The sequence below is a fragment of the Lacerta agilis genome, chromosome 16 (assembly GCF_009819535.1).
Source record: "Lacerta agilis isolate rLacAgi1 chromosome 16, rLacAgi1.pri, whole genome shotgun sequence".
Classification (NCBI taxonomy): Eukaryota; Metazoa; Chordata; class Lepidosauria; order Squamata; family Lacertidae; genus Lacerta; species Lacerta agilis.
Window position 1 is genome coordinate 37,787,736 of NC_046327.1, and position 127,952 is coordinate 37,915,687.

Here is a 127,952-nt window from a genome sequence, read left to right on the forward strand (position 1 = left end):
TTGTACTTTCTACCATGTTTCCACAGCAGTATCCTCAGATAGCCACTTCCATCCAAGTGAATGATGAACTGGCCTTCAGACTAGTTACCTTACCCTTAGAGCGGGTGGGGATGGGTATATTCCAGAGTCTGTGATTAGCAGCAGACTCCGGCCCAATCACTAGCATGGGATTTCTCCCAGAAGAACAAAAATTAGAAGCCACCCCCAACCTTTCTGCCAATTGCTGAGATATATACCGGTACATGAGAAGAAAAGAAAAATCAAAATTTGGCTTTAACTGTGGTGCCAGCGCAGGAAGCCCAGCAAAAATGAGCAATCCGGTAAATTGTTGCAATGAAGGTAGTCCCAATCCTAACTGGTCCTCCCTCTATGAACCTGGAGTCTCTCAGTTATGACCAGTGCATTACCCTTTATCTATACTTAGTAACTGCAAGGGGGGGGGAGTCTTTTGGCAGTTGCCACACATGGAAGGAATTTTACTCTACTTATCTGGTTAATAGGCAAGAAGGGGAAACATAAAAATAGGTTGTCTCCACACTGAGGTATCTCTCTAAGGGCCCAAAACAGTCATGCCTCCAGAGATCTAACGTGAGATCCTTCAACATTTTTAATTCCAAGAATCTGTAGGAGGCTCCAGTTTTTATTAGAAAAGAGGTGCTGAGGAAGAGGGTGGCTACACTGGCCACATGGCCATTTTCTTGATCTAAATTCTGCCCCTCTTATGCAGGGGGGAAGGGGGGCACTACTGTACAGGTACCTGTATCCCCTCACAAGCAGGGAAAATAGCAGCTTGGATGGGATGGGAATTAGGCTGTGTACCCACTAAACATTTAAACTGCACCCCCCCCCAAAAAAAATCCTGGGAACTTTAACCTGTTAAGTGTGATGGGAATTGTGGCTCTTTTTAGGGGCAGGCGTCTTTGGGGAAGTCATGTGCTTTATATGTATGGTGTGTATGCACCAAAGACAACCAGCACAGGGGTTGGATGAGAAGGAGAGAGTTAAGTACCCCTTTCCTCAGCACTGCTGCTCTGATCAAAAGCAGAGCCTCCTGAGGCTTTAAGTTTTGTTTTTTTTAAACAAACAAATAAAAATCTGATCATGACGGTCCAGAATCATATCTATTTTGGCCCTCAAAGACCTGCAGAACAAGATGGGGCTTGTTCTAATTCTTTTGCACCACCACAAAGTGACAACAATTTCAGAGATAACTCTTTCTAGTTCCTGCCCAGACTGCTGGCTTGGACCCCTACTCCCCATCTTGTTCTTGGGGTACTTTGCTACTGCCTAGGATGGAGGTGGGCACAGATCCTGTCTGTACTACATATGCAGTTAAAAACAAAAATTAGCACACTGAAGTGGTCAATGCTCCCCTACCCCTACTCTTCTATCTTCTGCAGACAGAAAAACAAAACAAAGGAGACATCCATTTGAAACCAAGTCCCCTCCCCAAAGTACACTACCCTTCTGCTGAGCTCTCTTTCCCTGGGGAGTGAGGTGTGCTCAACTGCCATGGAAGAGCTTGGTTGCCAGCCATAAGGAAGTCCTTGTAAATGACAAATACTAGGCTTCTCAATGAAGCCACTGCCACATATCAATCCCAGCACAGAAGATCAGGTAGTTTTATAAACATTCAGCTACCTTCCTGCCCCAGAACTAAGGTGGAGAGGTCAGCCGGAATTCCATCAAAATGTCCCACTCCAATACATACAGGCACACTCTTTCATGCCGTTGCCTCACAGAAGGTGGGCAAAGGCCTCCATTAGTGCAAACAGTTCCCTAAACTAACATCATTGACAAGAACTGGAAGAACATCTCATTTTAACTCTTAGCATATGACAAGCACACGCACACACGTACACGCTTCAGCACACTCAGATTGCTTCAACAAAATCAAAAGGCCTCTCCTTTTGGGATAGACGTAGGAAAGGAGGACATTCTTACAAAGTTGCCCCCAGTATCCCAGTGGTCTCTTAGCAGCACAACTGTCCTCGGGGGGAGAGAATAACTTTCCTATCTGCTGGTTTAATTGGCAAATGGGGGATATTGGTTCCCCAGTAAGCCACAGTCCCATCTCTTTCTCTCTTGTGTGTACACACACATCCTACTGAAAACTACAAAAATCCAACTAAGACTGGACAACTACATTACATGGCACTAGGGAGGTGGAGTGGAATACACACATGCCCACCCTCCCCACAATCTGTCCACCAGGCCTCTGTAATATGGAGGGCAAGCAGGATCAGGGCGACAGGCCAGAGTTTGGAGCTGCCCCTCCCCTGCCAAACAGCTTGCCTTGTCAGTAGTATATGCAGCAAAGCATGGCAGAAGGGGCTGATGGGGGTGGGGGGGAGAGAAGAGGGTGCCCCCATTCTGTAGAAAAAGTGCAAAGTGGCTTCCAGCTCTGGGAGGCATGTCTCTGCACCCCACACTGTGCTTGTCTGTATTGAAAATGGGGGAAGGATTGGAACAGAGTTTTGGAGAAGCTGAATGGTTGAAAGCCAGGACACTCTGGGGAAAAGGGGAGTCCTGCCCAGCAGCTGCCTGGAGTCTCATCTGGGTGTGGGGGGCTGGGAGTGCCTGTCTCTCTCTTTGTTTCCTCTGGCGCTCACTTGCTCATTCACCCCCCTCAAAGTCAGCTGACCCGCTCTGACACAGGTGTCCTGGTGTCCACGGCCTCGTCCCTGTTTGTGGGCCGGGGCAAGGCCGCGGAGGACGACACAGTGTCTTTGCGCTCATGTTTGTAGGGCACTGCTGTGCCGCTGGGCTGAGTCTTAGGTGGCTCCTTTGGGCAGCCATCACTTTCCGGAGCCCTCTCCTCTTTGCAGCTCTTACTGCTCAAGTCCTGGGGCTCAGCTGGAAGGCTCCTGCTGTCCTTGGGGCTTTCAGGGGACTGAGAAGGGGAGCTGCCCTGGGCCTCCGAAGGCGGCTGATGGGGAGGATGGTGCTGATCCTTCTTGCCAGGGGATGAGGAAGGGGCAGAGGTTGGTACGGCATTGCCACCCCGCCCTTTAGGACTGCTTTCCTTGCTGCGGCGCCCTGGGCTCTTGGCAGCCGTTCGCTGTCCCTTGGGGCTCCGCTCCCCCGTGTTGCTTGGAGGAGGTGGGCTTGGCTTGGCTATCTCTATGCTAACGGCCTCACGTGTCTTGCGCTTCTTGATGGGCAGTACTGTCTCCCGGACCGCCTGGACAACCGGCTCCTTGACTGCTTTCTTTTTGGCTTCGGCAACTACCACTGCTGCTCCACTGCCTGGCTTACGCCCCCGTTTCTTAGGCACAGCCTGGGGGTCCGATTCAGATTTCCGCTTGCGCCCAGGACGCTTGATCACCATGACCTGTGTGGAGGTGGTGGCCCCACCAGTGCCTTCTGCCTTGGCTCCTGCTGGAGAGGACTGCAAAGGCATCTTGACCAGCAGTTTTCCAGAACTCTTCTCAATCACCCGCTTCACTTGCACACCTTCTGAGGCAGCTCCTCGGGGCTTGGCAGAGCCACTGCCCTTTGGTCGGCCCCGCCCGCGACCTGTGCCAGCCGTTTTAGTGATTTTGGGTTTCTTCGGAGGCTTCTGTTCTCGCCGCGATGGACTCCCACGTCCAGTCACCGTGAAATCGAAATCATTAGGATCCAGAGAGGTGTCCCCCACCTTTTGAAAATAGGCAATGAGCTCAACTTTGGAGCGGAAGGCCTTGCCCTGGGGGCTGCATTTGCAAGAGCCGGAGATATGAAAAAGGACAAAAAGAAAAAGGGAGAGGGGAGGAAGAACAGAAGGAAAATTAATGGTATTCCACTACAAACACATACTTCAAGTTTACTTCTTGGCTTGAAAAAGTCTCTGCTTTTGAGGAATAAATCCCACATTTATGGAGGTGTCCAATAAATCCATCAGATTGGTAACAAACATACTTAAGAAAGGAGTAGGGTGTGAGGTTGTTTGATTGCTTTTCTGTAGGCTAGGCTCTGTTTCTCCTCACTTTTGCTTCTGTACCTGGCATTTGGAGGGGCTGGGGTGGTGGTGGTGGAAGGAGAGTGACAGCTAGTTTGTTAATTTTGTTTTGGGGTTTCTTCCCTACAAACACCTGGTATATTATCTGATAAAAAAGTTTATCTGATGCTTTATTATTTCAGGCCTATCCCTTCTTTCCCCCCCACTTTAAATTATGTGGGAGAAGGAAGTAGTTTCCTGACTGTCACAGTGGACAGCCAATCACTGCTGTGTAAATTTAGTTTCTTCTGAAATGGTGTGTGTGTGTGTGTGTGTGTGTGTGTGTGTGTGTGTTTTCCTGTGCAATGTCACAGGAAGGCTAACTGCTGGATTTAAGTATGTCCAGTCTCCACTGCTAGATAATAGGGATAACCCTGCTCATGAATCTCACTGAGAAATCTGTCTAGCCACTGCCCTGGGTGCTATCACATCATCTTCAGCTGGGAAGCACCTTGGAGAATTGCTGCCAGTATGCACAGACAATACTGGGCTACAGAGACCAATTATTATGGCTTGAAATAAAGGCAGCTTCCTATGTATGCTGAGCCTGATGGTGGACTAGGATCCTAGTCCTGCAACTAGGGGCTCATCCATACTTTCGCTTGTTCCGTGCCTAAAAAGCACAGGTCTGAGTGGTTTTCCACTTATCCTGTGCTTTCTAGGCACAGGTCCAAGCAGTTTTACATTTGCCCTGCAGCATTCCCCTGGAAGACACGCTCTTTACCACTGAATCAGAACAAATGGTATTCTACAGAAAACCTGATTGCCATTTGGTCTGGTTCAGTTCAAGGGAAGCAGCAGAGCAAATAGAGTTGTGTTTGAGCCCTATGGTGGGGAATGAACAGAGATTTTTATGAGAAAATGGATGCGGATGGTCTTAATGCTTTCAGGGAAACATGAGGAAAAATAAAAATGTTACCTTTTTTGATCAAATGACAATGGCTGAAATTTCCCCTCCATACAGTACATGGATTAAAAATTAGTTTTTCAAAAGTACCACAAAGCAGAAAGTATACTAAGGCTGTCAGTAGGTTATTAGAGACTTTGGCAGCTGTATTAATTTTCCATTTTTAGGAAATTATTAATGTAAGGAAGGTAAACATAAGGGGGAAATGACGTTATCTCCACCTGCAGTATGAAATGGTGCAGGGGAGTTAAAATGCACATACACTCACACTGTGGGATTCAATAGGATTAAAGTACCAACTAGCTGAGCTCACAACATGCAAATGTTCAGCAAGAGCTATGGTCTGCAAGTTATGCTCCCGGACCTGAAGGCCAGAGAGCGTGGGGACTAGTTATGGTTACTTACTGGTGAGAGGAAGGCATTGCACATGCTCAGAGGCACTTCTTGTCACATGTTCCAGGGCTGAAGCATGGTACAAATCAAATCCTGGAACTAGACCTAAGCACTGATTCAATTTAAGCCTTGAAAAGCAGTACATGTTGTGAGCAATACACATCTTCCACTGTCACTCACTTGATAAGGTAGACGTCATACTTCCCCGCTGAGCGACCAGACTTCCTCTGCTTAAGCTTGCGGGTCCAGCCTTCTGGCAAGGTGGGGTCATCATACATCGGCCCACGGTCCCGGATGACAGAACGGCGCTGTTTTGGAGATGCAGAGGCTTCAGGTACAGCTGGAGCAGTCCCAGCTCCTTCCGACATCTCTGCCTTGCCTGCTTCAGCTGGTTCTGCAGAAGGCTGTGCAAGCTCATGCTGCTTTTCCTCTTTCCGCTCCTTTTTGAATTTTTTGGCTTTTGGCGACTTATCCTTGGGACTCTGTAAGTCTTGGTCCTCAGATCTTTCTTCCCTGCAAGGGAAAGAAAAGCTCACATGAGTTCTAAGTATGCCACAGAGCAAAATAGATAAAGGATGTATGGGTGAAGTCAGTGCTTTTTTCGGGGGGGGGGGGCACATGCAGGGGTACACATATCCCTAAACATTTTGTGAATCTAAGTTTGGCCTCATTGAGGGGCAGTATTTCAATATGAGTAGGAAAATGAGAGTACCCCTAAACATTTTTAAAGAAAAAAAAACACTGGAACGATTCATCCAACTACAGCTACAGTCAGCACAGAGCCAAAATGACACTTATAAAGCACACCCACCCATCACGTTTTTTGGGAGCACAGTCTCAAGTTTACTGGGGATTCAGTAGTTAGAAACAATAAACTTGAGCACCCTGGTGTAGCACAAGATGATTATGGGCTATTAATGGTTTGAGCCTCAAAAATTCCTAAGATTTATTGCATTCATCTCCTGAACTGTTAATATGAAGCCACTGTACATGGCACCAGTAAGGCCTTCTTTGGGACAACATACTCCTGTACTGGAAGCACTGAACACATTTTTTCCAGCAAAAACAGTGTAAATAACACCAGCCCTAAATCATTGCCTTTCTATTCATCTTTGAAAGTGGGGAAAAAAATCATATAAGAGTGCAGCCCCATACAGAAAATTAGTACAGAAAATGTTTTACTGCTTGGTTCTATAGATGATGCTCCATTCTCCCCTGCTAAAAAACCAGGGTTGGGTTTTTTTTGCTCCCTGCCCTCCATTTGACTGTTCAGAGGGAGGACATAATCACGAGGGACTGCAAGGCTTGGTTCTGCAAGAGCTTGGTTCACCCACTGTTAAAAAAATTCTGCTCTGGCAAAGAAGATGAAGTAACAGGCGGCAGCAGCAGCTCAAAGAAAATAACTTCCAGAGACTGAAATAGGGCTGCAAATTTGCTCAGACACCCAAGTACTTAGCTATCTGCAGCTCTCTTCAGTCCTGAAGGGATGAGAAAAATCCTGAGGCTGGTGCTTAGGCACTAATTTTTGTCCTGATTTGCCAAGTAGATCAACACAATACTCATACAGGAAATCTATTCCTAGAATATGGAAAGATACAGGACACCACAGACCACAAAATTCACGCAGGTAGATGTAATATAAAGGCCTCCTCCATCCAATCCCCCCCCCCACCTCTGCCTCTGCCTTTTCTTCACAGGGAGGGGAATCTGGCAGCCATGATAAACAAAAATATGGGAGGTATTCCAAAGGAAGTGCCTAGATCCTTCAGGCTATAATTACTGCAGCAGAAATTCAAGCTGTTTGTAAATAAAGCTGGAGAAGCAGCATTTGGCAGATCACGTTGCTTTCTTTCTCCCAGAGCAGTGCAGAAATCACACCCAAGACTACAGAGAGGGGTGTTGCTTGTTCACAAATGGAAGACAGCCTGCTGTGCTTTAGGAGGAGAGAGCTTACACAATTCTCAAAATGGTAATGGTGGTACATGAAAGAGAGCTATCCATCTCTGGCCATAAAAGATGAATACAGTTGAATTTCCACTAATGGCAGAGGTGGTGGTACAGTTCAGCAATGGTTTCATCTTTGTAAGCTATGATAATCTGTTTTTCCTTTCAGTGTTAGCAAAACAGCACTCACTGAGTGGTTAGCACATCAACATAGCTATCCTCCTCTTCATGCATTCTGGCAAAATCTACATTGAAGATTCATTCACATGATTAATTGACTAAGGCACATGGACAGATACACTTGCAGTCTGTGTACTAGATTAAATAACTGGGAACTCCTGCAACTGCCAAAGCAGGTTGGAAACTGCTATTTTAATTTCATGTGGTACGGTGAAGGGAGGAGGCAGGGGGAGTCCTTGCTGATATCTGGCAGTCACCCAACCAGTTAGACTCCCGTTATGAGCAGAAACCCTGCCACTTCCTCAGAGAGCGTGTATTAGACCACAAGCCCCTGGCACACAACATCCTGCCTTTTAGCCGGGGCACAGGTACTATTTATTATCAAAAAAAATTCAACAGAAAAGTAAAATAATGTATCAGATGATGTATCATGTAAATTAGTTAAGTTTCATGTTTACAATTCTGAACAAGCCAGTGATTTCCTGAAATGCAAGTCAGCATTCAGCAATGCCAAGTGTTACCTTATTATTATGCACCTGCTAAAGCAGTTTTTTGTTTAGGCAAGCCTACCCATGCATGTACATTGGACATGTTAATCAATCCATCTCCTTTATTGGCATAGAGAAAGTGCATCATACACACAGATCAGAACACAACACAATAAATGAAATACGCCAGGAGTTATTTTAGGATAAAACTGTCCAGACATCGAAAGGTACGAAAATGGCTCATAGGACCCATGGTAACGTAATTTCATGACGTCACTCAAAATTCTTGCCACATTCTCCACAATATCATTCCTTCAATTATTCAGCAGATAAGACACCCTGGAAGAGTCAGTGTGATAAATCCCCTCCTTCAATAAGGGGGCCAAATAATTATCATATACTTTTATATAAAATGGGCAATAAAATAAAACGTGTGTGGTGGATTTGACCTGTTTTGTGACACAAGGGCAGTATCTTTCAGAATATGGGATTTTTGAAAATCTACCTTGCAAAACTGTAACTGGTAAGATGTTAAATCTTGTGAGGGAAAGAGTTTTGTGTAGGTGAGGATTGTAAAGGTGATGTAAATAGGGAGTGTCCTGGCCAAACGAGGGTGGAATTCCCAACCCCAATGGGGAACAGATTTTATTGCCTGCACTGCTGAGGGTTGGGAATTCAATCTCTAGGATTCTGCGCTTGATTGTCTGGAATGCTTCCAATTGTGGGAGGAAAAGCAGCGACTTGAGTGATAGGCCACATGAAATGTAGGCAGAGCCAGAATTTTATAGTGGTGCACCATGCTTTGGTTCCCAGCAGCCCTTGTCCAGTTTCCAGAAACATGGCTGCATATGGCACACAATTTGGCAGCCCCAGGATTTTGCGCAGAAATTTGGATTGGATGCATTCCTCTTCTTTCTTCTTTGATGATCATTCATAGCTGAGTAAGATTCCATGAACAGTGAGTCCATAAGTGACTTGAGAGGCCAATTCTACATCCACATGTCCTTCCACAGTGGGGACATAGGTTTCTGAGTGGGAGTTGATCACGGTCAGGGTTTGCCAAATATGCCTTATCTCATTTCTCCCTTTCATCCTGAGTCTGAGCGTCTTCAAAGCCCATGATACCTTTGATAAAGTCTGTTCTCCAGTTGGAGTGCTCATAGGTCAGTGTTTCCCAGTTATCAGTACTTACATTAGAGTATCTGCTCCATTAAGTGCGAGCTTACAATTGTATTTCCAGAAAGTGTTATATTGGAAGTGGATGCCTAGGTATTTAAAGTTTTTAACCCATTCCAATGGGTTTCCACTGATCTCCCACCTATGAGGCTTCCAAGATCTTGAGAAAACAAGCACTTTAGATTTTGAGAAGTTCAGTTCCTGTCTGTTGGCCATACAATATTCCTGGCAGCAGCACAGAGTCGCTTCAAGCCAACTCTTGTGTGAGACAAGATGACTGAATTGGACAAGTACGGTATTTTTATTATGTATATTTTAAAAACTGAAGTTTTTTGAATTTTTTAGGTCCAAATGCTTTAAACATCTGATTTTATTGCTATTTTTTTTTAAAATAGCATTTTCTATTCTACGATAGCAACAAATTTTGCATATAACTTAAAATATAAAATACTGATGAAACCTGGTTATGTAAACTGCTTAGAAGTTTTGATGATTAAGTAGTATACAATTTGTGTTAAACAGTCCCAGCCAGATGTCTATGGGATGCCTGCAAGCAGAACTTTAGTGCAGTAGCACTCTCCACTCTTGCGGTTTCCAACGAGGGGCATTCAGAAGCATTACTGCATGGAACAGCAGAGTGCTTTCCCTCTGAAGAAAGGACTAGCCTGGCTATTGTTGTTGTTGTTGTTTAGTCATGTCCGACTCTTCGTGACCCCATGGACCAGAGCACACCAGGCACTCCTGTCTTCCACTGCCTCCCGCTGTTTGCTCAGACTCATGTTTAAGCATAACGTTGCTAGCGTGTGAAATGAGCGCAATTGTGCAGTAGTTGGAGAATTCTTTGGCACTGCCCTTCTTTGGGATTGGGATGTAGACTGATCTTCTCCAGTCCTCTGGCCACTGCTGAGCCTGGCTATGATTCACATTAAATGGCCTGATCTCTTTTAACTTCCCTGCAGGGCTGCCAACAGGAGGGTACAGGGAGTACAAATAAAGCAGGCCCCATGACAACAGAGGGTCCAGTCTATTAGCTTTCAAAAAAATCTACCAAAAATTTCCAAAGAAAATCATAAAACTGAGTGTGAAGACTAATGCTTCAGCACATCTATTGCCAAGGATGCTCAATCACTTAATCACTGTTGCTAAGCAACCTGAGGAAGGAATGCTGACCACCCCCACTTAGGACACAAGAGGGGGACCCTCCTGGAGCAACAGGAGAAGCTGGATGGAGGAGGATACTGGGGTATTCTTTGTTTAAGCACTTTGCTCATATCCACATTATGTCATTTGTTCCTCAAGTCTACTGCCTTTACAGAATACAACACAACTGGCTGGCTTTGGTGTGTTTTACTCAGAAGCAACTCCCTTGAAATAAAGGAGATTCCCTTCCTACTGAAAAGACATTGTGTTTTTGCAGCCTCTCTACCCCACCCCCATTTCTATGTCCTCATACTGCTACCACTGGACTGCTACCCACCACTGGGCTCTTATTAATATACAGTAACCATAGAAATACAACCATATGAAACACAAAATTAACCTGCAAATACAACCATAAAATTATTAAACACCTTACAGTTGCAGCAAGTTAACAATTCCTACAGACTGTACTTTAAGTAAAGGATTTTTGTTTAACAAGGTTGGCAAAATGTGTATTTTTGAGGGGTGTGTGTGGCTGAGAGCTGTGAAACTCTACATATTTGTTGCTTGTTTTTGCTGCATACTTGTATCTTAATCTTCCTCCTAAATTCCTCAAGGCTGTGTACGTTGTCTTCTCTCCTTTTTTATATTCACAACAGCCCTGTGAAGTAGACTAGGCTGAGAATTTGTTGTTCAGACACTTGTTACGGAAATTAGGGGGGGGGGTCACCTAAGCAAAGTCTCTTCCCGAGATTTTCCGTTACACACTGAAGTTGTGAAATTGCACATAATTAGGAGTGCTTTTTGTTTGTTATTATTTTCTGGACTGGCAAACCTTTGGTTTCTTTGAGTTTTTTACTGTAAATATCAGGAATATGAAACACTGCAGTTAGCACAATGAGGCTGCTTTTTCTGGCTTTGTTTATATGATTTGTGAATGACATTGAGCCTGCTGGATAGGCCAATGGCCCATCTAGTCCAGCTTCCCCGTCTTGCAGTGGCCAACCAGATGTTTGTGAGAAGCTTGCAGGCCAGGCAGAAGCACAATAGCACTGCCCCTCTTAGTTCCAGCAACTGGTATTCAGAAAAATACTGCCTCCGACCATGGAGGCACAGCATAGCAATGGCTAGTAGCCATGAATTTGTCTAATCGTCTTTTAAAGACATCCACATTGGTGACGATCACTGCCTCCTGGGGGAGCAAATTCCATAGTTTCACTATGTGCTGTGTGGCATATATTCGTCTCTTCTTTTTTCTACCCAGGAGCTCAAGATTACATGTGTTCCCCACCACCCTTTATATTTGCACAGCCCTGTGAGGTAGGCTAGGCTAATTTAATATATGCATAAAAGCAGCAGCTCTTGTCCACAGATTGCGAGGCAGGGGATGCAGGGGGCCTAATCCACAGTCAGTACCTTTCTGTATTGATGTATGAATGCCCTTTACCAAGCCCCCTGATATTCTGATTTAGACCAGAGCCTACTCAGAGCATCTGGGAATCTAGACCGCTACTGACCCCAGCATGGAAGCAATGCTTCAGTTTTATATTCAATCAACTTTTCCAGTTTAATGCTTTTTTTCAATAGTTGGAGTGGTCTGGCTAGCTTATGGGTAGGCAAATTAAGGCCCGGAGGCCGGATGCGGCCCAATCGCCTTCTAAATCCGGCCCGTGGATGGTCTGGGAATCAGTATGTTTTTACATGAGTAGAATGTGTCCTTTTATTTAAAATGCATCTCTGGGTTATTTGTGGGGCATAGGAATTTGTTCATTCCCTCACACCCCCCCCCCAAAAAAAATATAGTCCGGCCCCCCACAAGGTCTGAGGGACAGTGGACTGGCCCCCTGCTGAAAAAGTTTGCTGACCCCTAGTAGCTCTTTTATGTTCGAAGTGCAAATCTGTTAGAATGGTGGAACAATCTCCAAGTAAATTTCTCATGGGCTCCTTTGTTCACTGATATCAAAGATAAAGTTCCTTCTATCACTGGTCCATACCAAATTCTAAGGAAGTACCTTGGATTTTACTAGTGTGAATCACCCCAAAGCCTTTTTATCTTCTTGGGAACTATGCAGATCAGTTACCGTAACCAAATATGCTTGGGTTAACCAAAGGGACTAACCCTCTCTCAGACCATTTTTTTCTGAAAGGAATTATGCTCTGAAGCCTAACCAGGTAAGATGCAACTAGCTAATCTTAACTGACTTCCTTGTTTTATTTGGAAGTCTATGCGATTTGTTTCCTCTATCCCCTGCCCCATTTTCCTAAATAAAACTTTCCTAAATAAAAATACATTGACAGTTGGCTTCATTAGTTTAAAAATTCTATGGAATTTCTTGCTCAATCTTTCCCAAGATGATAGTAATCTTTGTGTTCTAAAAATAAATTCACAAGCTAATGTTGATGGTTGTATACTCTGGACTTGGGGAAAGTACAACAAAAACTTTCTTTTTAATTGTTTCTAAAGTTGTGCTTATGGAAGAGGCGCTTATCAATGTGGTTGAGAACTCCAAACCTCAATGTGGAGAAGAGCAGAGTCATCCTGATTCATCAAAACTTCTAAGACGTCCTGTGCTAAAAAATGGCTACACTAAGAGAAACTCATGGTGGTATCTCAGCACTATCAAACCTAACCTGTTCTGTTTAAACCAGGGGTTGTCAACCTGGTCCCTACCCCCCACTAGTGGGTATTTCAGGACTCTAGGTGGGCGGTAGAGGGTTCTACGGCACAAGCTGAATCCTCCTTCCATCGAGCACTAGTGGGCGGTAAGGAAATTTTACCATCAAGAAAGATGCATTAGTGAGCGGTAGGTATAAAAAAGTTGACTACCCCTGGTTTAAACCATGCCCCCCACCTCCACACCATTCCTGCAAACATGTAAGGTGGCTTGAAACTAGTTTAGACGTATGGCAGAGCAGAAAGGTTTGACATTAACTGTTAACCCAGTTGTATTTCCTGCCCGAGTTCAGTTGCAGCACCTACCAAAGCAATAAAGCTTTCATTTCCTTAAATATGGAGGGGGCAGAATGGCAAGTGCTCATCGGTCAGAGGGCTGAGTTTGATGGAGAAATAATACTAGAACAGTAAAAAGTCTTAAGAGACTCAGCATCAAAACCTCAAGTACTATGAGACTCCTTGAGCCCAGACTCTGAGATGCTTACTCAACTCCTTGAAGCTGACATGAGAATACACAGCATGCGTTTCTTTGGTCCATTTCCCTGTGTCACTCTTGGTCTCTCTCTCACACACACATACACAGAGCTTCTGAGTTTTGCCTACACACAAATTGCACAACACTGCCTACAGACTTGATTATCAGTCAAGGGTGAGGGACACTTAATTTTAAGTATCAGTTGTGTTGGTTGGAGACTCCAGTGTTCACTACTGGCAACACCTTAACTCCGTTAACTCCATTTCTAAACATTTAATTAATATGTTAATGCTTTCAGCAGATGCTTTAATAGGAACTATAATAGACTGTGGGTTGTGGACACATGGCAATAGGAGTATAATGAATGTAAGGTCATGCTTTACATGTATCCCACAAAGCTAGAGCTACCATAGATCCAGAATTTCCCGGATATATCTGGGATGTGTCTGCTGAAAATAGCATCCAGGCGGAATTTTCAGAAATCAGTTAGAATGTCCAGCAAAATCCAAGCATATGGCAGCCCATATCAGAAGTGTTGGGGTTTTTGGGGGGTGAATTTACCCCAAAATAGCTCAAAAACTTACTTTTTTCTGCCAAAACAAAACAAGTTAAACAACTTTTGTGTCCAGATTTTTACTTTTTGAAATATGGCACCCTACACAAAGCAGACAAAATGGCTGCATGAAGAAACCCTAAGATACATAGAAAGATTTTGTTATTGTAAAAGTCACCCTGAAACATTAATAGAAGGTCATGAATATGAAATTAAAGCCAATACTAATATTATCTCCAACATTCCTAAACCAGTCACTGCCTGTACTGCACTAGGGAGAAGATGGGAGTAACATATTTTTCATTGGAAACAAATACTGCATGCTTAAACTATGTTTACTCTAATGTAGGATTACATTTCAGAGTGTCACCAGATAGACAATAATGCCCACCAATATCCTCAGTAAAAAAAATAATTACACAAGAACTTTATTCCTCCTCTGGGTTGTATTGCTTCTTTCCCTGCGGAGATCTGTATGGTATTGCCAGAGTGTGTTATTATCATTTGAGAATAGTATTGAAGAATAGGATCAAAAATACATAGACACACACAGATACATATTTTTATATAAAATGTATCCTCTCTTCAAGCGTCCTGCTCAAACGATTGTTTTTACCAGGAACCTATCAGCCCATACTCTAGATCAGGTGTGGCCAATATGATGTCTGTCAATTTATTTATTGCATTAGCCATATGGCCGTAGCACATAGTAAAAGACCAGGCAGTGGCCTGGCACGATTATACAAAGAATACAACAGATACAGTTAAAACATTGGAGCTAAAATTGTGCTGGAAAATACAAATAAAATAAAAAGCAATAGCAGGGCATGACGACAGAGTCCATGTCAGGAAGATACATAAGACTAAGGCTAAGGGAAGTTAGCCAAAAAGATGGTCCTGATGTCTGTCAGATGTTGTTGAACTCCAACGCCTATCAGCCCAGCCAGCATGTCCAGTGGCCATGAATGGAGATCAAATCCAGCAACATCTGGAGGACTCTGGAGGGCTTCATAACATTTTGCTTACACCACAGGAAATACAACATTAAATATTGATTGATAACAAAGAATACACAACAGCTGAGATATTGTAATAGCTCAAACACCTGCACAGAATTAATACAAACTTATTAAGACAAAAATAAAAAGGAGCATGGTATATAATTTATAAAGTGGCAACAGCTTTATAAATAATTACAGAACAGCTGTAATTCTAGCAGGGTATACAGTCGCTCTACATCAGCAAGCACTGAGGGAGTTTTCCTCAGTAATGTTTTCCAAACTGTTTCCCCCCCAAAGAAGTAAAATAACTATGGAACATGTGTGATTGAGCAGATTAAACCTATATGTGTGTGTGTGTGTGTGTGTGACTCTGAACTATTGAGCTTTACGTGGATGTAGTGATTAAGTCAAATTTCCAAGATTTCCCCATAATTTCTCTCTTTGAAGCAAGCTCTGACGCTCTGAAGCTGTCTGATGCAAGCAAGTGTAACAGTTGTAACACAACTCACAGTTGGGATAGGAAAATCTATCACTTCCATTTCTCGCTGTTTCTTCTTTTCCCAATTTTAAGTTTGGTTTGCCCCATTTCTTCATAAGTTTGCAAAGAAAGGGATGGAGGAAGGGAGGAATTTCACATGAAAAGTTGCATGCAATTCATGCACATTTCTCATAATATATTGTCATAGATTTGGGAGGGACCTCCCTAAATTAATAAATGGTAGGATTTTGGTTAATTGGGATATAGATGAAAGTATGAGCAGCAGAATTGTGCCAGACAAGGAATCCCTGGGCTTGCTTATGCAAACCAGCCTGGCTGGCCTAGAAAAAACCTTGGAGAGAAGGATGGCAGATTAACTAGGTGGGAAGTGACAGGAAAAGAGTGTTTATAACAAGGTGTGCTGGGAAGAAGGGGAGAAGAAAGACTGGGATCCATCTTGGACAGGCTGGCTGAAGGCTGGCTGGGAGAAATGCCTTTGACTCCAGCGCTAAATAAATTGGAGTTCTTGTTATTAAATGCACCAAGAAAAACACACACCAAGAACTCTGGTCAATATAAGTTTCAATAGTGGGAGTAGTCCCTACTCGCAAATCAATAGTAAATTATAACAAAAACTAATCCATTCAAATACATATATTCAGACAGAGATTACAAACAGAGATTACAAACTCAAACTCACAGGGATATGTACAACACAATAATCCATTACAGTATTGGAAATGAGAGTCTTTGAATAGAGACAATGTGCAGCTACACAGTTCCTACAATGGATCAATGATCAACATCCAAACAGGGGCGTCGCTGGGGAGGGGCGGTGGGGGCGGTACGCCCCCAGTGACAGGGTGAGCAGCGGCGGGTGGGGGTGACAAGCGGCGGCCCCTCCCGCCACTCCCACGCGCCGCTGCTCCCTCCGTCACCCCGGGAGCAGCAGCACACGGATGGGGTGCTTCTGCCGCTTTTTTTCGGCGGGGGGGGGGCCGACCAGCGAGGGGGGTTGTCACGCTTGTCACCCCCTTCTCGCTGGTCACCACCCCCCGCCGAAAAAACGGCCGGGGGGGGGGAAAGCCTGGAAAGGAAGCAGAGCAGGCGCGTTTAAGCGCCGCTCTGCTTCTTTTTCCGCTTTCCGCCACTTTTTTCGGCGGGGGGGGGCGACCAGCGAGGTGGGGTCACGCTTGTCACCCCCTCCTCGCTGGTCACCACCCCCGCCGAAAAAACCGCGGGGGGGGGGGCGGGGAAAGCCTGGAAAGGAAGCAGAGCAGGCGCGTTTAAGCGCCGCTCTGCTTCTTTTTCCGCTTTCCGCCGCTTTTTTTCGGCGGGGGGGGGCGACCAGCGAGGTGGGGGTCACGCTTGTCACCCCCTCCTCGCTGGTCACCACCCCCCGCCGAAAAAAACCGCGGGGGGGGACGGGGAAAGCCTGGAAAGGAAGCAGAGCAGGCGCGTTTAAGCGCCGCTCTGCTTCTTTTTCCCCTTTCCGCCGCTTTTTTTCCGGCGGGGGGGGGGGCCGACCAGCGAGGTGGGGGGTCACGCTTGTCACCCCCTCCTCGCTGGTCACCACCCCCCACCGAAAAAACCGCGGGGGGGGGGCGGGGAAAGCCTGGAAAGGAAGCAGAGCAGGCGCGTTTAAGCGCCGCTCTGCTTCTTTTTCCCCTTTCCGCCGCTTTTTTTTGGCGGGGGGGGGGTCACGCTTGTCACCCCCCTCCTCGCTGGTCACCACCCCCCGCCGAAAAAAAGCCTCGGAAAGGGGGAAATCCCCCCTTTCTGTATACACGTGCGTTGTGACGTCATGATGACGTCATGGCGCGCGCGTCGTGCCCCTCCCCCAGGGGGTGCCTCTGCGCTGCCGCCGCCCCCAGCAGCGCAGAGGCTAGCGACGCCACTGCATCCAAATATACGTCTACCTGGAACGATTCATGGAACATCAGTTAAATTTTTAGACATTACAGTATTTAAAGATCACCATTAGCAACTGAAGGTCCATCCGTACCACAAAACCATTACAGTATTTAAAGATCACCATCAGCAACTGAAGGTCCGTCCGTACCACAAAACCACTGACCGTAACTCATTATTACACGCTTCATCTTTTCATGCTCCACATTTGCTTAAGAACTTACCGTACGGTCAATACTTAAGGCTTAAAAGAAATGCATCATCACAACATGACTACAAATTAGCAGCTAACCAACTTACACATTCTTTATTAAGACGGGGATATACCTTCAACACACTCCTTACAGCCCAAAGCAGAGCCGAAACAAAAACCAGGAGTGACCTTCTTTCTATAACAACTTCTGATAAACCAAAAGAAGACCACATACATTCAGCACTGCAGTTCACACCTTATACTTCCACCATCAAGAAGATAATATATAGACATTGGCATCTTATATCTAACATCCCAGGATGCCACAAACCACTGTTGTTTGGATTAAAAAGAACTAAATCCTTACGGGACTATTTGGTCAAATTGGATCTGACCACATACCCAACAGAAACAATAATGGGGCATTACAGATGCGGAAATTGCAATATCTGTAAATATGCACTTCAAGTAAAGGAATTCGTCAATGAACAGACTGGTTTTTAATTCCAGATAGAACATTTTAGTAATTGCAACACTAAGAACTATGTATACATATGGATGTGTCCGTGCAAGAAGCTGTACATAGGTAAGAGTACCAGACCGATAAAACTATGCATAAATGAACATCGCTCACGAATCCGCAATAAAATATTAGAAGCCCCGTTGGAAGAACACTACATACAACAGAAACACCAGGAAGATGATTTTGTATTTTTCATTATCTGGAAACCTAGAGTAGACCCATTCAATCGGAGAGATATTAATAGACTGTTATTACAACAGGAAGCCCAGTACATCAATTTACTTAAGACCTTGACCCCTATGGGTCTGAATATCAGGATTACACATCATTTCTTTGAGACCTTTAAAGTAAACTGCAGCTGTCCTCTGAACTTCATAACTCTATTTCTTTAAGAAGCTCTAGAGAACCTCGCCTACCACTTAAAGTGCATATAAAAGGTGAAAGCTCACTTTCAAATTCAAAACGCACAGAAAAGCTCAAGATACACGGTCAATCTTCACACACTTAGGTGAGGAATCATATGATTATATGCTACCTTAGAGTTTTCAATTCAATTCAACACATGTAATTACCAGTACAGTACTATTATTATTCATTATTTTCAGTTGTTATCTCTGAGAAACGTAGAAAATAACAGGATATACTTATACGATTTCTTCAAACTTATACGACCCCTTAAAACTTAGGTAAGGAACCACATGTTTAAATGTTGTATAATAATTTAGAATTTAAATTTTAATCTATGCAACCGATACAAAATGTATTTTCATGTAATGTTTGATACTTCCAGCTGATGAAGGTGAATACATCGAAACAGGGCCCTGTCCTGGTTTCTGATCCATAACTGACTTCTGACTTTAGCTCAATGATTGAAACTGAGATCTTCACATCAAACCTGACTATGGACTAACATGAACTTGTCTGTATTGTCTGTAGACTCTCATTTCCAATACTGTAACAGATTATTGTGTTGTACATATCCCTGTGAGTTTGGGATTGTAATCTCTGTTTAAGTTTGTAATCTCTGTCTGAATATATGTATTTGAATGGATTAGTTTTTGTTATAATTTACTATTGATTTGCGAGTAGGGACTACTCCCACTATTGAAACTTATATTGACCAGAGTTCTTGGTGTGTGTGTGTGTTTTTTTACTCCAGCGCTGCACTGCAGTGGGGAACAAGCCCCTCTTGAAATGTCCACGCTGTATGATCTGGGCTCCCTCCATGCAGACTGAAGGTTTAAATAGGTAAATAAACCCTATTTATTAAAGCTATGACAGTCTCCACCATGTCTCAATTCTCCAAAGAAACACAGACCCTAGGTGAGTGCCTGGAACCACCCTGGAATCTTGCTACCACTTGGCACAGTATGTGGGGGGGGGGCACCCAACTTTTGTAACAATATGCATTTTGAAACACAATTTTGCCTGGTATACGTATTTTTGCAAGCGACTCTCCCTAAAAGAATGCTTATTTGTACATTATCTTCATTATTAAAGGCAATCCTCATTTTGTGCGGGGGTTCAGTTCTGGACCAGAGTGTGTGTAAGCTCACTCCACCCCTTTTCATGGCGTCTTTATGACGTTTGGGGGCTACTTCTGGGTTTGGTGCAGTGTGTGTGTGCAATCACGCATCATTTGGACTAACCTAAATTGACTGTTGCCTATATGTATTTTTGTACATATTATTCAGCTGGAGATCTGCATCGCAAAATTGGGAGAAGTGTGTATTTTTTAGAAGAGCTCTCTTTCAGTTCCTGTACTGGTTCAGGAAGTGCAAATGTGGTAGGTTCACATTAAAATGCAATCTGACCTCCAACCCTATTAAGTTTTTTTATTATTTCATCCCAATTGAAAGATAAATAATTGGTTTGATTTGGCAAGAACATTGCCATCTTGTTGATCTCTGTTTTGAATGACTGTGCTAGTGACATCTTTGGTCAAACTATAAAGCCTGATGGTTGCCCAACAACCACTGAGCCTCTTGGGCTTGCCAATCGGAAGATCAGCAGTTCGAATCCCCGCAACGGGGTGAGCTCCCATTGCTCTATCCCACCTTCTGCCAACCTAGCAGTTTGAAAGCACACCAGCGCAAGTATATAAATAGGTACTGCTGCAGCAGGAAGGTAAACAGCGTTTCCGTGTGCTCTGACACTTGTCACAGTGCCCCATTTAGTGTGGACAAACTCCGGCTCCCTTGGCCTGAAAAGTGACATGAGTGCCGCACCCCATAATCACCTTTGAATGGACTTAACAGTCCAGGGGTCCTTTACCTTTTTACATTTACTTCACTTTCCTTTACCACATTCACCATCTCCCATTAAGTATGTACACTTGAGAGGATACGTGGGGGGGGGGGTTCCATGCATTTCACCACCTGTTTTTGATAGCCAACAGTTGGAAACAAAATCAGATTAGCATTTCAAATTTGTTTGCAGGACATTCCCCAAAGTTGCAATATCAGGGGCCCAAAGTCTTGCTGAATTTCAGTGCTTGACATGGGCACAACTAGCAACTTCCCCCAGGACTGTGCACAGGGATTCTTATGTACTTCCTAAGAAATTAAATATATAGAACAAATTTAAGAAGCCTGGCACGGCAGATGAAAATGCATTGGAACTAGATGCACAATATAAGATGGGAGACACCTGGCTTACTAGAAGTACATCTGAAAAGGATCTAGGGGTCTTGGTGGACCACATGCTTAACATGAGTCAACAGTGTGATGCAGCAGCAAAAAAAGCTAATGCTATTCTAGGCTGCATCAACAGAAGTCTAGTGTCCAGATCAAGGGAAGTAATAGTACCACTCTAATCTGCCTTGGTTGGACCACACCTAGAATACTGTGTCCAATTCTGGGCACAATTTAAGAAGGATGTTGACAAGCTGGAACATGTGCAGAGGAGGGCAACCAAGATGATCAAGGGTCTGGAAACCAGGCCTTATGAGGAGCGCGTGAAGGATCTGAGTATGTTTAGCATGGAAAAGAGGAGACTGAGAGGTGATATGATAGCCATCTTCAAATATCTCAAGAGTTGTCACATGGAAGATGGAGCAAGCTTGTTTTCTCCTGTTTTGGAGGGTAGGACCTGGACCAAGTTACAAGAAAGGAGATTCTGGCTAAACATATGGAAAAAACTGTTCAAAAGTGGAACAGTCTCCCTCAGGAGGTTGTGGACTCTCATTCCTTGGAGGTTTTAAGCAGAGGTTCGATGGCCATATGTCATTGATGCATTAGCTGACATTCCTGCATTGTAGGGGGTTGGACTAGATGACCCTTGGGTCCCTTCCAACTCTATGATTCTATGACCTGTTTGCTCAAGCATGATCAATGAGCGATTACTGCAATCAAGTACACTGGTGATGCTGGAAGCCTTGGCCTCACAGATCTTTTAGGGTCACTCTGAGCAGCCTAAAGCTGATGTCTTGTGTCAAGGTCACTTTGGCAGCAGCTGGGGCAGGAAGGGATGCTCAGAAAGGGAGACGCTGGTCCAGCTGGCATTATCTAGGTCACTTGTAATCTGTGCCAGGCAGGGATTCCAGAGCCAGTTGTATAAGACACAGCACTAGAGCACAGTAGCATGAAATGCTCTAAGTAGCAAGCCAATACAAGGGTTAAATGTTTTGCTCTTTGAAAGTCTCAGATCCACATTCCCAGCACCTCAATCTGCCTCCTTCTTGCTATTTATAGACATTCTTGCCGACTGATGTAAGAGGGGTTTCCCTCCCCTCCAAAATAGCTGCTGTCTTCAGTCTCTGGGAACTCCCCATTCATGCTACCAGCTGAGCTGAAAGGTGTGTCAGCCCAGTCTCTGTTCTAGAGAGCACTGAATGCTGTTTGAGGATCAACATGCCTTTATGATCAACATCAGGAAAGGAGTAAACTTTTTGTGGCCAGGGCTCAAGCAATTAGAAACAAACAGGGTGATACACATTTCAGCTGAATGGCCATATTGATAAAAGTGTGGGTTTTAATGAGAGAAGGATAGATAGGTAAACGGTTGTGGCATGAGCCAGGAAGTCAACTCTCATCCCAGCCATAAACTCACTGAGTGAGTTAGGTAAGCCACTCATTTAGCCTCAGCTTCCTTCAGTGGTATGTAGGGTAATACTAATAAGCTTACCAGCCTGCTGAAAAAGACCCTGCTGTGGCGATAAATTCTAGCACCTGAAGTGGCTGCATACTACCACCAGCACTGCAGGCAGGATGCCCCTGAATTCTAGTTGCTGGGGAGCAGAGGCATTGGGTTAGCGACTGTGAGGACAGAGTATTAGATTAGATGGGTCCTGGTCTGATCCAAATACTACTCGGTAAATTTGAGAAAGACTACTTTCACCAAGGATTCCTGATTTTTATTTTTTAATTTACTGGGGAAAATGTCACCTCTGAAGGTTATTCAATAGTTGGACAAACATTCTGCACAAGGAAAAATACAAACACAGTCTCAATGGAGCTACAATTGCATACTGCCATAGCGCTGGTCAACTTAAAAATTGAAAGTGTCATATTTGAATTTGGAAGCACTGCAAAATGCAGGCAGGTGCAAGCACCAAGGAGAACAAAACTAGTGCACAAAAAAGCAAGAACCACTGGGGGTGGGGGAACTCTCCAACAACCAACTTCCCCCGCCAAAGAAGGAGCCACTGCATGGTACAGTGAAACCCAATGTATTTTTTCAACAAATGGGAATTCCCAGGTTTAGTAATGTTTCTGTGCTAGCTGAAATGTTTGAATCATTTTTAAAAGGAAAGATGTAAACCCTCAACAGTTGGAACTTAAATGTTGGCTTCTTTAAACTTGTATTGTTTTAAGAAGAAGAAGAAGAAGAGTTTGGATTTGATATCCCGCTTTTCACTACCCGAAGGAGTCTCAAAGCGGCTAACATTCTCCTTTCTCTTCCTCCCCCACAACAAACACTCTGTGAGGTGAGTGGGGCTGAGAGACTTCAGAGAAGTGTGACTGGCCCAAGGTCACCCAGCAGCTGCATGTGGAGGAGTGGAGACGCGAACCCGGTTCCCCAGATAACGAGTCTACCGCTCTTAACCACTACACCACACTGGCTCCCACTCTCTGGAACTAAAAAGGTTGCACACAGGGTGCTTTCTGCTGCTACAGTATTGTCTCTGCTGCAACTTGTCTCTTCCCTATTAATCCACTGAGCTAGAAACTCTCTTCAGCAAAAATCTTAAGGAGTCCCTGGGGCCAAAGGGTGTTTTGGATGTCTCTCTCACAAGGTGGAAAGAGAGCTCTCCCTTCAGAGAGGTAGATCAGACCTCTTAAGGCTCCTCCCCACCATAGAAACCTCTGATGCCAGCAAAGGCAAAAAAGAAAGGAAGGAGGGACTGGGGCAGGCATAGACCCCAAATGCCAGAGCTGTTTTGTGCATTCTTCTTCCTGTTAGAATCAAGGGGAGAGGCAAAATCACAAATCACAGTTACGCTCCCTGGTATGCTCCAGAGCTTAGGGCAAGGAAACAAGCTTGGAGATGGCTCTAATGCAAATGGAAGAAAAATCCGATTGAATGCAATCAAAGACTGGTGAGGGTGCATAATCAAGCCTACGTAGTGGCAGTAAAGGCTGAAAAGAAGCCTGCCTCTGCTGCCTCTATTGCATCCTCATTATGCAGTTCAGCAGAGCTGTTCTGGGTAGTGCAGGGTCTGTTACAGTTTGGCCTGAAGGAGGTGGCAGAAACGACGGCAGCTCACTGTGACTTGTTTACAAAGCATTTTGAGAATAAAATTGCTTGCATCCACCAGGATCTTGACTCTGCTGTTATAGCAGATGAATCTCAAGGGGTGTCCAGAGCACAGCATAGTCCTATTGTGTTGGATGAATTTCAGTTGGGAGGCTCAAGGATTTAGACAAGATGCTTGGATCGGTCAGGGCAATTACTTGTGCCTGGACCCTTGCCTGTCTTGGCTGATAAAAACTAGCAGGGAGGCCTGGTTTTGGCAGAGATACTCATTTGGTCACTCTGCATAATGACCTTATTCAGGAGAGAGACAGGAGAAATATGTCCTTGTTAATTCTCCTTGACCTCTCAGCAGTTTCCTATCCCATGGTATCCTTCTGGAGAAGCTGTCTGAATTAGTGGTAGGTAGCAGTTGAAAAGCATATCAAAGTGCAAGTAGATAAATAGGGACTGCTCTGGCGGGAAGGTAAACGGCGTTTCCGTGCGCTGCTCTGGTTTGCCAGAAGCAGCTTAGTCATGCTGGCCACATGACTTGGAAGCTGTCTACGGACAAACGCTGGTTCCCTCGGCCTATAGAGCAAGATGAGCGCCACAACCCCAGAGTCGTCCGCGACTGGACCTAAGGGTCAGGAGTCCCTTTACCTTTAGCAGTGCTTTGCAGTGATTCCGCTCCTACTTGGATGATCACTCCCAGAGGGAGATTCTTGAGGAGTGCTTATGAGCCCCGCAGAGCCTTCAATGTGGAGTTCCTCAGGGCTCAATTGTATCCCCTATGCTATTTAACATCTACATGAAAATGCTAAGTGAGGTCATCCAGAGGTTTGCAGTACATTGTCAGCAATATGCTGGTGACATTATGCTCTACTTCTCCTTTACATGTGCAGGTGAGGCAGTGAGTGTGCTGGATCACTGAATTGCCTCAGTAATGGACTGGATGAGAGCCAACAAACTGAAGCTCAACCCAGATAAGACTGAGGCACTATTAGTGGGAGATTGCCTGCTCTAGATGGGGTTAAGCTCCCTCTGAAGGAGCAGGCATGTAGCCTGGGGGTACTGCCATATCCTTAGTTGTTGCTTGAGGCTCTGATGGCCTCGGTGGCACAGAGTGCCTTCTATCAGCTTCAGCTGGTGGCCCAGCTGCACCCCTATCTGGACAGGGATAGTCCAACTTCTGTTGTCTATGCTCTGGTAACATCTAGACTGGATTAAAGCAATGTGTTGTATGTAGTGCTGCCTCTGAAGACAGTTTGGAAGCTTCAGCTTGTGCAAAATTTGGTGGCCAGGTTGCTCACCAGAACAAGACAGATTGAGCATATTACACGCATCCTGGCCTGACTGCACTGCTTGCCAATTAGTTTCTGGTCCCAATTCAAAGTGCTGGTTTTGACCTATAAAGCTTTAAATGGTTCAGGATCATAATACGTCAAGGACCGCTTCTCCCCATATAAACCGTCCCAGACTGACTCTGCGTTCATCATCTGACGCCCTTCTTCGTGTTCCTCCTCCATGTGAGGTCCAAAGGATGGCAACACGAGAACAAGCCTTTTCGGCAGTGGCTCTGTTTGTGGGATGCTCTCCCCAGGGAGGTTCATCTGGTGCCTTCATTGTGTATCTTTAGGTGTCAGGCAAAAACGTTCCTCTTCAACCAGGCCTTTGGCTGTTTAATATTCCACAGCCTTTTAAATGTGTTTGTGGGTGGGTGGGTTATTGCTTTGTTGTTTTAGTTTGACCTATTTATTTGTGCTTTTACCTTGTATATTTATCTTGTGATCCACCCTGAGATCTTATGATGAAGGGCGGTATATAAGTCAAACAAACAAGCAAACAAATAACTGATGGATACAGCCCACTGGTTGTCTTTGTGCACATTTATGGTATAGAGGCACAGTCCTAGAAACCATTTACATGAAAGTAAGGGTTAACATACAAGCCACCAGTTCTGAAATCATAGCGACAATAGCTGGAAACCTACTATCCATTTCATTCCCATTTTATAAGTAAAGAACAGTAGTTATTACCCTGGGTAATATGGAAAGCTTTAAATCAAGCTGTCAACTTGGATTCCCCCAAAATTATAATTCACTGCCAAAAAATTTCTGAAGGAACTGGGTAAGAGAACTTTATAAAGACACTTTTTTGGACTACCTTCTGGGACCACAACATGCCATGCTTCTCTCTTCTGAGGGTTGGGTTACAGGTGCAGCTGAACAACCATTCATTCATTTGGATGGTTCCATATCAGAGATTCTTTTTTTTTAAAGGAGAATTACATGCATGCAGTCACAAACGCATACCCCAAAGTATACTACAAGGTTAACCATAGCAAATCAATAAAAATTCCAGCCAGCCTTCTCATTATATAGACTAAATCTAGTTCTTTAAAAGAGAAATTTCTAAATGGCTGCAATTCACATTTATAGCACAAGATGGCACTGGGGTCTGGTAAAGAAAAGGACTTTTCCAGATGTCCAAGGACTTGCAATGCAACACGCTTCACAGGAAATCTGGGATTAGGGACATCTCTCCCCCCCTCCTTTATTTAAATTTATTAGCAGCCTCAAAATAGCATTCCAGAAGAAGGTGCACATTAAAATCCTCCTCCTGTTGCAACTAATAGCAGCATGGTAGTGGGTAAAAGATGTGGATATAAATCAGAGAAAGGGTTAAAACACCTCCTCAAGTTGCATCAAGTCTGACCCTCAGTGGGGTGCTTTCTGCATCTATGAGGAGTGTTGTGCTCATATAGGATCTTTTCACTGAAAGTCTAAACTCATAAGACCGAAACCTTAGGAATTCTGAAAATGAAAACAGCTCAGAAATGCCACCTGTACTTTAAAGCAACAACAAAAGCACTCTGATCATCATTCTCTCCGGGCCACAATAAAAGCCCTGCAGAGAGCCCTGTTTATAGACACTCAATTACCACTAAAAAGTTACAGTATATGCAAAAGCATAGTTAAGTTCATCCAATGGTGTGATAAGCAGCAGAGAAACAGCAGCAAGAAAGGGCAGTTGATCTTTCCCATCCACCAGGGGTGAAAACTATAGGGGGCGGAAGGGGCTTCAGCCCCCTCAATATTTGTGGGCAGGGGGCCCAGCCCCCCTAATATTGAGGGGGCTGTCATTCCCCTCTGCTGTCAGGCGAGCACTCGCGTGCCAGGCAGAACGCGCAGAGGGGGAAGATCCCCCTCCATGCTCCCTAAACTCCTGCACTGCCGGAAGAGCGCTGGTGCAACAGGCGGGGGCGGGACGCATCACGTGATGCTGGGCCCCCTCAATGTGGGGGGCAAGTAGGAGCCCCTGCTGTCCACCATTCCACAAACTGGGGAAGAGAGAATCTGGAGCAGAGAAAATGTAAACATGGACAGATACTATACTATACCGGGCTACACTGAAATGCTTGGATGTTTCTTGGATTGTCCTTGAATTTTCCTACCACGCTTGCCATCCTCTCCTGCCACATCTGTGTGGTGCACCACACCCTTGGAGAACCACTGGTTTAGTGTGAAAGTGGTTCCTCCCCTCTGTGACTCCTGCAGAGCCAGAATTATCTTCTGGCATTTTTAAAGGACATTTTTGAAACATATCAAAAATAATATTTTTGAAACCTATCAAACAAAAAAAAACCCATTAAATTAATTTTGTACCCTGATCAAAAAACATTATAAGCTGGTGTATTATTTCAAAAAAGTTTGCTTTGATGTTTTATAAGGTGTCACATTATGTAGAAAAATGTGCTTATGGTGGTTGAACCATTTGATCTAATGATGGTTGTATTTTTATCCTTTTCTGTAATAGTTGTATGTTTTAAGTATTTTAAATAATGTTGTGCATCACTTCATTCATTTACATGATTTAGGTTTTGCTTTTACTTTGTTGCACAGGATTTATTTTTTAAACTAACTTTGTTATTTTTCACAATAAAAGGCTAATTTAAAATAATTTCAAATAAATAATTATTTCTAGAGTGCTCCTGAAAGAAAAGAGTTGTGTTGCAATAAATTTTAACTGTTGACACTTCTAGGTTTTTTGTTTGTTTGTTTGTTTGTTTTTGCATTTTTAAAAGGTGTTCCTGCCATCTCATCTTTTTTTGCCTGCACAGATTCCCTCAGAAACTATTAAACGTCAAATAATCTTCAAGTGGCCAAGATTATTTTCCCTTTTATGTTTTGTTTTGTTTTTGCAATTATGCAGCTTTTTTCTAATGAAGAGGAAACAATTTAGGAGAAAAATTTCCCTCATGGGAAAGTATTTATTTGAATTTTTCTTCTATCAAAATGACCCTCCTGAAGCTGTTATTCACTGTATGGAAGAAAAAGACAAGGGACTCGATACATTTATTCTTATGGGAGTGCAAGCAGCTGGGGGGAGGCAGGGCAGAGAGGGAAATAAAGACACTATCAGTCTGGATATACCAGAAACCTTTCTTGAATATAGATTGGTAACTCCTTCTGATCAATTAAGCACACCCAACATCATCCAAACAGTCAAGTAGAACAAATTATCTCATTTGTTTCTGAAATGGTTTTTAATTAGCTACATTTTTTTCTATGCCACCAAACAGCCAAAGGCCATTCTTCCAGATCAGATTTCTCAGTTCCACATGCAAGGACCTGTACACCTGAACACACAGAAAAACAATTCCCCATTCTCTTTCAAGCTCTCCCTTACTCTGTGAAAACAAGCAGATGCCTCACAGTGTTTTCCAGTTTTTAATTGTGTTGGATAGAAGTCAGATTTTTACTTCTCAGACAAAACAGAATGTAGAGGATTTTTGACAAATTGTTGTGAATTGGGGAAACCCTGCAAATAATTTCACTTATACTTCCTCAGTACCTGGTAAGAACCATCCCGTTCTGGGTTGCTGTGGGGTATCCTTCATTATATTACCATATTAGTTAATTTCCTATTTAAGCTTCTCTCCACATATTTTGCTTTTTAAACTAGTGTATTCACGCTTTGTTCCTAGGTTAAATCCCCTAAAATTTTCAATGAATTGGCCGCCCCCACGTTCCGTGGTGGCCACACCCACCCACTGTGGGTCATGCTTGCTTCCTGTCTGCAAGACTTGGGGCATTCACGAGTGATGTCAGCACACCGCCAGAACACCATGGGACATGTACAAATTGCCCCACATTCATCCGCAGCTACAGTCAGAAGTCAGAATTGTTTGATTGATTCATGTGTTTGTACAGTCGTACCTCAGCTCCTGGAACGATCAGAAACAGGAAGTGAGTTTTTGAATGTTCTTTCAGAAGCCAAACGTCCAATGGGGCTTCCAATTGGCTGCAGAAGCTTCCTGCAGCCAATCAGAAGCCACGCTTTGGAAGTCAAACATTTTGGAAGTCAAATCTGTTGAACGGATTCTGTTCGACTTCTAAGGTACGACTGTATACAGCGTTTCTTCAAAAGAACAAAAAACATCCTATATCAAAACATCCTAAGAGATACAGCATCAAATTTTTTAAATCCACAGATGAAGGAACCAGATCTACCATAAGCCTGGGTGAATAAAATTGTCTTTGGGTAGCAGCAGAAGTAAATAAAGGATGAAGCTGTTCATGCTGCATTCCAAAACCATGGTACCACCACCAGGATGGCCTTCTTGGTAGTCACGCCTGCCCTGTGGAACACCCTCCCATCAGATGTCGAGGAAATAATCTGACTTTTAGAAGACATCTGAAGGCAGCCCTGTTCAATGAAGTTTTTAATATTTGATGTAGTATTGTGTTTTAATTGGTTGGAAGCTGCCCAGAGTGGCTGGAGGAACCCAGTCAGATGGACGGCATATAAATAAAAAGTATTATAATTATAATTATTATCTCATCATTTCACGTCCCCACACAGTGAGCAACATTTGCCACGGGATATAATAAGTAGGGCTCCTCTCCTAATATCAAGACCTAGGCCAGATTCCCAATCCTATTTGGCCTACTGCCCACTTTTCAGGGGGGGGGGATACTCAGCACCTCCCCCCGGAATCTACCTTCTTTAAGTGAACAAACAGAAAGATGCCATGACAAATTTGCATTCTTTTATTTATCTATATTTCTACCTACATCCTATAACATAGTAAAGAAATATGTTGTTGTAAATAAGATACCTTGAAGCTTAACATTATAAAATTATTTATTAAAATCAACCATAGTAACATTCACATTACACACAGAAAATTCAGATAACGAAGGATAATATTAAAATTAAAATAACGAATAACATTAACAATAATCCTAATGAGAAGAATGAACCTGGTGTGCTATCAATTAATGTTCGGCTCTATTTTTGTCAGCAAGCTGCGATCCATTTCCTGAGCCTAGTTGAAGCAAGTGAACCCAAGCCCAGGAAAACCCCTGACCTCCAGCACAACTGGCAGATCCAGGGGAGGTGTTGGCACTGTCCCGCAACGGCACCCGAGCTTGCAGAAAGCATCATTACACAACAGATTAAACATGTACGAACCATTTTTTTAAATTTTATTTTATTTTCTTCTTTCTTTATGCTTCCACTGCCGCCTTATCCACTTTGGGAAACATTGACCTAGACAGATTGGTGCTGGTAGAGGCATTCTCTCAGATACATAGGGTCCCAAGTTGTTCAGGGATGTTTATGTCAACATAACCACCTTAAATTGGGCCTGGTAACATACAGGTGGCCAGAGCAGACCCCACAAAACCAAGCCATGTTCTATGACTATGCACCTAAGTCCCGCCCCGTGAGCACTCCAGCAGCAACACTGCACTAGCTGCAGTTTCTGGACCTTCTTCAAGGGCAGCCCTACATAGAGCCCTACATAGAGTCATTTCAGGAGGTTCCAAAGCATACAAAACTTTGGCCAGACTATCCTAGTTCAGCAAAGGCTGCAGTTGGTGAACCAGTCAGAGCTATCTGCCAAGACAAGGAATATTGTGAGGACTGTGAGGCACTTACAAAGCAAAATGAACAGCAGGGTGTATAAGAAATCATCTTTCATGTGTCCCTACTGTCCCATCAACATTTCAGGGAAAACAAGTTTCCCAACCCTGTTAGAACCATGCACTTGTCAATATAATGCTTCTTTTGTCATGTCTAATTACACTCCATATAAGGATTTGCCCTAGTTAGGGTTTCTGACTTGCTGCTCAAAGTGTTTTACTTTTCTCAAACTATTCCAGTTTGCATGTCTTGTTTTCTCTGTAATAAACAACCACAAAGCTTGCTTCTTTAAAAAAAATATTTTTATTAAAGATTTTCCTGGTTTACAAAAGTATGTACAATGTCTCTTTTTCAGGTTGTAAAGTCTTTTCTACAGATCAGTTACATTGATATTAAACATTAGTGTTGTGTACAGTATAATGTTGGGGAACAAGAAGAGGGGAGAGGAGGGGGGTGAAACTTAGGGGGGCAGGCCACCCCAGGTTCCAGGGGAGGGGGTGACTCTCAGCATGCCCACTCCACAACTCATAAGTTGCTCAGTGCAGCAGCTGGCTTACACAGCACACACTTTGCTTTTTCCTTCCTGCTAGGAAGAGCCACAGAAGCACAGCTCTGCCCAGCCAGGGCTCCACCCAGCAGCCTGGCACATTTCACCAGGGCACTGCCCTCTCGGGGGCACAAAGGTGCCATCTTCAAGGGGTAACATTTGGCACCTCCACCTAGAGCCTCAAGCACAAGCCAGAGCAAATCCAGTGGCTTTGGGCTTAGGAATCACCACAGCACTGCAAAAGCATTAGCTGTGCTTGCTTTACTCAGTCCACCTGGACCTGGGGTACCATCCGCCCACACCCCTTCAAGTCACAGTGAGCGTTTTGCGTTCCCCCCCCCAATGCTTTGCAGCACCTCATTTGCATACAAAGCATTGGGGGGGGGACGCAAAACACTCACTGTGACTTGAAGGGGTGTGGCCAGATGTGTGTGGGGGGGGGGGGGTGACCAAAACAAAATCTGAACCGGGTACTACTTGGGCTTGCTACCCCTGTGAGTTCTCCTTCTGTTCACTTATTTATTTGTAGTGAGAGGGATTGGGGGAGCTCAGGGTGTGGATGGTTGTCTGTGGTTGTCTGCAGTGAGGTTAGTTTGCATTTGTGAAGTGGGGGAGGGCTTGTTGGGTCAAGTAAGCCAGACTGATTCATATGCTGTCAGTGGGTTCCTGTTGTCTTGTTGTGCTGTGTATGTGATAAAGGGGAGCCATGCTGGGGTGAAAGAGTCCTCTTCTATTTGTCCCCATGTCAGTTTCAGTCTGTTGGTTAGTTTTTCTAGTAAGGTTGTTTTCCATACAATTTGGTACCATTAGTTCATGTTTACTCCTGAGAGGTCTCTTCAGTGTAAGGCTTTGATCCTTCTGGCTGCTGAGAGTAGGTGGGTTATAAGCTCTTTACAGTGGCGGAGCAAGCCTCCGCGCCGCCCGGAGAGGCAGCACAGAGGCACACCCCTGGGGGCGGGGCACCACGGTGCATGCGCTGTGACGCCACGACGCATCGGATGCACTGCGCATGCCCAGTATTCCAGGCATGCGTAGTGGATCCGAGCCGGCGAGCGAGCGACGGGTTGGGCAGCCCCACGACCCGCCGCTTGCTCGCCGACTCGCCGCGGGAGCAGCAGCGCCAGCTAGATGCATCCAGCCGGCGCTGCTGCGAGGTGGCGAGCGAGCGGCGGTTTGGGCAGCCCCACAACCCACCGCTCGCTCATCGCCTCACCGCGGGAGCAGCAGACGGGGTGCTGGGCGGCAGGGGAGGGGCCAGGGAGTGTCAACCCCCCTCCCCTGGAACCTGGGGCGGAGCGCCCCACACACCCCACCCTTCCTACGCCACTGGCTCTTTATAATGTGAGTGGTCATTATTATACTGGAAAATGCTCAGCAGGGCCAGCTCTGGGGTGAAAATAAACGAGTGTAGTTTTTCTGTATCCCTAGGTATTTTAATTTTGTTTGGCAGAGTTTTATCTTTGTTATTGGGAGTGCTTCCCCTAACAAAAGGTCAACAAGTTCCGGCACCTTGTTTTATAGAAACAAGGCCCTGGTTTGGGTGATTGCTGTGTGTTTGGGATCTGGTGTCATGACCATCAGGTTGTCTGAAGAGCCCTAGTTTGTAGGTTTTACCTTTTATTTCCACACCCTTGATACTGGGGACTGCTCAGAGTCAAACTGCTAGAGGCTCTAGGGGCAGGATACAAACTTGCTTCTTGAATCCATGTCCAAAAGGAATCTGCACTAGTTTTAAGACAAAGAGCAATCACAGTTACAAATTATAGGAAGACAACAATAACGTCATATTCTGTCAACAGGATTTAACAACAGCACAAGGCCAAAGAATGCCACACTGTGGTTTCATTGCAATCCTGCCAATTTTAGAGAGAGATTCTCCCAGGTATGAGCAGCTTCAAATGCCTTGCTTTGTTTTGTTGGCAGGTGCATGTAGTCGCTACTGCTTATCTTCTTCCATCGTGATTAACCTCTGGACAAGAAGTTGACTGGAAGTCAAAAATGCCAAGCTCATTTGATGCAAGTAGTTTATGAGGCATCTGTCAACTAATTTGGCACAAATGGCTTCCCGCTTTAGAAAATGAGAAACAAATGCACGCCACCCCACTCATTTACAGCCATTACAGTTCTATTGCCAACAAGTTGTGCGGTGTGCAAGAGCACCAAACGTGATTTTGTTTACAAGTGACTCAGGATGACTTTCTAAAAACGAGAGACAAGGAGGCATGTCAAGCTTTGTCCAAAGACAAAGGCAGTCACAGTGTGTGATTTAGTATTGTGTCATTAATTGCTACATTAATAATAAATCTGAAATCAATGGACAACAGGAAGAAGAAAAACCTTAATGATGGCAGAAACACTCTGTAATCTATAGAAGTTAAACTGTTTACTATGGAAGACAAGCATGGATTGACTGGCCCATTCAAGCGACAAAATATCACACAACTTCTCCATCAAAAATATAGATTTGCTGAATGGCAGTAATTAAAGCAGGTGTTGCTCATAAGGCCATGTGGGTTTAAATCATGTGTGACAAACGTTTTTTCATACTGGGGAAAAGTTGTTTCTTCCAAAATACAGAACACAACCTAAATGCATAATATTAGCCATCCTAACAGCTTTGACCAAACCCAGCCTAGAATACACACACACACACACACACACACACACACACACACACACACACACACAGATCAAAGCTCCAGCTTGAACCACATGGCACTATGGTATTATTTCCATAAACAAAGTGCAGAACATTTGTTTGCAAACAAAAGCAAACAAAAGCATTTTTGTTGCTTTCAGCAGCTTGCTGCAATTCAGAGCAATATGATTTACGCTAGGGTAAAAAGAATGCCGAATGCGCTTAATCTTCTTGATGGTCAAATAGAAAACATTCTGTCCCCAAAAGTCTTCTTGCAGACTATTTAGAAGCTCCAGCAGGATCAGAGCAGGCTACCTATTGGAACATTCACACGGGATTTCTGCAGCCTTCAAGTAACAAATAACATTTCATAGCACTGGTTCAAACTTATGAAGCTCACCAACTTTCAGACTAACCAACTTCACAGATTTCTGGCAAGGATAAATAGGTCCTTAGAACAAAAGTGGGATATAAATAAGACAGAAACACAAAGCAACAGCTCAGCCCTTGGCTGCATCTGATAAGCCCATCTCTTCTACAATCTACAGAGTTTCTAGAGCCAGAAAATGTTGTGCTCACTATGCATAAAATACAGGGCCAACTCACACTTTACTTTTTGAGTTCTAGTACAAAAAGGACCCAATTTGGAAGGCAAAATCCACACACAGCACTGTTAACTGTAGAATGACAAATGCATCTTTTCCCAACAGTCTCTTCAAAATGGAATCTCCAACACAGAGATAGGTAGTTGAACAGCTTACATAGTAGAGATGTTATGCTTCCAAATTCAGAGCCTGGCACCATGTTCAGCCCCTCAAACTAAATTTTAGACAGGTTTGGGCCCTCAGGGGCAGTTATTCCAACTGATAATCACTATTGTTATCAACTTCAGGAAGCCTGACCAAGTAATCTGTCATGCATATTACCATCCTGAGCTGTTATTTGGCCTCTGACTGATACCCTCACTTCTTGGCCTTTTTCTCTACCTTCTTGGTGAGCTGGGCCAAGTACAGTTGGCCTCACAATAAGAACTGATTCCTATAGAACAGTGTTTCCCAACTGGAGGCCCCCAGGATATTCCAAGGGGGGCACAGGTGAAAATTGCATAAATGGGGGGCCACGGCATGAGTTTAGGGACCACAGAGGAAAAAAGTAAAGAAGTGATCGAGAAAACAGAAAAGAAAACAGAAAAGTGAAGAAAATAGAAAACAGAGAAGTAGAGTGAACAGAGAAGTAAATGTGCTTCCCAGTGAATGAATTACCACACACACACTGTGGCAATGTTGCTTCCGCTTCCTTCTCCTTCCCACTTCTGCACTCCACCTCTGTGCGCACTAAACTGTCCTCATCTCGTTTGTCATGGGCAAGGTGCGTGGGGCAGTGGCGGAGCTTAATTCTCCAGCACTGGGGGCGGGGGCAAGCACACGTCCCGGGGGTGTGGCGTGCTGCCCAAAGGGGCGGGGCACGTATACTGGGGGCGTGGTGCACATTCTGGGAGCGTGGTGCGTACCCTGCGGGGGCTGGGCACCCAGCACGGGTGGGCGAGGCAGCCACGATGGAACCCCCTGGGATCGTGCCAATGGGGGCGGGTGCGCTCCTATATCCCCCACCTTCCTCCGCCCCTGGCGTGGGGTGCTGTTTCTTCGTGCAACTATTACTGAGAAAGGAGGTATGTTGCCACAGACCATTTTTGGATAAAGAGTGCAGTATCTAAAAAGTTTCCACAGCTTTGGGATAAAGCAAAATTGTTTTTCATGGCATTTCCTACTTGGTAGAATCAGGTTTCAGTCGTGTGAATTATTTACTCAGCCTAACGCGGAATTGCCTTAACATAATGGACAGAGGTGATCTTCGTTCATCCCTCAAAGCAATAGAATTGTGTGTGTGTGTGTGTGTGTGTGTGTGTGTATATATATATATCTTGTTTCTGGTCATCAAGTACAAGGGTCACATTGATCGAGAAATACTTAAAAGTAAAAAATATATATGTAATTGTATTTTGTATAAATTATAAAAAATGTTCTCTTTACAAACAAAACATTCAAATAGCTACCTTTCTACCAGCAGGAAAGGGGGGGCCACAGGAAGGAAACAAGGTCAGAAGGGGCCATGGTGAGAAAAAGGTTGCGAAACACTGCTATAGAATCTTAGAATTGGAAGGGACCCTGAGGTCCAACCCCCTGCAATGCAGGAATCTCAACTTGTGAAAGTCCTGTAGCTTGCTGTCCACAAACTAAAAGTTGTTGAAACAACTCTCCACATCCCAGCTTTCCCCTTTCTTTATCAAGGAGACCATATGCACTGAATGTGAGTTACAACAATCTTAAATTGCTTCAAGAGAATTCTGAGATCATGACGTATTTGCAGTTAGCTTTGCTGTAGCTACCAACTTGGGATAGAGAGCAGGTTCATGGGACCAAGGCAGCCTCCTCCCATTACTCTTTCAGTATTTCCATGCAAATCTGTAACATGGAGTTGCCATGAGAAAGTCAAGGATATGGAAAATGCAGCTTAGCTTGGGAAAAAAGGTCTATTAGCTTGTACCTCCGTATACATAAACAGCTTATCAATGTGGAGGCTTTAGACAGCTTTTAGGTTCCTACCAGGTTGTTCAGCACTAGCTCCAAAGCAGCATTTAACCTACAGAGCCGGAATCATTTAACCACAGTTCTCCTTATTCAGGGCTGACTCAAACTCATTGAGACACTCTACATCATGGGGCTTCAGCACTGAGTGTTCAAATGGCAACATTTACCACTGCTGGAAGAAATGGTTTTAAAACATTAAAGCAGTCCAACACCCAACTTTTTCTTATAAGTAGGAAAGCAACTCAGATGTTCTAATCTAGAGACAGGAAACTGGCAGGCTAGAGATTCAACTTGAGCCCCATCTCATTTGGGAACATCTCATTTAGCTCTGTTCTAACACTCAGTCTCCCTGGCTCTTCTCACTGCAAGCAGAAACACAGGGCAAGGGCTTCTTCTTCTTCTTCTTCTTCTTCTTCTTCTTCCTCCTATTATCCCACCTTTTCCCCAGACCGGGATTCTTTAACCTCCTACCAGGCTGGGGAGGAGGCAGCTGAAGAGCCTTTTGCCTGCATCTTAGTTGCTAACAGGAGTGCATCACCAGGCAAAGCCCGTGTTACCAGACCTTCAGCTTTTGCTCATGTCAAAATATAGCCCCTGCTAAAGGTTAACTACGAATCACAGTTCCAACGCTATTACTACTACTTCTAACCACCCACACATACATATGTAAGTCAAATTTATTTTGTGGAGGGTCTTACTAATACATTTTGTTTAGGTTGTGCTTAATTTGCCTTGTTGAAGTTGATTCTATTGTACTATCATAAATTGCAAGCCACCATGAAAACCCCATTTATGGGGTAGCTGGCAGGGTAGAAATTTGGAAGTAAATAAATCTATTTCCTTGACCCAGAAAAGCACTTGGATCCTAGCCACCAGATGGCTCCATGACAGAGCCAATTAAGTATGGAAAGGGGAGAAAGAAAAAAACATGAAACCAAGTTTTCTGGAAATAACGAGCTTTACACATTGCATCAGACATAAGCATTAGCTGTTCAGACGGGAACAATATGTTTTCTCATCAGTCGACAGAAAGGTGAAGAATTGTTTTTTAATTTTTGTTTTGCAATAAATGAATAAACAAACATCGTGCCATACATGCATGCTAGGCAGTGAGAGGCAGGCCTGGTTGTATAGCACGGGTAAGCAAAGCAGCAGCAGCAGTTATAGTTCATGCCCACAAAGTTTCACATGGCTGCCTCCCGACCAATGTGCTCTCTCTTCTCTTGGGTTCTGCCTCTTCTTTCATGGGGTCGGGGCAACACAAGTACTAGAAGGAGAGAATAGACAACTGGGAGTTGGGTTCCCAGAAGACAGGAAGCGATGGGAAGCAGCTGCTATTCAAGACCAAGGCTGTTGCTGCTGGAGGGTAGGGGAGCAGCAGTAGTGATGGTTGGGAGTGGGCTGTATGGAAATAGAGAGCAAACAGTGTCAATCCTATTTCTGACATGTAAAAAAGCTAAAGGGTTTGGGGAAATTATACATAATGAAACAAAGAAGACGTTTAAATGGGCTATTCCCAAATGACTTGAAGCTTTTCATATAGGGATAACAGGGATGGACTTTCCAAAGAAAATGACCAAACTACTTATGTATGTGACAACAGCAGCTAGAATTTTATATGCACAGAAATGGAAAGAGAAGGTTCCAACGAAGAAGGAATTGCTTTTAAAAGTAATGAACTATGCAGAAATGACAAAGCTGACAACAATATTAAGAGATCAAAATGATGAACTTTTTATAGAAGACTGGAGGCCATTTTAGGACTCTTTGAAAAAGTACTACAATCAAATGAAATCGCAGGCAGGATTGGAGATACGGTAAGAGCAGAGGAAGAAAAATGATAAAGTTATTGTATCAGGAGGATTTGTGTAATAAATAAGAATTTGATATATAGAAAAGGGTTTGGATAAAAACACTGTGGAGGCAGGGGTGGGAATTTTCAAATACAGTGGTACCTTGCTTTAAGAACAGCTTAGTTTATGAACAACTTGGATTAAGAACGCTGCAAACCCAGAAGTAGGTGTTTTGGTTTGTGAACTTTTTTTTTTTTTTTATAAGAATTTATTGACCTTTTTCTTATAACAACATATACCCACACCCACACCTACAATTAAACAAATACAAAACAAATACATTGATAAAACAAATACAAACAGTGTCAAGTTTTCTTGTTGCATCTTTTCTTTAAAAAGAAAATTTCTATTTCCATATCTTGACCATTGACTTCCCCTGCCCTTTCTCCTTCGAGTTCATATCCTTAATCTATTTTATAACCATTTCTCCTGAAATTCAAATTCAATTATATAGTTACACACAATTATATATTCAACAATTAACTAACAATGCATCATCGTAGTAATATCTCATCATAATTCTTCTTCCATTGAAATCTTCACCAATCATTTATATCATATCTATCTCTTCTATCCTTTAAACTGCTGCTAATAACATAATAACTCAAAATATCTCCTTTCATATTCAAACAAAAAATAAAACAGAAAGATTGTTGACAGTATTCACCCTCCGATTTCAAAATTCCATGACAGGCTACTTCAAATTTTACTTAGTGTTTCACCCCACACCCCCTCTGTCCATTATTGTTCTCCTGGTGGCCTCAAGACTGAATTTCCCTGTGGCTTCCCTCTCCAAGCGTCCACAGATCCAGGCACAGTCCAAAACTCTCCTTGCCACGAGCTCCAGGATGTCCCTCTCGTCGTCTCTCAGCTTCTCCGGTTCTTTGTAGCATTCCTTTTCTTCTTGTAAAAACCATAATTCTCTGTCCCTGGCCCCCGAGCTCACACCTCGGGGACTGGATATAACAAATCTTACCGTCGCCTTGGGACTGCCACCCCCAAAAGGCGAGTTTCTTCTCCGAAGTAGCTCACTCATTTCTCTCCATCTTCCCAGACATCCTCTCAGCTCTTTGGCAAGACTTTCTTCCAAAGTATTAAAAGTTTTAAAAGCCTCCTCTGTGGGCAATTGGTTCTCTTTCAGACCCCCACACAAGACTTTGACTTTCCTGTACAGCAGTTCCACCTTCAAAGCAGTGAGCCTCTGTTCGTCCGTTAGTCCAGAGTTCAGTACCAGTTCAAGGACGAAGCCCAGCATACTGGTAGAGGGGGAGGAAGTGGGTATCAGATTTCTACTCCTGCCTCTCTGTTCATCGCCATTTTCCTAAACTGGAGCGCAGATACCGCAACTTTAAATGGAGATATTTTCCACTAATTTACTTCCCAAGAAAAAAGTTTGCCAGTCTCATGTATCAATTTTAAGCACATTGTAGCAGTCCTGTAGCAGCAGTTGCTCAAATTGGTTAGCTTCTTTAGCTCGAAGGGAAGAAGGCAGGCTGCCTTTCTCCTTCCCCCCGGATCGTTCCAAAAGCTCGATTTCTGGTCAAATTAGTTACTCACGACCACCGGGTTCCTTTGGCTCCATTCTTCAAAGGTAGAACTAAGACGCTCACCGCGGGCTTTGTCGCCGCATTTGCATCCCGGTTGGGGCATATCCCCGTAAGCCCGGCTCCGTTGTCCCTTCACCCCCACTCCCCCTTTACAGGGGGGGCAAGGGAAGGGTTCGGAGCCTCCGTGGGCGCAGCCGGGGAGCCCAGGGTGCGGGACGCTCTTCCCGCACCCCAACCGGAGCCCCGCTTTGCGGTTGCGGGGCTCCTAACCCCCGGGATGGATCGGGCGCCTCGCAGCCGAAGCAGCCCCGACCACCCGCTATGGCGTCGCCAGCCGGAAGTGTTGGTTTGTGAACTTTGCCTTGGAAGCAGAACATGTTCCGCTTCCTGTTGAGTGTAAATTGAGTCCCCCGCTACTATGGGAAAACACGCCTTGGTTTAAGAACGCTTTGATTTAAGAACAGACTTATAGAACAAATTAAGTTCATAAACCAAGGTACCACTGTATATGAAACAATGTAACTATTTAATTTGAAGTCAATTTACAAAAAATTACACATTCCAATAAAAAGTATATTTTAAAAAGGAGTCAATCCTACTTATGACATTTCCTATATTTTTCAGTGGAGCTCAAGGTGACATACATGAGGTTCCCATGTGGCCTCCCCATCTAGACACATGACCAGATGTAGACTCGCTCAGGTTCCACAAGACTGCTGCAACATATTTTATTTATTGATGTATAAAATTTAACCTTTCAGCTCAAATGCACATTCTCAAAGAGACACACAACACAACACATCAAAATCACAACATACTAAAGCAACAGTAGACAACAAACAAACAAACAAACAAACAAGAAAAGGTAGTAGGAATTATCAATAGAAGCAGATAAAATAAATAAGGGACCTGGGTGAATAAAAAAGGTATCTGCTTGGTGCAGAAAATAAAGAAGACTCTCTGGGGAGATGGTTCCACAGGTAGAGTGCCACCACCAAAGAGGACCTATCTTCTGGTCACAACTGGCCCAAATTCAGAAGATGGGGGCACACAGAGAGGGATCTCATAAAATAATCTAAGAATTCAGGCAGTTTCATGTAGGGAGTGGGGAGTCTTTGGACTATGTCCTGTATCTGCAGGGCACTCTACCATAGAATCATTGAATTGTCAAGTTGGAAGAGGCCACAAGGGTCATCTAGTCCAACCCAATGGTGGAATCTTTTTGCCCATGAGATAAGGTGAGACATAGGGCTCAGGCAGCAGACTGAAGTGGTACTCAAAGGTGACAGGTTTTGAGCTTCAGGGTTGTTGTTTTGAAAGTTAACTGCCCTGTGCAACTTTGTGCATAGCAACATCATGGGGAGCCAAAGCTGTGGAAGCCCCGTTCTAGGTGGTCCTCATGTTTCTCTTTTCTGTCAGCATCCAAAACATTCAAACAAAGGACACCATTGCTTGCAAGCTTCCGAACCCCTTCTGTGCAATGCAGAGCCTCCTTGGCCTGCTTAGCTTGGCTCAGAAGCAATCCAGCTGCTTCCTGTGTTGCTGCAGCTATTACTAAAGCAAGCGGTGGAGTTTAGGACTTGGGAGTTTTTAAGAAACAGAAAGAGCATGCAGTGTGCTAAGAAGACATTTTCCCCACCTGAATAAGAGATCTGCCTTAAAACAAACTAAAAGGATGGAGGGATGTGTGGATATTATTGGTATTTACCATAAGACAGGGATGTAGCTAAGGGGGAGTTAGACTGTTTTTTTTGCCCCAGGTGAAGCCTCCAGAGGGGTGCCATTGAATGCAGGTGGGCAAGGTGCCAAACTGGGTCTTTGACCAAGATGAAATAAAGCCTAGTTTTGCTCCCGCATAAGAGATGGGCAAGAAGCTGCAGTATAGGGGGAAAGGAGAGTATGAGATGAGGGGGTGATATTAGAAAACAGAAAGTAGTTTGAGGAAAGAAGAAGATGAGATCAGTGGAGAAAGAGAACAATGTAAAGCAGAGATGCCAGGAGCTGGAGAAGTGGTACATTAAAATGCAACGTTCCTTCACTGTGTCTTTCTCTGAAGTTAAATGCAGGAGTGCAAGTAGATGATATCTCAGTCAGAAATCAAATGCTCTTTAAAACAAGTCAGTTGCACCTATGCAAGATTGAGCAAAATAGTCACCCCACTAGAGACTCTCCCAAATAGTCTTTTAGTGTCTCCAGCAGGAACTGCGTGAACCAATTCACTTGTGTTAGATCTAAAATACCTAAAATATCTAAACACACACACAATATTATGGCAGTGGACAAAGCTGAAGTGTAACTTTTGAATAAATGTGTTTTTAATATAAAAGAAATATAAAATAAAAAAATAGCTCTCCATTCCCTGTTTTGTTTTACTATGACAAATACAAAGTAGCATCCGTAGAAGACTTGCACAGATAGAACAGGCTCTATCACCCCCATCTGCAGCAGGCAATACATCACCTAAACCAGTAACTGATGTTTCTCTATTACCCTGGAGAAAACACAGAGATCATGAGACATGGTGTCAAACTACCCCTTCTGGACAATCCTGAGCACCCACTGATCAGATGTCAACTGAGTTCATTGAGTCACAAAACTCTGCAGCTTGCCACCCATTTGAGACTCATGTTTGCTGTTTTCTTCATGAATCCAAGAGCTGGCCTCAGAAATGGCTGCAGATTTTCTACACCCTCTGCTGTTGCTGGAACCTCTCTGAGAATTCCTTGAGCCCATAAGAAAATGGCCATTATTGCCCTGATGAAGAGGACAAAAGTCTCATGCAATTTTGTTAATAAGACATCACATTTCTTATCTTTTTTATAAAAAAAAATGCTTTGAACTCATGGGAACCACTGCCCCTATGACTAGGACAGCTACTGGAGCATCTATTAACAGAACCCTCAGGTTACATACGCTTCAGGTTACATATGCTTCAGGTTACAGACTCCGCTAACCCAGAAATAACGCTTCAGGTTAAGAACTTTGCTTCAGGATGAGAACAGAAATCGTGCTCTGGCGGCGCAGCGGCAACGGGAGGTCCCACATTAACTAAAGTGGTGCTTCAGGTTAAGAACAGTTTCAGGTTAAGAACGGACCTCCGGAACGAATTAAGTACGTAACCAGAGGTACCGCTGTACCTCTTTAGGCAAGATATTTTATATATAAATAGCCCCACTAGATTTAGATGTCATGGGTTTGCCCCACTCATCTAAGGCAAACAACTCACACACACAAACACACACACAGAGAGAGAGAGAGAGAGAGACTGTGATGTGGGGAGTGCTTCCTCCTACTACTCTGGTAATTCCAATTCCTTTTCTGAAGGTAGAGAGAGACCCATGGCCAGTAGGGGGACAATCTAGGGGGACAATACACTCTCCTGGGCCTCCTCCAGAGTCACCTTGTAAGTACATGCCTTTTTGATTCAGGGATTAATAACCGCAGTATGCATTCAGGTTAACAAGACTGCATGCCTCTTTCAACTGGCAAAAAAAAGAGTAGCTGCACGTCAGGTCTTGGGACAACGAGAAGGAACCCCTGTCCAGGTGCCTATGGCAGCGGGTGCAAAAGTGGCCCCTTTTAGAAGCCAGAATAGTGGGGCTGAAGAAGATGGGCAAGATGTGGAAATGTCCTACCCTTTTGCTGCTCCCTTAAGGAACTGAGCACCATCTTAGATCCACATTCCTTTCAGGCAGGAGACACCGTCATGGGACATTAATAGAAATTAAAATTGCTCCTCAGACTTGTGTCTTCCTGCAAGATCTGCCATATCTAATGCAGAACATTAATAACAGGTGGAGGTGATCAGTACTCCAACCTGCCCATTCTGACCCCAGGGGCAAACTCAGAGCTGTTATCACTACCACACATGGTCAGAAATAGGTAAGTTGGAAATTCAAGAAAACATACTTAATATTTTTTAATATCACATCTAAACAAATTCAAAGCTTTAGGAATACTTAAAAATACTTTTTTTAAAGAATATTTAAAAATATTCTTAGACCATTGTTAAGCATTTTTTATTGGAATGCTTTATTAAAACTATAAACATAAATAGAAATATAACAAATAAGATATCATTTTATTATATTTTAAGATAATTAAGAAAGGTGTTTTGAAAATTTGAAAGTATTTTAAGATATAACCCATTAGCATACACTTCCTAAAATGACTTTTAATGATTAACATACTAATTTTATAATGTGCCAAAAGTGTGACTTATTTATGATGTTCACTTCCATTTCATTTCTCTCTGCAACTCTGTATCTTTTAGTGTGTGTGTGCTTAGAAACTAAATGGTCAGAGCACCATCCCGAAATTGTACAACTGATGGTTGCTAAAAATACATTAAAATCTGCTTGACTACATATAATACATGCAAGTGTGGTTCCTAAAGACAGTCACTTGAAAAAGTTTATTACAAGCAGAATCTGCTCATTTTGACTGTTTCCATTCATTATATTACCAATTAGGTTAACAAAACTATTTATTTTTAGAAATTCATTTTTTAAATGGAAAAGTACAGCAGTGGAAATTTTTCAACACCACCAGTGGAGGGATGAATGGGTGGAGGGATGGAGAAGAAAATAGATCGATCAAATTCTGGAGCTCAATTCAGATAGCTCTGAAAGCTCCAGTGTCCAGCAGGTTTTGACTAGCTGCTTGTTGCCTCTGGGAATTTCTTGGTAAGTTTAGTCCCAGGTTGACACACCTTTGGAAACCTCTCTTCAAGATCTTTCACAGTAGAGGATTCCACAGGAATCATATGGAACACTGCTTCCTGCTATCCCTGATGAAAAATGACTAAAGGCTGGAAATTCAGACCTGGAAAATAGCATCCAGATGAAAGAGTTTGTCACACACACACACACACACACACACACACAGACATTGCTAGGATCAAAGTTGAACCCCTGTTCTCCTCCTGGGTGCATTTATGTGACAAACATATTTTCCACTTTTTAAAAGAAGGGAGTAAGGGACATGGAGCTCCTAAGTTGCAATTGTATGCCCTGAGCTCTTGGAATAGGGTGGGATATAAATCTGAATTAATGTGTGAGTTAAAAAAAAAAAAAAAGCTAATTTGAGATCAGCCAGGACTATGCTTCAGTAACATGCACAGAAAATTAATTTATTTTTCACATGACAAATAATAATCCTAAAGGGTTCAAACATTTTGTTGTTGATACACACAATAAACAATAACTGGGCAAATGCAATGGTCTAGTCTCCACCTCACATCTGATGCCTAACGAGAAAGGAGTTGAAGAATATCCTAAGGCTGCATGAATTTGCTATCCAAAACAGATTCTAGATTTTAAAATGTCATAGTAGTAGCTTAGCTCAGTTTCCCCCTCTGCATACAGCACACCTCTGCAATGTAGTATGCAATAAATTATCTCTTGCTTCAAAACATTAATGGGCAGCTACAATCACCATTGTGACTCAGTGGAAATGGTACTCTCTTACTCCTAGGATATTTTTTTAGTCAGATCCAGTCCAATTACCAACCCATCCAAGTTTCCATTGTGACAAGCAATTCCAGTGCAGGCTGAGTAACATTTTTTAAAATCGTGATAATATGGCACACATAGAAGACAGATAGAAAACAGCTGCTATCACAAAGGTCACACCATGAGTTGAGGGCAAGTTAACCTTTGTCCTGGCCTACTGAGACCCCTATATTTTAAAATGCTGCTGAAGAATGAGCAATACTACCTAAGATGGTTCTTGTAGCTGAGTCACCATTTCGATTCAATAAATATCATTTGAAAATGGAGTTTCATTTCCAAACATTAGTGCAAAAGCATCAAGCTCCTGAAAATTAAGACTGTTAACGAGCATAAATAGATTAAGAGTTTTCATATGTTCGATATGTCTTCTCTCTTGCTTCTCACTCACAGAACTGAGGGCTGCTCTGCACCAGCAGTTGATACCATGAATTTAAACCTTACTTCACTAGTAGCATTGCTACAAGGTACAGCTTCCCATCAGAGTCCCTCCCTCTCCTGGGTTAAGGGCTTGGGGTGGTTGTGGTAAAGCAGTCTTTTATTTAAGCAGTAGCCTAGTGCAGGAGCGAAACTAGGCTTTATTTCACCTGGATCAAAGACTCAGTTTGGCATTCCCCATGTACATTTGCACGTGCGCGCGCGCACACACACGCACGCACACACACACACAGGCTAGGAGCCTCAATGGCGCCCTATGGAGGCTTCACCCGGGGCAAAAAATCTGGCTAGCCCCTCCCCCCATGGCTCTGGCCTAGTATATATATACAGAAACCAGGAAATTCATACACACAGGCAAGTGAGAAGGCTAAGGAGAGAAGGAGCACTCAGTCACTCCTGTGCAGCCAGCATAGAAAGCATGTAGGCTGCAACACACTCAGCATGGAAATGCAGCTTTTGTCGCTCCTCTGCCATCCCCCAGCAGCCCTGCAAAAAATGCTGCAGGATACTAGCTTCCATGGGCTACTATGGGTGATTTAAAGAGATTTTGTCTCAAAGTAAAATAAGCTGTCTTGGTTAATGTGGTTAATGTGATAATCCATGGACCTTTTATCTCTCTAACTTTGTGCAGCCCCCACTTCCCCATTCAAAAGGCAACATGACCACATTCTACCTGGATATCTACATCATCATCATCATCATTACTACTACTACTATTTCTTACAGCCAAGGTTCACAGAACAGGTTTCCTGCTGCCAACAGCTTAGATAGTAGCAAGGCTCCAAAGATTTACTTCAGGTCCACCTCAGGCCTGAGCATGTCCTGTGAGATTTTTTTCTTGCTTTTACTTGAAACAGCAAAGCCCCATACTATATTACATACTACAGGTGACTTCCCACTTACGCAGAGGTTGCGTTCCCAGGTACGGGATGTATAACTGAAAATGTGTATAGCAGGGAACACCATCTAAAAAGCCCGTAAACACCCTCTAAACCCCTGGAAACTCTTGAAAATCCCTTTAAAAAAACCCAGCAGCCCTTCCAGACTGGCAAGAATGGTGGCAATGGTGGCTCTAAATCTTCATCATCACTGGAGGATGTGGAAATGACGACAAGAGGGGTAGACCGGTACCCTGAAGTGTTTGGCTGTGGGTCAGATTCACTTGCTGCTGCTGCTGCTGCTGCTGGCACCTTGCAGAAGAACATGGTGATGGGTAGCTGATGCTTTGTCTCTTCAGCTGGTCAAACATCCCCTTGTACAGTCACACACATTCTGCAATGGCACGCTTGATCTTCAGGATGTGTTCCATGGAGGGGTCATACTGCACAATGATATAATTCACAAGGTTGAGTGTGCCAAAGAGTTCAGAAAAGCTCTCCAGGGTCAAGGTGGATTGGTCATCCTGCTCACCATCCTCCCCTTCTTCCCCGCTTTCAGAGCTGGAACTTGATCTCAGCTCTTTCAGGCTCAAGGCCCTCAGTCAGTTCTTCCACCTCCTCCTGGATGAGGTCAACAAAGCCATTGTCATCAACCTGCCATCTTCACAATGTTCTCCACCTCAGTGGTAATGCCTGGAAATTCCTTGATATCATAAACACATTCCTTCCACAGTTTGCCCCAGCACGTGTTCATGGTTTCAGGCCTGATTGCATCCACTGCCTGCTTTGATATAGGTTTGACTGCAGTTGGGAATGTTGAAGGACTTCCATAATGACATGAGGTCGAGATCCAGATCAGCATCCACTGCACTGATCAGCAAGACAAAGGTGAGCCTGGCATAATGAGCCTTGAAGCAGCGAGTCACCCCTTGATCCAAAAGCTGGATGAGTGAGGTTGTATTGGGGGGGGGGGAGAATGAGAAAGGTTTGAAGATGTTGGAAAAGCAGATTGGTTACAATATTATCAACTTAATGAGCTATTTGAATTAGATAAAATGAATGGATTTATGAATCCAACCTCACAATTTGAAAGAGAACTTATACAGAATGTACAAGTTGTTATTGGAATGGGAAACAAAAGACAAACTCGTAAAATCAGCAATGATACACTGGGCAAGGAATATAGGTGATAATATTGAAATAGCAGCATGGGAAAAATTAAGGAATACAGATTTGAAATTTACAGTGTGTTATACACTAAGCTCCTGCCAACCTAGCAGTTCGAAAGCACGTCAAAGTGCAAGTAGATAAATAGGTACCGCTCCAGCGGGAAGGTAAACGGCGTTTCTGCGCGCTGCTCTGGTTCGCCAGAAGAAGAAGAAGAAGAAGAAGAGTTTGGATTTGATATCCCGCTTTTCACTACCCGAAGGAGTCTCAAAGCGGCTAACATTCTCCTTTCCCTTCCTCCCCCACAACAAACACTCTGTGAGGTGAGTGGGGCTGAGAGACTTCAAAGAAGTGTGACTAGCCCAAGGTCACCCAGCAGCTGCATGTGGAGGAGCGGAGACACGAACCCGGTTCCCCAGATTACGAGACTACCGCTCTTAACCACTACACCACACTGGCTCTCAGTGTGCTGTACGCCGGCTCCCTTGGCCAATAAAGTGAGATGAGTGCCGCAACCCCATAATCTTCCGCGACTGGACCTAATAGCCAGGGGTCCCTTTACACTTTACCATTACCTATACACTAAAAGAGAACTATATGAAAATAATGTATAGATGGTATCTGTCTCCTAGTAAATTGGCTAATATGTATAAATCGGAATCAGATACATGCTGGAAATGTAAAGAAAAGGAGGGTACCTTTTACCATACATGGTGGTCATGTAAGGTAGTGAAAGCTTTCTGGGAAATTATTTATAATGAACTGAACAAAATGTTGAAGATATATTAAAAAAAATTTTAAAAACAGAAGCTTTTCTTCTAGAGATAATAGGCTTAAAAAGGTAAAGGTAAAGGTACCCCTGACCATTAGGTCCAGTCGCAGACGACTCGGGTTGCTGCGCTCATCTCGCTTTGTAGGCCAAGGGAGCCGGCGTTTGTCCGCAGACAGCTTCCGGGTCATGTGGCCAGCATGACTAAGCTGCTTCTGGCGAACCAGAGCAGTGCACAGAAATGCCGTTTACCTTCCCGCCATTTATCTACTTGCACTTTGACATGCTTTCGAAATGCTAGGTGGGCAGGAGCAGGGACCAAACAATGGCAGCTCACCCTGTCATGGGGATTCGAACCGCTGACCTTCTGATTGGCAAGCCCTAGGCTCAGTGGTTTAGACCAGTGTTTTTCAACGACTGTTCCGCGGCACACTAGTGTGCCGCGAGATGTTGCCTTGTGTGCCGTGGGAAAAATTGTGTTTATTTGATACCTATTCAAGAGAATTACTTTATATATAGTCAATATAGGCACAGAGTTAAATTTTTTAACATTTTCTAATGGTGGTGTGCCTCGTGATTTTTTTCATAAAACAAGTGTGCCCTTGCCCAAAAAAGGTTGAAAAACACTGGTTTAGACCACAGCACCCCCCGCGTCCCGATAATAGGATTAGAGGTACTCAAATATGAGAAAAAAGTTTATGTATGCAATGGCTGCCCAGAAATGGAAAGAAGAAACAGTTCTGACTAAGGAGGACTGGCAGAAGATGGAGTATGCAGAAATGGCTAAACTTACGGGAAGAATAAAGAACTGGGGGGGACCCTTTAATAAAGAATGGGGGGAATTTTTGGGATTATTCGAAAAATTATTGTAAACAACTTAAAACATTAGCAGGGTTAACATAAGATGAGCATTCAAGATATATGTGAAAGGGAGATCTTAAAAGAAAAATAAAGAAATATAAAGAGTATGTTTGATTTTTAAAGAATTTGTATTGTAAAATTGAAGAATGATTTTTTAAAAAAGTTTCTAGTTCTCATGGTTGCTGGAATAAAACAGATGCATGGAAACTGCATGATCAAAACTCAGAAACCCAACAAGATGACAGAATGTACTGTTTAACTCATGCTTTATACTGTATAGCTTAATTCATTATGACTGAATGCCTGGGGTGATCAATGCAACAGAGGCCTTTTGATGAACAAGCCCTGCTAGTTTTTTCAAAGTGGTGAAAGCTTTGATAACATTTTGGGCACAGAGAGAGTGGGAGCCCACATATTCTTCTACCCAGTTAGCCATTCAACTGAAGTGTAATACACACGCACTTTTGGGGGGAGCCTATTCAATTCCCCTCACACAGAAAAAACAAAAACAAAACAAAAAGGGAAAAACACCCTGTGCTTTCTGTGTCCTTTCTTTTAAAATTCGACACTGCGGAAGCAAAGAAAGCACAAGTTACATTTCACTGCTGTGAGAGGTGGAGAATTGCAAAACCAGAGCAGGCACATACTTTGGTAATTAGGAGATCTCCAACCTAAGTTATGGCCTGCGTGAAATCACATTTATTTTAACAAAACAAAGATGTAAAACACAGAGCTGACTGAATATCCTCAGCTGAACTCCAGCTGGTATGACAGACATTTTTCAGTCTGTACAACTAAGCCAATCTACACCAGTCAAGGAACTGGTTGACTGCTATTTGCGTATTCCACATGCTTGAGTGAAGAACAGGGAAGGAGAGAGACATTTTTGCCAAGCTTATAAACAGAATGCATAAACATAAGAATGCCAGATCAAGGGTCTTCTCAGGGGTCAGCAAACTTTTTCAGCAGGGGGCCAGTCCACTGTCCCTCAGACCTTGTGGGGGGCCGGACTATATTTTCAGGGGGGGGACGAATTCCTATGCCCCACAAATAACTCAGAGATGCATTTTAAATAAAAGCACACATTCTACTCATGTAAAAACACGCTGATTCCCGGACCGTCCACGGGCCAGATTTAGAAGGTGATTGGGCCGGATTCGGCTCCCGGGCTTTAGTTTGCCTACCCATGGTCCATCTAGTCCAATATTCTGGTTTCCCACAGTGGTAAGTCAAAAGCAGAACACAAGGCCATTAATACTTTTTGCACCACAGCAACTAATTACAACCATAAGCGCCATGTGTAACCTAGTTGGTCAATATAGGTAAAGAGGAAATGGGAAGGGATTCTGTTGTTGTTTTTAAGTGCACAGAGAAAAGCCACCACCTGTATCGGCCCTTCAACATACCCAGCCTAAAACAGAACAAACAAACAAAAAACACACACCCCAAATTTTTTTACATCTATGTATCTATACAACACTACTCCTCAGTGCAGCACAGATGTCTGTGGACAACCCTGCCTCCACACTTCAGAGATTAGCAGATGCTTGTGTTGGGGTTCAAAACCACCCAAATATGTTTGTCTCAAACACACGATCACTTTTCAAAACACTTCCATTTGCAAGCCTTGAATCTCCCTTCATAAAAATCAGTCTAATCATAATGGACGGATTTCAGGTACAATTTAAGACAACTGCCTTAAAACCCCTTAACTCCACCCCCATCCTTTCTGCTTCAGCATTGTTCATCATTTCCTTGTCTTTCAATCTACTCCAAACCCTGAATGCACTCGCAGAGGCAACATGCAAGAAGAATCGATCCACAGCAGGATCACAGCTGGGAAGATTTTAGAAAATTTATAAAAAGTAAAGTACAAAGTGGTTAAGTTTAAATCATCATGGCTGACTTAAAAATGGGAGTTAAATTTTGTAATTCATGCATTTCTTAAATAAGAGTGTGTATTAACTGGTTTCTATCAAAATACAATTAACATATACCTTGTTTGTGACAAAGTAAAGCATTATATTACCTAGGAGATTAATCCAAAGCCTCTGGTCATATAGACCACTAAATAATTTTTATTAACAATTTTCTTGGTTTACAAAAGTACATGCCTTGTCTTTTTTTCAGGCTGTACAGTCCTTTCTACAGATCAGTTACATTTGTTATGAGAAATTAGTGTTGAATACAGTATATAAGGCATGGGTAGGCAAACTAAGGCCTGGGGGCCGGATCTGGCTCAATCGCCTTCTAAATCTGGCCCGCAGACAATCCGGGAATCAGCTTGTTTTTACATGAGTAGAATATGTCCTTTTATTTAAAATGTATCTCTGGGTTATTTGTGGGGCATAGGAATTTGTTCATACCCCCCCCCCCAAAATATAATCTGGCCCCCCACAAGGTCTGAGGGACAGTGGACCGGCCCCCTGCTGAAAGTTTGCTGACCCCTGGTATAAGGCCAAGAAGAAGCTTGGGGGAAAGGAGGAGTGGTGGTAAAATTTATATTTTTTTACAGTGTACATGTGGGGTTTTGTGTCAGCGAGGTTCTCTTTCTATTTGCTTATTACATTTCCTTGGTAGTGAGAGGGATTGGTGAAGCCCAGGTTGTGGATGGTTGTCTGTGGTTGACTGCAGTGAGGTTTGTTTGAAGTGTGGGGAGGGCTTGTTGGGTCAGATTAGACAAATTGATTTGTATGCTTTTGGTGGATTCTTGTTGTCATCTTGTTGGGCTGTGTATGAGATAAAGGGAAGCCATAAGAGTCTTCTTCTATTTGTCCCCGTATCAGTTTCAGTCTGTTGGTTAGCTTTTCCAGTAAGGCTGTTTCCCATTTGATACCAGTGGTCCATGTTTACTCCTGACAGGTCTCTCCAGTGTCTGACTATGAGGCTTCAGGCTGCTGAGAGTAGGTGGGTGATAAGCTCTGTATAATGTGAGCAGTCATTATGATCTTGGAAAATGTTCAGTAGGGCCAGTTATACAGACTACTAAATAGCTGTATCTGCTTAGCAGCAAGGGGGTTAAACTGTGAAGTTAACAGATATCAGTTTGGCTCCCTATACTTGTGCAAACACTCTCAACGTCATAACCTACTCAACGTGAAAACAAGAGCTACAATCGTGAACATAGATTCTCATAGGATTGTGGTTTAAATACCAAGATTCTCAAAGTGAGATTAGTAATTAGGCAAACAGTTTTCTCCATGAGATGGAAAGTAAATGTCCATGCTGTTTAGTTAAAAGAGTCTTATAAAAACGATGTAATTTCCTGCAAAAATAAATTCAGCACCATTATAGCTGAAAACTTAGTTTTTACCTCAGAAGTCAAATATTTTTCCATGTAGAAAAATAGGCTTTAATTCAGGTGCATTTGATAAAGGGTCATGAATATTAAAAGGCATCAAATTTAACATTTTTAGAATCAATTCAATTTCCATCTAAGCCAAGCTTTGAAGAATTTCACTTTCTATATATTTCATTTTTATTTTATTTTATTACATTTATATTCCACCTCTCTGCCAAGGAACTCAGGATAGAGTACATGGCCCCCCATTTTGTCCCCACAACAACCATACAAGGTAGGTTAGGCTAAGAGAAAATGACTGACCCTATATACATACATACATACATACATACATACATATACACATGTATATATGAAACCCAATTTTTAAATTATTATTTTTCTCCTTATTAAGCAAAGAGAGTAAGCTCACTCATCCACCCAGCAGGATTGCACAACAAGTATCAATAGTGAAGAGTAGACCCATTCAAAATATGTTATAATGCCTCAATTTATTTTATTTTATTTTATTAAGCTTACCTATGCACCCGCTCTGGGAATGCTTGTCACCTAGGTAAGGAAATTCAACTGTGTAGACAGCTAATAGCATCACCTGTGTCTATTCCATGTATGTGCACATAGGGGCTACTTTACTTGATCATTGAGTATATAAATTACACAAGAATGTGTAATACATGCACTCAATAAATCATTGTTTAGTATTATTATTTCATTTGTTAGTCGCTTTATAGACAAAAGTCTCCAGCAATTTAACAAATAGGTAAATTATACAAAGACACGTGTCAGAACAGTTCAAAACTCCTTATCAAATGTAGTTTGGGTTACCTGATTTCTTAAGTCACAGAAACAGGAGAAAAGTGGTGGCTTCACAACAGGGGGAGAGAATCTAGTGGTTTGGGGTGGAGCACAGTTACAATGGAGAATAGATAGGCAACATGAGTTCAGGGCTCAAACCACCACCACCACCCCAAATATTCTAATCTGGCCACTAGCACACCCACACACCCAAAGGTACCTCTTCTTTTCACTTTTCATGCATCTTGGCTCATGCTAGAGAAAGCATCTGAGTCAGAAGCACACAACAGTCTGTAGCACCCTCCTGTTCAGAAGATTTGACATAAACTTCCATGTATCATGAACTTCAGCTACTGGCTCTACAGCACAAGCAAATCCTGGCTCTGTAATCCTGATTCCATATTACAAATAGCAACTGAGGGTCTGTCAAGCAGATTACAGTTATTTCTGCAAGATGACTCCCATGGTATCACGGCACATGTCCCCTTGCACTCACCTCAAACGAGATCATATGTAAAGCACCAAATACACCAATAGCAATAGATAAATAAATAAATAGAAATAAATAATTAGGGCTGTCAAGCAGTTTAAGTTTACTGTCTTGCCCTTTCACAGATCAATTCATTACAGTGAGATGCACATTGTTTATCCTGTTTGCGCTCTGCATCCAGATGGGAAGCTCGAAGTAGATTACACTCTGCAAAAATCTGCAAACGTATAATTATAAACAAAACAAGGAAAATATATTTGCATATTACCATAACCTCAGTGCCATGCCTTTTCTAAGTTACCGAAGGTATTACTAGACAGAAACACATATTAAGAGACAGAAACACATATTAAGACAAGTCCAAACAATATTATTTTCTCATTCCATTATTTGGAGGGAACTTACAGAACTAAAACAAACAAATCAAAACAAATACACCCTTAATTTTCAGTCCCACCAATTAGCTACTTTGTTTAAGGCAAAAGAAATTGAAGATCCATGATTTGATCTCCTTTTTAAAAAACAAAATCATTGGGGTGAGAGGCAACTTGAATTGGAATAGTGGGGCTTAATCCTCCTTCCATTTAACAAATCTAAATACACCCCCCAGCTGAAAACAGCTACAGGGGGCTTGCTATTTCCTGGCCCAGTTGCACTGGCTGCCGTCTGTTTCTGGGCCCAATGCAAAGTGCTGGTGTTGACCTATAAAGCCTTACACAGCTCAGGACCTCAATACCTTAAGGACTATCTCTCCCCCCCCCCCATACAAACTGACCCAGACTCTGTTCTTGTCATCTGAGGCATTTTTCTATGTCCCTGGGAGGTTTGGAGGGTGGCAACACATGAACACGCCTTTTCTGTGGTGGCTCCCCATTTGTGGAATGCTCCTCCCAAATAGGCTTGCCTAGCACCATCATTATATGTCTTTAGGTGCTACCGTAGGCCTCTTTTTAAAATTCCTCTTTACCCAAGCCTTTGGCCATTCAATAATCTATGGTCTGTTAAATGGGGGGAAGACACTTATGATTATTTTATGGTTATTTTATTATTACATTTTCATTATTGTGTTCTGTAAAGTGTGTTATTAATGTTGTACACCGTCCTGGGATCTTTTGATAAAGGGTGGTATCAAAATAAAATAAAATAAAATTGTAAAACTGTGTAGAAAGCGTTAAAATCCATCCTTTGCTCCGAACAGATCCCTCTTCATTTGGTTGTTTAATAAATAATATTAAAAGAGACAAGCAATCCAATCAAAGCTCTCCAGCATCTTTTCAATTTTCACCGTAAACATTTATTTTAATCTATTCACTGACTGAAGTTTACAGTACTCAAAAACAAGACAAACAAAAAACTCTCAGAATTGTTTAGTTTGATAACAGTACAAAATAGTGTAGGCAAGGAAAGTCTGCATTATTTTTTTTAAGTTGAGGGGGGGAGATGAGTTCCCCACCTCTATTTCCAACAACAGCCAACTCATTGGAGTGACAATACGGATTAGACATGATTGCAAGCAGTCTCTTTTATACTCAATTTTATTCATAAAATAAACTTTTAAAAATGTTTTTGAATGATGAGTATTCCTGGGAAACAGGTGGTATTGATTTTTTCTTCTTTTTTAAAAGTCCCATGACCATGTCCGCAATATGCCAACACTTCCATTTATAAACAACGAAAAACAACAGCACCAACACCAACATGTGCATTTATAAAGGGGCTCATGACAATCAGACCAAAACATATGGAGCTATGTTGCTAGAATACGCATCTGCTTCCAGGGGCTAGCTTTGGATTTTTCAGAGTACAAATCTGAACACTATGAAAACTCAGAGCTGGTTTGGTCAGAGACCATGGCAAGGCACCAAAAATGAATGTGCACATCATAGGCAATAACAGCTCTGAAACGCTGCTTCAAAATCTGCAGGAAGCTGGGACTTGTGTGTGCAGCATCAGAATTCTTTCCCTAAAGCACCTCAGCTTCTCACTCCCATTTGCTTGTGCCCTGGCTTAAGTGGAGGAGTCAACAATAGAGGTACACAAGGCAAAGAAACAGAAGAAAGATTGTATAACACACTCATCTCGCTTTACTGGTCGAGGGAGCCGGCATACAGCTTCCGGGTCATGTGGCCAGCATGACTAAGCTGCTTCTGGCGAACCAGAGCAGCGCAAGGAAACGCCGTTTACCTTCCCACCGGAGCGGTACCTATTTATCTACTTGCACTTTGACGTGCTTTCAAACTGCTAGGTGGGCAGGAGCTGGGACCGAGCAATGGGAGCTCACCCCGTCACAGGGATTCGAACCGCTGACCTTCTGATCAGCAAGCCCTAGACTCTGTGGTTTAACCCACAGCGCCACCTGGGTCCCCCCTAAGACATACTTCACCATTAATACTGACTAGATGATGTCTATAACTTTCCACTCAGTTCATGCATAAATCTTTCTTCTGCTGTCAAAGCAAGTCACAATAATTATATTTCTTTCATTTTATTTATAAATTGCTTCCCATGAAACACCCCAAAGCAATTAACAATAAAAAACATAACAATATATAAATTCAGTTTCTAGTCCAATGTAGATAAAGACCGGCATAAACATCTCTATTTAAAAGGCTTGTTGGAAGATGAACATCTCCAACAGGCACTGAAAAGATAATGGGGACAATGCCTGTCGTGTGTGTGTGTGTGTGTGTGTGTGTGTGTAAGTTCCAAAGGAGAGGTGGTGCCACATTAAAGGTCTGTTTCCTACATTGTACTGAACACTGGTAGCCCTCTCCAGCAGAACATTTGGGTATATAAGGGTGACATTTGATGTGATGACTGATTCTTCACACCTGCATTGTATTTAACTGCTTGATATGAGTTTGTACACTAGCTGTGCCTGAGATTATCGTTTCTATGTGGAGTAACCTGTTTTGCACGATTTGGTAGGATACAGTGTGAGATAGTTGTTTTATAATTTTTTCTGGTTTATCATACATTGTAATTTGAGTGTTATTTGTACTATGCAGCTTTGGACTGATGAAGCAGTTTGCGAAACCTGACACATATCCGGAAAGCAGCTCTTCATCCCCATCTGGGGGGGCGGCTTTGATTCGCCTTTTCCATTTACACGGCTTGGAGTTTCCAACTTGAGACCCTTTCAGGAAGCATTCCATCTAGTTCGACACCAACAACGGTTTTTGAACTTCCTCCGTTCTCCTATGTGCTACCCTCATTATTGTGGTGGCACGGGGTCATTATTCTGTATTTGGATTCACACCACTTGTTATATTATTCATCAATTCAAGAGTTTAGATGCAGGGGTCAGCAAACTTTTTCAGCAGGGGGCCGGTCCACTGTCCCTCAGACCTTGTGGGAGGCTGGACTATATTTGGGGGGGGGGCGACGACGAATTCCTATGCCCCACAAATAACCCAGAGATGCATTTTAAATACCCAGAGATGCAATTTAAATAAAAGGACACATTCTACTCATGCTAAAACACGCTGATTCCTGGACCGTCTGCGGGCCAGATAGAAAGGCGATTGGGATGGGTCCAGCCCCCTGGCCTTAGTTTGCCAACCCATGATTTAGAAAGCCCTTTGCTTTGGGGTCATGGGACATGGGTGGCACTGTGATCTAAGCCACAGAGCCTAGGGATTGTTCAAATCCCTGCAAAGGGGTGAGCTCCTGTTGCTCGGTCCCAGCTCCTGCCCACCTAGCAGTTCAAAAGCACACCAAAGTGCAAGTAGATAAACAGGTACCACTCCGGCGGGAAGGTAAATGGCATTTTCGTGTTCGGCTCTAGTTCGCCAGAAGTGGCTTAGTCATGCTGGCCACATGACCTGGAAGCTGTCTGCAGACAAACACCGGCTCCCTCAGCCTATAGAGCGAGATGAGCGCCACAACCCCAGAGTCGTCTGAGACTGGACCTAACGGTCAGGGGTACCTTTACCTTTACCTTGCTTTGGGGTCATAGGATAATCATTGTGCAGAATGCATGTTGAACAGTTGAACAGAATCCCTTTGAACAGTTCAAAAACATAACTTGTTTTTTTAAAAAAATAGCTGCTGACTCTTAAGGCACAGCTGTGTAACACCAATAGATACATTCTACATCGGCCATTCCAAACCTGGAACCCTCAGATTTTTTGGACTTCAACTCCCACCATTCCTGATCATTGGCCACGTAGGCTGGGGCAGATGGGAGCAGGAGTCCAACTGCAACTGGAGGGGTTCCAGGCTGGAGAAGGCTGTTCTATCCTTGTATGGCATAAACAGGGGGAAAAGGCTTTAAATATACAGACAACAGAGCACAGTGTCACTTGTTTGGGAGCTCCATCTGTGAATGTCCATTAAAGCTAGCTTCTTCTCTCAGACAGAGGAGGGCTGGAAGTGGGGCCACTTTTCCAAATTACATTTTTAAGCAGAAAATCCTTATCATAACTAAAACCATAATTGGGAAAGCTTAATTCCGCTCCTTTAGATATCAATGCAAATGTTAACAGCTCAGCATTACCATGTCTGTCATGACTAGGCACATGTAGAAAGCCTTCATCATTTTTTATTATTAAATTCAGATCATGGTAAGCATTTCTACAAGTAGCTCAAGTGCAGAAGATCAGAGAATATGAAATGACATGGAAATTAGCTGACTTTAGTGTAGCCTTTGAGACTATATACATTAAGAGCCTCACACCCCTAATATTGCACTACAACTTGGTGCTGTCTGATGAGTTTTGCTTTCTTCTCGACACAAAAGTACTGCTTTTAGCAAAACTCATATTGCCATGCTTCACTTAAAAAAAAAAAAAAATGATGTGTATATTTAGTAATAGCTCTTCCACGCTGGTGCAAAAAAGAATGCAAACCAGACCAATGATTGTTCACAGGAAACCTGAGTATGGAGGTTGCTCCAGGGGACAACTTGGAAAAAGGACAGGTATAATGCAATGAACAGGGTCTGTGTATATTTTGTGCAAGTATAACTAAAGCTACAGAATTCAATATTGCCTGCAGAATCCAACATTCTGAGAAGCTCAACTTTTTGCTGCAGTCCTGTTTTAAAAACTATGTTGTTAAACATATACCTGTGAAGATTTGCTTGAAAACTGCACAATGTCTACTGAAATCTCCAAAGCCAGAAGGTGCTGAATAAGTAAGTCAGGAGTGGTCTAGTGGTCAGGAGGAAAAGTTCAGCGCTCTGTTTAGCTGACAAAAGCATAATTATATGAAGCAAATTTATACATTCTTTATTTGCATGTTTCAGCTCACTTTTAAAACCAACACGTACACAGTGCTGATCAGCTAATTATACCTCTTTCCTGATAGTTCAGATGTTGTCCATTTATCTACTCAGAACACATTCAAACCAAATACATAAGCCTCTTTAATATGCCTACAGAAGCCTCACATACAATGGACAAGTTAGCCTCTAAGAAGGCACCACAGCAACTTATTTCTTTATCCAGCCACACAAACATGCTGTAAAACTGCTGCAAGTAAAAACAATGCAGCCTGGACAAATGTTTCCGCCCATCAAGAGTACAGCACAGATTTAGAAGCTGTGTCATCATATCAATAGTGCTGCAAAGCAAACTTCAGTGACTAGCAGATCTCTGCTACTGATGCAGGTGAAACTGGAAATAAAATTGCTTTATAACTAGAGGGCCCCTCCACAACCACTGTAGAGGGAAAATCTCCTAGAACCACATCATTTTACCTTTTTTTCTACCCTAAAGCCACTTTGGAGCCTATATTCCTTACATATTCTTCAGAAAGATTGTCTTATAGGAATAAGTGCAACATTGTTCAATGCTTCCCTCTATGTCAAAGTCAAAATGGGGTTTTAAGAAGTGAAGAGGCAGGCAAGATTAGAAGCGCATCTCAAATATGTGTTTTTCCAACAACTTTCATTCTATATAGATCTTAAACACTGATTTTACCATTCTCAAATAGGAAGTTTTGGTTTAACTATTACTCTCATGACAACCCCAGTGTTAATTCAAAGACATGATACTGTCAAAAAATACAATATGGGGCCTGGAGGCCCTGCCAGGCACTGGCTGCTTTTTTATTTGAGTTTATAATTTATTCTAACAAGACTCTAAAAATATCCAACTATCGGCATGGGAAAGATTATGGAATAGAGAATGGAAATTTGTAAATCTGTTATACCCTAAAGGAAAATCTATTGAAGATGTTCTACAGGTGGTATATAACTCCCAGCAAACTATCCAAAATGTATAAAACGAGCTGTAACACTTGCTGGAGGTGTAAACAGGCAGAAGGGACACTGTTTCACATGTGGTGGGACATTACAGTATATATGAGGAGTTGAAAAAATGTTTAAGCAAACCTTTATAAAGAAACCAGAAGCTTTCCTTTTGTGCATCTTAGATTCGGATATCCCAAATGAAAAAAAGAGAATATTCTTATATACTACAACGGCAGCAAGAATATTAATAGCTAGAAATTGGAAACGTGAAATAGTACCAACAAAAAAGGAATGGCAGGATAAATTATTTGAATATTTTGAATTTGCAAAAATGACAGATGCGATAAGGAGACAGTCTAATCAAAAATTCCAAAAGGAATAGGAAATTTACAGAGATTATTTTAAAAAGTGTCCCCAAATCAAAACCTGGATTTACTTTGATTAATTTTCACAAAACACAACATGGATTGCAAGTATTGTATGCTGAAAACAGTAGAAATGAAGAAAGGATAAAAAGAGCAGTTTAAAAAATAGACCTGTGTTGAGGACGGAAGCCTATTAGAGAAGAAAATGAATTGGGATTAAAGAATATGGTGATATAAGTACGTATGTAATAATTTATGGATTTATGGTTGTATGTATGCTTTTTGTGTTTTTTATTTTTTGTTTGATGTTGTCATTTTACTATTTTGGTTTATTTTATTGTCTGTGTTTGTTCATCAAGTAAGAAAACTAATAAAAAGGAAAAAGAAAAAGAAAAAAGAATTGCATGCAAGTGAAGAAATGGGTGGGCTAGTGGCAAAGAAGGAACAAGTAAGTCCATCCTCCACTGCCAGTGTGGAAACGCAAGCTGTTCATCTCTTAACAGGCTTGCAACTTGTCTGGGCTCATTTGCAAAGCTCCACAGAACAACAGTACAGCACCCTCACTCCATCAGTTTTAGGAGCTCAGCCAGCAACCACTATGCAGTTCAATTCTCTTATGCTGCTTACAACCACCATTTTGGAGCACAAGACACCAAAGGAAAGGACAGCCCATACAACACAGCTCCCACCACAGTTCACAGAGCCCACATAGCCCTCCTGCTGTAGGAAGCAGGAGATGGTATTGCAAGGCCCACGGGGGGGGCAAATGTCCCTACTCACCTTTTATGTGACTAGTTAAAAAATGTTGAGGGCAAAAAAGAGCATGCACTCAAACCCACACTGCAAGCTCCACTGAACAGCTAGCTCCCCAATCACTCAGCCACAACAGCAGACAGGAAATATATGTATCATGGGGAACTGTCAGCGCCCAGCCACAAGACCCAGTCATGGGTAACAGGAGCCCAGCGCCTGTAGGAGCCCTGCCTGGGCAGGGATTCCCAGGTTCAAAGAAAGGGCACGATCCCACACTTGGAACCTGAGCCAGTCAGGGGAAGAGCTACACAGATTGATAGGCCAGCTCTGCCATGTAGGATCCCACCATGGCTCATTGCCACTCACTGCCTCACAGAAGTTCCTACAGAAGTTCTTTATGTAAGAGGTGCCCTTTCACTCTCTGTTTCCAGTCACCAAAGTTCCCTCTTTTGAGCTCTAAGAGTGCATGATATGGGGTCATATATAGCTGCATGTGGGGTTTGTGTACTGGTGGTGGTGCACCGGGACGAAGTGTTGGGTTACACCATATCCAGTGCTGAGTTACCAAATAGGGGCTGTTATTTCCCTGCCCCCTGCACATCAACTGAAGTCAATAAGCAGCTGTGATTATGCCTTTTCTCTGTGATGCCTACATCCCACCCATTCCTTTTAGGATGGCAATCTCTGCATTTCACAGCAGAGTTTCTGACAAATCCTATACAGTGGTACCTCTACGTGTACGTTCACCTCCGGTTATGTATCCTTCAGGATACATGCACAGCAAACCCTGAAGTATTTTTCTGGGTTTCGCCACGCACACATGCACAGAAGCACTCTACACGCCGCACACAGAAGCACTAAACTGCACCACACACATGTGCAAAAGCGGCACCTCCGGATACGCACACCTCGGGATCCAACCGGAGCTCCAGAATGGATCCCGTACGCAACCGGAGGCACCACTCTACTGTAGCTGCTAAGCCAGCAAAACTTGAGTGTAGGATTGTGCCCTGAATTACTACTTTTTAAAAGTAGCCTAAACTATTTTTTTTTAAAAAGAGCACCTTCCAGTCAAAAGTTGCAAAGCCTTTTGTCCGACTCTTCGTGACCCTATGGACCATAGTACGCCAGGCACGCCTATCCTTCACTGCCTCTCGCAGTTTGGCCAAACTCATAACTACATCTGCAGAAACTGAATATAAAAACCCTACCCTTAACCACCCCCACAAAAATCTATATCACCAAACCCCCAAACACTTATAATGGGAGATGAAAGTGCTTTACAAATTCTGTTTCTAGCGTCAATAGGAGTTTAATGTGATGTGTTTTCCCCCCCAAGAAAAGCTTTTTTATATCCTGTTTGGTTCTATAGAAGAGTGGGAGTCTTTCCGCAAATCACTTCCATAATTCAAACTATAACGTGGCTACTCATGAAAAAGGCAGATTTATAACAGGAACCACCGGTCAGCACAACACTATTTAATTGACTAAACTCAAAATACGATACTTTCACTGACATAAAAATACGATACTTTCACTGACATAAAAAGGGGTTCAACAGCAACACAGTGCTTCAGCTGTAGAAGGGGCAGGAAGTTTGTGCATATATATATATATATATATATAAGCTTGCAGAGTTTCATTTCCAATTTCTTCCGCATCTGCACAACACCAGCTCATTCCCCTTTTGCAAACCACTTCTTTTCAAGATTTTCAGTGTTCACCTTTTGTTGGCAAGCCCCTTTTGATCTGCATCTACCTCCATAAAAGCATCAGCATCAGGGATGTAGGACCACGGGCCAGTATTGATAACATCAGGATTTTTTGTGGCAGGTTCAATTGTAAGAAGAAACATTTAAAACTTATGTTTGCATCACATCATTTTCTTCCCCTCCCACATATATAGGTAGATTGATATAGATATAGATATATAGATATAAATATAGTGTGTGACTAAGATGTATATAAAAACACCAAACACTTTTTATGCCAGGGAAGGAGCACCAGATTATACAGTACCAGATTTTAAAAAAAAGAAGGAAGAAGATTGCTCTGAGTCCTCACTTCTTTGATTTCAGTTTTAACCCATGAAACAGCTTGTTGCAATTGCAAAATGCCAATTCACATCGTCACAGAAAGAAGATTAAAGCATTTAATCACCTGCAGAACAGCTTCAACCATAACTACCACACAGGATCAATTGATACATTATTTCCATATAAGCACCCCTGTACCTGCAAAGCTCAAATGGTAATATAAATCTGTTTTACAAGATGGACAGTTGTCGGACAAGCCACTCAAGTGGTTCATCAGCTTTAATTTCCTCTCTTTGAAATATTCATTCCTTTTCTCAACAACGGATGGGGAACACTTGAGGGCACCACCATGTATTTTAGAACTAGCATGAAAAGCAGCCCTGAAAACATTATAATTATTAGACCCATCTAACCAAGCACAACAGGTACATCCACTGTCGGGGGGGGGGGGGCTGACTGCTTTCAACATCAAGAGAGGTGCAGGGACAGGAGAAAGCAACTTTTGCAAACCTTACCACATCACACTGAATAGCTGAGGAGACAAACTACTTGAAATGACAAGAATTTGAGCAGGGTAAGAGTTCATCTCCCTCCATGCCTCTTTTGATGCCAACCGATGGATAAATAAACATGGCTAACTCCATCATGTTGTGTGTGGCCCTCAATCCCACAGCAAACAGAGATATTGTGGCACCCCTGTTTCATTTGAAGATTGATTCTCTGTTAGTCTCCTAGCAGTCCACAAACAAAACATTTAAACTAGTCCTCAAATGTGTTTTTTCCTAAATTCTTAACAAATGGTTACACTGTGTTTTGTGATGCAGTTGTGCAGAGAGGGAGGCAGAGAAGCAGAATGATACAGATGGCACAGCAATAGAAGCTGCAAACTGCACTACAGCACAGTATGATCTTTACAAATAAACAGACACCAAGGCTGGAAGCTTGGTACATAGTACAGAGGAGAAATTGTTAAGGATCTAGTCAGCTTGCAAAAATACAATCCACACAACATTGCCAAAGCCAACAGAAAGCCTGGTTTATCAAGCACCCTTGCACAGCCAGCTTTACAACTTGCTTTTAAGCAGCTCTTCCCCTGCTTCCCAGGCCTCACAGTACCGTCTTCTTCCTCACCAACAAGAGAACATCACTTTCAATTCTAGTGGCCCAAAGCATACTTTCCCAGAAATATAAACGAATGGTCACTGCTACAGCATTAACAAGCTTCTGACGTGACCGATAATGCCCAAAGAGTGGCACTATAGGGTTTTCACATATAAACGTGAAAAATGATACTGGAAGCCTATGGCATCATCCTCTTCTGATAAATGATACCCTTTAAAAATGAATTGCAATTTAGGCCCAGTTACATATACTTCCCCCCACCCACACTGGGGGTATCGAGGAAAGCATCAAACATCTTTTTTGCCAGTAACAAATGCCAACATCTATATATGCAGAAAAATAGGCATCTTTAAACTATAATGTAGTTTAAAAAATAACCTCTGGGTTAGTGCAACCTTTGTATCCAAGCTAAATTGGAAATATGGCCTTAAAGATGACACATAGTTCACTTTCCTGTTCGCTTTACTCTGCCTCACTTGCCCTTGGACACCCCCCCTTCTTTCCCTAAACCCTTAACACTGTCACAGTCATATCTCCACCATACACATACACCATTTCTGCATGTGAGCACATACATATTTGTCTTTTCTTCCTGAACCTTGTATCATCCTGTGTGTTCTTTACATCCATCTTTTGCTACTTGATTGGGGAAATTCTGTGTTTAAGCAGTAGGATCTGTAACTTCACATGGAGTTTTCCTATTACCTGCCTTACCACATTAGCTCTCACCAGGCACTTGAATCAATATTTTAGTTTCGAACATTAACATTTTAGGGACATTCAGGTAGGCAGCCGTGTTGGTCTGATGCAGTCAAAATAAATAAAGAATTGTCCAGTAGCACCTTAGGGACCAACCATGTTTGTTCTGGATATAAGCTTTTGTGTGCATGCACACTTCTTCAGATACACTGAAACAGAAGTCACCAGGGTGGGATAGGGTTTTTCTCAGAAGGGTAGTATGAGATGGGTGATTGACTCAATGGGTATTTTAGGGACATGGGGATTTTCCCATCACTAGTCTAAAGTTCAGGCTTGTGCCCCAGGGAGGTCACTTCAGTGCTGCTAAGACAATGGTTTGACTTCCCCTCTGAAGGTGCACTCCATTTTCTCTTGAAACAGACAGATGCCAACTAGAGTCTAAAGTCAGAGCCAGCCCCTCAGCTGCAACCTATTCAAGTCCAACCTATTCAAGTCAAAGAAGGAGGGAGCAGGTGTTTGTCCACAGACAGCTTTCTGTGTCATGTGGCCAGCATGACTAAACCACTTCTGGTGCAGCAGGACACCGTGACGAGTACCTGAGCGCACGGAAACACTGTTTACCTTCCTGCAGTGGTACCCATTTATCTACTTGAACTGATATGTTTTCAAACTGCTAGGTTGACAGAAGCTGGGACAGAGCAACAGGAGTTCACCACTGTTGTGTGGATTTGAACTGCCAAACATCCAACCAGCAAACCCAAGAGGCTCAGTGGTTTAGACCACAGCGCCACCCGTGTCCCTAAGGAATCTCAACTAAAGTATCCATGACAGGTGGCTAGGTTGTATATATGTGTAAATAAACCAACTTTTATAAAGACACCACAGTCTGCTGTGCCTCATTTTAAAAAGGAAGCACAGACCTTGGCTAAGTGCCTGCAACCCCTGGAATCTCATACCACTTGGAGCTAGGGGTGGCATGCAATACTAATCTAACTCTAAAAGCAACAGGAAATTGTGTGGCATGAGGAGGAAAAGGAAGATAAAAAGAAAAGGGGCAGGTGTTTTGCAGCTGAAGCTGCCATTAAAAACAACCACAGAACTTGTATGCCAATCAAACCACCCTTACCACAAGTTATGCTGTTAACAAATTATTGGACTCAGAGACACTCCAAGTTGCAACAACAAAATGCCACCTTGTTGCCCAAAGAAAACACATACTTTGCCATCTCCTCTACTGGGAATTTTTTATCGATGCTGCTAAGCTTTGGAGCTTTTCCTTCTCCAGAAGGCATTAAGAACATAGTAGCCTAAACAAGCAGATGAAGCAGTAGGCAAACAAACATAATGTGCATGTTTAGAACAGATCCCTGAAAACTCAATAACGCAGAATCCCAGCAAAACTAGGCATGCCTGTGCCTTGGGCAGAATGCCAGCGACATCCAGCCCCTAGTTATTCCCATGCTTTTAGTCAGTGTCTGTAATTACATGCATTATTAACCTCCCAATGGACTATCACAACACATTCTACATGGGCCTGCCCTTTAAGGCAGTTCAAAGACTTCAGCTTGTATGGAATTTTGTACCCCATCTTTTAATGAAAGCAAGCCATAGACAGCATGGTCCCTTTCACACTAGGTCCCCTTAACACCACTGAGGCAATGTTCATGCAATACCATTGAAATACTTCAATGCTTGCTCATTTGTTTAAAATCATAAGCGTTTTTACTCATAATTAAGCTCCATACATTTCTAAATCAGTAAAGGCGACCTGTTTGAAATATGTCCTTTAGTTAGTCTTTTGCTGTTGCCTGTCATTCAATGCCCTTTAAATACACATTTCCTTTTTTTAGTCAGTGTGATTTCACCATTTTATTGTTCTTTTTTTGACACAATATAATTTGCTTCCATGCAATTATTTTCCTCTGAAATTGATGCCATTAATTCATTAGGTCATCATGGAACATCATGGTAATAATAACAATAGCAACAATAATAATTTTAAGAACTACTTTTATTATATTCAGAAAAGAAATGTAAACAACAATAAATAAAAGTTTCACCATCATAATCAAGAAAGGAAATTGAATCATTGCAGTTATTAGGCAAGTTACTGTATAAGACTTTACTATGATTAAATAAAATATTTTTAAATTGTGTATGTAAGTTGCCTAGAGGCATTTTTGTATTAGATGACTAATTGATATATAATAAGGTGGCATTGCTTCCAAACCATTGCATTACTGTGTTTTCTACATTGCCCTCTCCCCCTTCCTTTCCTTTAAAAAATAAGAAATAAACTAAACCTACTTTGTTGCAATTTTTTTGTCTTTGACTGGAACTGCAGCTGCTGTGTAGACTGGAAGTATTGCTGTACCTGCTAGGAGGCAAGTTCTGTGGGGTAGCTGGTGATGTCCCACCTTTCCACACTGCTTGTCTTGTATTTACATGATCCCTTCACTCATAGTCTTGCCTTTTAAAAATATTTTGTTTCCCCTCTCATCTTTATTGAGGAAAACAGAATTGCATCTCTTCATGCTCATTTGCACCTTTTTTAATGCTTCTGAACAGCAGCGGAGCAAGCCAATCAGGCGTCTGGGGCAGCGCACGTGCCCTGCGCCCAGGGGCAGGGCAAGCCACCAGCGGGACGGTGCAAGCCAGGGCAGGACACTCTGCAGGGCCTCCAAGGAGTCTGCCTGCCTTCTCCCACTCACCCGCCCTACAGCTGAGGGGGAGGCGGTGGGCGGACCGTTTGGGGCAGCAAGGAGCCTGCGTGCACCCAAGCCACTACGTCACTCCCAGGAGAGCCGCGTGGCTCAGGTGTGCTGCAGGCCCCACAGTGAGTGCCAACTGGCATTTTGTCACCCCCTTCATTGGTGACACCCGGGGCGATGCGCCCCCACCACACCCCCTTCCTCTGCTCATGTTTCTGAATGCCAGTTATTATCTTTAAAGTCATAGGTGGCCTAGGCTCTGTGTACCTTAGGGAATACCTTTGCTTGTATATTTTCCCCAGTCTCTCAAGTAAGTGGGTAGGCCCTGCTTTCACCAAAATACAATATCGGGAACCCTGCTGAAGAGAGATCCACCAGATTTCTTATCAGCTGCATTTTTGTCAGCAGATATAACGTTTTTCTCAGTCACTGATGATACAGTTGTGCTTACTTGTAGATATTTATTATTGTTTTAACTCAGGGAGGAGTAACCCTTCATATAAACAGAGGCAGTTAATACTGCACTGTTTGCAAACTGAGTTTCTTGAACTACCTTTAAAAGACAAATGTATCCATACACACATTTAACTCTACAAGATAAAAGGGGAAAGGATACAGTTCACCCACTGCTAGCAAAAAAGTGGTGCTTTTGGGAGGCGTGACCAATTAAAGGCTACTCATTTCTGAAGAACTGTGCAAGATTCATATTGGCAAAGAATTCAAAAGAAATTCCTGAGTTTTCAATTCAAAACACATGTGAAAACAGTGCTCAATATGTTTTAAATCCACTTGTCTGTACTTGTCAGTGTCACATATTTTAGCCCAGCAACTGAAAAATTACTTTGCATCTTAAAGGATGCTCCAGTGGAAAGGTACAACCCTCATACTACAGTCTTCATACTACAATAAGAGAAATGGCTATATTAGCTACAGGAGACGGGACCAATATATTTGACTTAGAAACAAAGGGTGGGGATGGGGCGAGTCATAAGGAAGTGCGGAGAAATAAATAAACTGGTCACCTAATTCACACTTAGATATAGGAAGACTCAATTACAGATACATTTACCTGCAGTTACAGGTAGGTAGCCGTGTTGGTCTGCCATAGTCAAAACAAAATAAAAAATTTAAAAATCCTTCAATAGTCAAAACAAAATAAAAAATAAAAAAATCCTTCCAGTAGCACCTTAGAGACCAACTAAGTTTGTTCTTGGTATGAGCTTTCGTGTGCATGCATACTTCTTCAGATATCTGAAGGTATCTGAAGAAGTGTGCATGCACACGAAAGCTCATACCAAGAACAAATTTAATTGGTCTCTAAGGTGCTACTGGAAGGATTTTTTTATTTTGTTTTGACTGTATAAGCAGCTCTTCGTGTAAAAGGCACATATACAGTTTCCACAACTGCAGCTTCTAAATGAGCAACGTAAGATTCTTGGTCATCTGCAATCACAGCCAGCTCTACTTTGATATCTGGATCACACCAAGTATGAGACATTTGTGGATGGGACTGAGGAACTGTAACTGTAGGTCCATGACTGACGCCCTATACTGCCAACATCATGACAACACAACTAGATTTTACACAAATCATTAACAACTCCATGTTTTCCACAAAAATTGGTCGTTTGCTAATTTATCTCATGACACAGTATTTAATATATAGATAGATGATAGATAGATAGATAGATAGATATATTAGTCATATTTCCATGCCGTAGGGCTGAGACAAAAGGAATTGACATAAATTTGGCATATTCATAACATTCATTGCAAGAATCTGAACAGAACTGTAATTTATCGTCAGATTACTAGGCCTCTGGGCAATCAGGATTTTTCCAATCCCAGATTTGATACTATGGAATTAAAGAGTAGTATTTGAAAGTTCTCTGCTATGGAAGTCTCCTCAATCTACAGCAGGCTATCAGTCAACCCAGGGAGCACACACATGACAGTGTATGTAGGGTCTGGAAAGCTCTACCTCAAAAATAAAAGACTGGTATAAGACACCCAAGATGACAGGATGACAACAGGACATCACTTAGGACTAATCCTATATGTGTGCAGGGGATATTGTTTTTGTTTGTTACTTTGTTATATAATTTTGTATTTTTATATTCTGCCCTGTGATCCTCAGGTGTAGGGTGGTGTAAAAATGTAATTAATTAATAAATAAAACAATACTCTTGCTATTTTTCCCTACTTCAAGTAAAGGGGCAAAATGGTTGAAGATCATCCTTCATCCTTCTCCTTATACCTTTTGAGTAGATTCAGTGTATTTAGGGAAGGGGGAAACACACTGCCTCTACTAACAGATACCCTGGGATCACCAGGAGGGTCCTGCAAGGAGTTATACCTAGATGATGGGTATGTAGTAAAGGCAACTCCTGTGGAAAGTTTACAGGCAGAGCAAGCCATCCATCAAATTCTGCTTGCACTGACCAATCAGATGCAAGTGAAGGAGCTTCAACAATTTGCCAGTACAATGTTCACTAGGAAGCAAAGTAGCACAGAGCCAAAGAGTGTTCCCCCCCCCCCAAAAAAAAATCCACCCTCTTAACAGTGCTACATAGGCCAAACATTTGCTTCACAGCAACTTGTCAGATAATGTTTTCAATAATAACATCCCAATTACAGAAAACTCTCTCCAGTTTAACTGGTGTTGACCCTGATGCATTTCTGCACCAGTTAAAACACATTTATTTGCTCAGGTCTTTGGTGGAGATGGGTACACTTGCCCTTGCAGAACCTGTTTGTTGCTGTTGTTTTAAAGTTATGTTGTTTTTATCTAAATTTGGTTTTATCATGTAATTATGTTTTATATTCTACTACCACTCTAGAATTATTCTAATGAAGAGTAGGCTAGAAATCCTCAAATAAACAATAAATTTCCAACCAGATAAAGAGCACCAATATTGTAAGTGCTTTTTAATAAACAAATACAAACATGAACCAAAGTAGCAACAGTTTGAGACATCACTTAATTGAGAATGGGTGGCACAATAACATAATTGCAAACAAATAGAAAAGGAAACAAGGGACCTGCTAAGCAGCTGTTAAAGGTAGAAGAACTGGAACTGGAATTCTTGTGGGTGGAGGGGGGGAAGAAGAGTACCCCCAGTGCCCCACCCACCTCTAATTTCTACCAGAGGCATGCTCAGCAGAAAATGAGTCACAAATATTTTGTTTTTTATGCACCTTCCCTATGACACTGCAAGCATGCATATTATTAGTGTTCACAACACAGTAATTTCATGATCTTAATCTATCAGGTCCCCAGGGCAGTGGTATTTTACTTTGGGAGAAGCTACAACCCTATGGGAGAGCAGAGATTTTCCCACATCAGCACTAGCATACCTGTGTAAAACTGAGTCCTTTAGACAAGTTAGATGTGAAACATGGTATTAAGATTCAATACCTGGATAGACAAGGTTTCACACAAAATTTAAACTAACATTTCACAAAAAAACCTACTCTTGAAATACCTCCCCCAAACTTATGACCTCTGCCTCATTTGTGAAAAGTGCCTGAAGTTTTTACCTTTTCAAGTTTCACTCTGGAAAACTTGGCAAGAAACACAAAACTCCTGATAAATCAAATCAAATATGAACACCTTACTAGAAGCCACACCTTTTGTTTCACACCAAAATATTCACCATGCAGTAAACAAAGGCTCCAGGACATACATTAGTAGCACTGTACAGAGATTTATGCAAGATAAGGTGGGGCAGATCTTTTAACACAAGGAAGCAGCAAACATTCATAGCCAACTTATGTTTGGTATATATGCACAACATGAAGCAGATGCACTGCAATGCTTATAAGGTGCTATGAGTAGAAGGATGGAAATGCCACCTAAAACCATAAGGGTGAAGGTGACAAACAACATGATTGTACCACTCCAATGTCTGACATAAGCACACTCAGTTGTCTTGAGCTAGGAGAGGATGTAATTGGAGAAGCAACTGTCCATAGCACTGGGAACCTGGTTTACAAAGAGCAAGCACTGATATTATCGACAGGGCTGGAAAAGTTGCAAATAAATAGTTTGACAACTAGGATTTTTTTTAAAAAAATTGTGGCCAAGTTAAGTAGGGATAGGATAATACCTGCAAAGCCAATACATAACAGAAGCAGATAATAGTATTAAATAACTTATGTGAACAACACAATTTATTTCAAAAGTTATTCAGAATAAAAACATAAGTGATATTTTTCCCCTACTCCCAAAGCACAAGCGGTGAAGGCAAAAAAAGGGAAAAGGATGAAGACCAGTTTTTATCCCTCTCCATATACCTATGCACTGCACGGTTATGTTTTGTGACTGAAATATTGTGATCACACAAGACAGCTAACATGAGAGGACATCAAATAATTGGTAAGAATTGGTAATAATGACATCTGAGGATTGACAACATCAAAGTAGAAAGAAAACAACAGTTACCATAAATGGAGTGACACCTACTTCCCCCCCTCCCACTCAGAGGCAGAGGACAAGTGGCACAGGCCAGGCCACAAACATGAGCTAACAAGGGCCAAAACAGATGCCCATGTGTTTTTTAAATACGTGTTTGTCAGTCTGGCTATAAAGCAAGCGTGGAGGAATTTATTTTTAATACCAAAAAATGTGCAAGCAGAATGGGAACAAAATTCAAATCACGCACTGTCCCTACCTCACTGGGTTTCATTGCTTTGACTTTTTCTCCCAATCAGCAAACTTGCAATATTGGGTATGGGCTAGGAAGGAAAAAATCTTTAAGATAAATAGCAAGGATAGGTAAAGCAGGGGAAGAGAGTTAATTCTCATCACCCAAATGCTTTTAGTATTAAAAGTTAACTCCCTCACCCAATTTTCAAAATTTTCAAAATGGACTGGCACATGCAGTTGGTTCGACCCTCAACCAATGAACTCCTGCCTCTGCCTCCAATTACTTCCTCCCATCTCACTCTGGAAGGTGCAACAGTAAGGGCCAAGTCTGCTGGGCTGCCCAGTGAAAAAGTTTATGTCCACTTGCCCTTTCTTTCTGGACTACACAGCAGGGAGAACTGGAGCCAACAGGGCTGCCAAAAGTGTGTGCACAACCACAGAAGGCAGAAGCAACCACCTCCCAATCATTCTGCTTGCTCACACTCTGTTTAAGCAGTATGGTGGGAAGGCTGGGTACTGCCAAGTCAGGCAGTGTGAGCTGCTGCTGCTGACCATACATGAACATGCTCACGCTGTCAGTGATACAGGACATAGGATGGATAAGACTGGATCCAGCACTCAAAAGGATATCATAGATAGGGTGAATTCTGCATCAGTTATCTTTCTACTGGTGGTGTAGCTGCAAGAAATCAGCCCAGGTAGCCCAACTGTGCAACCCAAAAAAGAGAGAGAGCAAGCAAGTAAGCAGAGTTGGCATTTGTGCCTGTAAAAAACACTATCGTTTCTGGTTGCTCATTCATTCTGGGAAGATGCATTGGGCCCAATTCTCCGCACCTACCCTAAGCAGGGAGGAAATAAGTGGGTGGACCAGGGACAGGGAACCCGTGCTCCCCATGTTGCTGGACTACAATTCCTACTGTCCCTGGTCACTGGCTATACTGACTGTGTCACCCCGAGTACAATAACACTGATGGACCAGAGAAGCTTCTTACCCTGAAGTTGAGCCTTCCAGAACAAAAGCAATGATGGTGATAGTCTGAAGGCAATCACTACTCTTGCAAGAAGCAGTTACCACCTCCTCTTGCTTGCCTATTCCCTCTCTGAGGGAAGTGAAGACAGACAGCAGCCACTTCTGTACCACCCTGAGTATGGGTGTATGGGAGCAGCCACTGCCCTTATTCATCCACCAGCTCTGGGCAAGGAGACCAGGGAGACTGGGCAAGTCATGGCTGTAAGGAACGTTCATGTCTGCTTCCAGTTAGTTGCCAGCCATCTAGAAGGCCCTACCAAAGTGCATACTCTTTCTCTTAGAGTGGTGTGGCAAAAAGGACGGGGTCCGGTAGAGCCAACCCAAAGCAAGCCATCAGCCACCAACCCTGCTTCCTTGCCCTGCCTCGCTTTCTGCGTGATGCAGTGAGGAGGTATGAACTTGCTAACCCCAATCCTCACCACCGCTTTGCCCATTGGAAATGCACAGGTGAGCCAAGCGAGACACACACCCCCACACACTGGGCACCATGGCACTTGGGATGGAGCCCAATCCTTCTTGCTGCACAACCCAGAAAAAGAAAGTGAAGAAAATGGGCAGAGGCACCAGCTTGCGCTGAAGGAGGCCCAAACCACCATACCACACACATCCTACAGGGACACGCGCACTCTGCCCACTTGCGCTGCCCACTCTGCCAGCGACGATGGTGTAGAACCAAGCGGAGTGAGAGATGGAGATAAAGAGGGCCTCAAAAGCAGGCTGCCAGGTGTCCCCATCACCTGAAGTCCAAGGGCGGGCTGGGGAACCTGTCATGAGGAGCTCTACAGAAGAAAGACTGGGGCGGGCAAGGCACAGCTGGGCAACAGGCACCTGCCAAAGCAAGAGGGCCATGGCAGGGATGCAGGATGAAGGGGCCACGGCTGGCAGATGCCACCAGTGAGGCAGCACCAGGGAGCGAGCACAGGTCACCTCTGACCTCAAGCGCGCCCCCCACGCCAGTCCCTCCCCTCCCCTGCCCCCCTTAGGGGGCGCGCCCCGCGCCCTCCTCCTCGGCCCCTCCCATTACTGGGCAGAGGGGATCGCTGTGACGCACTCGAGGGCCCTGGGCGCGCAGAGGGAAAGGGGAGGAGGAGCAACTGCGAGCGGAGAGAAGCCAGCGGCCGCAGCCCCGCCGCGCCGCCCCGCTGCCCTCCCCGGCGCTGGCGATGGTCCCGCCCGAGACCCCTGCGCAAGTGGTGTGATGGTCCAGCCCAGCTCTTCCCCACCCCCTCTCCCCGGGTCACTCACAGTCTCTCCTCATCTCCGCTCGGCGCCGCCGCCATTTTCTTCGCAGCGAAGAACCCGCGGGGGGGGAGGGGGGAAACCGAGCCGGAGAGGAAACCCGGAGAGCCAGGCCCCGCCCTCTTCGCTGCAATTGGATGCCGATTCCCATCACTCAGGGTACCTTCACGGAGCTATTGGCCGGTGCTCTTTTGCACGGGCGAGGCTGCCCTGTTCCCGGCGGCCGTTAGAATTGGCGGGAAGTGCTGTCAGTAACAACGATAAAAAGTGGGTGGGGGACAGGTGCCCGCGTTGCCTCTGATTGGTTCTTGAATGTTATCTGCCTAATGATAGGCCCGTTGGTTCATCATTCACTGACGAAGAGGGCGGTGCAGAGTTGCGGGTAAAAGGCTTTTTGAAATGTAACGGATCTAACGGTTTTTTCCTTTCCCTTTTCTCGAAGTGCCTCAGCGGTCCCTCCCCTTTCTGTGTGGGTACGTAGGATACTGGCCTTCTCAGGGCAAAGCACCTTCAAAATACTGATAATTTATACCAAGACCATGCCTGTTACTTGGTCTTTAATGTGCCCATCGAGTTATACCAAGGTCATGTTTCTGCAGCCATTACTCACCCTATGAGGACCACCATGCCAGCTGGAATATGTGTGCAGCCAGGGTTGGCCCACCCATGAGGCAAGGTGAAGCAGTTGCCATGGGCAGCAGAATCCACAGGAGCAGCGGATCCCGAAGTAGATCTTTGTGGTTCACCTCAGGTGCAAAAATGTGTCAGACTGGCCATGTGTGTAGACCAAAGTCCTCTGGCATGGTTATACTGATGCTCTCCCTCAGTTACTATATTGCTATGCTAAGGCCACCTTCCTCCATCCCTCCCCACTAATATGGTCACTCATTTAAACCCTTTCTATGGTTCCTGAAATGTACAGGTAATCAAAGATAAGTGCCCAGCTATCATGTTGAAACAGCAGCACCAACACATTAAATCTTCTCCTAAAATATTGTACTCTTCTAGTAAAATAGCAACACAATCTCAACGTCTTTTCTACTCCTTACAACATGAATGCAAGCCAACTGCCATGCCTGATATGTTCCAAGCATCTGAAAGAAAATCGTATCATGTAAGCAATTTTTGTTAACAACCAAAACAGTCAAAACAGCCGCTCAGGCCCAAGTATCTTGAGCACAGCATCTGCAATGTCATGATTGCCAGGAACAGATTCAACACAGAATAGTCTATGGACCTTGCTATGTGCTATGCTGCAGAGGTAGCATGACTTTGCTCACAGATTTCAAGGGGGAAATAGCCATGTTACAAATATAGATGGAGAATGCAGGGAAAATCTATGCATGCCCTCTAACATTTCAAAGCTGAAAATAATCATGTGGTAGCTTAAGTTTTCCTTTTTCCTTTGGTAAACAGATGAAATACAGGTATCCCTCTGGAAGCTGTTGCCAAAGATGAAAATAGGGGTGCATCTGTATTTATAAAACCCTTATTTTTGCATCAAGATTCAGAGGCTGTGCTTGTTGCTTCCTTATATACTATTATATATTCACAGCTAAAAGTATTGAAACTACTCATACAGTCAAATTTACTTGTTTAATCCTTTGTAGTGATGAATAAATACATTTATTTCAAGCCATGATTTTATAAATATATTTGTCTTTAAAAATTGATCTGTTTATTATGTGGCATCAAACTTCTGACTGCCATGGCGAATTAGTAGTTACAGGACATACATTAAAAGTATTAAAATCATTACAATGAAATGCACTCGTAAAGTTTAATTTAGACTGCAGTCCTAAACTCACATATTTGGAAGTAATTCTCATTGAACCCAATCAGACTTGCCTTTCAATAGACATGTATAGGGTTGCAGCATCAAGCTCTTTGAATTACTGGCAGAGTTCCGGTAGCAGCGTACAGTGGTACCTCGGGTTTAGAACATAATTCATTCTGGAGGTCCGTTTATAAGCTGAAACTGTTCTTAACCTGAAGCACCACTTTAGCTAATGGGGCCTCCCGCTGCTGCTGCGCCACCAGAGCACAATTTCTGTTCTTATCCTGAAGCAAAGTTCTTAACCTGTAGCGTTATTTCTGGGTTAGCGGAGTATGTAACCTGAAGCGTATGTAACCTGAGGTACCACTTTAATTTAGACTGTATACATAACTGCTATAGCTAAACTCCAACCAAGTATTTTGAAACCAACAACACAATTTACACTGAACTAAGTTGTAGGGCTATCTTTAAAAAATGAGGGAAAGGCAGATCCGGAAAAATACACAACAGTCAGCCAGATGTTGACACCAACCAAAATTATACAACAGATTATTAAGCCATCGCTATATGAGGATTGTTTACGAGAAGCCACATGGGTTTACCAAGAATGTCATGTGAGACAAACCTTATCTACTTAATTTTAATTGAGTTACTTAGACAACCTAACTATAATTCTATGATCCAAAACAAAGTACTGTAGAAATATCAAAACAACACCACATAAGTTCATCCCACACAGGAGGAAGGGTAAAGGAATAATGTGCATGCAAAAGTGAGAATGTGTGAAGGAAGGAATCAATTCTTCAAAATCAAAACCTTATACATATTGTTATTTGATCCAAAAATGTATTCACTATCTTACAAAGTCAGCACAAACAAACAAGAAATGCATTTATCCTTATGCCATAATACATTTGATATTACAGTATTTTATATGCCACAGATTTTTGTTCCTTTTGCAGGAAAAGGAGGGGAAAGAAAACTCAGTGGCAGGGATGGTGAAGGGCTTACATAATGTTGCCAGCAGTAGGCAATCTGGCCAGGTTGATAGTAGCATCCCATAGTGGACAGCTTCTTGCCTGAGCCTCACTTCAGTGAAGCATGCAGTCATGACCAGGACTTGCAAAAAAAAAAAAAAAAAAGTATGGAAAACGAGCAAGCTCCCATCCCCGTGACTTGCCATGTGTATTAACTATAGTTGCATCTGCCCCTAGTGCCTTTCAGGCAAAAGTGGAATAAAAACAATAAAATAAGTTTTAATTGCTCCCTTTGCAGCTTCTGCCAAGTAGAATGTGGAACCAGCCATTAATCCCAGTACTTTCATGAGACAATTTGCCAGGGATTCATACAAAAAAATGGGAATGTCCCAGGTGAATGAAGACTGTGCTGACCTTTAAGTCTATATATAAAAGCAGTTCTACACACTATGTCTCTTTTCTGTCCCCTTCAGTGAGACTAAAGGTAAAGCTTTTCACATGTTCCACAGTAAGACTTCGGAGTCAAGTTGTAGCAGCCACTTAAACTCACATAGTGGTTCGCAGTAGGGTTGCCACTTCTAGTTATCAGAGGGGTGTATATTACTATTTTTAAAACAGATAAATAAGCACCAGATTTGTTACTTCTGTTCCTAGTGTTTCCAACTCAGTACTTCAACAGTTTGCCACCAAGCCAAGACTATTGCCTGCCTTGCAACTAAGTATTACCAACATTTCTTTTTTTACAGGGCTTTTGAACCCTTAACAAAACAAAAATCCAGCAGGTTAGTTTCCCCCCCTCAATGTATATACTTGTCAGAAAAAGCCTCTCCTGTTGAATTCTAGCCCCTCATGCAGTTGTTAAACCACACTAAAGATGTCCAATTCTCAAAAAGTTTACTGCAGAGTCACGTGTGACCACAAACATGCCAGTGCCTCGTTTTTCTCAATGCGACCTCACTAAGATTGGAGTCACATTCTCTCATCCACTTTAGCCGTATAAACACTCCTGGGTCACTCAGTGGACACAATATGTCAACTCAATCACACAATGGTGGTCTGTTATATGAGCGTGCACAAGTGCAGCAATGCTGCCTTGTCTCTACACAAATCAAAGGAATTGCCTTTCATATTTTAATTTTAAATTTAATTTTTATAATACCCTATTTCCTAGGCTAGGCCGAACTTACAACATTTAAATGGTCTCTCTTTGACTTTTCTAAAACTCATCCTTCTCATACATAGAATTTTAAAAGAAAAATAATTTCCTATCAAATGTCTTCCAATCTATAATCTTTCATAACATGTACTGAATAAGATATAAATGTGTATAAAACAAATAATGTATTTGTACAGTGCAGTCACTTCAGTCCAGTGGCTCCATACATGCATATATTCTTTGGTGGTCATATCCTATATACAAATAGGAAACTCAATGCTCAAATCGTTCATCCTTAGGTCAGTGTTTTTCAACCACTGTTCCACGGCACACTAGTGTGCCGCGAGATGTTGCCTGGTGTGCCGTGGGAAAATTACATTATATATAGTCAATATAGGCACAGAGTTACTTTTTTAAACATTTTCTAATGGTGGTGTGCCTCGTGATTTTTTTCATGAAACAAGTGTGCCTTTGCCCAAAAAAGGTTGAAAAACACTGCCTTAGGTAATCAAAATAGCATCATGCACACACAAGAGTGAGGTATCAGCAGGCTTGGGGGAACATAAAAGTTTGCAAAAGTGCAAACAAAAAATTGGGGGGAGGGACCCCAAGTTTGGAGAGAAGCCTATAGTTTCAGTATGACTGAGCATGCTTAGTGGCCACAGAATGCCAGCTCACAGGTGAGATGCATTTTTACTTCATTTATTTAACTATATATATATATATATATATATATATATATATATATATATACCACTTGATTGTAAGAAAACCTCTAAACCATTTACAAAAATATAAAATAAAACATTAAAAATATATTCAAAACAGTTAAAACAGGTATTTAAAATAATAAAAGCTAATTACAATCAACAGTAGCTGAAAAGAAAAATGAATGAAACTGCTACCCACCTGTAACTGAACATGGCTACCCACCTGTAACTGAAACTGTTCACTTATTCTGTGTGTGGTTTTATTTATAAACTGATTGCCTTCCAGTTAAAGCTATTCTTGCTAGGCGGTTCAAAGATCTAAATCTACTCTGGAGACTGAAACTTAACAGAGGGGAACCAGAAACTAAGCCAAGTTCCAATGTTCTTTTGATCAGCTAAGAAGTTGGGTGTAGTAGCTGGAATATAAGTGAGACTGGCAAATAGGAAACATCAATAGGCTGGAATCTGGACAAGTCAAGATGGAGAGTGTTATAAAGTTACTGAGCCCACAAGAAGTTGAGCTGCACTATCAACAGATTAGAATGATCTGAAATACTACAGTCTAGATAAGGTTTAGAATATGCTTTTGTTATTTTCTCATCCTAACTGCTCTGATAGTTAACTAGTAAAGCTGTTAAAAATTATTTCTCCCCTAAAAGTATTATTGCAACAACCTTTTGACTCTTGCTATTTAAAACCTTTAGTAAAAAAAAAAATGTAAGTGATATATCTATAAACAGGTTAAATTGATATCAGCAGTGAGGACCACATAAGTGAAGGGTCAACTAGGAAGTTAAGCTGACATTTCCAAAACACAGGACTGCCACTGCCAGCCAGGATAAACAATGCTGAGTTAAATGGAACAATAGTCTGAGACTGTGTAAGGCAACTTCCTATGCTAACAAAACTACATCCATGAGGAATATAATTTTTTATTATGTAGAAATAAAATAATAAGGTATGTTATCCTTAAGATTAAATACTAACATTTTCTGTGTTCCTTATATTGAATGTGTGTGAGAGAGAGACATAGCGAGCAGAACAAAGCATAAAGAGCTATAGTAAATATTAAAATTTCCAATGATAATATCTTTTAAGTATTTATAGGGTGCCTTTAATAGCTGAAACCCACTGTAGACACCTTTGAAAAAAATATACATAACATATTTAACAAAAACATCAGAACAAAAAATTATTACACTAAAATAAGCACCAGCAGAATAATACTATTATTTTTAAAATCAACTCAGTAAAATACTAAACTCCAGTACTAATCACAGGTAAAAAGTGAGCAGCCTATAAAACCCATTTAAGCAATATTCAGACATAGTCACATGATTTATAAATGGACGATTAGGAAAAAGGAGCTGACAGCATTTCAAAGGGAAAATGTGGACTAGGTTTTACAGTATTGGGCAGCAATCCTATACTCACCTGGGAGTAAGTCTAATTAAACTCAGTGGGTCTTGCTTCAGAGTAGACATGCATAGGTTTGCACTGTCTGATTACAATATTGACCAGAATAATGTTTTGGTTTTGGTTTTGGGTTTTTTTTATTGTGTTCTTATAATTAGACAATTTATCTATTATGGCATAATCTCACAATTTTGTAATTATTGTACTGTATTCTTGTTTAGTATAGTTGCTGTCTTCCAAACTTCTGTGTAAAGAGACGGCTTGTACTCCTTACATAGAAGTGTAATTGAAAATGCTTGTTTTGGAGGTACTTGTATTTTTCTTTTTTCTTTTCTTTTTCTTTTTTATGTTATGTATGTGGTCCCTCCTTTTTTGCATATTTGATGTGTGTATATATATGAAATATTAAAATATTTTTAAAAAAACTTCTGTCTAAAGGACTTTAACAGCCACTGTCATATAACTGGCAAATTGATACCGTTGCCTTTGCTTTTCCAGTATTAAAAGAATGCAGTTCTTTGATACAGTATCACTGATTGTCCCTTTTTTTTTAAATTGTAACTGTACACACTCTTTTTTAAGTATCTTTTCTCAGAAGATGCCCAAATAGAACCCCAACATTGTTCTTTAACTCCCACAATTCAAAAAGCAGCTAGGAAATTTGGGCACAAGCTTTCTGGGGGTGGGGAATAGTGCTACTATGTGTGGGATATTTTTCTTGTTACGGGAGATGGCTCTGAATTTTTTTTGAGAGCATATTGTTAATTCTATTAAAATCAATAAGATTATTTTTAATAAACAAGCCCCAGTCAACATAGGCATAGCATTTTAAGCATAGAAAGTTAAACAAATCTGTAAGGTTGGTTTTCAATCATGTTCATATCATAATTATGGTTTCAGTATTTTCTCACTATATACAGAATGTATGGTCAATTGCTATATCATAAAAAATAACAAAGAGATTATATGCACTGAATAACACAAATGTTGAAGACAATTTTGTTGAAATACGACATCCTATTATAAAATACTTTATTGATAACCTTGAAGAATGGCAATCACTGAAATCATAGACAGGACTGAAATAGACTGATCTGTCCTAGAGCAAGGAAGGGGGTAAATTGGGATTTTCTTTTTCTTTTTTTGTAAATGTTGTTATACTATATAAAGGAAATTAATACAGTCATACCTCGGGTTACATTCACTTCGGGTTGTGTTTTTTTCGGGTTGCGAACGCAGCAAACCCGGAAGTGTTTACTTCTGGGTTTCCCCCGGCAAGCATGCGCAGAAGCGTTCTGTGCAGTTTGGGCATGCACAAAAGCACCGCTCGGGTTACGGACTTTTCGGGGTGCAAATGGCACCCCGGAACGGATCGGGTCCATAACCCGAGGTACCACTTGTAAAACTTTATTTGTTTATTTAAAAAGCATTTTCTTATCATACACTGGATATTGTGTCTGAGATAAGTTTTATTTGATCATACTAAGGTTTGCATTCATTCATTCATTTAACTATATGTGATAACCATAAGTATTAATTTTTCTGATCAGTAACATGTCTTAAATACATTGGCATTTTACATTTGGGCAAAAATGTATTTTATTTTATGTTTGCAGCCTAAAATCTTATTATAAGATATAATCTTATCCACTTTCTTGAATAATTTAGGCTACAGCCCACTTAATAGAAGCAGATATGGTTAGGATTGTTCTATTAGTTATCACTCCAGCAGCAGTAACTATCGTCACACACGAAACTTTCCATATTATATTATATTTTTGTTGTGACATTAAAATAACTTTTTAAAAAGTTTTTATTTTCCGTTTATTTGTTTTAAATATCATTTTTGTCTACAGATACATGGGGCTTGCTACAATTTCGATATATTTTTAGTTAAAAAAATAAGCAAAACCCTCTATCTCTCTTAACTTGTAATGTATATGTTTGGTTCTCTCTGACACCCCCATTCTAAATTATATAGGGATGAGATTTGATTCAATTAACATTTAAAGGCAAATTTACGTAATCCTCTGAAACAATATGAGAACCAAACTCCAGCTATCTCTCAAAATTCAGACTTCTTCAGATTTGGCAGTGCAGTTATCCAGCCAAGGAGGGTTTACAAAAATGCATACACTGGTGTAAAATGTCTGTAAAAGTGCATATATTGCTTAAAATAACATACTATTCTGAAGGAAATTGCTAAGCAAAAATTTGTATGTTAGGCAAAATTGCATGGAAATTTGCAATCACAGTGCTGATGAATTTTCAGGAGAACATTTTTTTTTAAATGCAAACTGATGTGGAAAAAAGAAAAACTGAACTCACATGGGGGGGGAATCAGAGAAACCATCCATCCATTCATTTTATTTGTATGCCACTTTTCCACACAAAAAATGCTCAAAGCGGCTTACGACAAAGAAACGGATAAATTTCAAACAAACACTACAAAAACAGTTTCATAATAACATAGCAAAGCAATAACATAGTAACAATTTAATAACATAGCAAAACAATGACACAACAATTTCATAATAACTCAGCAAAATAAATATATAATAACATACAAAAATGCACATTTCAATACTATAAATATAACAACATTACTTAAACAACATGTAGCATTTAATAGCAAAAATAACAAAGGAGCTTCACAGTTATACCTTAGTCCTAGAAATACCCCTCCCTTGATGTTGCTCACAATCCCTCTCCTCAGCAGCTTCTTATAAGGCTTCCAAGGGTGAAGCATGGTAGTAGAGGTGTGTCCCCCACTCAGGGGCGTAGCAAGGGGGCATAGGGGGCGGATCGCCCCATGTTCCATAATTGAGGGGGTGACAAAGGAAGGAACAATTACTGCCCTACTAGGACGATTCATAAAAAACTTTCTTTAAAATGCCTGCTCCAAAGGTCTTATCTTACTATACTAGGGATTATATAGCTATATATGAAATTTCATGCATATCGGTTAATATCTTGACCCCCCTCCACCAAAATAGCTGTTTACTTGGCTGCTTTCCTATGTCGTGAAGGCTGAAATTTCAGTTCAGTGGAGCACTTACTGTTCCCAACCCTAACCCTGTGGAAAGCCATCTAATTAGACTAATTAGACTAATTTTATTTTGAGATTTTTTAGGAGGTAATTTAATTATTGTTTGATTTTATACCAATGTTATGTATCTGATGTTAGCTACCCTGAGCCCGATTTCGGCTGGGGAGGGCAGGATATAAATAAAAGTTTTTTTATTATTATTACATGTTATTATTCCTTTGTAAGAAAATATGAAATAACGTAAAACCATTTTTGCAAGGGGGGGTTACAAGAAATTTTCCACACTGGGTACCACCTGACCTTCCTACACCTTTGCCCCCACTTACACGGGAGTTATGTTCTGTTATGTTTTGAATCGGTTTATATGTACCAGTCTATAGTGGAAAGAAACACAACCAAGCAGTATATCTCAACCTAAAAATATTTTGCAACAGGAAATAAAGGATGCTGACAGTGTACATATATATTTTTATAAATAGTAACAACAATAAACTTGACTGTAGTAAATAAAATACTAGGAAGTGGTTATACAACAGTGTTCAATCATCAATTTATAGTGACAGATTTTAAAGCTGTGGCCACTAAATTTTATCGAATGCATTGCACTCATCACTTTAGACTATTTGTTTACAGTAATCCAGGAAGGAGAGAAAAGATGAATTTGGGGTGAGAGATGGGGGGGGGGGGAAAGAGAGTCATCATTATTTGGTTTCTTTACACAGATTCAAGTTTGTTTTTGATTATGTATTTTACCTACCCTTCAACTGAATTTTTCCAGGGTGGTTTATAGCAAATAAAAATACAATTAAACAACTCCACCCACAACTCTGAAACAGTCATAGCATATAACATATTATAGGGCCATGGTGGACAGGGGGTGGGGTGACCATAGCAGCAGATGAGTAAGAGGAGGCTTGAGCACCTGGCAGTTGCAGGTGGTGGGGACCTAGCTGCGGTGAGCAATGAGTGCCCAGCAGCCAAGTAGCAGGAAGAGATGGCAGGGCATAGTGCAGAGGCACTGGGAGTTTTGCCTCAGGTTGCAAAATGGCCCAGCTCTGAGAATAAGTAATTTTTAATTGATTTTATTGTTTTATCTTTTGTAAACCACTTGGAGTTTTAATAATAATAATAATAATAATAATAATAATAATAATAATAATAATAATAATAACAATAATAATAATAATTTATATACCACCCTATACCCACAGATATAGATTTTATTAAATAAAATAAATAAAAATGAGAGACTGAATGCTGGAGGGACACTCAGAGAACTAAGCTAGGAAGGTTGCCCTCCCAGTTGTTTAGGTTTGAAAACAAAGGGTTGTCTCCAGCTTTCCATTCTATAGGGAAACAGTTACAACTTAAAGAGACCATATCCTATTTCTTAATCATTTACTCATATAGGGTTTGGGAGTCTCCTGCTGTCCCCAGCTGTGGATGGCGATATGTCAATTTTGGTTTCACTTTCTAATTTTTCTCAATTTTGGTTCACCTTTACACATCACTTTGCATACTTCATTATTTCTTTAATCCTCATAAAAAATAATCCACATTTTAAGGTGAATTTATCCTAATATACACATTTTAATGCAATTTTGCCTAATATACATTGTGCCAGAATGTGCAAATTAGGCAAGTTTGCATTTAAATGTGGACTGAATTGTATTTCTCCTCCATTCCTTGTGTGGAATAGTAGAGGCAAGATACCCTCCTGCACTGTACATAGTTCTGAGGAGAAGGAGAAAAAGATGACAGGACTATATTGAGAGAAGCAGATGCTGACTCAAGGGGTTCCCCCTCCTGCAGGAATCTCCAGCAAGGCAAGTATTTCCAGGGCTCTCTCTAGCAGTGGCTCCTGTCCCCAATTTTCTCCTTTGTCTATCATAAGGGTCCAAATCTGAGCCCGGGTCAACTGCATTATTAAGATTCACATTAACTGTACGATGTTGGTTTTTAATGAAACCTGAGAGGCTGTAGAGTGATGAGAGGAAGAAGGTGCTTAACCCATTCCCTGCCAACTCTCTTTCCATTCAAAATTAACCCACACCACACTCTGTTTCCCCTTACAGGAGTCCTAATGCATATTAAAGGTTATCATATATCTGGAAACAGATACTGAGAAGGAAAACCAGCTAGCAGAGAAAGAATTAAGCAGACCATGCTTTCTACCATTTTCCTTCCCTATTCAAAACTGCAGCCTCCCAAGGCAGATTTTAATTTATGATCACCATCACCATCATCACAGCTTCATTACAAGTTCTTTATGTGCAAATGTATAGTTTGTCTTCTGGAAAGCTAACACTGCAGCAGAGGGCACTGTTATTCCATTATAGCTGCTGACTTTGATAGAGCTATACAGAAATGCAGAGGCCTTAGAGAAATTCAACTGTGCAAATAGAACGGAGTATCCACTCTGAATATTCAAATTGTAATTAGAACTATATCATATTCTGGAAAAATAAATAAATAAAATAAAGTGGGTGACTATATAATTACATTTTAAGCAAAGTCATAAAGGAGTTAGCTTGCTCCTCCAAGAGATAAAATTAGGAAAGGTTCACTTCAAATCCATATCAGATAGTTTACATTAGGAGCGATGAGTGTTTCCTCACAGTTTCAAAGATAAATTGGATATCACAGGATAAATTGGATGCATATTTCATATCAAACAATAGTGTGGGTAAACTGCATGTGACTTCAATGTACATTTAGATCCTGATAATAATTCCTGATTCTGCATTTCAATGATTGCTTATGTGTACAGATCTCATTGGTTAGAGCAAGTGAGGAAATGTGGGTTGCATGGTGAAGGAAGTTTAAAAGGATGAAAAAATTAACTCAATTCTTCAAAAAGTAGGAGCAAAATGCAGAAGCAGTTTTTTTTAAAGTTACAGTTCTGTGCTTGTGGAAATGGGGTCCAACTTGGTTTCGTCTGTTGGGTGGGGGGAGAATAAGCTTGTACATATTAAAGAACAAGTAAAAATAAATTATCAGAGCAGTGGGATGTGACAATGGAAAAAACAATTTTACACTGCACAAGTCAAGGGGAGGCCATTGAAAATGACTGGTCATAGGAAGTACAAAATGCATTAATTCTAAAAATTAATTAATCATTCTCACATAACTACATAGAAATTCCAAAGCAACCTAAACAATAGTAAACACACCATGAGCCCTACTAATATACATTGGAAACTCCAACTGTTCTATTTAGAAAAAGATTCATACCGTTAAAACCATAAAACATTAACTGTGTACTCAGTGTTGCACACAGGAGTTTTACAGGATTGCTGCTTAAAAACACATTTTAAACACCATTAAAACAATTAATAAAAGGTGAGTTGACCAAAGCAATTAATTGCCACAAGATTTCCTATGTCCAGTGCCATGGAAGGGTTAGGAAAGAATTAGATTAATTTACAGTGCAATTCTGTACACATTTGCCTGAGAATAAACATCACTGAACTCAATGGGGTTTACTTTTTATTAGAGTTGTATAGGATTGTGCTGTCAGGGAAGTTAAGATCTATCCGTGATTGTGAGCCATGATGGCTAAAAATGAAGCAAGTTTTTTAAATTATCTCTGATTATTTCAGACCAGCAGCACAGAATGTGTATTATGTCATGTGTATCATGCCCCTGTTTGTGAACTTCCCTGGGACAATTAACTCACTGTACAAATTATTACGTTCCTCTTTCAACACCCAAGCAAGTTTATAGGTTTTATGGCTTTGCTTTAAAATGGGTACCCAGTGAAACTAAATGTCAACAATCAGTTTGAAGATTTTACAAATTCAAGAAGTGGGATGAATGTAAATTTAACGCACACATATATAATTAAGAGTAAAATCCCAAGAGTACATATCAGGCAAAGACAAAGTAGATCTCCTAGTAAGCAGCAGGTGATTGGGCCTCTCTTGTCTGCTCCCAGTAGCTACTAAATTAATCAATCAATTAATTAATTAAACTTTTATACCACCCTTCATCCAAAGATCACAGTGTCATTCACAACATAAAAATACAAAATGAGAACACAAATCAATAACTCCCATCCCACTAACACATTTAAAAGTCCATAATCAGCCATAATCACCTGGCACCCAAAGATAGTTCATCTATCAGAGTTTTCTCTTTCTTCCAGTTAAGGAGAGTAAACTTTATTTTATAAACATTATTATTGCAAACAAAACAATGCAAATTAAGCAAATATATTCAAAAGTGTTTTATTTTAATTGCAAAACTTGGATTTTATTTCTGTGTATCCTGATAACATTTGTATTCCAGCAATAATGTTGGGAGAATACCTTTGGCAACGGAATGCCCTTAATATTTTGCAAATGGCCCTGCTCTGTGTTGTGCTAAGTTTCCTCCTTGCCCTTCCTGGAAGTGTGAAGCAGGGGATGAGCTAGGCTTTAATTGGACCGGGACAGCTGTTGTGTGCTAATCCCCCAAGCTTAATTTCTTCCCATGTTCTCTGCCACTCTCTGAGGATTCAAAAGGATAATCCACTCCTCCTTTGGCCACAACCTCTTCTACACTCTCCTCAGTGTCAATAAGGTTAGAGTCTATTAGTTATTGCAGGGCTTTGTTGGAGTCCAAACCTGTTCATAAAGACCCTTGACTTCCTAACAGAGTTCTAGTGCTTTGCATAGTTGCACAACAGAAAGGAATCCAACAGCTGAAATTGTTCCTACCATGGAGATCCACTGATGTTAAATTTTTCCAGGTGTTTAATGTCTGCCTATTGTTCATTTGTTAAAAGTGCAGCATCACTCCTAGGAATAAAAGCTGGTGGCCCTGCTTTTAATACCAACCTGCTCCTTCAAGAACAGTCATCACCCCATGGACTTTGCACCCCACCATCTAAATTTCTACTGTCCTTCACTCCTAAGATTTATAGATGATGACGATGACGATGATGATGATGATATGTATACCATCCTTCATCTGAAGATCACAGGGCGGTTCACAAGACATGAGACTAATATTGATTTGTTGCAAAAAAATGAATTCTCATTCTGTGTTTTTCTGTTGTGAATAATAATACTCTGCAATTTTACAACAAGTGAACTGAAGGCAGCTCTCAACATAGTAAAGGCAATAGAAACACAACCAATAAAATACTAAAAAAAAAAAATTAGTAATTAAAGCCATTTCGAAAGATGGGTCAGTATTTATAAAAAGCACCCTGGAATAAAACAGTCTTTGTTGCTTACTTTAAGGCAGGCAGTGAAGGAACCAGGTAAGCTGTTTCACCCTCCAGGTGCTATAACCAAGAATGCCTCCCTCCCCATGTCCACTTGTCACACCTCTGGTGGCAGGAAAACAACGATTAGTGTGACTCTGTAGAGGAATGGAGTTAATGAACAAGTTCATACTGTATGTCAAAACGAGGCCCCAGGCTACTTAGAGGCAATAACAGCACTGTAAATTGACAAAGAAACAGGCTGGTAACTAGTGGAGTTGTTAAAGGATAACAGTAATCTGACATTCTGGTTCCTGCCAGAATTTAGGGGAGGGCACATTCTGAACCAACTGAAATGTATGACTTATCTTCATGGGTAGCTTCATATAGTTTGAAATAAAGTTGGCCATTTGGAGGTGACTAGGTAGGGCTGCCGTATTTCAAAAAGTAAAAACCAGGACACCATGGAAGTTCCTGAGCTTTTTTGTTTTTTTACAATAACATCAAAAAAACTTGATTTTTCGATTGACTTGTCTAAGATCCAGGACAAAGTGCTGCCATTCAGAACCACCATCCCCCCCACCCGGACATCAGTTCCACCATTGAAATCCTGGTAATGTCCAGGAATATCCAGACATATGGCAGCCCTGGACCAGTAAGGGCATAGCTGGCTTATCAGATAGAGTTGGCCAAACACTATTGGCTCCTGCTCCCACTTGAGCAGCTAGGGTGGAGAAGCACTGGTTCAAGGAAAACTTCCAGTACAGTGGTACCTCGGGTTACATAGGCTTCAGGTTACATAGGCTTCAGGTTACATACTCCGCTAACCCAGAAATAACGCTTCAGGTTAAGAACTTTGCATCAGAATAAGAACAGAAATCATGCTCTGGTGGCGCAGCGGCAGCGGGAGGTTCCATTAGCTAAAGTGGTGCTTCAGGTTAAGAATAGTTTCAAGTTAAGAATGGACCTCCTGAACGAATTAAGTACGTAACCAGAGGTACCACTGTATAGGACATGCATCTACCTTTGGAAATAGGTGAAGTGCCTTTTATGTGGCTAATTGTTTACAACCTGTACAAACTTTTTAGCTCCTGCAGATTTGTTACTAGATAGGTATACAGACGCGGGTGGCGCTGTGGGTTAAACCACAGAGCCTAGGGCTTGCCGATCAGAAGGTCGGTGGTTTGAATCCCTGCGACAGGGTGAGCTCCCGTTGGTCGGTCCCAGCTCCTGCCCACCTAGTAGTTCGAAAGCACGTCAAAGTGCAAGTAGATAAATAGGTACCACTCCGGCGGGAAGGTAAACGGTGTTTCCATGCAATGCTCTGGTTCACCAGAAGCGGCTTAGTCATGCTGGCCACATGACCCGGAATCTGTACGCCGGCTCCCTCGGCCAGTAATGCGAGATGAGCACCGCAACCCCAGAGTCAGACACGACTGGACCTAATGGTCAGGGGTCCCTTTACCTTTACCTAGCTATACAGAACCAAAGAAATCCAGGCTGTCCATGGTCCATATAAGAGACATTTCATGATGGTGAGGGACTGCTTTACCACAATCAGCTGGAAGAAGAATTAAGATTCTACACAAGCATTTTAAATATAGCATATTATACAGCAATAGCTTTCCCCTAGTCAATATTTTTCTATAATATCTATTCACAAATAAGTTTCATTTTAACAATTGTTGTCTGTCTCTGTGTTCTGTCTGAGTTAAAACAATTTTTGAGGCCTAAATTTTAACATCATTTTTTGGCTTGCAGTGCCCTGCCTTTTACCTCATGATCAGTGTTTCCTCTCAACCTGTCCAGTGTCCTTCTTTCCCAGTTCACAGCCCTAGTCTACCAACCTGCTACTACACAGCCCCGGACCAGATCTCTCTTATTATAGCTTTTTCTATAATGCCTCTCTATCCCTTGCACATTTTAAATCCCTACATCCTTTTCTTTCTTGGGGTGTGTGCATGAGTGAGAGGGGGCAATTCCATGACCTCAATCCTGAGATCCTCTTGTTCTACATTTTGTGGCTGGCACCCTTCCTGTTCCTCACCTAGTGTGGAAAGGGTGGGGTGGGGTGGATCATGCTGTGGGTCTCAGGAAAGATGCTAAGCCTAATACCTGATCCCTCTGGCTTAGGGCCAATGGGACAGTAAAGTAGGCCACGGAATAATGGAGGGTGGGTACAGGAAGGGTAGTAGAGAAGGATAGGTTGATATGAGAGATGCTCACATAAATTGGTATTGATAAAGAAGGATAGAAGTGTCTTCCTTCACTGCATTGTTCTGACTCCAGTTCCAGCATGGAACTACACTGTCTTCACTGTTGTATTCAACCACCGGCCTGTCAATACGGTGGAATATGTTTGCACTATACCCTCTATGGAAACTGGTTGAGTGTGAAGGCTCTTTTGTAATTAGAGTGTGTGGTGTGGATTTGGTGGTTGTGTCCCCTTTTTGCGGCAAGAGAAATCCTGCTGCTACTGCTTCTAGCCACAAACTTTGACCTCTATAATCCAAGGCCGGAAATATTCCAATATAGCTGCTAATGCCTTATATTTTTGAGCTCATGGTCTCATCCCGTCTTTGGGATGGCCCAGCTGGGGCAAACAGCCCTGTAAGAAATGCAGATAGATAGAACTTTGCTGCCCCTCCTGTGATGAAATGCCTTTATGCTACTTTCCCAAGTTCCAATACCCTTTTAACGAAGTGAAGAAATGGCCAGCAGTATCCAGATGAAGTGAGGGAGCTGTGAAGATACAAATACAAGCAGGTTTGATTCTCAGTAGAAAGGGAAGGTTAAGCCTCCCACTCCAAGTCATAAGAGAGATTACATTGAACTTCTGTGTGCAAACACCTTGGTATAGCACACAATCCTTGAAATATATAAGCTCTCCAGCATACATGCACACTACTCATAATAATGAGAGGCATTTTATTGAGGAATATCATAAAATTATTTCTGGCAAGTAGATAAGGGTGACCTGTACAATGACATAAACTGAATCTGGTGTTCTCGTGCTTGCAGCATTAGTTTTAAATAAATGATCCATTTTAGATCCATTTTATCTAACTTTTGTGTTTGGAGGCATCCACAAAAAACAATTGAAAAACCACCCCCAAATTTGGGATATATTTTACTGGAACTGGATAGGGTCTCATTTTAGCAACTTACATTTTAAAACATTGATTAATATTTCACAAAGCAAGCAGTGCTGTTAAGGGGGATCAGGGAAACAAACACAGGACATTCCAGAAAAGACATTGAACATGAGATAAGCTCTCAAGTACAGAGTACATAGTCTGTAGCTAATGAAATACCTGAAACGAGGGGAGTTGTTTTATCAGCCTCTTACAAAAAATGCACACAAATCATTTCAGTGCGCCTTAACATAACTCTTACGCTAACAACAAAACCAGGTCTAATTATAGCCTAATCACTATGCTATCCCAGTACAGTAGAGAGAAAATGGGAGAAACCCAATTATTAGACCTGTCCAAGAGCATCACTGCACCAGCCAATGTCATTCTACCAAAGTTCCCTATCCTATTCTATGCTCTATTTAAAGTTTATTCTTCATTTTAAGTTTAACTTTGCACATTGTCCCTGGACCACTGCTTTAGACTTATTTATTTGCAGCATTTATAAGATTCTGTTCCAGTAAGAAATTTCTCAAAGTATGATGTGATACATTTAAACAGTGTAGAATAAATGAACAAACAAATAAAAACATATAACTTACATAAAATAGGTAAAACAGCAATTTAAAACTGGGGAGTGGGGTAGAGGCAGATAATGCAGTATCTTAGTGGGCTTCCCCATGGAGGTTGTTCTGTAACTATTTAAGATGTTTCATTAACAATTAAGCAGTATACACATTATGTTAATTGGGTTAAATAAACAAATAACAGCATAGGCACCACCAATGAAAAGCCTCCCTTCTACTGTGCCTCAGAGACCTTACTTGATAAATCACAAGGGATAAAGAGCAGGTCCCAACAGCCTGAACCAACCTGGTTCCTTCAGTCATCTGAGGCCCCCCTCTGGGTACTTCATCCAAGGTTGGTTCAGAGGGTTACAGGAAGGAAGAGGGCCTTTTCCATTGTGGCTCCCTACTTGCAGAATTCTCTTCCCAGTGATGTCTGCCTGGTGCCACCATTAACATCCTCTGAGTGCCAGGTAAAAATTTATCCCATGCGCTTGACAGATTAGGATTATTTTAATATTGATTGTAAATTTTTTGCTACTGTTTTACTTAGTTTGTTTCATGGGTTATTGTACGGTTTTTATTGTACTGCAATACTCTTATGTTATGCCATGCACTATGCATTAAAAAAATGTGTAAAATAACTAATTAATTGAAATAATAATAGAAAATTTGCATGGGCTAGCTACATGTAACATGCAAATCCAGCACTTCTGTTTTCTTTTAAAATTAATTACATTTTTGGAATGAGGAATTTAGTAGCGGAGTAGCTTAACACTTCCTTTGCCTTGCAGTTTCTGTACTACAAATTGCCTCCCCATCCTTTTCAACACACACACACGCACACATACGCACAATCCCAAAGCTGCTTTTCTAAATAGAACAAACCTAGGCTGGGCTCTAATCCAGGGGGTGCAGCAAAGGAAGATTGTTATCTCTGGGTGATTTACAATTAATCAGCGTGGGTTTCCAATGACAGCCACCCCACCCTGCCAAATTAGGCTACTAAAATTAAGAAAGCTTTAGGGAGAAAAGAAGAGCATACTTTCGTGTGAAAGGAATATGAGCTCAGTTCTGGTAATAAATTCCTGAGCTGCAAGCAATCAGAGGCACTCTTTTCCTAAATTTCCTCTCCACTGAGTACTTTTTAAAATACCTGGCTCCAACTGGTGAATCTACAGGTTGAAATGAGAAAACAAAGCTCATCTTGAAAACCTGAAGTTTGACCACCCTGTTCTAATACATTTGTAGTAGTACACCCCTTCAGTGGCTTTAATCTGTGAAACAGCTGTAAATTTTTCAAATAAAAAACTGTAATATTGAGGCACAATATTGAGGGTACTATCCATTTCGAGCATTTTAGAGAATGGCAGGATATAAGTGTATACTAATTACTGTTGGTTAATCAGTGAAAAATTTATAGCCTGCTCATCATTAAAATAATCCCAGAACTTGGTACAATATGAAAAACCAAAATACAGAATCAAAATTATATAAACAAATAAAACATTGAAACTTCAACACAAGTCATACTGATCCAGCAGGGCAAGCATGCCCATACCCACCATAAACAAATTAACCACATCAGCAGAAGCCAGGACAAATATATTTGCTTTTAACTGGTGCCAGTCAAACCTGACATGGCAGGGTACTCCATAATTGGGGACCCACTACTGAGAAGGCCCTCTCGCCTCCTAACAAATTCTTGGTAAACATGGCATAGATAAGAGGGTGTTTCCAGACATATCATTGGAGGTTTTGAAGCTGAAGTTGAATGGTCATCTGTTATGGATGCTTTAGCTGAGATTCCTGCATTGCAGGGGGTTGGACCATATGACCCTGAGGGTCCCATCCAACTCTACAGTTCTATGATTCTGTAACCAACAGACAGGTGTTACAGCTTTGTATGTCAGAACCAACAGCAAACCAGCAGCTAGGGTGGTTCCATCAGAAAGTGTGTAATATGTTATTGGCCGCAGCCTGCACCAACACACTGCTCATTCAAATTAAACTATAGTTTATTTTGTCTACTGTTTGTGATTTGCAAACCAGGCCTGTGTGTAGTTCATTTTGTCATAATTAACACAGACTCAACTTTTCCTAACCATTCCTTTACTTAGAGATATTTTGCAGATTTCCAATATCTAGTGGGGGGGACCCAATCAGATCATTATTTAAAATAAGCATACACACTCAGATTATTATTTAAAATAAGCAAATGCACAGCTGGCGGGAATGTAATGGTTTTGTTTTTGTTTTTAACCAACTGCTGTTTTACATAAGCAAATAGGTACAAGGTCTGAATTACTTTTAATTATAATTTAGTGGTGACTAATGTCACTGGAACAAGTTCTGGGGGTGGGTATATAAGCATACTAAGGGCCAAGCTTGTATGAATGCAATGAATGAATGAATGAATGGTATAAAAGGAATAAAGAGCACATGGATTTTAACCCCCACCCCCATGATTCTGACAAAAATGCCCCCCTTGTTATTTGCACAAGGAAGGAAGCCTCCAGAAGATCACCTCTTTTGTACCTCTTTTTAATAAAACTGGGACCAATATGGAAATAATTGCTGATGATTTTCAACTGACCTAATGAGTGTTGTATCAACAACCACCATTAATTGATTTATTACATTTTATTTACTTATTACATTTATTACATTTTTAATAGGATTGTGAGGAAACAAGCAGGTGTGGGAAAAGAGAAAGCAACAAATAGCAAGGAATAAGACAGATTGACATTTATATAAAAACTGAAAGACTAGAGGCTATTGGTTTATACTGAACTTTTTTATTTAAAAAAACACCTGTCCTATGTACTGTAGATTGTCCATAGTATACTAGCTACCTGATAGAGTGGCTTATTGGTTTTATACATATATGTAGTATTTCAAACAATACTTGGTGAAAACTTAAGCTATCTCCCTGAAGCACATTTAGCACTGCTGCAATAAATGTACCGGTATGTGGCTCTCAAGGTAGGATTGTGGCAAACAATGACCAAGAAAAGAATGGCCAGAGGAAGAAGTTCCAAACTGGAGGTACATGTGCTAGGGATAGGTTCATTAAATTGCCAAAATCAGATACTTTTACCACTCCATTGATTTGTATAGGACCAGAGGAAGTGTTTGCAACGGAATTAGGATAGGAATTAATTCAGTTTTCCCCTTCTGCTGAATCAGGGCTGGTAAGAAGTAGCACAAAGGTAAATAGTGGTGTTAACTGAGAAGTCATTCACATTGCATTCCAGAAATTATTCTCTGTAAATAGCCTGAAAGCAGAAACATCGGTGTGACTTTGGCAGGGCTGTTGAGAGCAGATGGAGTGCTAGTCTCAGATCTGGGAAAAGCTCATAAGGTGAGTTAGAAATGGATCACACATTCCAAGTGTTGGGTTGGGGTAGCAAAAGGGAGGTTTGGCTTCATTGAAGTGCCCCAGTTCAAGTGGAAGGAAGTTTGGATCTAGGATGACAAGGGACTACAGCCTGGGCTTGGGAAGTGCCAGCAGAGCCTCTGCTGGAGGTGCCCAGTGCGGAATTAAGCACATTTTCCCCTCAAACTCTGCATCTCAGCTTCTTAGCTGGTCTTGTTATCTGACCTGCCCTCCTCCCCCTTTGAGTCGTTAATCAGGCTCCACCGTCCGATTAAGTACCTTCAAAGCGGCTTGTCCAGCAGCTAAACCTGTCTTTCCTTGCCCCTTTGGCTACAACTGCTCTGCAGTCCTTGAGGATAAGCTTGGCTTAGCTGAGGCTTTCCAGCCTTAAGGACGATTAAGGAAGACAGGAATGTCGGGGGGGGGGCACAGATCACTTGTAGCCATACAAGAAGAGACCTCTGGACCCCTCAGGTATAAAGGCAACCTGTACAACCACACAGTGACTCATTACCCGCTCGCCATGGTACCCCGGGCCGTCCGGCTGCTTGTGACTCCGTCCTCGCAAAGGGATGTGAACTGAAGCCAGATTCTCTTTCTCTATCTACCCCATCTCAAATAGCTGCCTCTCAACCTGACTTTCCCACCCATTCCCAAGCAGGCCCTCTCTCTGTTTTCCCTGCTCAATCCATCCTACTTTGCACACACCCCACTACCCTCTCAACTCCCCAGCCCCATCATTTCCATCTCATTGTCCCCACTGCAATTCCCACCATGCACAAAGCCCGATCTGACTCCCAGGATGACCTCCCGGAAGATTTCTTCATCCCAGTGCCCTTGGATGTTGCCAACATCACAACCCTAAGTCCTTTTCTGGTACCTCAGACTCACCTTGGTAGTCCAGGCCTCTTTATGAGCATGGCTGCCTTCATGTTCGTATTGGTTGTACTTGGGGTACCCATCAACATCCTCACCATCTTCTGCACTTTCAAGTACAAGAAGCTCCGCTCCCACCTCAACTACATCTTGGTCAACCTTGCTGTGTCAAACCTGCTGGTGGTCTGCATTGGATCTACCACTGCCTTCTACAGCTTCTCCCAGATGTACTTCATCATGGGTACTCTTGCTTGCAAGATAGAGGGCTTTGCTGCCACATTGGGGGGTAAGCATTTTTTTTTTAACGGAACTTAGTAGCATTGGCAAGAATGAGGAGGATGAGTGGGAGGATGGGAGAGCAAGAAGACACAATACTGGGAAAGCTGAAGGATTGTAAGAGATGAGCATGTGGGGATATCTGAGGATTTCAGGGTACTGTGAAGTGACATTGTCAGTTAGCAAGCCAGAGACAGCTTGAATAAGGGAAATTGCACATTGTGAATAAGACAGCAGAGATTGAAGTTTGGGGAAATCAAGGAATTGGTATGTGGCTGTTTTCTGCTTCTGCATTTCCATATGCATAGGGGGCTGACTAGACAATCCTGTCCTCTGTTTTTTTACTCCCAACCAGGCATGGTGAGCCTATGGTCCCTGGCAGTTGTGGCCTTCGAACGATACTTGGTCATTTGCAAGCCTCTGGGAAACTTCACCTTCAGAGGCACCCATGCCATTGTTGGTTGCATCATAACATGGATCTTTGGCTTGGTGGCTTCAGTCCCACCCCTGTTTGGCTGGAGCAGGTATGTGCTGGAGAATAAGGTTATGTCAGGGAGGGGAAGACTGAGGTGAGATGATGGGAGTGGAGGCAGTCTGGGAGTGGAGGCACCAAGACAGAAATTTATACCTTACGTGGATTTGAGTTATGTACAGTTCCCCCCACTTCTGCCCAAGGTACCTCACCAGTTCTTTGCCATGCTTAATGTATTTAGGGTACAATTAATGCCACCTTCTGCTATTAGTGGAAACCTGTTGCTAAAAAGTGTTTAACTTCCTTAGGTATATTCCTGAGGGGCTGCAGTGCTCGTGTGGGCCTGATTGGTATACAACGAACAACAAGTGGAACAATGAGTCTTACGTCCTATTCCTCTTCTCCTTCTGCTTTGGAGTGCCCCTGTCTGTTATCATCTTTTCTTATGGTCGTCTTCTTCTAACCCTGCGGGCAGTGAGTACTACCTCTTTCCTCCCTTCTGCTCCCCTCTGATGAGACACAGCAGTAAGGAAAGGTAGCATACAGCACCACCATCAGTGTGAAAATCTGTTCGGGTGTGTAACTGTCCAAACTGAAGAGGAGTGTCTAGATAGGGATGGGTAAGAACAGGTGAAGCAGCCTTGGAATGCCTCAATCCACCATACCCAGTATAGTTAATTCCAACTAGCATTACCTCTTTCCAGTATTGTTGCCAGATATCCTTTTTATGGGAGAAGACAAAAATCCATGGGTAGGCAAACTAAGGCCCAGGGGCCAGATCCGGCCCAATCACCTTCTCAATCCGGCCCACGGACGGTCCAGGAATCAGTGTGTTTTTACATGAGTAGAATGTGTCCTTTTATTTAAAATGCATCTCTGGGTTATTTGTGGGGCATAGGAATTCGTTCTCCCCCCCCCCCTTTCTTCAAAATATAGTCCGGCCCCCCACAAGGTCTGAGGGACAGTGGACCGGCCCCCTGCTGAAAAAGTTTGCTGATCCCTGTTCTATATTAAAAGCAGGTGTGGCACCCCTTTGGCCCACTTCCCCACAGGGAGGCTCCGGTGGACTACAACCTCTGCCTGGAAGGGGATTTGAATTCATGTCTGTTGTTTCCTGGGGTGACATTTACTTGACCTCCATGCTACACAGACTCAGGTTAATGTAAATTTCTGTAGGTACCACATGCCTAAGGGCCAAATTAGATGTGATATTAAATGTGTGGATGCACGTAGCATGTCTAGTTAATGGGCAGTATCCAACAAATACATCCCATCAGTGTAAGGATTTAGGCTTGCACAGTGGAACTTTCTCCCCCTCTCCTTCCCGCATGCAGTCCGTAGCTTCCCAAAATCTGCTCCAGAGGATTGGGGGAACCTCTAGAACAGATCTGAGATGCACATGAGAGGAGGGGAGGGGGAGAAAGCTCTGTTGCACAAACACAAATACTTGAACTGGCAGTGCACTTACTTTGTGCTATGTTGGATACAACTGAATACCTCTAAATAACTGTCACCAGGGAGCCAAATAAGGATTGGTACTACATCATACAAATAGGCAATATAAACCATCTACCCTGCTTCTGCAATCCTAATTAAAATGTCCCTAGCTGATACTCCCCCTCGGTTGGAGAAAAGAAGTCATTGGGACTGTTGTGCAGGGAGAAGGATTAATGTTCATTAAAGGCCAGACATAGGGCACCTCCAGACATTCTTTTCATTGTGCATTCATGATGCATTGCACACATGATTATATTGGGGTGGTTATATGCAAACTCTATTTTTATTGATTGATTGATTGATGGATGGATGGATGGATGGATGGATGGATGGATTGTTTGGATCTGTTACCCATGCTTCACCAGAGTGGGCTACAGCAATTTAGATATACAATATTAAAAAGATATCCCAGGGCAGGTGTCAGCAATTTAAAATTGATCCTGCCATCAATCTTCTAAACCAGCACTTTCCAAACTTACAATGATCGCATACCCCTTATGAGAGCTTAGTCTTACCAGCATACCCCTTTCGGGTGAAGATACTATTTTATCTTTGAATTGTCTGCTGCAGCTAAAAAAATCAATGTTCAAGTAACATTAAAAATTTATGTTTGCATACTTCTAGGGGTACATGTATCGTGCTTTGGGAAACACTGCTTTAAGGAATTGCTTCCCCCTGTACCAGCTAATGCAGAAAGTGCAATGAAGAAAATATGAAGGAACTGAAGGAGTAGGAAGAGGAATTAATATTTGTTTTGGGAATAAAAATATGGGAGTCCTATTCATTTCAGTGGAGTTTGTAGAGGAGAGCTGCTCAGTGGATTATGTTCCATATCAACTAGGCGGTAGGGTAAGAAAATAATGGACTTGCACTGAAGGGAAGATTTTTAGGTCGAATGTTAGGGAACTCATAAGAGCACAAGCAGTGATAGTTGTGGAACCTCTGATCATGGAAGCTTTAAATAAAAGGTAGAATGACATCACTTGGTAATGCTCTATGGAGGAAAAGCCAGGTTTCAATCAGATAAACCACAAGGTAGTGATTCTTAGCTAGGACCTTGCATTCAGAAATCTACTCCATGGGTACCAGGCTCCACCATTAGAGACAGAGGTTGTGGTGATAAGCATAGCCAGTGTTTTATTACAACAGATTGAACCCCCTTCACCCATTCAGGTAGTGCATTTGCTCACTGTAGACCTAATTAATACACCAGTTCCTGTGCTGCAGTTCTCAGTTTTCTTTCTCCATCATATGGCAACTCTGTGCTGTGTGCACTCTGCCACCTGGGCCTCAGTTATTCTCACTCATGGTTAATCATCTCCCCACCTCATCAGGTTGCCAAGCAACAGGAGCAGTCAGCCACCACACAGAAGGCTGAGAGAGAGGTGACCAAGATGGTAGTGGTGATGGTGATGGGCTTCCTGGTGTGCTGGCTGCCATACGCCTCCTTTGCATTGTGGGTAGTGACCCATCGTGGAGAACCTTTTGACGTTCGTCTGGCCACCATCCCCTCTGTCTTCTCCAAGGCCTCCTCTGTTTATAACCCTGTCATCTACGTCTTCATGAACAAGCAGGTTAGCATGGGAAACATCTATAACCAAGCTGGTCTGGGTAGAAAGAGAGAGTGGCACATTTATCCCTGGTCCTGAATGGGGTAACTGTGCCGCTGAAGGACCAGGTACACAGCCTGGGAGTCATTTTGGATTCACAGCTGTCCATGGAGGTGCAGGTCAATTCTGTGTCCAGGGCAGCTGTCTACCAGCTCCATCTGGTATGCAGGCTGAGACACTGGACTGTCTCGCCAGAGTGGTGCATGCTCTAGTTATCTCCCGCTTGGACTACTGCAATGTGCTCTGCATGGGGCTACCTTTGAAGGTGACCCGGAAACTGCAACTAATCCAGAATGTGGCAGCTACACTGGTGTGCTGGTCCAAGGGTAATCCAAGAGGCGAGGTCTCGATCTGTTCCAAAGTCTAAGGAGTCAACGAGGGGTCAGTCCGATGAGGCAGGGTGCAGGGCAGGAAACTAGGCGAGGGCAGGCACAGGAACACAGGCAGGATCTGGCTAGCAGCAATGTTGCTCCCGCAACCTGGGGTGGGATCTGACCGCCCTTTTATCTCTGCTGAGGTAATGGCCGGTCCCAATCCCCCTTCCTCGCCTAAAGGCGAGCACTCCTCCTGCGAGTACTCAGGTCACTCCTTCTCTCAGCCCTTAGTCTCTGCAGCTCAGGAGACGCCGGAGGGTTGCTAGACCCAGGGCCCTCTGACGGCCCAGCTGATGGCAATGAAGTATCCTCAGCACCTGGAGCCAGGACAGGCTCAGGCCCCTGACTCAGCCCAGCTGGTGCTTGTTGCAGGGGAACCTGAGCAGACTGAGGCTTTTCAGGATCAGGCCCCAGACTAGGTTCAGCTGATGCCTGCAGCAGAGGATCCGACGCGGACTGAGCCTCCTCCAGTTCTGAGTCCAAGCCCGAGTCCCAGGCCATCACAACTGGTAACTGGGAGTGGCTGCCGAGACCATATAACACCGGTCCTGAGAGACCTACATTGGCTCCCAGTACGTTTCCAGGCACAATTCAAAGTGTTGGTGTTGACCTTTAAAACCATAAAGGATCTCGGCCCAGTATACCTGAAGGAGCGTCTCCACCCCCATTGTTCAGCCCGGACACTGAGGTCCACCTCCAAGGGCCTTCTGGCACTTCCCTCCCTTAGAGAAGTGAGCTTACAGGGAACCAGGCAGAGGGCCTTCTCGGCAATAGCACCTGCCCTGTGGAATACCCTCCCATCAGATGTCAAGGAAATGTTTATAGTTGTTTATCTGAATGTTAGAAGACATCTGAAGGAAGCCCTGTTTAGGGACCTTTTTAATATTTGATATTTTGTTGTGTTTTTAATATTCTGTTGGGAGCTGCCCAGAGTGGCTGGGGAAACCTAGCTAGATGGGCAGGGTATATTATTATTATTATTATTATTATTATTATTATTATTATTATTATTACCCTCTGGCAATCTCTGCTCACTGTCCTGAATGTTCACTCATGCCCCCTATGACCAGGACTTCAGGCAAATAGTATAAAATCCCTCACTTGACTTACATGTCAACATTTCTCCCTGACCTTATCAAGGACTCTGATATTGGATATGCACTCAGTGCCCCTCTTTCAAATTAGCTGCCTTATGGAGTATGCATAGCAGTACATGTGTTTGGAGACATTTCCGTTTTGAAGAGAGCTTTGTGATTTTCGCACTGAACTTGGGGAGCACCCTATGGTTCCCTGCTAGGTTCTCCCTAAAATGTCAGTAACAGTGGACAATGAGAAGGTCAGTAATTTTTGAGAAGTTTCTTCTGCACCACTGTCTGTCTTCGCCTGCAATGTGTAGCCACAGAATAATGTTAGGCATGGTTCAGGGTTGCACTCTGAGAGGGGCACTGTTGTGATGGAACAGGTCTGGCAAATGTGTCACAATCCTCTGCAATGTGCAGGGGTTCCTTGGCAGATGAACAGATGTGAACAGGCTTCCCTTAAGTTTGAAAATCAGAGCTGGAACCCTGGCATTCAGCACTGTACCTCTCTCGTATGGACTAGGGTTCAGAAAACTGTTGTGTCCTTCCCTAGGGCTGTGACATCCCTGCTAATTAACCCTCTCTCCCTTTCAGTTTCGTTCCTGCATGCTGAAGCTTGTCTTCTGTGGCAAAAGCCCCTTTGGTGAAGAGGAGGATGTTTCGGGTTCCTCCCAAACTACCCAGGTCTCGTCAGTGTCTTCCAGCCAGGTGTCACCAGCGTAACCATGAGCAATGCCCACATCGCCCACTCTACCTCCAGGGAACTATCCTACTGTATGCAGCAACACCCTTCGCCCTGCACAGCAGGATGAGCCCAATGTGTGCATTACTCCTGCAAGGGTCCCACTGCAGTTCCATTCATTCCATCCGGCATTTGGTTTCTGTACAGGGCACTCACATTACATACCCCAACTGGCATTGCTCCACCCGTCTGTACAATTAATGTTGCACTACAAACAGTCATCGTGCTCATGGACTGCTCTTCCTGTCCCACTGAGGTGAGCAAGGTTATCAGACACACTGAAAAGCTATGGGTGGCAATCAGGGGAGTCACTAGCAGCTGCTGCAGTACAGTCAAGTCCCACACCTTGTGGAAGTGACATCTGGCTGGTCCAGCCTTCCTTGTCTCTGCCACTGCAGGCAAATCTGTAAAAAGAAGAGCAGCTGGGTTATATGTGAATGTCTTCCTGAGCTCTGGTTTACGTGCATTAGGAATTGGGTGTGCTATGAACTGTTAGCTTGACAAACTGCCGTACATGTACTCATTTACTTCCACCTCCATCAGAGAACAGTCCCTTCTCACCAGCATCAGATCTGGCACATCTGGCCACAGGTGCCTCGGTTGTAGATCCTGATTTGGAGGAGGGAAATTTTTTATCCTCTTAGATAGTAAAATTGCAAGTCAACCTTCCTTTTCTCTTCCTCCTCCATATTTCACTACCTCCAGCAGGAGGCAGCAAAAATGTGTGTCAATGCTTGCAGATAGTAGGTCTGAGAACCCTCAAAGCAGAACACAACAGGAACCCACAGATGAACTTTGTGTTCAAGGCAACCCTAAACCTCTGAATGCAAACACTTTTGCATGGCAGCTGCAAGGCATGGATCACTAAAATTGCCTGATGACTTCCAATGGAGCAAATGCCAGAGACGGGTTACTGGGCTCTGTGGACCATTCCTCCTGAATTCCTTCCATTAACACAATGACTCATTGGGGATTTCAGAATCAGCATGTCAGAAGACACAAAACCAGTTAACAAGTACGTCTTGAGAAGTTCCTGCCTAATATATATTTTAAAACCTTCCATTAAAAAGGGCGTGGATTTAACAACCTCTCATAGCAGGTTATGTGAGTACTGAGGAGTTATTTCACAGGGCTGTCATGTCATTATCAGATATAGCTAGTCCTTATAGTTCTCAGAAAAGCAATTGACTGCACCTTAGGCCACAAAAGTAAACGCCAAAAGTGCTTTGAACGTGTTAACATATTCAAAGCACTTTACATACATTATCTCAATAATTGTAACACCAGCCGCATAAGGCAGTCTGCTATTATGAGCTATATTACTGAAGGAGAGCTGATCAACAGGGTTTTGCCTAAGGATACCTGGTAAATTCATAGCTAAATCAAGATTTGAAAACTGGGAACATCCTGACATATATTGTATGTTCTAAACAAATAGTAAGGGCAAGGGATAAAACAAGGTAAAAAACAAACAAACTTCATAACTTACTCTTTTAGAATGCCTCATGACTTCATGCGACCTCCAATACTTTGAGTTTCTGGGGATGGATAAGTTACTTCCCCCTCTGCTCTTTACCGGTCATTCCCTCATGTCAATGCCAGGGTAGAAGAGAGAGAGAGAGAGAGAGAGGAAGAGGACTCATTAAAAAGTGATGGCAGTCTATAGAGCTTGAGGGGGCCAATCATGCCCCACATAGCCTGCTGATAGCAATAGCTTAAGGGGGCTGTCATGAAAGGTAAAGGGGTCAAGGGCTACCTGCCTTCCCTATTATTTGAGCATTGACCAACGACCCTCTGCACTAGATAAACCAGGCTGATAGGCTTCAAACTTCACCTCTGCTGTGCAGCCCCCTTTAGCATACCCAAGAAGCAGACAGTCATTGCAGGGCAATGGAGGTTGTATTTTGTAAATATCCAATAACCCCTCAAAACCCACCCACATCTCCTGAATTTTCCTATGGAACAATGTATAAAATTGTTTGTAACTCTTGTCTCTTTGCATTGTGGGAAATCCTCCATAATCCCCTTGCTTGAGATCACATAGGCATATAGTCATCAGGGGAAGTTCCTGAATCTGCCAGTGTTTGCCCAGATGCTCTGCACAGAGGATTCCTGCCGAGCATCCTGATGGTCTTATCAAATGCAAATGCTTTGTGTAAACTGTGTCTGGAACCATGTAAAACTTTTTAATCCTCAAGAATGCCACACCTTGACCTGCCTGAGTCATTATAACCCCACCTTATTGTGATTTATTTCTGACTTTTCGGAAAGGAGATGCAAACCTTTAAGAAGAGATGCTTTTGCTCTGTTCTGGGTCCTTCACTTCCTGACAAGGGTGGGGGGGGGGAGAGAGACTGTTGCAACAGATAATTAAAGATCAGCTTTGCTTTCACTGGATTTTCTGCCTCAGCTCATTCATCTCTGACTGGTAATGAAATCAGGGAGTTGGGCCATCAATGGCACCCCCTATTTTCTGGTAGCAGCATGTGATGATAAAAGTCCCTATTTCTCCCCTTCTCTGAGTGGCAGGGGCTGGACTGTGTGGAAAAAAACAGCAACCCGTCCAGGAAGGGCCTTGAATTCAAAACACAAGGAGCCTGTACATGGACAAGTTGCTAACGTGACTCTGGGAAAGGAGCATCCCTTGCCCAGCCCCTTCTGTTTCAAGCCTTGCCCTGGTGCCTTGCCCCCTGAAGAGTGTCGGGCGCGCGGCCGAGTTCTGCTAGTAGTGAACTTTTTCTAACTGTAAATAGTTCAGAACTAGCGGAATTCCTGACGAGAGCCCAGGAAGCTGGGGGCAAGACCCAACTAAAAGAAGAGATTCATCACAGCAAATACTCTTGGCAACTCGTTCTACAAGTCAGGATCCCAGATCTCTTACTGAAGGACTGTCAAAGTACCGGTAATCCACTACCTAACAGTCCTCAAACAGATACTCTACCCCATTCAGATTCCACTTAAAATCCACCATGCTGGATCCACAGATACTTCTGATAACCGAAACCACAGAAATAGTATCATGTGTCTCCATATTAAATTAATAATAATGATGATGATGATGATGTATTATTTGTACCCTGCCCATCTGGCTGGGTCTCCCCAGCCACTCTGGGTGGCTTCCAACAAATATTAAAATACATTAAAATATCACAGATTAAAAACTTCCCTAAACATTTTTGCGAAGTTGCAGTCCCCTGCACTTTATCTAGCTCAGCCTCCTTCCCGCTCTCCAAAGAAGGACATGGCCCCCCAACTGTTGAAAGTATACTTAGCTTTCAAACTGTAGGTTCTGCCAGGTTTCCACAGCTGACAGAGGTACATGCACGGAGTTATACCCCAGCATTAGATGTGGCACAAGAAACTGACAAAGCCAGAGAAGGTATATGGAGCAGTCAAAACCTTTGGCTGGGAAAACAAGATAATCAAGAGGTCTGGATGTGCAGTAACATTATGAATAAAAAGCACCATACTGTGGAAAGAGGAGATGCGCTGCAGAGACCTCCACAATATGCAAAAGCTGCAGGGTGTTGCACATATACGATCTGAAGAGAAACCAGAGTATGCAATGTATTTTTTCTGTTTTGCAGCTGTGTGATTTGTGTTCATATTGTATTGTAATGGCCATTGGCTACAAACAATAAAATTGATTGATTGTTGATTACACATATACATGCATACCAGCAGAGTCTGCCAGGCACTTGTGGTCTCTATCCCTTGGTGGCTCACAAAAAAGAGAGTACAACATCCCATAAGCAGCACAATTATATCTTGAGCTGATTGATCAAGGTGTTGGGTGTGTGCACTCCCTAGAACCAACTACAGGTGTCACGCAGGGAGGGGTGAGCCCAGTGCTTTGTCAGCTGGAACTCAGTTTTGACACCTCTCAGGTGGGCGCCATTGCCATTATAAGAGAACAAGGGAGGTGTACATGGTGAGTTCTGGCACCTCTTTTTCTTGAAAAATAGCCCTGTGTGAGCCCCTCCCTCTCTCTTTCAAAGCACATGTGATTAATCATCAGGAGAACCTATATCTGAAGGCACAACAGGTAGCCACAGTAAATGCTGTTAAAATGCTTTGCTTTTTATAATCTAATCACAAATACATCCAAGGACAGACATTTTTGAATCTTCCCCTCCACAATATATATATATGAAATGTCATCATTGAAGTAAAGTGCAATTGCACACACAAGAAAAGCATTTTCATTGCATCCACCATGTTGCATATTAGAAAGTAACCAAGGTGCTTTCACCCCCAGTGTACACAGTTGCGCAAGTCATTTAAATATTCCCCATTCACTGGTACTGCACACAAATGTACATCCTGCAAATATAACAGAAACCCCCTTCCACCCAAAAGCATTACCCAAAAGCGCAAGCTTCAATGGTCCTCTCCTGAAATGTGACTGACCCTGACATCCATTTAACAACCCAAGGTACCTGTCAGGATCTGGTCCCTGCGGTGTGCCCCTGGCGCTGCCTCCTGGACCTTTGCTGTGTGGCTCTTTCCACCTCAGCCTCCTAGGGCTCTGCCCCCTTTTCCGTGGCCGGGAGATTAAAGTTTCCAGTTTCCCTTAATCGGACTCCCCTGGAGTGACCCAAAAATCCCCTGGATTAGTTGGGGCCAAGGGGGTGGGTGTCACCTCCCATCAGCTGAGCAGTTTGGACTGAGTGAAGCTCACTGCAGTTTAAGGGGGAGGAGAATTAGGGCAGGTGAGAGCCCACTGGCAAGTAGAGAAGGGGAGCCAGCGGGGTCACATGGTTAAAATGGGGGTCAGGACAGAGCGAGGCATTTGGATGCCTGTATGGAGCATCAAAATGGTACACACACCAGATGTGGCAGTATGTTTGGGTGGTGCAGTTTCCCCTGAAATGAATAGAGCAGCTCTTTAATAGCTCCTGTTAATTTAAATGGGGCTTTCAATGGAGATGAAGTCCAGTCGCTCAAAATAATGTTTCTTAATCTGCTGCTCAGAGTTCACATCCTGAAGCAGTTACCACATCTTGAGTCATGGTAGGGTTAGCTGTGGTGGGTGTTAAATATGATAGCCGGAGACAGCATCTTCCATTCAAGAATCCAGTAATCTAGTTCTTCCTGTACCACAAAAACAAAAAACCATGAAAATATTCTGTTGTTGTTGTTGTTGTTGTTGTTGTTGTTGTTCAGTCGTTCAGTCGTTCAGTCGTGTCCGACTCTTCGTGACCCCATGGACCAGAGCACGCCAGGCACCCTTATCCTCCACTGCCTCCCGCATTTTGGCCAAACTCATGTTAGTAGCTTCGAGAACACTGTCCAACCATCTCATCCTCTGTCGTCCTCTTCTCCTTGTGCCATCCATCTTTCCCAACATCAGGGTCTTTTCCAGGGAGTCTTCTCTTCTCTTGAGGTGGCCAAAGTACTGGAGCCTCAACTTCAGGATCTGTCCTTCTAGTGAGCACTCAGGGCTGATTTCTTTAAGAATGGATAGGTTTGATCTTCTTGCAGTCCATGGGACTCTCAAGAGTCTCCTCCAGCACCATAATTCAAAAGCATCAATTCTTTTTCCCATCAAACTACAGATGAAACTCGAAAAATTAGAATATCGTGGAAAGGTTCATTTCTTTCGTTAATTCAACTTAAAAGGTGAAACTAATATATTAGATAGACTCATAACATGCAAAGCGAGATATGTCAAGCCTTTATTTGTTATAATTGTGATGATTATGGTGTACAGCTGATGAGAACCCCAAATTAACAATCTCAACTTTGGGGTTCTCATCAGCTGTATGCCATAATCATCACAATTATAACAAATGAAGGCTTGACATATCTCGCTTTGCATGTCATGAGTCTATCTCATATATTAAACTCCAGTAGCTAATGAAAACAATTGCTTACATAAAAGAACTTTTCCACGATATTCTAATTTTTAGAGTTTCACCTGTATACGATAGAGCAGGGATGCAGGAGCTTTTGGCCCTCCTAGAATCATAGAATCATAGAGTTGGAAGAGACCACAAGGGCCATCCAGTCCAACCCCCTGCCAAGCAGGAAACACCATCAAAGCATACCTGACAGATGGCTGTCTCCAAAGAAGGAGACTCCACCACACTCCTTGGCAGCAAATTCCACTGTCCAACAGCTCTTACTGTCAGGAAGTTCTTCCTAATGTTTAGGTGGAATCTTCTTTCTTGTAGTTTGAATCGACAGACTTTTATTACCCCAGTTCTTCACAACTTTAAAAATGAATCAGAATCCCAATGCTTGAGAGCCCTAGTAGAAGACAAAGTCTCTGAGACTGTGATTAATGTTGCCAAATTCTGCGTTTCTGCTATTAGACGCAGGAAATATGAGCTATCCATTGACAATGCGCAGGCAAAGGCAAACGTTTAATTTTATTTAAGATCTTAATTTTGAAATGCTGTTTTTTCGTGTGTTTGTCTTGTGTGTGCTTCGTTGTTCAGTTGAAGAGGACGATTTGGTCTGTGACTGTTTAATAAAATTTGATTTGGTTTGGTTTTTATTTATTTCTTTTTGTAAATCTACCAAAGAATAAAATAAAATCGGGGTTAAGGGGTTTTCTCAGGAGGGTGGAGGGTGTGTGTGGTGTGTCTCATTGGTGTAGTGGTGGTGGAAATGCTATGCAGGTGGGGGGAGGGAAAAAAATGTGGGGCCGAGGAGGGCCAATTGGGGGGGGGGGTGTGAGTGAGAAATGTGCCTATTTTCCTCTATAATACTAATAATAATTTGTTATTTATAGCCTGCCCACCTGGCTGGGCTTCCCCAGCCACTCTGGGCGGCTTCCAACAAAATATTAAAATACAATAATCCATCCAACATTAAAAGCTTCCCTGAATAGGGCTGCCTTCAGATGTCTTCTAAAAGTCTGGTAGTTGTTGTTCTCTTTAACATCTGGTGGAAACTCTCCTCTTAGGAATGGTAGACAAGGAATTCCAGCCCAAAGATAGACACATAATAATGTATGCCACTGTCTCGGCGAGGCTACTAATAGCAAAAAACTGGAAGTCCCAAATTATACCGGGAAAGGAGGACTGGCAGTTAAAATTGCTTACTTATTATAATTTGGCAATAAAATACGAAGAAGTTAAAGGAATAAGTGAATCAGAAAGAGAGGCCAATTGGAAATTACTTAAAGATTACTTTAAATTATACGTGGAAAAAGCCGACCTCTTGGCGAAACATTAAAGGTCCAAAAAAAAAAATGAGATAAAAAGGATTATGAATAGATAAAAGATTATGCAAATAGACGTTAAAATGACTTACAAGCACAGATGGGTATGCTGAGAAGTAATGGGAGGGGAGGGAGGGTAGAGCAGAGGGAGGGGGTGGGTTCTTTCTTTTCTTGGTCTTTTATAAAGTGTTTTGACTATGTATACTGTCTGTATTCTTTTTTTTAATTAAGAAATTTCTTTGTACTTTTTTGAAATGAAATAAAGAATTTATTTTAAAAAAAAAAAAGGTTCCCAATCTTTTTAAAAGTAAAAAAAAAAACAAAAAAACATCTGGTGGGAGGGTGTTCCACTGAGGAATGTTGGAGAGTCTTGGCCAGGCATAGGCAAACTTGGCCCTCCAGATATTTTGAGACTACAACTCCCATCATCCCTGATCACTGGTCCTGTTAGCTAGGGATGATGGGAGTTGTAGTCCCAAAACATCTGGAGGGCCAAGTTTGCCTATGCCTGGTCTTGGCGCTTGCTGGAGGAGGCTGCACTGAGAGACTGGAGGCCACGTCTGGCTTGCTGCTTTGCACCCAAGCTCACTGAAGAGAGGACAGGAGCAAGGAGGGACATTCTTGGCGTGTAATGTTCTGCGCCCTCTTCATTGAAGACTTTAGGTGAAAATATGTGTACAATAAATCATATTTCTTAAAGATTCTAGTCTCTGCTGTGCCTTGATTTCTCAACGGAAACATAACCCTGGGTAAATGCCTGGAACCCCCTGGAATCTGGCTACTGCTTGACAGACATGGCGAGTGGCATGTAATATTATGCTGGGCGGACTGTGTAAGTGCTTCTATAGTGAGCATTTAGTCTAGAATTGGGGAAGGGTGAATGCTCTCAAAATGAATATTATTCCCAGGTTTATTTATATTTTGAGAGGACTTCCAGTTTTTCTATTACAATTTAAAGAAGGCGGTTTTGGAATTCCAAATCTGGAACTATATCATGATGCATATTTGCTATCAAGTATTAAATATTGGAAAACCACTGATGGTATAAATTTTCTGACATGGGCAACCCTAGAATATATACATACAGCACCTTTGGTTGGTTGGACAATACTAGGATCAAAATATTCAAAATCCCAGGTGTCTCTGGAAACCACTAAGTCAGTTAGATGGAATATATTGTCTAATAAAAACAAATTTGATTCATTCTCACATGCAAAACTTACTTTGTGGAGAAACCCTACTCTAAAAATTGCAAAAAAGATGGTAACATGGAAAAACTGGGTGGAAGCAGGTGTATTGACTTTGGACCATCTGATAGATGAGGAAGATGAATTTTATACTTATGCTGTTTTAAGACAAAAATGTCATCCATCAGATGAGGCCCAGTGGCAATATCTTCAATTGCAACATCTCCTAACAAGTGCTTGGGCCATCAGCTCTCTTGGCTTCTGAGACACCTGAGATATTGGAGCAATTGGATAACTCACTTGAAACTAAAAAAGCCAGTGATTACGTTTAATAGATATTTATTAACAATAAATAAGTTTGATATGCATCAATTCTTCGGCGATCAGTCTTCTCTATGGTCCAGCTCTCACTTCCATACATTACTACTGGGAAAACCATAGCTTTAACTATACGGACCTTTGTCGGCAAGGTGATGTCTTTGCTTTTTAAGATGCTGTCTAGGTTTGTCATTGCTTTTCTCCCAAGAAGCAGGCGTCTTCTAATTTCGTGACTGCTGTCACCATCTGCAGTGATCATGGAGCCCAAGAAAGTAAAATCTCTCACTGCCTCCATTTCTTCCCCTTCTATTTGCCAGGAGGTGATGGGACCAGTGGCAATGATCTTAGTTTTTTTATGTTGAGCTTCAGACCATATTTTGCACTCTCCTCTTTCACTCTCATTAAAAGGTTCTTTAATTCCTCCTCACTTTCTGCCATCAAGGTTGTGTCATCAGCATATCTGAGGTTGTTGATATTACTTCCGGCAATCTTAATTCCAGCTTGGGATTCATTCAGTCCAGCCTTTCGAAGAATGTAGTAGGCTATTAATATCTACATATGTATTTGGATAATAATATCATATCTATTTAAATAAGAATGTATGGGAGTATACGACAGTACATTGCATTTTTATATATTGTTTCTTTCTTTACATTTTTCTTTATCTTTTTTTCTCTGTATCATTTTATTTCTTTATAATTGATATTCTTTCAATAAAGTATTAATACCCAAAATAATATGGAATTGCCATGCTTTGTTCATTCACTTTTTATGGGACACTCAAGCACATGATGCCATCAACCCCTCATTGTCATCCTGTATCCCCCTCCCCCATTTGGTTCTTTAGTGTTTTCTCAAACTGCAGAAAGTCCAGCTTTTTTCAGAATGGAAGAATAAAACAATCTCCACAGGTGGTATGTATTTAGCACAACTTTTTTTTTTAAGGGCAGGGTTTTGAAATGGGCAGTATAAACTCAGGAAAGAGAAGCTATCATAGACCAGCAGACATTCAATATGACCATCATGAAGGATACCATTTTATGACCCAATTATTTTTAATCAGTATTTTCATTACACTATATATTGATCTTCAGTGAAAGAGAGGCTTAGCACTAACATTAATTTTTTTAAAAAAAACTAACAAGCCTTTTTTCTGTCAATACAATTAAAGGTGGTGACTAGATAAAGATATAAAAATAATGATAAAATTAAATATTAAGACTTCCGGCGAGACGACCCCGGTTTCCCCAGGGGCTAGGAGCTCCGCATCCGCGCTGCGGGCTCCGGCAAGCCGCGGGAAGAGTGTCCCGCGGTTTGGGCTCTCCAGCTGGCCCCATTGCGCTGACCCGTTCTCGGGGGTCCCTTGTAAAAGGGACGTCCGAGTGAATGGGCAATGGCGCGGGGCTGTGGAGGTTTTTGCCCTAGCCGGGGAAACCAAGCGGCAGCCGCCGCCGGCATATGAGCGCCCCGTTCTTTCTAATTGGAGCCTAAAACGAAGAACCCCGTAAGCTGTAAGTACGGAGTTAATTGGACTTTAAAACTGAATGATTTGGCTTTTGGGGAGAAACGTAAAAACAGGAAGCCCGTTTCTCTCCCTGTCAACAAGAGGGAAGTAACATAGTATCTGGCTGTTGCTACTTGTGGCTGATACAATTGCATTTGAGGATTTTTGCTTAATTTGTGAAGAAACCCCTGTTAGGGGAGGACTGAGATTTTTGAGGTATTTCTCCTTAAAGACTGTGGATTATAAAAAGGAATTTTTTGCACTCTGATTAGGGGAAATGGCGGCTGTAATTTGAGATCTCATGATGGAAAAGTACTGAACTTTGTTATTTCCTGCCTACTTCTGCCTTTTTTGGTTTCGCTTTTAAGAAAATGCCTCCAGACCCAGAAATAATTCTAGGACGAACCCTTTTGAATTTAGAACTGATGGAACAGAATGTTATTGAAATTTTAGAGATTGGAAGGATGTTGGAGAATATTGCTAAGGAACTTAAAGGAAAAACTAAAGAGCGATCCCTAGAGATTTCATCTGAAGAGGAAAAGAAGCAACTCCAAGAAGAAGGAAAGCCTGGTCGACGTGGGAGGTCAAGGGCTGGACAATGTGACATTATAACAGTTTTTTGGGGTGAGAGCCCAGAAAATCTGGAACAACAATGTTGGGAATTACAATCACAATTTGATTTGATGACTGAACTGGAGAAGCTTGGTGGTGGTGTATTACTTCTTTCGAAGAGCTTGGTAAAGAAACTTTTGGACAATGCTCTGGCGTTTGGATATCAAGAGAAAGACAACATCCTGGACTTTGGTGCTGGGAAAAACTGGGGGGAGGCCTGGTGGTTGTTTAAGGAAGGTGAAGAGAAAATGGCAAGAAGGGGGGTAGGGTGAAAGAATATATATGTTTAATTAGGCAGGTCTACCATGGTCCCCGATGTCAGAGAGCAAGAATGGATTTGGAATAGAAGAAACATCCTAATTCTTTTAGAATTTAGTGTTGGATTAATATTTTATAAGGTATGAATTAAGCAACAGCTTAAGGATATAAGAAGTTAAGATTTGCATTAAGATGTTATATTTTGATATTTAGAAGTTAAAAGATATAAAATGGAATGTTTTTGCTTATGTTTATAATGCAGTAAGATATATGAGATAAGTTAGTTATTGGAAATGGTATTAAGAATAATGATGAAGTTACTAAAGTAAATTAGTATTGAACGCAGTCGAGAGAACGGGGGAAGTCCCTATATAAGATTTGAAACTAGAATTTATTAATAAGTATATTATGTTATAGTGTTGGTGTGTCAGGTATGTATAAGTTTTCTTTCTTTTTTAATGTTTATTTTTTCTTTTTTAATGTATGGGTTGTGTTATGTATTTGTGTATTTGTTGTTTATTGTGGAAAACCAATAAAATTTCTTTTTTTTAAAAAAGATAAAATTAAATATTAACATGATAGCTTCATGGTGCTGTAACACTGTAACTCTCTTTCATAAAAGAATAAATTATAACTGGAAAAGGATTGCAGTCCTAATTTAAAAATCAATTTAAAATGGGTTATAAAATGATGCCCCCTCAGTGGTTCTAGTGGATGGATGCTGAGCTTCATAGGCTCCGCCCACAACACCTGTGTCAAGCCCATGGCTGTGGACAGAACATAGTGGCCTGGGCACACAGAAACAGTGCAATACTCTCGATACTAAACCAATTGCAATTCTTCTTGCAGCTTTCAAAGGAAGAACAATGATTGGGCATCACCTGGAGCTACCTGTCTGGATGCAGCCCTATTTAGAGTTGACTGTTGTGCTGCTGTACAGTTACACACACCTCTATGATTCTGTAACTGCTGTTCCTGTGAATGTCCTTCACTGCTTTCCTTATGAACCTTTGGAGAATTACTGAATCCTGGCAGCTGAGAGATGCAGCAAAAGTACTCACTGTTCAACAAGGCTTATATGGAACATGATTTTGTAAGAGGGGGTTACCTCCCTTTGAAAGTTATCTCTCAGGGAAGGCTTAAATAAACAGAAACATCTCAGACAACCGAAGTGGCCACTTGGTGCGTTGGTGAGTATGGATGAGAGCCAGTGTTATCACGCATTTCAGTGGGTCTACTCTGAGTATGATTAGCACTGGTTATTACCCACAGAAATTAATGGGGACTACGAAACAACATGATTATATTCCTATACAGCTTCTGCTCATTTCATTGGGGGGTGATCCATTTCATTACGGATCACCAGTGTCTGCTTCCCACTCCAACACCATTAATGGCACCGAAAAACTGCTGCCTTGGGTGTTACCAGTACCACCAGTGCTGGGCTTTGGGCTGTCAGAATTCAATGGTGCCCAGTGCAACACTAGAATTTGAAACACACTGCTCTAAAACCGCCTCTGCTCCCATTTCCTTCTGAAGCAGTCATTCTCAAGGTGTAGTTCTGCCTTCTTCACACAACAACCCTGACAGAGACCCCAGTTAGCTTATATATATATGAGTTTAAAAAGAGAAGTGAATATTGTCAGAAAAATTAGGGACTGTTGTTCCAACTGGCCTGGGCCCCAGCTCTGTCAGCATCTTGGATGAATGGCAGCAGTGATTTGTGGTGCTGCAAAGACACACACCCTTCCGCCTTTCCCTTCCTGTAGCTCGTTGACTTCTTTGCCCCCCCCCATCTTGTTTCTTGTGCTCACCTGTGCACAATGTTGCCAGGCTTTTAATCTCCTCTGATCTCCTGTTTAACCCTAATTAGCAATTAAGGTTCCATTAATGTTTTGTCCTGCTTTCTATTTATACAGCTGCAGAGGAGAGGAGAAAAGTCCCACCTCATCTCTTCCTTTTACTCTCCCTGAAGAATGGGCTCACCCTCCATCCTGATAGGGCAGCGGCTCACAACCCCCCCCCCCCCGAACCTTCAAGGACTTGCCTGACCACTCAGCGATGTTCTTGCCTGTAGGATCAATTGATTGTCAATTGTATTTTTATTGCCTTTTTATTTGTCGTATATTGTATTACAATTTGAATTCCATAGAATTAAAATTGTGATACAGTAAAATATGAGAAATAAAAGAAGCAATAAAAACACACCGACTGACAATCAATATGAATATTTAATGCAATGGTTGAGCATTCTTCCATCTTCAGTGTCAATTCCACAGACCACAGAACTAAGCTTGAAGACCACAGTCTGGGAACCCCTGTGATAGGGAACTATCCTGCCTATGAAGGTGATCCAAATACAGCTGTCAGCAGCAATATAGGACAAAGAGAGCAAGGGGAGTTTTTAAGCCACAACCACACTCTTGTTTAAATGCAATTTCCTGGACAGTTCTCATAGTTAGGCACATCAGCTTTCCAATGTCAGCCCCGTCCCTGCTCTCAGCAGAGCATTGCTCTTTATTTCGTTCCTCCTGCTGGGTGCTCCAGTTGGACCTTTGCCCTGACCTATACACTCAAATGATATAACAGCAATTTACTCTGGAGCAGCAATGGAAGTGACCCAGTCCAGCTTAATATCTGCAATGCAGGAATCACAGCTAGAAAATCCTCAAGAGATGGCATTCAACCTCTCTTTAAAAACCTTCAGTGGAAGAAAGTACACAACCTTCCAAGGGACTTTAGTTGAGATTCCTGCACTGCAGGGGGTTGGGACTAGATGATCCTTGGGATCCTGAAATATACCCAGTCCAGGACCCGGGAGATGACCCTATCTTTCTTGGAATGGTGCGCAACTTCTTGTGCCTGAATGGGGTGGTTGAGAAGCAGCTCCAGGCTCATAACCTCTTGTGTGGGCGCTGGGTTGCAGGGGCGTCGCTGGGGAGGGGCGGTAGGGGCGGTACGCCCCCAGTGACAGGGTGAGCAGCGGCGGGTGGGGGTGTCAAGCGGCGGCCCCTCCCGTCACTCCCACGCGCCGCCGCTCCCTCCGTCACCCCGGGAGCAGCAGCGCTGCACGGACGGGGTGCTCGCTCGGCGGAGCGAGCACCCCGTCCGTGCAGCGCTGCTGCTCCCGGGGTGACCGGTGGTGCGTGGGGAGTGGTGGGAGGGGCCGCCGCTTGACACCCCCACCCGCCGCTGCTCACCCTGCTCACCGCCGCTCGCTCCGTCGCCGTGGGAGCAGCAGCGCACAGTGTGTGCGGTGCTGCTGCTCCTGGGGCGACGGAACGAACGGCGGCAAAAGGGAAAGGGGGGAGCAAACGGGCGCTTTTCTCCCCTTTCGGCTGCTTAAACGCGCCAGCTTTGCTTCTCCCCCCCCTTTCGGCCGCCCCTTTCAGCGCTGGCTGGGCTGCGGAGCCAAAAGGGGCGGCCGAAAGGGGGGGGGGAGAAGCAAACAGGCGCGTTTAAGCAGCCGAAAGGGGAGAAAAGCGCCCGTTTGCTTCCCCCCCCTTTTCATTTTCGGACGCTTCTTTCAGCGCTGGCTGGGCTGCGGCTCTGCAGTCCAGCCGGCACCGAAAGAAGTGACCGAAAGGGGAGAAAAGCGCCCGTTTGCTTTCCCCCCCTTTTCACTTTCGGATGAAAGGGGAAAAGGGGGGGAAGCAAACTGGCGCTTTTCTCCCCTTTCGGACGCTTCTTTCGGTGCCGGCTGGGCTGCAGAGCCGCAGCCCAGCCAGCGCCGAAAGAAACGTCCAAAAGGGAAAGGGGGGGAGCAAATGGCCGCTTAAACGCGCCTGTTTGCTTCTCCCCCCCCCCCTTCGGCCGCCCCTTTGGGCGCCAAAAGGGAGAGAAAAGGAAGCAAAGCTGGCGCGTTCAAGCGCCCGCTTTGCTTTCCTTTTTTTCCCCTGCGGGGGCATCCCCAGGGGCGTGGCATCGCGCTGTGCACGTGCGTCATGACGTCATGACGCATGCACATGCCGCAATGCCCCGCCCCCAGGGGTGCCTCTTGGCTTGCCGCCCCTGGCAGCCAAGGGGCTAGAAACGCCCCTGCTGGGTTGGGGCCTGTTTCTGGTAGTGGTAGCCTGCTGAGGGTGTCCGCATGGCCCATCGCCTTCCCAGGACAGTGAATCAATGCATACTGGTAGCTGGCAAGGAAAATTGACCACCTGAGGATGCGAGGAGACAGCACTTGGGGGGTTTGCTTTTCTGGGGCAAACAAGCCAAGCAACGGCTTGTGGTCAGTCACCACAGTAAAGGACCACCTGTACAAGAAATCATGGATTTTTTTACTACCTTCATGATTGCCAAACCCTCCTTGTCGATTTGCAAGTAGTTCCGCTCGGCTGCGGCAAGCATCTGGGAAAAGTATGCCACTGGCACCTCTCTTCCATCTGGGAGTTGGTGTCCCAGGACAGCACCGATGCCGTAGGGTGAGGCATCACATGCTAGCACCACCGGCAGCCTCTCGTCGAAGTGTGCCAAGACCGAGTTTGAGACGAGCAAGTCCTTGACTGCCTGGAATGCGGTCTCCTGGCGCTGGCCCCACACCCAAAGGGCCTGCTTGTCCAGGAGTCTGTGTAGGGGTTCCGCTACCACCACCTTATGGGGGAGGAAGGCATGGTAAAAGTTCAATAGTCCCAAGAAGGCCTGAAGTTCAGTCTTGCCCTTGGGCGCTGGGGCATCACAAATGGCCCGTACCTTGTCCCCAGTCGGGTGGACCCCTTCTGCATCCACCATAAATCCCCGGAAGTCCACCTGAGGCACTCCTAGTAAGCACTTTTCCCGCTTTACCTTGAGACCCGCCGTCTGGAAACGGTGCAGAACGGTGCGGAGGCGGTCCTCAAACTCCTCTGGCGTGGACCCAGCAATCAACACATCATCAAAGAAGGGGGTGACGCCAGGAATCCCTTTAAGGAGAGAGTCCATTAGATTCTGGAATATGCCTGGTGCCACACTGACACCGAATTGCAGCCGCTTTACCTTGAACGCTCCTCTATGCGTCACAATCGTCTGTGCCTCTGCTGTGGCCTCATCCACCGGCAGCTGTTGATAGGCATGGGCCAAGTGCAGCTTGCCAAAAAAAATTGACCCAGCCAGGGTGGCGAGGACATGGCTGACCACTGGCACTGGGTATGTGTGGGCCGTGAGGGCCTTGTTTATGGTACATTTGTAGTCTGCGCAGATGCGTATTGAACCATTAGGCTTGATGGGTATGACGATCGGGGTTTCCCAGGGGGCATTAGGCACAGGCTCCAGCACTCCTTGTTCCATGAGCCGGTCCAATTCTTCATCTATACGGGGTTTCAGGGCGAACAGGACCTGGCGGGCCTTGAGCCTGACAGGTCGTACTGCAGGGTCAAGCTGTAGGGCAATGGGGGGTCTGTATACTGTCCCAATTTCCCATCGAAAACCCCCAGAAACTCCTTGCATATGGCGTCCACGTCCACTTGTAAGCTAGTGCGGTTCACCCCGGTGACGGCTAGCTCCAGTGGTCCAAACCATTCCAATCCCAGTAAGCTAACATAGGGGCGCTTGACCACAAGCAAGTCCAGTTGCCGTGTCCGCCCTCGATATTGCACCCTGAAGGTCCCCACCCCCATTGTGGGGACCTTATGTTTCTGGAAGTCCCGAAGGGTGAATGGGGCCGACCTAAGTTTGGGACCCCCACTAGGGCACAGTTTCCTTAAGGTCTGTGCCGAGATTATGGATAGAGTTGAACCCATGTGAAGCTTCATGCGGCACGGGGCCTCTTCTATCTGTACCTCTACATAATTTTTTTCTATGTTGGGGTGGGGCAACTGGTATACCTGGCAGTCCGTGATCTCTGTCGAGTTGCCTTAGTGCGCTGGGCCCCGGGACTCTTGGGTCGGTCATCTGATGCCTGGCATTGGGTGGGCCAAGCCCGACACACCCGGGCGATGTGACCTGATTCTGCGTTACGGAAACGGCAGGTCCTCCTCTCATGACTCTCCCCACAGCTTGCGCAGTTCCCTCCTTCTGGTCAAGGCAGCTGTGATGTGTGCACTGCTTGAGTACACCGCTGTACTCTGTGCACCTCCTCTCTGTCAGATCCTGAGTCATCAGTGAGGCCCTCGTGGTGGACTCTTGGTTGGGATGGCAGGCTCGGCCATGCCTCTTGCGTCGACCTCTTGGCGGCTTCTGTTGCCAGGGCCTCCTCCAAAGCGACCTGGAACGTTAGGTCCTGCTTGGAGTAGAGGCGTCATTGCAGCTTCTCGTCCCTCAGGCCACCGACGAGGCGGTCACGAAGCATGTTCTCCAACTCTGAGAAGTTGCAGAACTGAGCGGCTTGGCGGAGGGAGGTCGCAAACCCAGTTATGGTTTCCCCGGGGGCTTGCCGCTTTGCGTAGAAGGCATTTCGACGAGCCACCACCGAGGGCTGCCCCTTCAACTGTTCCATTATTGTTTTGTAAGAAACGGTAGTGACATCTTCAGGCGCAAGGAGAGCCTGGGCGATTTCGAACGTGTCCTCTCCACAGATGCTGAAGAATATCGCCCTCTACTTGGCATCGTTGGTGACCCCTTTAGCTTCTAGGAGGAAGGTGAAGCGGGTGGCATACCCTTCCCAGTCTCCTGATGCTGGGTTGAATGACAAGAAGCTTCTGTTGGTTGCCATCTTGAGTTCCTTGGGACCTGGAGCTGAAGCCTGGATGTAAGGTGCGAGGCAGCGGTGCGGCAGGTGGCGGTGCTGTGTGTGGCAGTCAGCTCAGTGGGATCCCATCCTCATCACCAGTGAAATATACTCAGAGTCAAGTGTGGATTTCATGCTCTTTATTCAGCTCATAGTAGTGAGGAATGGAATTCCCCCAAAACGTTTGCTTTATATACATTATTTACACAATGGGCCCCACATGATTGGCTAATTCCGGGATACTCCTGTATGCCAATCAGGTTGTGGATTCACTTCCACCTGGAGCTGGATTGGGTGGCTCCTGCAGACCAATCAGACTGCTGCATTCTGGATCCTATTGTTCTAGGACCAATCAGACTGCTCCATTTTTGGATTCTATTCAACTCAGTACATAACAGATCCCTTCCAACTCTAAGATTCTATGGTTCTATGAGTCTGTTCCACTATCAAACAGCTCTGAGTGTGAGAAAGTTCTTCCAGGTGTTTACTTGGAATCTCCTTTTCTTGTAATTTGGATCCATTGGTTTGGTCCCTGCCCTTTGGAGCAGAAGAAAACAAGCTTGCTCTGTCTTCTGTGTGATAGCCCTTCAGCTATTTGGGCCATCACAAGGAATATGGCCAACCAGAGTCTATTAAAAAGTTCCACTTCATTTTGCCATCTTCACAAAACTTCCAAGTCATCAGTGTGACCATCAGCATGTGGGATCTGCACCTTTAAAAATTTCCTTGACTGCGACTTCCGGCGGCGACGCAATCGCCGGGTGGTCGAGGGCTGCTTCGGGTCCGAAGCGCCCTGTCCATCCCGGGGGTCAGGAGCCCCGCTACCGCAAAGCGGGGCTCCGGTTGGGGTGCGGGAAGAGCGTCCCGCACCCTGGGCTCCCCGGCAGCGCCCGCGGAGGCTCCGAACCCTTCCCTCGCTCCCCCTGTAAAGGGGGAGTGGGGGTGAAGGGACAACCGGAGCCGGGCTTCGGGGACATGCCCCAACCGGGATGCAAATGCGGCGACAGAGCCCGCGGTGAGCGTCTAAGTTCTACCTGTGAAGAATGGAGCTAAAGGAACCCGGTGGTCGTGAGTAAAGAATTTGAGTAGAAATCGTGCTTTTGGGACGATCCGGGGGGAAGGAGAAGGGCAGCCTGCCTCCCTCCCTTCGAGCTCAAGAATCTAACCAATTTGAGTGATTACTGCTACAGAACTGGTTACAATGTATTTAAAATCGACACATGAGACTGGCAAACTTTTCTTTCGGGAAGTTAACTAGAGGAAAATATCTCCATTTAAAGTTGCGGTATTTGCGCTCCAGCTCAGGAAAATGGCGACGAACAAAGAGGGGAGTAGAAATATGACACCCACTTCCTCCTCCTCTGCCAGTATGTTGGGTTTCGTCCTTGAACTGGTATTGAACTCTGGACTAACGGATGAACAGAGACTCACTGCCTTGAAGGTGGAACTGCTTTGTAGAAAAGTCAAAGTCTTGTGTGGGGGTCTGAAATGGAACCAATTGCCCACAGAGGAGGCTTTTAAAACTTTTGACATTTTGGAAGAATGCCTTGCCAAGGAGCTGAGAGGGTTGATGCAAAGTTGAAGAGAAATGAGTGAGCTACTTCGGAGAAGAAATTCGCTTTCTGGGGGTGGCAGCCCCAAGGCGACGTTAAGATTTCTTATATCCAGTCCCCGAGGTGTGAGCTCGGGGGCCAGGGACAGAGAATTAAGGTATTTACAAGAAGAAAAGAAATGTTACAAAGAACCGAAGAAGCTGAGAGATGATGAGATGGATACCTCTGATCTCGTGGCAAGGAGAGATTTGGACTGTGCCTGGATCTGTGGACGTTTGGAGAGGGAAGCTACATGGAAGTTTAGTGCTGAAGCCACCAGGAGAAGAATAATGGACAGAGGGGGTGTGGGGTGAAGCATTAAGTAAAATTTAAGGTAGCCTGATATGGTAAACTGAAATCGGAGGGTGAATACTGTCAACAATTTTCTGTTATATTTTTTATTTGAACATGAAAGGAGATATTTCAAGTTATCATGTTATTAGCAGCAATCTTAAGGATAGAAGAGATAGATTTGATCGAATGAGTTGTGAAGATCTGTGAGGGGGAGTATAAGTAAAGTGAATTTAAGTGGATTAAGTTTATGGATTAAGAGGATTGAGATCAAGATGTAGATTAAGATAAGAAATCGATAAGAATAAATGAAGAAGAATTATGACGAGGTATTATTATGATGATGTATTTTTAGTAAAATGTTGAAGATATAATTGATTGTAATTATACAACTGAATTTAATTTCTTTTTTCTTTTTTAGGAGAAATGGTTATAAAATAGATTAAGGATATAAACTCGAAGGTGAAAAGGCAGGGGAAGTCAATAGTCAAGATATGGAAATAGAAATTTTTTTTTTTCTAGAAAGATGCAATAAGAAAACTTGACATTGTTTGTATTTGTTTTATTTGTTTTGCATTTGTTTAATTGTAGGTGTGGGTGTGGGTATATGTTGTTATAGAAAAATGCCAATAAATTCTTATAAAAAATAAAATAAAAATTTCCTTGACTGCTTGTTTTCCAGACTCAGCCACCATGATTATTTATGCCATATCCACACGATTACCATTAAGTGAGATGTAGTATTTTAAAGTAGTGGTTTCTTCAGGTGGAAAAGTTAAGAGGCAGTGCCATGTCATGGCCTCCAACCCTGTGTCGTTCAGGGAGTGCAGTGCCGAGCACTAACCAGGACACCCCAAAACATTCTTCTTTTTCTCTTACTTGATTTTCTGCCCCTGCCAACATTCAGCAAGCATTAGGGCTGCCATATTTTGAAGAGCAAAAAAGAGGACACATTTGCGCCACCAGCACTGCCATGTTGCCCTCACATTCTCATACAGGCACACTCTCCCTCACACACTCAGTTACACACACACATACACTGCCCCCCCCCACACACACTGAGAATAGCAGAGCCGCCACCAATGCTGCTTTTGCAGTCTCCTACTCCTCCGGAGATGGGACACAGGTGGCGCTGTGGTGTAAACCACAGAGCCTAGGGCTTGCCGATCAGAAGGTTGGGGGTTCAAATTCCCGCGACGGGGTGAGCTCCCATTGCTCAGTCCCTGCTCCTGCCAACCTAACAGCTCGAAAGCATGTCAAAGTGCAAGTAAATAGGTACCGCTCTAGCGGGAAGGTAAATGGTGTTTCTGTGCACTGCTCTGGTTCGCCAGAAGCAGCTTAGTCATGCTGGCCACATGACCCGGAAGCTGTACGCCAGCTCCCTCGGCCAGTAAAGCGAGATGAGCACCGTAACCCCAGAGTCAGACACGACTGGACCCAATGGTCAGGGGTCCCTTTACCTTTACCTTTACTCCTCCGGAGAGATTCAGCCTGTACTTCCCTCACCATGAAGCGGGCGTCAGGGCTCACGGAGGGATGCCCGGCTTCCTGGCACAAGGGAGCTCTGTGCTGTGAACCCAGAGAAGTGGCGCCAAACAAGGAGCTGAGGGGACCAGGGCAGGCAGGCAGTGAATAGGTGCATGCGCTGCCAACCCCCAATACAAGTGGCCAGATACACGTCTGCACTGCCCACCTCCCGCTAACTGTGCCACTGTGCACACACACACTCCCCCCCTACTTTCCCCTCCTCGCTACATTGGTCCGTGAGCAGCTTCCCAGCCAGTTTGAGGGCACTGGGGAGGGACACAATTGCATGCATGTGCTCCCTTGGAACCAAAGAAAAATACCTGGACATACTTGAAAATTCTAAAAATTCCCCCAGACAGAGATATTTACCCCTGAAAAAAAGAACGTATCCAGGAAAATCTGGACGTATGGCAACCCTAGTCAGCACTAAGCATCCTCCGTCCTCACAGAGCCACTGAGGCCTTTGCGTTTTTGACCTCCTAAACATTTTTCGCACTTCTACAAACCTTTGTGTTCCTTCAAGTCTGCTGACTCCTCTCCCCCCCCCCGCCCCCAGGAAAGAGTTATTTATTTCTTTTTACACGCAACTTGCTATTGTTCAATATTTGTTCAATATTTTGGAGTCAGAAACTCCTACCAACAGACCTATACCTCTATTTTGAGTGTTGATGACTTTAGCTGCACAGACATCTGTCACCATTTTGTGACAGGTTTTGTCCCTGCACGACCATTTTGCGACTAGAGGACCTGTTAAGTCTGTGCAGCCATCTGATAGAGGGGGTTGTTGCATTCATTATTTTTAGCCCACAGTGCTGTTGTATGTCCAATGAAGCAATCTGTGCTGTGCTTGGAGGTGCTGTTTACCAACATGTCCATTTGGGCTTCTGTCAGTTCCTCATTTTTTCAGTCCACATTTCCACATCAGTTTGAATTTTTAAAAAGTCCTTATGAAAACTCATTGACATTTTAATGCAATTGTCTCCTAATATACATATTTTTACAAAGCAGTTTCCCATAGTAGGATCCATTTTTATGTATCTTCACAAATATATGCATCTATATGCATACTTTACCCTAGCATGTGCCTTTTAGGACAAGTTCTTTGGCTGGAGAACCGCATTGCCAAATTCAGAGAAATGTGAATTTTGAAGGTGGTGCTTCGGTTTGCATATTGTTTTGGAAAGTTCACCTTTACATGTAAACTGAATCAAAATCCCCCCATGCCTCCCGCGTACCCCCAAAATGTAACTGCTGGCTTATAGGTTGCTTCTCTAAAACCCACATTCCTCTTTCCTGAAGCTGACTTTCAAACTGCCTAGTTAAACTTTCTGTGTATACGAGGTACAAAGTACTTTAAATGTACTTTAAGATGGCCTGCCACTGTGAAAATAGCAAAAGTATGGAAAATGGACATGGCAGGGGGCAGTTGTAGGTGCTGTGCTGGTCACAGGAGTGAATGGAGCCAATTTGTTCGGTTATTATGACCAGAATTCCATAAAAGAGCTGGATTTTCAGATGGTTTTTCAAAGTGCTGGTGCTAAACACACACACACACACGGAATACTAGTTATTTGGAATACTAGTTATTATTCATTTATTTAAATGTATCAGACACTCAGGTGTTTCTATTTCCTTTTTTGTATACAATAAAATTACATATACAGTATATATAATTTTATTGTGTACAGAAAAAAGGAAATAGAAACACTTGAGTGTCTGATATGTTTAATTAAAGAAATAATAACTTCACTGGAGTCTCAAAGTATTCCCAACAAAGTCTCCCCCGACCCCCTGCCTTCTGAAATTAGGCAAGTAGTGACAAGTAAGACGGCATTCCCAGGTGTGGCCCTCTGAGTGCAGAACACCCTTCCAGGGAATCTCATCTGACACCAAATCTGGTGTCTTTCTGTTGCCAAGCAAAGACATTCTGCAACATGTTATCCTCAGCATTAGTCTGGCTTAAATTCCTTTTTGCTGTATTATTGCTCTGTTATGTTTGTTTGTTTGTTTGTTTGTTTCATTTATTAAGTACATTTATATGCATGCATACATATTGTGGTTGTTCACTGCTGTGGTTAACTCTATACTGTTTATGATGTTTATGGTCTGCAAACCAACCGCACTAAACTACTACTATTGCATTTATATTCTGCTTTCCTCCAAGAAGCTTGAGGTGGTGAACAGGGTTCTCCTACCCATTTTCTTCTCCCTGTGTCATGCTCCCATCCCAAAGCACAACAACAATGGCTCTTACTTGAAAATAAATATAGATATTTATTCAGGCTAATAAATGTGCAAACTCGGCAGCAATCTTTGAGTCCAAAAGTCATGGTCCGAAGGGACACAAGCAAGGCAAGAGATGCAGAACCGATGAATATGTCCCAACAGTCTCCTTCATCTCCTTCCCAGCTTTTGAATACAAGATAGGGCAAGCTCACTTACAAGGTTTTCTTCCCATGAGACTCATGCATGTTCAAATGCACACTCCTTCTGGGTGAGTGTGTCTGATTTCACCTATGGAAGCAATGCTCCTCTGTCTCCAGCTCTGCCTCCTCCCCCCGTTTTGCTCCTCACCCTGAATGGGTGAAATACTCCCCCCATGCCCTTCCCCCAATGAGGTGAGTTGCTGCACTCCATAGGAAGGGTGATGAAGAGAGCCAGTGGATCTGCCTTCCCCCTCCGCAACATCTGGAGTCATAAGCGGAAGACCTCCATCCTCCATCCAGCTTTCAAGCCCCCATCCTGTTTCTTCTCCTCCTCTTCTTTCATATGTGGTTTATTTATTATTTCATAAAATGTATACATACCTAGATTGTTAAAAAAAAAACCTCGAAGTGGTTATGAGAGGAAGACAATAAAATCAGGGTGGTATGCAATGAAAGCCTTACTCAGAAGCAAGATTTGATAGCTGAGGTGTGTGAACAAGAAGCTAGAAGCAGGCAGAAGTCAGAGAGAAATAGGGAGGGAGGGAGGGAGGGAGAAATCATAGAATCATAAAACTGTAGAGTTGGAAGTGACCCCAAGGGCAATCTAATAGAAGCCCCTTGCAATGCAGGAATCTCAGCTAAAGCATCCATGACAGATAGCCACCCAACATCTGCTTTTAAATCTCCAGGGAACGAGAGTCCACCACCTTCCGAGGGATCCCATTCCACTGTCAAACGGCTCTTGCCATCAGAAAGTTATTACTGATGTTGAGTCAGAATCTCCTTTCTTGTAACTTGAAACCTTTGGTTTCCTCCAGAGCAGGAGAAAACAAGCTTGCTCCATCTTTCATGTGACAGCCCTGGAGATACTTGAAGATGGCTATCATATCTCCTCTCAGTCTCCTCTTCTCCAGGCTAAACATACCCAGCTCCCTCAACCATTCTTCATAAGGCTTGATTTCCAGACCCTTGATCATTTTGGCTGCCATCCTCTGCACACGTGCCAGATTCTCAACATCGTTCTTAAATAGTGGTGCCCAGAATTGGACACAGTATACCAGGTTGTGGTCTGACCAAAGCAGAATAGAGTGGTACTATGACTTTTGAATTATGGTGCTGGAGGAGACTCTTGAGAGTCCCATGGACTGCAAGAAGATCAAACCTATCCATTCTGAAGGAAATCAGCCCTGAGTGCTCACTGGAAGGACAGATCCTGAACCTGAGGCTCCAATTGCATGAGCATTCCCTCGAATCCTTCATACAAGTTGTTAAAAAGACGTTGAACAACAACAGGCCCTGTGGCACCCCACTTGTCATTTTTCTTCAGGATGATGAGGAACCAT

General features: G+C 43.0%; 2 protein-coding genes and 2 long non-coding RNA genes across 6 annotated transcripts; 2 read left to right on the forward strand and 2 right to left on the reverse strand.

The window, feature by feature from the left end:
- Positions 1 to 1,088: 1,088 nt before the first annotated feature.
- On the reverse strand, positions 1,089 to 75,077 carry MECP2 (methyl-CpG binding protein 2). Of its 3 annotated transcripts, none has more exons than XM_033173436.1 (3): positions 74,809 to 75,077; positions 5,460 to 5,792; positions 1,089 to 3,695 (listed from the first exon to the last, which is right to left on the reverse strand). In XM_033173436.1, the coding sequence occupies exons 1-3, from the start codon at positions 74,841 to 74,843 to the stop codon at positions 2,636 to 2,638; spliced, it is 1,428 nt and encodes a 475-aa protein (XP_033029327.1). In that variant the 5' UTR covers positions 74,844 to 75,077; the 3' UTR covers positions 1,089 to 2,635. The 3 variants fall into 3 exon arrangements, with proteins under 3 accessions (XP_033029327.1, XP_033029329.1, XP_033029328.1); XM_033173438.1 differs by having other exon boundaries at positions 74,966 to 75,056; XM_033173437.1 differs by lacking the exon at positions 74,809 to 75,077 and adding an exon at positions 65,051 to 65,302.
- Positions 37,429 to 54,309, reverse strand: LOC117060864. The gene is made up of 2 exons (XR_004428043.1): positions 54,272 to 54,309; positions 37,429 to 37,795 (listed from the first exon to the last, which is right to left on the reverse strand). It is a non-coding gene; the product is annotated as an uncharacterized LOC117060864 (long non-coding RNA).
- Positions 75,078 to 75,480: 403 nt separating the features above from the next.
- LOC117060863 lies at positions 75,481 to 77,725 on the forward strand. Its single transcript, XR_004428042.1, has 2 exons — positions 75,481 to 75,563; positions 77,542 to 77,725. It is a non-coding gene; the product is annotated as an uncharacterized LOC117060863 (long non-coding RNA).
- A 19,152-nt stretch (positions 77,726 to 96,877) lies between these two features.
- LOC117060919 (blue-sensitive opsin-like) lies at positions 96,878 to 103,674 on the forward strand. The gene is made up of 5 exons (XM_033173526.1): positions 96,878 to 97,319; positions 97,665 to 97,833; positions 98,090 to 98,255; positions 100,613 to 100,852; positions 102,936 to 103,674. The coding sequence occupies exons 1-5, from the start codon at positions 96,932 to 96,934 to the stop codon at positions 103,062 to 103,064; spliced, it is 1,092 nt and encodes a 363-aa protein (XP_033029417.1). The 5' UTR covers positions 96,878 to 96,931; the 3' UTR covers positions 103,065 to 103,674.
- The last annotated feature ends 24,278 nt before the right edge of the window (positions 103,675 to 127,952 follow it).

Coding starts and splice junctions, on each gene's coding strand:
- MECP2 (XM_033173436.1), bottom strand. CDS start 74,843: ATGGCGGCGGCGCCGAGCGGAGATGAGGAGAGACT. Junction 5,793..74,808: donor AGCGGAGATGAGGAGAGACT/GTGAGTGACCCG, acceptor TTTCCCTTGCAG/GGAAGAAAGATCTGAGGACC. Junction 3,696..5,459: donor TATGACGTCTACCTTATCAA/GTGAGTGACAGT, acceptor TTGCAAATGCAG/CCCCCAGGGCAAGGCCTTCC.
- LOC117060919 (XM_033173526.1), top strand. CDS start 96,932: ATGCACAAAGCCCGATCTGACTCCCAGGATGACCTCCCGGAAGATTTC. Junction 97,320..97,664: donor CTTTGCTGCCACATTGGGGG/GTAAGCATTTTT, acceptor ACTCCCAACCAG/GCATGGTGAGCCTATGGTCC. Junction 97,834..98,089: donor CCCCTGTTTGGCTGGAGCAG/GTATGTGCTGGA, acceptor TAACTTCCTTAG/GTATATTCCTGAGGGGCTGC.